The sequence below is a fragment of the Vidua chalybeata genome, chromosome Z (assembly GCF_026979565.1).
Source record: "Vidua chalybeata isolate OUT-0048 chromosome Z, bVidCha1 merged haplotype, whole genome shotgun sequence".
Taxonomy (NCBI): Eukaryota; Metazoa; Chordata; class Aves; order Passeriformes; family Viduidae; genus Vidua; species Vidua chalybeata.
Genome location: NC_071570.1, coordinates 15,596,959 through 15,741,137, shown reverse-complemented (window position 1 = coordinate 15,741,137; position 144,179 = coordinate 15,596,959). Strand labels below are relative to the sequence as shown.

General features: G+C 35.9%; 1 protein-coding gene across 2 annotated transcripts; it reads left to right on the top strand.

Annotated features, from left to right (window-relative positions):
- Positions 1-27,110: 27,110 nt before the first annotated feature.
- VPS13A (vacuolar protein sorting 13 homolog A) lies at positions 27,111-131,889 on the top strand. 2 transcript variants are annotated; one of them, XM_053932471.1, is made up of 72 exons: positions 27,111-27,227; positions 34,414-34,457; positions 34,941-34,983; positions 35,884-35,979; positions 36,274-36,375; positions 37,054-37,163; positions 37,368-37,427; positions 38,479-38,538; positions 38,750-38,830; positions 39,261-39,318; positions 41,275-41,402; positions 41,618-41,724; positions 42,411-42,582; positions 42,975-43,037; positions 46,742-46,877; positions 47,391-47,485; positions 48,243-48,385; positions 49,696-49,897; positions 49,980-50,094; positions 52,822-52,958; positions 56,089-56,221; positions 57,043-57,160; positions 60,785-60,923; positions 65,008-65,092; positions 66,771-66,943; positions 68,456-68,612; positions 68,959-69,038; positions 69,295-69,354; positions 69,434-69,590; positions 70,016-70,132; positions 70,214-70,317; positions 70,759-70,926; positions 71,569-71,876; positions 72,585-72,732; positions 73,641-73,791; positions 78,615-78,739; positions 79,482-79,651; positions 80,244-80,464; positions 81,628-81,860; positions 84,823-84,915; positions 85,380-85,736; positions 86,479-86,580; positions 87,898-88,056; positions 88,175-88,436; positions 89,329-89,489; positions 90,573-90,676; positions 91,937-92,234; positions 93,354-93,749; positions 94,560-94,664; positions 94,757-94,903; positions 98,974-99,102; positions 99,787-99,920; positions 101,378-101,507; positions 101,871-102,106; positions 104,094-104,247; positions 105,127-105,273; positions 105,832-105,913; positions 107,175-107,244; positions 107,842-107,947; positions 108,320-108,433; positions 109,693-109,838; positions 109,955-110,036; positions 110,679-110,792; positions 111,176-111,251; positions 111,353-111,516; positions 111,890-111,935; positions 112,203-112,326; positions 113,266-113,380; positions 124,971-125,056; positions 125,689-125,812; positions 127,200-127,274; positions 129,082-131,889. In XM_053932471.1, the coding sequence occupies exons 1-72, from the start codon at positions 27,128-27,130 to the stop codon at positions 129,130-129,132; spliced, it is 9,588 nt and encodes a 3,195-aa protein (XP_053788446.1). In that variant the 5' UTR covers positions 27,111-27,127; the 3' UTR covers positions 129,133-131,889. The 2 variants fall into 2 exon arrangements, with proteins under 2 accessions (XP_053788446.1, XP_053788447.1); XM_053932472.1 differs by lacking the exons at positions 105,832-105,913; positions 108,320-108,433; positions 109,693-109,838; ... (9 more) ...; positions 127,200-127,274; positions 129,082-131,889 and having other exon boundaries at positions 107,842-107,931.
- The last annotated feature ends 12,290 nt before the right edge of the window (positions 131,890-144,179 follow it).

The window sequence follows — 144,179 nt, the reverse complement described above, 5'->3', positions numbered from 1 at the left end:
GGACCATGGGACCATCTGTGCCAGTCTATTCCAGTGATTCCAAGACTTTTGGAACAGAAGGTTAAAATAATTCCCTACAACAGTCAGAATAAATTAAACTCTGGGCAAGGAAATGTCACATCTCTGCTGTTGTTACTATTGATGTTCCCACTGACTTCACCAGGAGCTGAATGAGTCTCTTGTTTTGGTGAAAAACTGTAGACCTGCCAGTTCTACACGCAGAGCTGCTGGTACGTTCTGCATTTCTGGAACACAGTCACAATTGCCTAGGGTTAGCCACTCAGAACAAGGAGTAGATCTTTTCTCAGTAGGTATAGGAAAACATTAGCATTAGCATTATATTAGTTCATTAGACTATCTAACATCACGTTAAGAAAACAATATAAATATGGTATATAGAGATATGGTTTATTTAATTGTAATTTATGTGATTTCATAAGAGAATTTGATCAAATAGTAGAATCAGAATTTCTGCAGGTACTGCAATACTACAATACCTGTGCTGCTAGTGGCTGGAGACCACTTAGAGCGGTCCAAAGTCTGCACTCTGTCACACATGGATGGCAGTCCAGGGAATGGTAGAGTGGATGGCTGACAATTTCCTGTCTGCTGAATTTTCCTCTGAGTAGAGCAGCAAAACTGGGAACTGCTAGTGCCTCCACAGACTGCCTCCTTTCCCTCCTAATGGGTGAAACTGTCACTTTTTTCTTGGCCTCAACAAGGTTGTTTGTTTCCCTCACATGCCCTGGCTGCTAGGAGATATTGTTAACAATATAATGCAGTCTGGAAATCTTTTGTCCTATGGGGAAGAGGTTTTGAGCTACAGTTTCTATGCACATAAAAAAAAAAAAAAAAAAAAAAAAAAAGCGAAGTCCTTAAAGATGGAAAGTGTTAGGACTGAGCACTTTGCTGTGTCCCTTCATCTGGCTGGCTTAGTTCCTGGCCGACAGAATTTTAGTCACCTAGGGAAGATCATAGTGCTATGTGCAGCAGGGGACAGATAATTAATAGCATATTCCATGAAGAAGAAACATTTCATTTGCCTTAAACAGGAATCAAGCCATGTCTCATGCAGCTTGAGTGAATGCTGTATCATGGAGCTGCTGGAAACCAGGATGCACACCCCCTCCAGCCACAGAATAAAGAAATGGAGTTTGACACTCAGTCAACACTGGCTATGTTAGGTATCTTACAGAAGGACTTTGATGTATCCCACTATAAAGTAAGTATTTTCTGTGGGGATTCCAGACAGCTAAATCAGGAGCTCTGGATTCTGCCACCTGACCCAGGCATACACATTTTTCTGTGAAGATAATCCTCTACCTATGTATATTTAAATAATACTGAAATACTTATACCTTGTCATACTTTGCTCCATGCTCTCTTTCTTTCAGCATACACAGAGACAAATAAAGAGATGCAGAGGTAAGTCATAATACCAGTAAATATTGAGCAGAAAACCAGTAGCCCTATTTGGATGAAGTCTAAAAAGCTAGGCTGCAGTTTTCCAGTAATATTTTTCATATTTTTCTCCCTTTGTGCTACTTATTCATGACATGAAAAATCACCTACATCCAAGTATGAATATACCAGTGGAGCACAGAGGAATTATCACTTCCAACAGTTCTGCCAATACAACATCACTCACGTCTCCAGCCGTAGCTGCTGGAACCTCCTTTTGGACTAATTTACCTTACTCTATCCAGTTACACAGCAGGTCAGCACTAGATCAGTAAGGGTAATCTAGACTTTTCAGAACACTGATTCATGATCTTTTAAAGCCATTTATTTGAAAACAAAATATGGTACATGCGCCCTTTGGTGCCACCCCTGCCCGGACTTGCGGGTTCACCACTTCTCTCCCGTGAGCCGCTGGCACCAGCACACGGGTCAGGGTCTGCTGGGTTCGGTCGCCCGCGTGAGAATCCAAGGTAAAGAGTGAAGGAATGTCCGGATCACCCAGGAGGAAGGCAGGAAGGCTTTATTGTCGCTGAGAGCTGCAGTGGGGAGGTAGCGATCCGCACTTCCCACGCCACATGGGGGAAACAGCGCTGGAACCCGGGAGGGAGCGGGATGATACAGGGGATGTGATAGGGAGGGAGATGTCCCCCCCCAATCCGTGTGGGTGACGCGATGATGACGTAAGACAGCGACCAATCAGGGAACCGCAGGGGCGGACACCGAGCCTCGGGCTGAGTGGGATTGTGGGGATGGGGCGGCAAACACGGGGGCTCTCGGGGCCGAATGGGGGAGTGGTTACAGGAGCAGTGGGGGGGGGGGAATTGCCCAACAGCAGGCAGCATGGGGCCAGAAACCACGGGGGGGAGCGGGGAATACACGGGGGAAGCACAAGACTCGGCTAGCTAACACAAATAAGAACCCCTAAAACCCAATCCCAGGATACAACAGGTACACAGTGCCATTAAAGTGAACACAGATCTTTACTTAGCTGGCAGCTCTTGCCTATCTTACACAGTTGTAAGTAGTTAAGATAAATGTTGTCAGGGGAGAATTTCATCCCAGGAAAATTCTTTCTTTCTGACTTGCAATCATCCTTAGGACTGTATATTTTCTGAACTGCCCATGCCTAACATTAGAGTTAGAGTTTTTTAAATATAATTTCTTACAAAGGAGAGATCAGACATCTTACAAACAGAATAAAGATGCATACACTAATGATGTTTGTTTATCTTTTGAAAATGCTTCTTAGCGTAATGTTCATCATATTTCCATAAAAGCAGAGTGGTGATGATTTGATTAGATAGTTAAATTACTTTGTCATTAAAATTATTTTATTAATAGAATGAATAATGGCAACTGGATACCTGCGATAGCCTTGATCTGAAGAGTCTGTTACCTATATACAGAGATCAGGACGGGAATAATATATGCAAAAAAAAAAAAAAAAAAGGTAAAATTAAAACTGATTAAAACCTGCCATAAACCAAATTTGCCAAAGGGAGTTTTATAAATGTAGGTAAGGGAGAGTATTCACAGGCAGGGGGATATACTTGTGACTAGGAATAATTGGGAAGTTGAAATCCGATTAATATCTGTGCTTGTGAGCACTGGCAGAGTGGAAAGAAATGGGAATACTGCAGGGGTAAGAGTAAGCAAAGAAAGGTTTGAGATTTGATTTGATGGGAAGACAAAGAGGGAAAGAAGGAAAGAAAGAGGGAAAGAGAGAAAGAAAGGAAGAAAGGAAGGAAGAAAAAGGAAAGGAAAGGAAAGGAAAGGAAAGGAAAGGAAAGGAAAGGAAAGGAAAGGAAAGGAAAGGAAAGGAAAGGAAAGGAAAGGAAAGGAAAGGAAAGGAAAGGAAAGGAAAGGAAAGGAAAGGAAAGGAAAGGAAAGGAAAGGAAAGGAAAGGAAAGGAAAGGAAAGGAAAGGAAAGGAAAGGAAAGGAAAGGAAAGGAAAGGAAAGGAAAGGAAAGGAAAGGAAAGGAAAGGAAAGGAAAGGAAAAAAGGAAAGGAAAGGAAAGGAAAGGAAAGGAAAGGAAAGGAAAGGAAAGGAAAGGAAAGGAAAGGAAAGGAAAGGAAAGGAAAGGAAAGGAAAGGAAAGGAAAGGAAAGGAAAGGAAAGGAAAGGAAAGGAAAGGAAAGGAAAGGAAAGGAAAGGAAAGGAAAGGAAAGGAAAGAGAGAAAGAGAGAGAGAAAGAGAGAAAGAGAGAAAGAGAGAAAGAGAAAAGAAAGAAAGAAAGAAAGAAAGAAAGAAAGAAAGAAAGAAAGAAAGAAAGAAAGAAAGAAAGAAAGAAAAGAAAGAAAGAAAGAAAGAAAGAAAGAAAGAAAGAAAGAAAGAAAGAAAGAAAGAAAGAAAGAAAGAAAGAAGAAAGAAAGAAGAAAGAAAGAAAGAAAGAAAGAAAGAAAGAAAAGAAAGAAAGAAAGAAAGAAAGAAAGAAAGAAAGAAAGAAAGAAAGAAAGAAAGAAAGAAAGAAAGAAAGAAAGAAAGAAAGAAAGAAAGAAAGGAAAGAAAGAAAGATGGATGCTGAAAATACTATGTGAGAGAATGACAAGAGTTAGGCAAGACCTGGAATGTAGTTTCAAAGTCAGCAATAAAACACAAAAATCATTGCTCAAACCGATGTTGCCCTCATGGGATTTACTGCTGGGACAGTCATAGCAGTACAATCAAGCCTTCAGCAGACTTAGATCAGTACCCATTTTAAGTAAGACAACATCATAAATGTGATAGAGGGTGCTTTTCAAAAGGTCAGACTAATGAAATCAGTAGTGGAGACTGTTGAAAGACATAATGTTCATGTACATCACAAGCTCTTAAACATATGACCCCAAATACCTATGGGAAGTCATAACTAAAATGTCATCTTTCAAATCATTCATTCATACGGACTATTTTGGCTTCACAGATTTATACATTTATGAGATACCCATGTTTCTAATTATAGTAGGGATCTGAAGTGGAACAAGACGGTTTTCAAATTATTATTCTTCGCTTTCAGGAGAAAAACACAGAGTAGAGAATGATTCAAAGGACTATGGAAGATTTTGGTCCCAAACACAGTTGAGACAAGTTGAACTGAACTCACAACATTTTGGTGTTGAATAATACATCACAAAACCAATAAAGCACAAATACTTGTGACTAAGAAAATTTTCCCAATGTAGGTAAATTTAGGTAAAGTAATTTTCAATTGCATAGATCAAGTCCCTATTCTCAAATACTGATATGAAAAGAACATTCCAGTTAAAGAGAATATACCATATCAATTCACTATTTTGATAACATTTTAAGAATTATTAGAAGTTACATGAAAAAGAAGTTGCAGATCCCAATTCCCCTTAGAGTCTGGCTCTTATAAAGATTCTAGAAGACTGTATTTTTATCTTCATGTTACTGTTGGCTTATGTTAATACATATGAGATGTAGGTGAAAAATTTTCATTCTTTGTTTCCAAATCATTCCATATGTTGATTTTGTAGGAATGGCAAAACAATTTGTTTTGAAACTCTGCAAGAGAAAACAAAGTTTTGTTTGAGCAATGGAAGTACTAAGGCTGGAACACTATAGATTTGCTTCCTACATTCTGTAGAGCCTATGACTCTTATATGTACTCAGTTTTTCTTTCAGTTATCACAAACCATCCAGTACTTTCAGTTTCATGTTTAATGAAAGCCAAAGAAATTTCATTCTTTTTAGACCTTTAATTCTCTGGAAAGGTGGAGGCTTGAAGGCACGAGGAATTATCAATGGAGTGTCTGCACAATTTTTTAAGGTGTTTTGTGAAGGAAATTAGAGAATAAAATTATAATATTAATGTAACCAGTACCACACAGCCAAAGACAGCATAGGAACTATTTTAGATTGAACTATTAGCTCATAAGTGGATGAGACTTTATTGATTCCATATATGGTTAAATACTGGAAATTGTGGGCCAATTATTACCTTCAGGACCTTAGAAACACAAACTAATTAAAAAATACTCCCCATTCATCAATCCATGGACACACATACAGAGAAAAAAACCCACAGACTTGAGAGATTAAACCTTGATTACAGCTGAAGTACAATTTGCACTGATGTTTATGAGTTCTTTGGCTAAATAAAATCAATTTAAATTAGACAGTCTAGTAGGTCTTATTTGGAGTAAATCTTAGAGACTAAGAGTAGATTATCTTTCTTTAAATTGATAATAAATAGTTATTATTGATAATAATAGTAGTTATTGAATTTGAAAAAGGATAAATGAATAAATGCATTTTTAAAAACTATTGAAAGATTGACACTAGTTCTTATAAAAACTGATAAATATGAATGGGAAAATGAATAAAATATAAGGTCATCAGCAGCTTACCCTATTTTATGAACTTTGATCATGTAATAGGGCTTGCATTTGTTTCTCAGATCTGAATGAAGATGGAATTCAAGATAAGATATTAATCACAATTAAACTGACTATAACAGGTCTATGCCAGCAAATTCTTAACGACAACAAAGAATGCTTAGCCATAATGAACTGCTTCATTCATTAATTTCCTCATTAAGGGGCCCTCCACTTAATAAGTTCAGTAAAAAGTTAATATAATATTGTATTTGTATTCTCTCTTTTATCAATTTCCACTTCAGTGGTATATTATTTGGAAAATTAAATAAATAATTTAAAACATATAATTGCTTGTATATATTCATATAGTAATTCCCTAAGCAATGCTGTGTTTATTAGTTGTCAGTGTGCATATTAATTTGTCATACCCACCAATCTCATGTTCATTTATTTACTACTATTCATTGAGAAACAGATTAAACAGGACATGCTGCCCCTTCTTCAAAAGTTTTAATGAGGCCAAGTAGGCCAAACAGTATATTCCAATTGAATCCTGTTGGTTGCAGGGACTTGAAAATTACTCATTACTGTTCTCCATGATTTAATATGTTTGTATGCATGATTATTTATGAATATATGTTAAGTGACAGACAAAATAATATTTTCTCATTTGGATATTAAAATGTATGAATTGTTCAGTATGTACAGGCTCATAGGAACTTGTTGAATACCATTAATTAACTGAAATGTGTGTCATATTGATAAAAACTGGTGATAGCCCTGTGCAGAATAAACAAAGAATGAACTAAAAAGACATCTTCCTTTTCCTTGTTCTTCTCCTCTTACCTCCTTCCTACCACCAAACCAGGCCCTTATAAATACCTATATGACCAGTACCCAGAGAATTCAGGAGCTAAGCTTCTGTTTTCCAGAAAAAGCAGTGAACACACTGCACATAAGCAAGTAAAAAAGCATATTGTTCTCACCTTTCCCAAAAACTATCAGAATCAAAGAATCATTAAGGCAGAGAAGGACTTCTTGAGATCATCTCTTGGAACCTACTGCTCAACTTGGTAGCAGTTGAGCTACCAAGCTCAACTTGGGTAAGTTGAGCTTACCCAAGCTGGGTTTTTAATATCTTCACAGAAGAAAACTCCACAGCCTCTCAGGGCAAACTCTGCTGGTGTTTGGCCATCCTCGCAATATAAAAATATTTTTATGCTCAGAAGAAATGTCATGGTTTTTTAATTTGTGCCTATAGTCTTTGCTTTTGCAGTGGGCAACAGTAAAAGGAGCCTATCTCCTTTTTCATTCTCTCCCATATGCCATTTACATATGTGTTTAAGAGCTCCCTGAGCCAGTCTCTCCAGGCTGGTCACTTCTAGCTTTATCAGTCTCTCCTCACATGAAAGATGCTCTAATCCCTTCATCACCTTCTACACCCTGATCAGGCTTACTCCAGTATGTTTGTATCTCTTCTTTACTGGGTACCCCAGCACTGCACCCAGAACTCCAGATGTACCTCCCCAGAGAGGAAGAATCACTTCACTCAATCTGCTGACAACAGCTGGCATATTGCAGCTCCAGGGGCTGTTTGATCATCTTCAACTCATTGTCCACTGTCCATCAGGTTGTTCTCTGCAATGATACTTTGCAGCTGAACAGCCCCCAGAATGTCCTGGTGCATCTCTCTCAAGAGGTAAATCTTTCTCTTACCCCCTTTTGCATATCAGGAGATTATTCCCAGCACAACTCTCCAGCATGCCAAAGCCCCTCTGATGTTTATGCTAATTGTTCCGGTTTTGCTTCCTCTGCAAACTTGCTGTAGGTGCACTCTGTCTCAATGTCCAGGCCATGGATGACATGTGAAACAGTACTGGCCCCAGTATTTTCCACTGTGTTAACCACTAGTGATCATAGTATTTTGGGCCTGGCCATTCACCCTTTGTTTACTAAGGTAGTCACCTCAGTGCAGAAATATTTCAGGTTTCACTGGATGTTGAAAGGGTAGCCAAGAAATGAGATAACTCTCTGCTTCTTTTAGCACTAGCAGCAGAAAAAAAACGAATAGCAAAAAAAAGGTGTTATTGCAATCCTTGCATTTGTCTTTTGCTTACAATTTCTGTGTCTAGGCCTAGGGAAGAAGAATTGAGGATTTAATTGCAAAACTGTGTAATTTAAATGATGTTCTCAAAAAATAAGATGTTGTGCAATAGATTTTCTCTGACAATATGAAATCCTAGGCTTAAATCCATATGCTCATGGAAATATGATTCTAGTATACAGTGGAATGTGAAGAAAATTATCTCCTGGACCCATTCAAGACCTTCAGGACCAGCTCTCTTGTTGATGAACCATTAATAGTAAAAGATCTAACTGCATTTTCTTTGTTTGGCCAAAAGTCCCACTGCTGGGAAGGATGCCTTTCTGGGAACTGAAGAGGAAGATGGTGTATACCTAGGAGCTGCCTGAAAGTGGAAAATACTATAAAGCAGTAGACATTAAGTAGTTTATGGAGTTAAAATAAAAATATATGGAACTGACATTTGAATCTGAAATGCCTTTATGCTTTTCAATGCTTTATTATATGGTTTATAACTATATAAATATGTAGAAATAATTATATGCTTAAAAAATTTTATTTCATTTTCCAAATAATGTATCATTGAAGTGGAAATTGATAAAAAAGAGAATAAAAAATACTATTAATTACATTGTACTTTGGAAGACAGAAGTGAAGGAGTTTCTACTCAGCACAGACTCTGATGAATGAACCTTAACACAGCCAGTTACTCTAATACTTTACAGAATTCAAGAATAGGGTTTCATGATAATTCTGTATGAAAGTGCTTATGTCCTGCATTAAGCAACTCTTCCTACACTTCTTTTTAATAGTAAGACATGAAATAAATAACAGTAACAATGTTTATAAAGCAAGGTTTTCTATGTAAGGAAGACTGTCTCAAAACACAACCTTTACAGAAATTAGTGGGTTTGTTTCCCTGAAGATATATTAACAGTCTGAACTGCTTGTCGATGAACATATTTGACTGGTATTCATATTCAAATTCTTAATTACTTTCACATACTCAAAAGAGTAACCTAGCAAACTGATTCTACCATCTTTAACAGACAACTACTCATATCTGCCCTAGATAAAGAGTAACATCGTCCTGCAGTTACAAATAAAAACACACAGATTATAAATATTTTGTGGTTTTTCTCTAAATTGCAGGTCACTGCAAAAAGATGTTGAGATAATAAATCTACCGAATAAACATATTCTCCTGGCACTCAGCAGGGGCTGGCTTGGGCTCATTTGTCTCCAGTTCATTATCTTGTCTGCATTATTCAGTAGTCTGGTTCATGGTCAATGGGCTTCAAACAACTTTTAACAGCTAAAGTCTTCTTCAGTTTTGACTCACTCTCTCACTTTATAAAACAAATTTGAAAGTTGCTCAAATTGCTATGGTGAATTAATGTTATTAATGCTGTAACTGAGTGTTACTTATTCACGTGGTATTGTGAATGTTCAACTTGGAATTAGCTAACATACGTGGCAAATTTCCAAAGTTTCCATTTAAGCACTGCTAGATTCAATTTCATATATGAATAGCAGTTGTTAATTCAAAAGACTTGTGCTGCATCCTTTATACATATGACTATTATTGTTTTAAAATTATAAAATATATACAATCTTATTTTATAAATACTTATTTTATATACAAAGATCAACAAAATGCATTGAAATAGAACTCTGAACAACTAAATATTTATTTGCATATATTTATAATTTATTGACATGTAGCAGTACTTAAAATCCCCAGAATGATGTATTCCTAAAACATGACTTGGACATATTTCAATCTTAGGGTGCCAAAGATATTTTTAATACTGTTTATTAGGTTTGCAAGGTTTTGATAGCAGGGTGACTAAAGGCATGAGTGAAGGCGCTAGAAAGTTCCTCCATTCTTCCATGTCTGACTGAGCTAGTGCCAGTTACAAGGGGGACTTGTCAAAAGCCAAGGCAGAGCCAATCGATGATGGAGCTAGTGCCTTTGAAATGACTTGTTTAAGAAGGAAGAAAAAAACCCTGCTGCACAAAAAGCAGCAGAGAGGAGTGAGAACACATGGGAGAACAGCCCTGAAGACAGCAAAGTCAGTGGAGAAGGAAGGGAAGGAGGAGCTGAGATTCCCCTGAAGCTTATGATGAAAACCAGGGTGAGGGAACTGTGCCCCTGCAGCCTGTGGAGGTTTGTGGTACAGCAGAGATCCCACCTGCAGCCCGTGGAGGACCCCATGATGGAGCAGGTGGCTATCCAAAGGAGGCTGTGACTACATGGGAAGCCTGCACTTGAGCAGGCTCCTGGCAGGATCTGTGGCCTCATGGAGACAGGAGCCCACACTGGAGCAGATTTTCTGGTAGGACTTGCATCCCTGAAAGGAGACCCATGCTAGAGCAGTGATTTCCTGAAAGACTGCACCACATGGAAGGGACACATGCTGGAGTAGTTTGTGAAGAACTTCAACCCCCAGGAAGGAGAAGGACCCATGTTGGAGTAGATTGTGGAGGACTGACAGCCATGGGAAGAACCCCATGCTGAAGCAGGGGAAGAGAGTGAGAAGGAAGTGAGAAGGAAGGAGCAGCAGAGATAGCATGTAACGAGCAAGCACAGAGGGTCAACAAGCCCCATTCCTTGTCACCTTGTGCCACTGGGAGGGTGAAGGTAGTGCAAATCAGGAATGAAGTTGAGCCTTTGAAGAAGGAAGGGTTGGCTGATGGAATATGTTTGAAGAGTTGGTTTTATTTCTCATTGCCCTGTTCTGCTGTGTTTGGTAATAAAATGATTTCCCCAAACTGAGTCTGTTTTGCCTGAGACAGTAATTTGTGAGTGATCCCTTCCTCTTATCTCATTCCATGTTCCTTTCATTGTATTCTTCTCCCTCTATGAGGCTGGGGAAGGCGAATGATAGAGCAGCTTCATGGGCATATGGTGGACAGTCATGTGGTCAACCCAGCATACACTGGTTTTCTCATTCTCATGAAGTTCCAAAAATTGCTCCTTGACAATTGTAGGCCCATATTTACAATTTCAGAATTAATTTGTGAAAGGGTTATGTCTGCTAACTGACTTTTGTCACAGAAGGAAGGTATGTGTTTGTCCTTACGTTCAGGCTAGAAGATATAGGTACGTGTTTTGAATTTAGGAAAAAAAAAACCCTCTTTTTTTGACTTAGGGAAAACAAATTTAAGCAAACATGAATACTAAATAAATTGAACTGCAAGGCATTTCTCAATATGAAATTCTAGGATTTTCAGAGATCTGGTTCTGGTTTTTTTCCTGAAAATGCACCAAAATATATTCTTGCATTTGAAACAGCTAGCATCCACACAGAAGAAACTTATATTTAAATGCTTCCAAAGCAAATACATAACATTGCATGCACTTAGCAGTAAAGTTGCATCAGGAAAAACAAAACCAACAACAAAAAACAAACCAGAAATTCTAGCTTCATTTTAATATGTTTATCTGTCACAGGTCTTAAGACAGGCATGAGTTGTGTCAGACAACAATCATGTCTTTTCACACTGTTAGGCAGGTCTATCTGTTGCCAGAACAAATTGCAGTTTGACTCTTGGTGATACCATTTGAAAGGTACACAAAATCAGTAGAGACTACATAAACTCCAGAAGCCAAATGGCTATGCATGCTACATAGAAGACTATGCACCAGTGCAAAATAAATAGTCTTCTTTTTTCTTTATCAGGTTAGATTATACAGTAACATCTCAGCTGAAATTTGGGAAAATTGAAAGGATAATAAATATCCTTAAATACTGATGTTAAATTTATTACATGCTTGTCACTGCATGCTAGTTTATGAGGCTTCACTACTGGGGAAGAATACATTCTGCAGTCTAATAGCTGTGCCAGCAAATGTATTTCAGCACCAATTGCTTCCAAGTTCATTAACTAGAGGTCATAACTGAATACAGAACAAAACAAAACTCTTTTGTGAGTAAAGTGATTGCAGGAACTGCCAAAAATGCATGTAAATACAGAATGGGGGTGAAACATTATTACAAAAAATCTAACAGAGGCAGCTTAGGGACCTAGCAAATGCCATTCATGAAATGCTATTTCATACTATTAATTTTTAATAATTAAATTAAACAACCAGCAAACACCTAACAATGCTGGGATAACAATGATGACAAGTCTGAGAAGTAAAAGTGGTGTGAAAAAGAAGGAATTTGCAAATAATCAGACTCTCATCCATTTTCATTATGAATTTCCTATCAGCCTAACTTCTTTGTCATTCAGTAGTCTCACCACAGCATGATCCTCCTACAAAATCAATAGGTGAAACTTCCAAATTTGTTTCCTCACTAAAAATACACGGAAATCATTGAAATAAAACAGTGAAAAGAATTTTGCTTTCAAAAGCAAGAGGATTAATAATATTGTTTTTAATTTGGTCTCACATCTATCTGAAGATCAGTTACTGCAATTTGTAAGCTGTGCACTGGTATAATACTCAGCTGCCTGGCAGGAGATACCAACACTGAAGCTGCAAATAAATTATTAGACTGCAAAAGAGGACTTCACTCATGCTTTTGAAACCTTGATTATTTAGGAAAGAATTCCAAAAAGATAAACGAAAAAAAGATACTTACTTGAAGAAGAAATAAAGAAAATGGAGGAAAATCTTAGGCAGCCAGTAGCTGTGTGAGGACATGAATTTTTGTACAGTAAATGTAAATGACTGATGGTTTGCAAGAAAGCTTTGTTGGGATGTGGGCAACTGAAATGTATATAAAATGAAAAATATGTGTTATTAAAGAGATGAAAAAATAACATCAGATTTAAAAACATATCTGGACTGCAGACTTGAGATTTCTTCTTGCAATTGAAAAAAGCACAAAAAGTGTGAATGTACATATAATAGTACTGTTTCTTAAAGTATACCTCTTCATTGAGATTAACTTTGTATCAAGAAAATATAGAAGAGTTTTAATACTGGCCAAAAGGGCCTTCTGGGTTTTTGGCACTTCTTTACGCTCTGTGAAGACAAAAATCTATTATAGTCTTTTCCAGCAGGGCAGCTAGAGATGATAGATTTGCTTCAATTTCACTGGGATACATTTAATGGAACATCTGCACCTTAAATAATTAAAAAAAATTATTTTCAAATGTCTCATATCCTCAGGTGGTAAAACCTGTTTTCTGTGTAGATGTCTTTGAATAACAGAAGCTGTGGTGCATTTGCTTATATCATTATTGCCCTACCGATTAAGTAATCCAAAAAGCAATTGTGATACTATAAAAGTGAATCACTCTCCAGAGGCTTTATATTTCACTGTGTACTAAGAAATTAATTTGAATGGGAATAGGAGAGACTGTGTAGGAGAGTGATAATGGTAATGATCGATAAGGTAAGCCAAAACCAGAAGAAGCAGAACAATGAAACATTGTTTACTAGACATTACTAGACATCAGAATTCATCGTTCATATAGTTAAAAAATCAGTTGAGATGTTCTCATGCTTCACTGATTTGAATTCATTATGTGGGTTAGGGGTTTTTTCTTATTAGAAAAAAATATGCCTTCAAAATCAAGGTCTAACTTGTTTTCATTTCTGCAATTTTCTAGTTGTTCAGAAGCAAATATAATAGCGCTAGTGTAGATGTGGTATTTGTTTAGTAATACATGTTCTTATTTTAAAGATTTGTAAAGAGGGACACCAGAAACCATATCAGCTGTAAAGACACAAATGTAATCACGCAAAGAGTTATCAACTTTATGAACTAAGAATCTTGACACTACTTGACATTCATTCTCAATTACCTCTCTCTTGTTCCACCAGTTGATTGAACAGCACTAGAAAATATCTCAAGTAAATGAATGGATTTTATGAACCTGCTGTGGCGCAAGAAGCATGCTTCAAAGAAATTCATCCTTTTCACCAGACCAGGTTGCTCAGAGCCCCACCCAGTCTGGCCTTGAACACTGCCAGGGATTGGACATTCACAGCTTTTCTACACAACCTGTTCCAGTGCCTTCCCACCCTTACAGTAAAGAATTTCTTCCAGTGTCTAATATAAACCTCCTTCAGCCCAAAGCCATTTCCTCTCATCCTACTATTACATGCCCTTGTACAGAATCCCTCTCCTGCTTTCTTGCAGACCCTCTTCAGGTACTGAAAGGCTGCTATAAACTCTCTCTGGAGTCCTCTTTGCCAGACTGAAGAACCTCAGTTCTCTCAGGTTGTGGTCATGGGAGAAGTGTTCCAGCCCTGTGATCAATTTAATGGTTCTCCCCTGGACTTGTTCCAGCAGATCCATGTCTTTCTCAAGAGATCCCAGGCTGGATACAGCACTGCAGGTGGGCAGACTCCTCTCCCACATCCTGCTGGCCACCCTGCCTTTGATGCAGCCCAGGATACAATTTGCTTTCTGGGCTGTGGGCACACAATGAACTTGTAGTCCACAAACACCCCCAAGTCTTTCTTCTCAGGGCTGCTCTCAATCCATTTCCCACTCAGACTGTACTTATGCTTGGGATTGCACCAACTCTGGTGCAAGACCTTGCACTTTGTTGAACTTCATGAGATTTGCATGGGCCCATCTGTGAAGCCTGTCACAGTCCCTCTGAATGGCATCCCTTCCCTCCAGTACGTCAACCATACCACACAGCTTGGTGCTGTTGACAAACTTGTTGAGGGTGCACTTCATCGCCCTATCCATGTTGCCAAGAACAGTGCTGGACAGAATATGTGTTATGAAAGAACATATTCTTAGACCTGCATATTTATTGGGATAATGGGTTTATTTTAGAATCATTGTTACAGCGTTTTTATATTAGGAAGTGAGAGAAGTTTCTCACAGTTTCACCAATCACACAGTGAACCAAAGAATCAAACCAACTGATTCAATTGATCAAACCAATTAACTAGCAGAAAAAAAAAGAGTAATTACTTCCTGTCTAAATCTGATAACTTGTCTCTAAACCAGAAAATCCTGAAGGACCAATTAAAAAGGTTGCAGTACTTCCTCTACTGTATTTAATTTTGGAAATAAGTCATACCTAATTTTCAGCATGACATGTCTTTTATAACAGATAGGTATAACAACCCTTATTCTTTTTCAGTCTTATAGTATTGATGGATGATGCTGTCATTTAAGACACTTGAATATTTACACTTTTCAAACCATTATTTTTTGAATATGTTTTTCTACCAGCTGGATGGCATTCAGATCCCTCAACAATTCTTACTAATATTCCCCTGACCAGTGTAACACAGAATCTTTTTTACAAACATCTATCCAACAAATATGATCTTTTTTCTTCTTATTCCTATAATTTTAGTATGGCCACTTAATTTACCTGGGAGTTCACAAGTTTTGTCCATTTTGTTTCCCCACTAATCTACTCACTCAGTAGAGGAGAAATAATAAAAGGTTTCACAGCTGTTCTATTTAGAAGTGAAATTAATTCCTGAACATGATGTTGCAACATGGAAAAACACTACTTTTTTCAGGTGAAGTGTTGCATTTTGCTTTCATTTCCTTCCCTCAGTATATGCCTGTTGGACTACCAGCAGATACAGAAAACCAAGTAAAATGTCATTATTTAATAGGAAAAGAATATCAGGCAACATCACTAAGTCACAAAATAAACATCAATATACCACTATTCACTCATGGCTCATATGTATCTTGAACAGGTAAAGTGGAAAAACAAAATAAAGACAATGGGCATAATAAAAGTTATGGGATGGTTTGTCTGAAAAGAAAATAAATAGATTAAGATTCTTCACACTTATGAAGGCCCAGATGAGACAAGATATGCAGCAGGCTTTTCAAACTGTAAGTGGCTTCCAGGTCACTTTTGATGATATTTAAACCTTACATCAAAATAGTTACACTGCAATTAATTAAATGTAAGCACTTTGAAGGAGCTTATATGACAGCACTACTATTTAATTATATGTGAGGTTAATAGTATTTTTCTCTTGGCTCCTCTCTAATCCATGGTAATTTATATTAAGTTGGGAACATTTTTCTCACCTGAACTTTACCAAGATCTGCTGAGCTATCTACTCAAAGCTAGCCTTAATGTTTGGCCCAGTAGATAATTTCCAGAAAGGATTAAAAATTATCCCACTGAGTTGCTCTGGCCAAGAGTGCTATTCTGATTAAATTGTACAGGGAGTTTGTGTTTCTTCCTACCTTTCCATAAGCTAACATCATATACAGTACTCAAATTAAAATCCAGAAAGAAAATATTAAACCTCTTGTACCTCTGTCTGCTGGTTCAATCCTATCTACCCTGCCAAACCAGAAACAGACTGATGCACTGAGAATTAGACCTCAGTTTTAAGTGTTCCCACCAAGATCTATGGAAGCACTACCCTCATTCTGAGCTATCCTGAAATCAACATAAAAGGTTATCTTCCATCACCATTAATACTTTCAACCTTTGATATGCCTATTCAGAAACCCCATCTATCTTGCAAACACATGCTGCAAAAAGCTCCAGAGATGGCAGTACAAAGAGAAAAAGTCACTATACATATGGGTTTGTATTTATGTGTTCAACAGATTATTGCATAATTTCTTTGGCATGTGCACACTGATAGCCCCTCACAGTATTAGTCTTTTCAAATGTATAAATCTGTTTGAAATGGATTAGCCCTCTTACATCCCTGTACAAGAATAATGGTACTGATATAAATGTAAATTAGCTCTTTTCTGTTACACATCACATTCAAAGCAAATGCTTGCATTACAAAGGATATTGATTTGCTCTGAAGATGTGAAGAGGTTCAGTGGCACAAAATTCTAATCAACACTTGCTGCCATCTTCTGGTTTCCTAAAAATCCACAAAAAATACTTCTCTTCAAACCCAAATAATTCTTTGGTACAAACTCAAAATTAAATGCACTAATCTACTTTCCAATTTCCTAAAAATGTTCATATCTCATAGGTCCAATTCTACAAAAAACATACATTAAGTTTTGACAACAGCAACAAAAAAGGAATTAGGTAAAAATACTGATAATGCATATTTTGCACAGATGCACAGATGTTGCATAGATGCTAAAATATATAAAAGCTTTCAGTGACAGATACACTTTACCATATAATGCCATTTATGATACACATGTATAGTCTTTCTAATACGTACTGATGTTTTAAATTTGTACAAAAACTAGATTTAGCAACAAAACCACCAAAACATTGTAAAACAAATTTTGGGTTTAAGCCCTTTGGACATGCAGAGCGCAGCATACTTTTGGACACTAAAGGTCAACCTTAATGCAGTACTAGGAGAAGTGGAAGGGGAAATCTGAAGAATTCTAAAGTAGATTCCAAGGCCCAAATCAACTAGAATTGAGCATGGGCATGAAATGGGAGACAAGGCCCTAAATTCTAAATTGACAAGGCCCTAAATTGAGGTTCAAAACATCAGAAGACATGGGAGTACAAAACAATAACACAAGGGCTTGCCAGCTAATTATAAATAAGCTTGACCTGCAAATGGACTAGGACCTTAACTTCTAGGAAAATAGATTAATTAATGTGCATATATACAACTGAGTTAGTGGTCTGGTAATCCAAAATGCGTGCATGCTAACATACCACAATTTATGAGCATATAATTTTCTTTAGCATGGTGACCACTTCAAGCCTACCCTGTTCAGTCTGAAAATAACATTTTCAATAAATCACCTTTATGGTGGGATAGGAGTGTCCTATTGGATGGTTACAGGCACGACAGAAGAAGCTGGGAGGTGGCATTCTATGTAATGACAATAATAGAATCTATGAAGCTTACAGTTGGCAATGGCACAGATGAGACACTAGGTAAGAATCAAGAGATTAACAAATAATGTGGATATCATTGTGGACATCTGCTACAGACTTCCCAGACAGGACGATAATTCTGACAAATTATTCTTTGAGAAACTAAAAGACACTTTGAAGTCATGTTTGACTTTGAATTGCCCTTGTCCTTATGATGGACCTCAACTTACCAGAAATCAACTGGGAGCATCACACAGATGGTACAATCCAGGACGGAAGATTTATAAGAAACCTACGTGACAGCTTTGTGAAAGAGGTTCTAAGCCAACTGACCCAGAATCACTGAATCACAGAATCGTAGAATATACTGGATTGGAAGGCACCCATCAGGATAATCAAGACCAACTCCTGGCCCTATGCATGACACCCCAAGAATCACACCATGTACCCCGAGAACATTTTACAAACGCTTCTCGACACAGAGAGGCTTGGTGCTGTGACCACTTCACTGGGGAGCCTGCTCCAGTGCTCAAGCTTCACCCTTTGGGTGAAGAACTTTTTCCTAATATCCAACCTAACCTCCCCACCCAATTCAGCTTCATGCCATTACCTTGAGTCCTGTCATTAGTCACAGAGGGAAGAGATCAATGTCTGTGCCTCCTCTTCCCCTCATGAGGAAGTTGCAGGCTACAATGAGGTCTTTCTGTCCTCAGTCTCCTCTTCTCCAAGCTGAACAGACCAAGTGACCTCAGCCACTCCTCATCCCGCAAGGTCCTTCACCATCTTCGCAGCCCATCTTTGGATCCTCTCTAACAGTTTAATGTCTTTTTTATATTGCAGTGCCCAAACCAGCCCCCAGCACTCGAGGTGAGGCTGCCCCAGCTCAGAGCAGAGCAGGACAATCCCCTCCCTTGCCAAGCTATGATGCTGTGCCTGATGCCCCCCAGGACAGGGTTGGCCCTGGCTGCCAGGGCACTGCTGACTCATGTTCAACTTTCTTTCAAACAGGACCCCCAGGTCCCTTACTGCAGGGCTCAGTCATTCCCCAGTCTGTCTGTACATCCATGGTTGCCCCATCCCAGGTGCGGAATCTGGCCCTTTCCCTTGTTGAACTTCATATGGCTGGTGATTGCCCAGCCCTCTAATTTGTCAAGGTCTCTCTGAAGGGCCACTGGAGTACAAGAGCCCATACAACCATTTTCTATGAAAAAGCTCAGACAGAGGAACTATAGGATTAAGATTTGCTATTTGAGCCATGCAATCCAAGTATCTTCATTTAGAACCATAGATTGAGTAACATTGCAGAAAGAGCAGGAAGCAAAGCATAGCAGTGATAGCTCCAGTCCCTCTTGTCTGAGCAGAGATGGCTAAGTTCACACCCCATTTCAGTAGGGGCAGTCATGGTTCACATTCAGATGTTACTCTGAAGAACAGTTTTGCAAGGGCTTGTCTTCAGGGACTCTCCAAAGACTACAATATCCATGATTTTTCAAAAGGGAACACAAGTGTGGCATTAGTCCCTATGACTATTAGAAAAAATGTTTAGTATCTACATTGTCTTACTTATCCTGTAGACAGCGATAAACATGTAAGAATGTCTTTGCAATAAGTTCTGTCTTCTCTTTTACATGTGGTACCTAAGAAAAAGCAACATGGGAAAATCACACAGTCTTTATCTAATTCCATATAGATGACACCCATTCATTGCTAGATGATTGCTGTGCTGCCAAGGGTGCTTTCCAAACACCAATTCCACTGCAACTATCCAAGGCCAACTCCAAATGCAACTACCTTGTGTTGTGAGAATTCACATTTTCCATGTGCACATCATTTAAAAAGGGACATAACATAATTAAAAGTTATTAATATTAACTGTATCTCTTTCTGGAATATAAACTATCATTAAATCCTTGAGCCCATCAGTCCAACACTATGTGTGTTGAAAACAACACAGAAATCTGTGTACAGCCACCAGATGGTGCTTCCTCCATAACTTAACTCTCCCATCCAAGTGTCCTTCACAAAACCAGAAAAATCAATCATTTGCTCTGACTCCTGCAATCTTGTGAGTAAAAAAACAAAGGTCAACTTCAAGATCCAGAGTCTCCATTCTGGTTAAGACTTCTCACTAGCATTTGAGCTTTGCCTCTCTCTCTTCCGCAAAACAGTTCCAGCAATGCACACTTCATGATAAAGAGTCGTCTTTCTGGTTTGGTGTGCTGGTTTTGGCTGAAATAATTTTCTTCACAGTAGCTAGTGTAGGGCTATGTTTTGGATTTATGCTGGAAGCATTGTTGCTAACTCAGGGATGTTTACTGCCAAGCAGGGCTTACAACGTGTCAAGATTTTTCTGCTCTTCACAGCACCCCACGAGTGTGTGGGCTGGGGACGCATAAGGAGCTGGGAGAGGACACAGCCAGAACAACTGAACCCAATTGACCAAAGGGATATCCCAGACCATATCCTGTTGGGAAGAAGGGGGGACTTTCAGTGTGGTATCATTTGTCTTTCCATGTCTCTGTTATGTGTGATGGAACCCTGCCTTCCTGGAGGTGGCTGAACACCTGCCTGTCAATGGGTAGTGACAAATGAATTCCTTGTTTTGCTTTGCTTGTGTGCATGGTTTGTGTTTTACCTATTAAATTGTCTTTACCTCAGCTCATGAGTTTTCTCACTTGCAATTCTCTCCTTCATCCTGCTGCAGGGGAGTGAGTGGGCAGCTGGGTGGTGCTTAGCTGCCAGCTGGGATTAAACCTTGATGTTTGGTCAACTGAAACAGGTGAAAAAATATTTACCCATATGCTGGCCTTTAGATCTGACACCACACACTTACCTTCTCTCTTGTCTCCCTTCCTATTTTCCCCTATCAAGACATGCATTTAGCAGACTCGAGAGTCTTACAGATCGAATCTAGGATGTAGACTACTCTTTGATTATTGCTATTACCAGCCTTGAGCAATACCAGTGTGCAGCTGCATTAGCACAATGGTATCACCTAACTGAGGTTCAGTAGCACAACAGAAGTGGGAATGCAGTATAGAAGTGCAGGCTTCATTGAAGACTAGTGATTAGTGTCTAATTAAAACACAAATAAGATGTTCAATAATTACATATCATATATGAACAGAGGCAAAGTTTTACCCATTGAGCAGGATATGCAGCATATTGTAGGTATTTATGCAGCATTTTATGGGTATTTGTCTGTGTAGCACAGCAGGAATGTACACTGGTGTTGTAGATGTCGGCGAACCCAATGGGAAGAATGATGATGTCTAACTCAATTTCAGAAGGCTGAATGATTTCTTTATTATAATTATGTTATAATACATTAATATGCTATATAAAAGAGGATACTAAATACTACATGCTACTTTCTCTAACTATCATATCTCACTCCCGACAACTCGTGACCCTGTTTGCCAGAGTCCAGACACAGGTGGATCCGATTGGCCATCAGGCCCAAACAATCCACCATGATCCAACCAAGCGCTCACTCTGGGTAAACAATTCTCCAAACACATTCCACAAGAGAAAAACAAGGAGCAGAAATAGAAATTGTTTTCTCTTTCATTTCTCTCTGTGCACCTCAATAAAAAATCCTGAGAGAGAGAGAAATGTGCTTGCCACACACTGGGGTTGAATATATGGAGCTGTGTTATAATAAAAAATAAGAAGATGAGGATGGCCAATAAGTTCTATGAATTGATTTCTCAAAACTAAGGAAATAACATATACCTGCCCTTTGTGTCAAAAAGAGGTCTATGTCACGCAAAATATCAGGTAGTGTGCCCTGAACAGTTCTGTCAATTGTACCTGTATCCTCTGAATAATTTTATTTATACATTCTCTTGCACAAATTTGTCATGTCAAATACAGATTACTTGTATTTTTAATGCACAGAATTGCCCTATTGGGGTCCTGGTGCCATTTCTACTGGAAGAGGTGGTAACACATCTGTTTACTTTGCTAATAAGGGGATCACTTGGAATGACACCTAACACTGCTCTTCCAAAAACAGACAATATAACAAATGCTACTGCAAAAATTTACTGTTTGGGAACTTCAGAGTATGTGTGATGGAAGTGCCAGGGAAGTGCCACTTTTAAGATGAGTTGCTAAAGCTGCTGCCTTCTTTTCTATGTTTCTTTTTTTCAATTGGAACTCTTTAGAGTTGTTCTTTCCCCATATTTTATCTATACTGGAAAAGTAAGCATCAGGATAGAGCTCTCAAAATCCTTTGAGAGATACAGTAGGAATAGGTTTGATATGGGTCTAACAATTCAAAGATGAAAGGTCTCCACATTTCAAGGTCTCAACATTGAAAAGTCTCAACATTTCAAGTGCTTTAATACTGAAGCAATCGTTGTACTATGTGTGTTCAAACTGAGCAGTTGTGTCTCATTCCCTTTTCACTGTCAACTCCAATTTTTTGTTCATATGATAATACTTGGGCTTCAGTGAAACTGCATACTTAAAAAGAGTAAAAGATGCTTTGATGGGCTTCAGTAATCAAAGACCTAGAAAAGTAGTGGAGCAAGAACTAATCTCTCAAATGGTATAAAACAAAGAAGAGATCCTTTTTCTGTGAATTTTTTGATAGAATAATGGTTTTATTTATAAATGTATAAAACTGTAAATCCTTTTAAACCAATTTGATGGAAAAAATTACTGCTATTACTAAAAAAGTATCAAAAGTTTTTGTCTGTCTGAAACCATAATCCATAAGTTTGGAACTGTATATCAGCATGGCTTTTTTTTTTTTTTGTATTAATTTTTTTGAATAAAAACCCCCAACTATATGTCTGTAGGACCTCTCCATATTGTCTCAGTCTTCACTCAGATTGTTTTCCCCCTTTTTTGCAGGCTCTTAATTTACAACAATTCTACATAATTCCCTCAAACAAAAACATCTCTCCTTCCATCACTTGTAAACCCTGGATATATGCCTACTCTGAGAAGGATAGGTAAACTACAAAATCCATGAATTCTGCTTGTGTGGGAAAATGACGGGATAAAAAGATAATGGTATGAAAAGCACAGGGGAAAATACAGTTGCTATTCCCTGGATGGAACGTGGCCAGCATACCTGACCTTCCACACACCACACAGTCTCAAGTGAACTAAAGGAAGGGTGGAGTGGGACACCATGACCAGGCTCTGTTGACACCCTTACAGAGGAGGGAGGAACTTGGTGGTACTTTCTAGCTGATTAGCTGCAAAGCAGCTGAAAACCAAGTGAGATAAAGAAACATGTCATGCTGTTGAATCGGCAACTGTGGTGAATTCACTCTCCTTGGACCAACACATGTCCCTGTCCCAAGGTTATGTCTGGTACTATACTGAGATATCTGCTGCTGAGGTACAGCCTGTTTTATCTACTGCCATGTTAGACTACAATTTTGAACAAAGCTTGAAAATCAGTCTTCTCAGTGACAGTGTTAAAAAGGCTACTGGACTTCTAAAGCTTCTATTTTACCAAACCACTGAATCCACTCCTTTGATGATGACAAGAAGAATATAATAACTCTCTAGTTTGTTCCTTGAACTGCAAGAACTGGCTTTAAAATTTAGCTGAAGTGTTTTATTTATAAGAAGCTTATTTAAATTATTTATTTATTATTTATTTATAATAATATATAAATATATAATTTATATATTATTAGAAATAAATAATAAATAAATATATATTTTATAAATTATATATAAACATATAATTTTTATTTATTTATTTATTTATAAATAAACTTATTTGTTTATAAGTTTTTATTGCATAGCTTGAGCAGATAAAAAAATCTGATTTTGTCTTTGGATTTCAAAGTCTTTAAGCAGTTCTCACTCAGTACGACTGACTTGCCAAGATTACTACACGTTTCAGCAGTAATTACATTGCTGTGTGTGTAATTGAAGGATTGTACGACTTACACATTTCACCTTGTCTTGAGGAAAAGTTTGTGTAAGCAGAGCAAACATTCCACCATGATTCAGCTGATTCTGAAGGAGATTCAAAACCAAGTGACTCTGAAAGATTTAGGAAATAAGGCACTGCTGAGGTGTGTGGTTTTGCTGCAGTTATATTCTAAAAAATCTCTAAGAAGTAGCTGAACAATTTTGAAAGCCCTGTGAGATTAGGCTTTTAGGTTTTCGGGGACAAAATAAGGAGGTTCACAGTTTCTCCTGCTCCATTCACTGCACTCCATGCTTCTTTGAATTAAAACTATTTTGAAAGCACTATCTGCAACATGGAAGAAATAAGGGTAAGAACATTCATATTTATGAACATGAAAATGCATAGAATCATGGCAGTATGCCTAAACATGTAACTTCATTACATACTGGAAATTAGAAGTTTTTGAGGAGAGTATAAACAAAGGAGAAACATCTTGTACAGTAGATTCTATTTGGGTGTGGGTTTTTTTTTTTTGTTTTGTTTTGTTTTTTTTTTTTTTTTTTTTTAATGAGCAAATCAACTTTCCTGAATTCTAATATGTGGCTGAGAAGGTTGCTTGTGATTGTCCTGAAGCAAGGATAACACTCACCTGAAGATGACCTGCCATCCTGGCAGACCTGTGAGGTTTTAAGTCACTTCAATAGAAGTCTTAGCAGCCTTCACACAGAGGGTAGCAGAAAGCTGACATGGAATCCCTCACTGTCTCAGAGAAGTCTGTGGCCTCCAGGCTCAGCTTGCAGAAATTCTATGAGCAGGGAACCCAGAAACTTGGTTGCTAATGTCTAGCCACATGTTAAACAGCTTTGTTACAGGTGTAAAGTGCCATCAAGCACTTCAGAAGCTTTGGTTACAAAAATGAGAAAAGCAGAGTGATTACTAATTGATTTCAATGGAGACTGCAGGAACATATAGGACAAGAGTTCAAGTGGAAAAACTGCTGTCCAGGTGCCTCTGATTGTCATGTTGGCTCTGATTGTGTTGTGTATGTAGACAGAGTTCCCAAATTTTGTGGAAATGCCAGGGAGAAACTTTGGTTCATGGAACTGGATGGATGACCCACAGATGGAACACTCTTTGATGCACTCTGTTCCTTACTTCTCAGATACTGCTCTAGCCTGGGCTTGAAATTACACTGCTCCTGCCAGTGCTAGTGAGCTGTGGGACATGAAAAGGAATGAAGAGGGAAAAAGATACAACCCCGTGCCTTGATGAGTCTGCAAATGTTATGGATTTCTAAGTAGGTAAGAGTCACTAGTAGGACACACATGCTTGTCCGTGGTCACCTACCCTAGGCCTAGCAGTTCATCAGCAGTAAGCAGTTTTTCTCAGGTGGAGAGCTTCAAGCCTTGCTGATTGCTGTATAAGATTCACCCACACTTTGTGAATTCAAAAAAATCCATCATACCATAAAATTTTCTTTGCAGTAACAAAACAAAAGTTGTATCACTGTGATCAAAAGAAATTGTACTTGACCTAGGACACTTCTGCTCCCCTGACTTCAGAAAGCCTTCTTCAGATTATTCGAACAAGACAAAGAAATTTTACCCACACCCTAGGGAGCTGTAGACTTACAAAGTAAAGTTACTTTGGAAAACTGACTGGTGGAAGATAGTCGTGAAGACGCATAGTGCCAAAGCGCAATTTTGGAATAGTAAATGGACAGAAATAGATTTAACATCTAGCTTTTCTACAACTAAATAGGAAGATATGTGATTTGAGTCACAAAATAAAGCCTTGTGTTCACACTTTTCTCTAGAGATAGCTTATAAGAAATATGTCTGACTTTGTTAAGAAATTTATACAAAGCCAGCTAGAGATTCTACAGAGATTCTCATGTATGTGTATTAGTGCATGGACACAGTTACATTTGGTGTGCACAAGCTGCTGATCACATTCAGGTTGATTGGTCCAATTAATCTCTTTCTAATGTAGTTGTGGGTTGTGTGTGTGGGGTTTTTTTTTTAATTTTTTTTATTACTGCTGTTTTTCAATAGAAAAAGATGCTAAACCCAAGAACTGGAAATGCTGAGATTGCAATTTTTCCAAACAATACAAAGTAACTTCAGAGGAACTTAAGCCTCAATAAGACTGTGCATCTTCTGTTATCACTCTTCAGTATCACTCTTCCCACTTTCTTGTGTTAATAAAAAACAGTATCATCCCTGATAAAAATATATTTCTTTATATCAAAATACTTCTTTCCAAATTATTTTATTCTGCATATTGGGTGGATGCAAGGCATTGCTGGTGTGGCAGGTTGTGGTAAGCAGACTTATAAATCCCATAGTGAAAGGAAAGGTCAGAAGTGGTAGGCAGTATTCTTTTATTTATGTAAAAAGGAACCAAAAGGTGTGTACTATCCGGCAGTTTTCTCATTTCTTTTCCCTCAATGGTTTAATTTTTTATAGTGAATACAGAGGTTCAGCAACACTGAGAGAACATGAGGTGTGTAGGAAGTCCAGTGGCTCACTTCAGTGACTCACTGAAGCCACCTGCTGTGAAGGGCCTTCGGTCCTAGCAGCGAATCTGTGGCATCAGGAGTGCAACTATCAGGGAGCCTTGTGAATGGCCAGACAGGGAAGTTTCCTTAAAAATCCTTGTGACTTCAGGGGTCCTCGGCACAGCCACTCAGGGCAAACATGGCCCAGTTATTTCCATGTGATTCAGCTGACACCCAAGCCAGAAAACACGCTGGGAGTCAAACCCTTTGGAGAGATAAATCAAATTCTGTTTGTTTTAGTCATTATGCCAGTAATAGCTCAGCCACTTTTGAACAGCTGAAGACATGCAGTAATTTCTATATTTGCCTAGCCTGGGGAAGAGAAAAATACTCAAAAAACTGTTATGGCTATGCCACATTTAAATCCCTTGGACAAACGAATGGGCTCAGTGGAGAGCAAAAAGATGACTAAAGGTTTGGAGTACCTCTCTTAGGTTGAGGAAGTCGGGCCTGCTCAGCCTCGAGAAGAGCTGACTGAGAGGAAAACTTAACAATGTCTGTGAGTATCTGAAAGAAGGGTGTCTAGAAGGCAGATCCAGACCCTGCTCAGTGGTGCCGAGCAATAGCACAAGAGTCAATGGGCAGAAAATGATGTCCAGGAAGCTCCACCTACACATGAGGAATAGCTTCTTTAACTGTGCAGTGACCGAGCACTGGAAGAGGTTCCCCAGAGATTGTTGAGTCTCCCTAACTGGCGATATTCAAGAACAACCTGCTCGCAATCCTGTGCCATTTGCTCTCCTTGCTTGAGCAAGGAGATTGGACCACATGATCCCCTGTGGTCCCTTACAACCTCACCCATTCTGCGATAACTCGTCCCTTTACAAGAGCGGGCAGCCGGCGCGCGTACGGAGCGACTCTGGACGGGAAAGGCCCGAGGCGGGCGTAGCTGCACAGCCCCCACCGGCTGCCGTAGCCTCGGACAAGGCACGCCCCTTCCTCGCCGCGCCCGCAGCCGGGAGAGGCGGGGGAGGGAGCAGCGCCGCCCCCTCGAGCCGCGGGGCGGGCCGGGCCGGGCCGGCGGGGAGCGGCCGGAGCTGGGGCGGCGGCGCTGCTGCTGCTGGGCGGCGGCGGTGCTGCTGGGCAGGATGGTGTTTGAGTCCCTGGTCGTGGACGTCCTGAACCGTTTCCTTGGCGACTACGTGGTGAACCTGGACAGCTCCCAGCTGAAGCTGGGCATCTGGGGAGGTACGGGCCTGGCGCGCCGCGGGGGAGCCGCCTGCCTGCCCTCATGCAGCCGTGTACCTTCCTGCCCGGCCGGGCTCGCCCTGCCGCCCGCACAAGGGAGGAAGCCGGGGCGGCGTCCCCGGGCGCTGCCAGGCCGGGCCGGGCCGCCGGCCCACCCGACAACTCTGGCGCCTTTCCACCTGCCCGGCCGCTTAAAAATAGCCCCGGGGGCGGTCAGGCTGGGGAGGTGGCGTCCTCGGAGCAGCCGGCTGCGGCAGCGGGGGGCGGCGGCGGAGCGGGAGGAGGTGCAGAACGGGGGCAAGAGAAACCGGACGAAGTGCTGGAGGCGCATGAACGGCCGCTTCTGTTTTGTTTTTCCGTATGGAGCCTCCCGTGCTGTCTCCTAAATGGGGACGGACCTTGGCTGGCCGCGGTGTCTCTGGTGCTCGCGGAAAGTTTGGGAATTGGTGGGCGGGCAGCTTGGAGGCGGGAGCCTGACCTGGTTCTGGGAATGCGAAACTGAACTGGTTTACGGGCGTTTTCCACGCCCGGAAATAAGCCGTGCATAAACGCCGAGGGTTTTGCCGGCGTTTTAGTTCTTGTGGGGGTGAGTGGCCTCTCCGCGAGCGGCAGTGACATCCCATTCGTTCTTGGCGCTTTCATCTGTAGGTCTGGAATACTTGTTATTTTTAGCCTTAAAGAACCAGGAATAGATACTGCCTTAGGTGTTTGCAAAGGCGGTGCCCAGCTGTATTAGGCGAGGTAAGCAGTGGTCTGTGGAATTAAATGATCATGCCAGTTCTGAAGGCAGTAAAGTGTTCTGTTTGAATGTGCGCTCCTGAGGTCCCCTTAGTAAGGTACCTACAAGAAAACAGCACCAAAGGTCTGTCAGACACAGACCATGAACGAATGCCTGTGCAGTGATCAGTGCTGGCTCAGTTTTGAATGTGCACCCCAGGTATCTGCAGCATCAGCAAAAGCAAACCGAGGTTCAGGGTTTTTTTACAGGTATATTCATACAGTAGGTGTGAAACATCCTCGACATATTTGCCTACCTGCAAATCCATTCCTAGGCACTCATAATACATTAACTAAATTTTGTAAGCTTCTCCTGGAGCTTTTTGCATCATGGACATATTTGTTTCCATGCTTGTTTTCTGAAATGGCGTCCTTATTTAGTTTCATCTCTGCAGCAATTTCCCTTCAGTTAGTCAAGGTGTTTATAGCATCTTTGTAAAGTTTAGTCTCTATAAGGAGTCTTAATACAGCAACAGCACATGCAACTGCTGGAGACAATGTATTAGTCCTTAATCTGTAGCAGTAAGGCTTAATATCGCATATCTCTTACTGATCAGGTGAGCCTTATTTGAAAGGTTTGACTAATTGCACCTTTCAGCAGAGCTGCGTCAAGCTAATTGCTTGATTTGTGTACTGAAGTTACCATAGTTTCTTCTTTCTCTTCAGCGAAGACAGACTAATGAAGAATATGGAACATTGTAAATGTTTTGGGGAATGTTTGTACATTGCAAAAGAGATAAAAGCTTCTTTTTACCAGCTCTCTAGGTTGCTGATGGTTAGTCATGGCAGCTTATGCCTCTGTGAAGCAACTGTTAACAGATTACACGCACATTGTCTCAATTTAAAAAAACTAAAAAAAAAAACAAACCAAACCGAACAACCCAACTCAAACAAAAACTAAAAAAACTCCTCAATTTTATTTTGAACAATTTTACTTTGAAGTTTTGATATTCAGCTGTCATATTTTTCCATGTCTGTGCAACTTAATTTTCTTTTTTATTATTGCATCTTCAAGAAGCTCTTATATTTTAGAGGCTGTAATATATTTTTATTTAAACTAAATTTCTTGCTTCTCTAGTGCCTATGTATTAGAATAAAATTATTTTTTCTCTACATAGCCTGTTGATTTGTTTATAGTGTATACTGATATATGGAGCTACCAATGTCTTGCTCTAAGAGGCTCAGAACAGCTGTGTTGTGTTGGTAAGGCATCACCTGTGGAGTTTTATTTTTTTCCTGGTCTATCACATTTTTTGACTTAAATTAAGTCAATATTTAATGGTCTGTGCATCTACAATATTTCTTTTATTTCAAATATCTCAAAGGACTTAGAAATTGCATTCTGCTATGTAAAAGGCAACAACTATTAGTAGTAGCAGCAGTAGAAAATGTAGAATATATTTATATGGAGTGCATAATAGATTAGCAAATCCTCACAGTATACCTAAAGTCTATAGATAATTTTTTAAGCTTGCTTGCTAATTACTAAAATTCTGTAACTAATGTATTTTTAAAGAAAAGTACTATTTTTGCCTTCATATTTTGTGTAAACTTAATAGCTTTTCATGCTTGCCTATATGCTCTGAAAGCATTTCCATTACAGCTGTGTGTTTTCTTACAGTGTTTGTCTTTGTGTGTCTTGATTGCTAATTTTTACATAATTCATGTACTATTTAAATAAAATTGCCCCAAATCCATCAAATTAAAAGAAAAAAAAAAAAAGGAAATTTGTTTGGGTTTTTTTCCCCCTGTAACAAATCACCACTGCTTTTTGGATGCTAGAGCATTGCACAAGTGCTATATATCTATCTATATATATATATTCTTAAATCTTAAAAGGCATGTATTTTTTTTCTGCCTCTGAATGATTAAAACCCAGAGTGGTTTATATTGAAAGGCTGTGGGGAGCAAATTATGGCCTTGTGTTTTTTTACAGCTAGCCTGTTTGAATTAAGGTTAGTAACCTGTTCATAGACTGAATCTATGTATAAAACCCAATTTTACATAGTTTCAGCCTCTGTAAATTCAGAGCTTTATTAATGACTTTTTAATGATCACGCCTAATATTAACCTTGGTTCTCATGAATGAGAGACTTCATCATGTACTATTAAAGCTATTCTATATTCAGTCTGTGTAGTAAAGTTGTTTGATGATGCTGCTCCAGAAAATACATGAACACATAAATAATTACATTAATGATTTTTTTTTCTTGTTAAAAAACCCCTCAGATTGAAGGGTAAAAATGTGGACTGTCTCAGTATTGAAAAAAAAATGATATCTGAAAACATTAATGGCTGAGAATGTTGCAAGAACTGAATGACCTGAAATATAAAAGGTAGTGCAGAAAGTTGAAGGTAGCTCAACCTACACAGGTATAAAAAGTAATTTGAAGGTGTAAAGCCAATAATGGAAAAGCCAAGGCTCAGAAAAAAGTGTAAAGGGAGAAAATCATATGCCTAAGGAACTCCTTTAATATGAAGCAAGGTAAAAGACTACTGTGTTAGGCAGCCATCAGAGAAAGCTATAGGATGGCTGATACTGGGAAGGACAGTGTTTTTTAACCTCTTTTTTTTTTTGGTGTTTGCTAAGAAAGATAGTTTCAATGAGCTGTGTTAACCAGTGTGCAAGTACTTGGCTTAGATAAACCACTTAGATAAGTATTTAAGTGAGTTAAATGTTTTTGAATGCTCTAGATCCGGTCAAGTTAAAATACTTGGAAAGATGCTTGCAGCAATGTGAGATGCATGCAGTTATCTTTGACAAGAAGTGAAATGCCAGTGAGGTTTCCAGTACTGAGAGACTAAACAATTGTTTTATTACAGTTCATTATGCTTTTTTTTCTTTTTTTTGCCTATGTCTAAATAATTTTTCAGTGTTTTGGTCTGACCCTTTGTACTGTGCTTTAAAAAGCTTAAATCTTGGTTGACTCGGCACACTTGCATAACATCTCTAGCATGTCTTACTAAACACAACTTATTATTGAGTAGCTGGTGTCTCTTTTTGGGGCAGCTGTGTTAGTAAGATCATATAGGCAGATAATTGGCAGGTTTGTGAGTGCACACTTTTTTTTTTTTTTGCCTACAACTATTATTATAGTGAAAGACAAATACTTTTGTTTACTTTGGCTTGTCTAGGTATAGCAGGTGCAACTTCCTCCCCTCCTCTTACATAATAGTAATTTGAATTCACTGGAGGGATACATAATGTCTGGTAGTTTTTACTGTCTTTCATGATCTATTTTACAATAGATACCAATAGATGAGGTATTTGGCAGACACTGATCCTCAAAGGCTTGCAGCTTGTCTCTAGAGGGCATGCTTAAACAGAAATAATTAACAGCACAAACACAAGTGGGAAATGACTAGCAAAAGCAGCTGTTTGTGTTAAGTGATCAGAGGTGTTCACAAGCTGACAATGCTGTTGGAAAAAAGCAGAAATTTTGTTAAAATATTTGAACAGGAGTGTTGGATACTGATTAGATACTAGCTAAGGTATTTGCATTTTCTGATCTTTTATCTCTCTCTTGTCTGCTTTCCTTCCCCTTTCCTTTTATTTGCGAGACAGCAGAGAGTGATTAATTAGATAAAATCGACAGGATTTTTATGTAAATAAATTTTATTCCCCCCTTTATCTTTTGTTTACAACCATAAAAAATTTTCTGTTAAACGTCTTTGGTGAAATAGTTTACTAGATCTCTTTCTACACGCTGAATCCTTGGTAGTAGGTGTTGGTTCATGTATTTAAATTAATTAAGTTGTTTTGAGCATCTAAAATTAAAACAATAAAGCTATTTTTCTAGAATTTTGACAGCTGTTTTATTTTGTTGAATTTTTTCACATTGTCCAGAGATCAGTAAATCTAAAAATTTGCTTTATAATGTAGCCTAAATAAATTCTAGACTTTACTATAGATAAGTGTTCTGGCTTTTATTATTGTTTTGGCTGGTAGCCTGCATGCTTAACCCTAGGTATTTATACAACTCTAACTACTTGTACATACCGTTTCTAAGGTTGCTTAGTTGGGTAATTTTTAATCATGCATTGGATGAATGTCTGACATCAAAAAAAGAAACTGGCTTTTTTTTTTTTTTGTGTTAAAATGGTCTCTGCAGAGTAAGCTTTATCAGGGAATAAATTTAGAATGGAATTGAACCAATGGTATATAAAAGTATCGCCTTGTTATTGCCTACAAAGACTATATAGTTCTGGTTCCTGGAGTAGTTACAGACTACTTTTGGAAATGCTCTCTTTTTGGTTTTTTGGTTGTTTGTTTTTTTTTTTTTTTTTTTTTTTTTTTTGTTTTTTTTTTTTTTTTTTTTTTTTTTTTTTGTTTTGTTTTGTTTTGTTTTGTTTTGTTTATTTTCTGTTGTTCCTGGGAATGTGTGTGTAGTGCATCAGCTGTCAGAAAACATTTTTCTGCATGTAGTATTTCTCTGGAGAGGCTGATGTTAGGACACATGAGATGTATAGACTTCTACTGGAATGTGATTATAAATTGCTGCAATGAGTAAATTAAAACATTCAAATCTTTAGAGTACTTTGTGAGTGCTATGAGATGGATGGATTAGTTTACCTAATCAACTTTTCCATATCAGTTCAACAACTTGAGCCAACTCTTATAGTGCATACACTTTTGAGATTTGGATTCAATTTCGCAAAATTGGTGCTACTTTGAACAGTTGTTGGTTGCCATTAGTATTATATAACTACAAGAATATTCTTGCAATTGGAGCTCCCATTTCCCCATACATTTTGCTATTTCTAACATGCATCCCAAAAGAAAAGCATTTTGGGTCAATTCAATCTTTGTTCGCAACCTCTAGTTGTATTCCCTTCCAGGCTTGTAATCTGCTTCTGGTTTCTGGAATCTCATTTATGCCCTTGCTCAGCTGTATCGGATGTCTATTCCATGTGCATGTGTTAATGCTCTACAGCTAGTTTGAAAGTAAACATCATAGAAGTGCCATTCTTCTTGCAGATTTTGCAGAAGACATTGCTTTGGACTGTGTGCATGTTTAGGTTATGAGTTTTTTGGTCCCAGTATTCCTTTTGTTATGGCAAGTGTTTGATGTGAAGTATATTGTAAAACTGATCTTGCAATTTAAATTTTCTTTGTTCACAGTATACTGAATTTCTCTCCTTAAAATTTAGGTTACTGAAATACTTCCTGTGAATTTTTGTAGGCCTATAAATAAAACTGGCAAGAATAAGATCTTTTGAGGGCCAGAATTCCACTCACATTTACTGTTGCTAGATTTCTACAAGGATAGGAGACAGATGGTTGAGGAAAAAGAAGCTAACTTTTGATTTCAAAATGGGTCCTTAGAAAATTGAGAAAGTGTTTTCCAGCATCTTTGAGTAATTTTAGGTTATTTTTCATGGACATGCAAGCTCCATGAGACAATCTCAGATATTATTTTGTGGAATGATTAATCATCTTTCATGGTCTTAATCATCTTTCATGGATATTTGACATGTAGGATGTGGATCTCTTCCACAGTAGAAGTTTTGGGAACCATAAGTCATGGACTGCTGGGGTGCCCCACTGTGAAGGGGAAGGGAACACCCAAAATTTGTAGGTACGCATGGTCAAGAAGAAACAACAAAAGTCGGCGTGTCTGTAAAAACTTAAAAGATTTTATTAATAAGTTATACACACAGTGTGGAAATTGGTGTAAATTAGTCCCTTATAGTATAAACACAATATATGGTGGTGTACTGTATATAACACAGTATATGGTGGTAAACACAATATAAACATAGTATATGGTGGTAGGTCTTGGGTAAGGGATGGGTGAAAGAGTAGAGAGAGAAACACAGAGATTAAAGTGTGGTACAGAGAAAGAACATCAGCAGTCCTGACTCCAGTGTCAATGCAGCTGATGGCGTGTCCAGGGTCCTGGGGCACATGTGTGTCCAGGTTTGTTTCTGGGTTATCTTTATACAGTTAAGATTTCTGTGCCATGGAGCTAATTTGCTTGTTTACTATGAAAATGAGTTATCATCTGGAGTTCGTTCTTCTAGACCTTTCTGGGAACGGGTCAGAGGCCTTTGTGGGTCTCTGGAGGTCCTGATCCCTCCTTACTGGATTGACCTTAGGTTGACAGTCCATTCCTGCTTATTGTCCTCATTCCTTTGCTTATGCTCTTTTTCAGGAGCCAGAACACTGACCTTTGTTCTGGCTTATGTCTGTATGGCCACCTTTTCCTGCCACATCCTGTTCTTTCTCATGGCATGTTCTTACTAAGTAATCTTGGTTGACTCCACTGCTCTCCTCCATTGGTGTTTGAGACATACATTAGGACCCTTATCTTGTAGGCTTCTGTAACCCACAGATTGAAACTTTGGGACTTGCAGTGTTTGCCACTTTGCTTATTCCAGTTTTTCTTGTTGGCTTCTTTTCTTTTAGGAGCTGTAGCACTGAAGAATCTGGAAATAAAAGAAAATGCACTGGTAAGCTAGTGAAAATAACAGTAATACTTGCAAAAATGATTCCTGAGCTATGTTTTATGTGTTTAATGGGTTTAATGTTCATTTTTTGGTTCTTATTTTAGGATATACTTTCTTTTAAGTGGAAGCTTACTGATTTGCTTTCTCTGCTCCTATATAGATTATCTGATTAATTTGAGATGAAATTTAAAGTGTATGCATTTTTCTTCCCCCTAAGAGAGCTCTCAGCAATTGCTAGAAGAATATGCTTAGGTCGGTGTGCTTTTAGCAATACTGAAAGACCTTTTTTTTTTCTATAGCTCATGAAGCTAGGATTTTGTTTTTGGGAATGTATTTAGCTTCACATAACTTATCCATTATACTGATTTTTTTTCTTATGAGGTTGACAGGTAAGCTTGTTAAGGTTATCATGATACCTTTTCCTGCATTGGAACATTTCACAAGTTGCTGAATTAAGCTTAAATTTTCTAAACATCTTTCTTTCAGAGTCAATTGGATGTGCCATTTAAAGTTAAAGCAGGACATATTAGTAAGTTACATTTTATCTTGTACATACACATGCAGGAGTTTCTAAAAGTACTACCTTTCCTTGCAAGTGACTTTAGTCATCCTAAGCAAGTAATTTCCATATGTTTGTTGATTTGTATACTTTGTACACTCTGAAGTTGTCTCTTCTGAAAAGAAACTTTTCGAGGGAGCTCCTTTCAATAAAGTATACCGGAGTCTTGTTTAATCACCTCAATATTAATGAGAAAATAGCTCAACACAGCAAATATGAGCAATTGGGCAGGACTGGATCTCATTCCTTGTCTTAACAAGACTCCACAACTGATTTTTACCTTTCACATGACTTTTCATCTCTTTCCTTCCTTGTTTTTGCTAAAATAAAAAGTTTTCTTGTTGCAAGTTGATTGTTTTGCAAAAGTGATTTCTTAAAGTAAACTAAGTCTAAAGCCATTATGCTTCCTTTAAATTGACCCTGGATTAATGTGTTTTCTGTGATTGATTTAGTATTTTATTAAAATTTGCACTTGGGAGGCACTGTAACCTTATGCTTCCTGTGTTCACAAAACCTAGTATTTATGATTGATAATGTGTAAGCTGCCCATATGCTTTTCTTGTTTTTGAGGGTGCTGCAGTGGATTTTCAAGGAGGGAGACATTGCTGTTAAGGAGGAGGAATGTAATTCAGGCAAATAAGGAAAGACTGTAGACTTGATTGTTCTGCTTGCGGCAGAGCAACTTCTCATGTTGTTTGTGTATTGTGTAAGAAAATACTACCCAACTGAGGCATCTTTTGCCTCAAGTGCACTGGAGTATTTTCTATCCAGTATAATAATTGTTGAGATTTTGTGTTTAATATGAATTATCTTTGCATTTCTTTTCCAGTCAACTATTTAATTGTATACGTTGACCTTTTGTGTTTGTAGGTCAACTTAACCTACAGATTCCATGGCAAAACCTTTATACTCAACCTGTTGAGGCAGTCCTTGATGGAGTTTATTTGCTTATTGTGCCCACAGCCAGTAAGTTAATTTATAGGAAGAAGTGACTATAGATTGATGGGATTTCAGAATTATCTGGAATGGGTTGATAATGTTTTCATGATCTTTATTCTTAGTAGATACTTTCAGCAATTACAGTTAAATAATGGAGTGGAAGTCTTTCAGTAATTTACGTTTCATCACCTAATTTTTTTGCTATGTAACTGTTACATGTGACTGTTATACAAATGTAAAAATCACAGCTTTTGAAACAGTATCTTTAAAAACAATATATAAGGCTTTTCGGTATTATGCATTTTTACATTATGTGTTTAGGCATAAAATATGATGCTGAAAAAGAAGCCAGGCAGCTCTTGGAAGCAAGACAAAGGGAATTGCAGAGAATAGAAGAAGCAAAGCAGAAGATAGCTGACCAAGGTAAGAGTGGGGAAAGCTAATGAAAGTGATGCTGCTTCTTTCTTTACTTTAATCCAGAAAGATGCAGACTTTGTCAATGTGTTCTAGATTCTTGTTTTTTCCTTGTTACCTAAAAACCTATTAGTTATGGTTTTTTAGGTATAATTGCCATCAGTATTGCAGAACCAGCATTCTGAAAATAAAAAGGTTTGAGTGTTGATGTGATCTGATATAAATTGTGCTTTTGAAATACTGCTTTTGTATTATATGTTGCCTGACATTTTCTTTCCTCTTTCATGAGAAGCAGTTTGTTTCCACTATCAAACCATTTTTACTAATACAGCTTTTTAAAGGTTTGTTTCAATCTGTTCTTCATTACATGCGAATTCTTATCTTTAAATTCATCTTCTGGTACTTCCAAGAAATATGATTTGCTCACCTAGAGTATTGGTGGGTGCTGGTCATAATTTTGAACTACCTGATTCTTCACTCTGCAGGTAATAAAGCTAGGAAACCTTCTAATCTGAGAATGTAAATGTTGCAGATCATACAGACCAAACATGTTGCTATACAACTGGAGTACAATGTAATATAAAATTCAAACACTTATCATGCTAAATTTATTGTGTTATTGATTTGTCTAATTTTAAAAAATACTGAAATGTAAACGAATTATTAAATTGTTTTCCTTTAACATAGATAAAGTAAAAGAAGAGAAACAAGACACTTTTGTAGAAAAGCTAGTAACTCAGGTCATCAAAAATCTTCAGCTGAAAATTTCTAACATCCATATTCGCTATGAAGATGATGTAAGTACTTCTGTTTATCTTAGCGTAAGGGTTTGTGCACTGTACCATGAAATCGGGAACCTGTCTGATTTCTTCTAGTTGCTTTTCATGTTGAGAGAATACTAGTAAAGTTGTGGAATTTTATTAGTTTGATTAAAGAGAAACAAACATATGCTTACAAAGTATGAAGTAATTATTTTTTTGTCTTTTCCTGTGTTCTGTTAGATCACAAATCGTGACAACCCCTTGTCATTTGGGATTTCACTTCAGAATCTAAGTATGCAGGTAATTTTATATCTCACCTTTTATCTGAAAAACTTGTTAATATATACCAACAGGTGAAGTTGTGCTTTTGTGTGTTGTGCTTTATGGTAACGATACTGTCTAATGGAAAATACACCTGTAATCATCAGCAGTGCACAGTGGTAACTACTTGGTTTATCAAATTCAGCATAAGTACTGTGGTGGGTGTGCCATTAAAGATAAAATGCTAGCATTAAAGTAGATCTTTAGGAGAAAATTCTTAATCTTTGCCTGCTGTTTTTTGTGGTTTCAAATACACTTTGCTGGATTTGGGCTGTTCATTCTGAATATTTTACTGAAACTGACTTGAGCTCCAAGAAAGGAAGTTACTGCCTGATAACAGGGAGTGGTGGGAAAGGAAAAAAAAAAAGGAAAAAGGAAAAAAAAGATAACATCTTTTTCTCAACTGGAGCTAATTTTTTTGGTCTGTGAGCTGCACTTTAATGTGCTAAGAGTAGTAATCACAAGATGGCATGCATTTTTTTTTCTGGAAGACTGTGTAGTAGGAGCAGTATGTAGATTGTGTTGGGTTGCTCTGATTCAATAGTTTTTGCTGTCTAACTGCTAGTCTTAAAGAAAATATGTCTTAAATAAATGTTACTTTCTTGAATGAAATGGTCATTTTGTGAATGCTTGTTCCTAGCACATTAAAGGGTCTTCTTCAGGCTCAAACTAAAACTAATTGCTTCCAGAATTATAAAATAATTCAGTCCCTTATTTATCTCTGTCCAAAAAGCCTGCCTAAAAATATTATTGGTGTAAAGGAAAACAGTATGCAATACTGAAAACAGAATCTTAAAGTATCTTTGATTCTTGTGTGCAGCGTATCAGTGTATGTACATGTACGTATTTTTGGGGGAATTAGCCTTTTCAATTTTTCGCTTAAAGTAATGGATTTAAAATCTTAAATCCATCTTAAATCCATGGTAAATCCATGGTATTTTGTTATGATGATGTTACTTTCTTTTTTTGTACTTAAAACATGTTGATGAACTATAGATATTGCAGTGTTTTTGTTTAATTCTCATTTCAGACCTCAGATAAGAATTGGAATCCATGTTTACATGATGAAACTGCCAAGTTGTTCCACAAGGTACAGTATAGATTGTATGCTAAAGAAAGAATTGCTAATAAAACAAGGTACATTAGAGTTTCTGAAAGTAAGATCAAGAAAACATGTAACTGTGTAGGCTGTATAGCAGAAGTAACATTCTGAATGTTTTTATTCATCCAGACTTTGTGAAATCCAAATTATTAATCTAAAATTTGTAGATACCAATACATATGTTCTGTTGTGTTTACAGCTTGTGCGACTGGATAACCTTTTTGCTTATTGGAATGTGAAATCAGAAATGTTCTACCGTGGTGGTTGGGATGAATCATTGGTAAGATAGTGTATCTAGTCTTCTAGTTGAAACTGGGAAGCAGAGAACATGCTTCACATTCAGGCCTGCTTCTTTTTATGTCAATGTCCTGGGGAATTGTTTTTAACTAAAAGTGTTTTTAGGAAAACACAGTATATGTTAAGGCTTTTATGTGATGGAAATATAATGCTCATCTGAGAAAGTTAAAAAAACCAGTCTTCTGTGAGTATCCGAATTTAGACAATTGATGGTCATCTTACCACTATTCAGTTTTATTTTATTAGCTAAATATAGACATATCATTCTGTTTAAAACATAGATGAGTATTTTGAATTTGCTTTGGGTCAGAGGGATTATCTGAGAACTGTTTAAAAATGCTAACATTTTGTACTTCAAAAACTTTATCTGGAAATAGAAATACAACTTCCTGTTCACTTCATTGTGTGTGTAGGTTAACTTAAAACAGGGAGTTGCCAGCCACAACATGATTCCAAGCGGTTATGATTTTGGTAAGTGTTATTTAATTGTAATACTCATTTTTAATGGTAGTTTTTACTGGGTCTCAGAGGTTGTCACTTTGGCTGTTACTCAAAAATCTTACTAAGGAGTGCAGTTTAAACCTGGAAGAGTAACTGTCTTTCTGACAGTGAATACTGTATTCTATAGTTATATAAAAAAAGCCTTGATAAAAGTGAGTCTTGAGTCATGTATCATTCTAATGGAATGTAGTACATAGATTCTCATTGTTAACATCCATCAATTAATTCCTTTATTTAAGAAGTTTAGCAGTAACATATACACTGTGTAAGTTTGGTGAATTCACATTAGTTTGAGTATGTTTTTGAGGTCACCTGCTTTATGCAGAGTATTTTTTTCCATCAGAGGTGAAAATAGTAATCACACAACTTTGAAACATTAATTTCCTTTTTTTTTTTTAGTGGGACTATTGCAAGTTATATTGCTTTGAGTATGACTTACTTAAGTCTGAAAATCACATTGTCATCACTCAAACATGGTGATAGTTTGCTTTCCATTATATGGAAAATACATGGTTTGTGTTTATCATGTGCATCTGTGGGACTGTTTAGAAACTGTTCACAAGTCTGAATGGCCTTGGAAGTGGCTTGTTCTCTAGCAGGAAAGTCTTCAGTTCACTATAGCCAGGGTTAAAAAAGGCACTGTCAGTTTTATGCTGCTACCTTCCCCAAAAAGTATCTCTATTTTGACTGACAGAGAGCTATCTAGTAATTTCTTCTGATTCCTTACCCATCTTTTTTAGTTGCTGGATTTGATTCTTTTTGCAAGAAAACAAATGTTAGACATTATAAGTTGTTTAAGTCTTTATGTAGTAAGTTCAAAATGGGTTTATGTAAAGCTTAGGATTCAAGATTCACACTCTTAAAATTCAGCAGTGCCATCAGAAATACTGACCGTGCTGGTTTACTGTGGTAAACGAAAATTTGGTCCTGTTTGGGGCAAGTCTTTAGAAGTCTAAAACTTTGATAGGAAGGTAATAAGCATGAAGTCTTATTTTATCACTTCATGTAAATAGAAACATGTATGAGAACATTCTTATGTATAAGAACCATTAAAAAATGGACTTTAGGAAGCTAAATACAGGGAGAAAATTAATTGAAATGCTACCATATAGAGGTGTAGCTAAAAGTTTAATGGTTTCTTCTTGCAAAAATGCATGTGTCCACTACTATGAACCTTTCAGAGAATTTGGAATATTTGATATGTAGGTAATATATCAGTATTTTTGCTGAGATGAAAGAAACCATATTTGAAAAAAATATGATTTTGATGAACTCAGATAATATAAAAATTCTTACTATTGGATCAATTGCTGAAACAGATGAAAATATTGAACTAAACTTGGCTTCAAAAGCCTGATATTGCCAAACTATGGAACAGATCAAATATTTCTGCTCTGAATGTTTTTTCTTGTAATATTGATTTTGTTCATGCTTACTTGGGCTTGGAATTAGAAACGGAATGTTTGGTTTTAACCATTGTTGTGAGTATAATTTATTGAAGAGTAAAGCATTTGTAATAGCAACAATAGCAAAAAAATCTTAAGGAATAAGAGTTCCTATAGTGAAATAAATGCTATATTTGAAACTGTCTCATACTATAAATGTATCATAGCCAAAAAATATTCCATTTGTTACAAATATAAACTATTTATTGAAACATCTGCATGTAATTCAGCATACAGGAAAGTTGTGGTGGTGTTCTGCAAAAATTTGTTTCGTAAATGTTGCCAGAGTGAAACTGAAAATTGAGTATAGATTATATTCTAAGTTCTGTTGGTGCAGTTCATGTTTTTCAAGTTGTTCATGTTTTTCAAGTCTAGCATTCTAAAACTAATAGGCTGGCATAATTTAACATAAATATATGTATAATTTATTACACTCTTATATAATTTAATTGCACTTTTTATATCGACTTGTATTTTTTAGTATTCCGCCCAATTTCAGCTAAAGCCAAGCTCCTTATGAATCCTCGATCTGATGTTGACTTTTCCTCACCGAAAATAGATCTAGATGTAAACTTACAGGATATAACTGTTGAATTCAATAAGCCACAGGTACCAGCTAATTTTCTGAAATTATATGTAATGTTGTAAAAAAGTTAGTTTGCAGAATAAAAAAGGTGGTCTGAAATTTTATAGTGTACATATAGAATCTATTAACTTAGTCTTGGTTTTTTTTTTTTTTGTAACTGTTTTTCTCTTCAAAGAGTAGCTTGATACGTGTTGTTCTCAGAAAGATAATAATGCTCAGTTTGAATTTGTTTGCCTAGTACTTCAGTGTTATGGAGCTTCTTGAGTCTATTGATATGATGACTCGAAATCTGCCATATAGGAAGTACAGACCTGATATTCCAGTGCACAACAACACCAGGACATGGTAGGCAACCTTAGACTTTGAAAATAATTTGTTAGTTATTAACTTGAAATAATTACCAGTGAATTGCTTCTTACTTAAGAAGGTTAGAACTCATTTCCTGCTGAAAGGAAGTCTTCTCTTTTGTTTTCAGTATTTTTTCTTGAGCTAGTATTGTAGGAAGGTGATGAGGACCTCGAACCAAAGCTGTGGACACAATATTTGAAAACCTGTGATTGCTCTCTTAAAGACCATTATCAGGAACTTAAGTCTGATAGTATTTTTGTATCATAAATTTGTTTAAGTGAAAGCCACTGTTATATGTTAGGTAGTTCCACAAGAACATTGCTATCATCTAAAAACGGGCAAACCTTTGCAACACATATGGTAAAGATTTGATTTCTTTTCAGAAGATTCCTTACAAATATATTTTTGTTATTCTCACATGTGCATGCATAGATTTGTGGGTACTTTTCAAACATAGTTACTTTTGAATTTTAGGAACCAGTAGTCTGTCAACTTTGTCTGGGGGAAAAATAAGTAATACTTACTTATTTTACCTAAGTAAAATACTTAGGTTTCTCAGCTGATCAGAAGTACGCTATTAGTCAGGGGATTTCACTCTTGGCAACTTGAATTTGTATTAAGTGAGAGTCTGCAAAGCCTTAATATGCCAAAAGAAAGATAAGCTATACATTTTTCTTTGCTAGGTGGAAATATGTTATTGATGGTGTTCTTGGAGTAAATGTTCAACCTAAGCTCCAAATGTGGTCATGGGAACATATTTCACATCATAGGAAGCAAGTGAAGAACTATAAAGAGTTGTATAAAACAAAGATAACATCAAAAAAACCTAGTGAAGAAATCTTAAAATTGTTGGAGGTTAGTAATTTTCTGTTGAAGGCTTAAATATTGTTCATCCTGATACTTGTTCAAACTTCAATGTTAAAATATTCCTGTATCACTTCTAAGTTAAAATAAAACTTTCAGTGGCCATACTTGCAACTTTGTCACTACCTTTCTTTGTTAGTAGTATTAACGAATACATGAGGTAAATCTTTAAATCAGAAACTGCAAGAAAAAACAACTTAAGGTGGTGTGCTGTTCTTTTGCAGCACGCCACCTTAAGCTGTTTTTTAAATTTAAATTTTCAGATTGAACGAATTAACTTGGATTGCATGAATTGAATTGCTTGCTGTTGTTTCCTGTAAAACCGAGCCATGGAATGTAACAATTGTTAAATTGTCAAAAATAATTTCTCATCTCTCTTCTAGGAATTTGAAAAGGCCTTGGATATTTTTAACATCACTTTAGCAAGGCAACAAGCAGAAGTTGAGGTAAAATTACATCATTTAAATGAGTCTGTGAATAACTGAAACATGAGGTTGTGGAGATTTTAGGCAGATGCCTTTTAGCTATGGTGATTGAACTGTGTATCATACAGTCTTTAAATTTTCCTTGTTAATGGCTTTTTGTTATAAGGCATAGTTAGTTTTTCAGCTTGTAATTAAACAAAAATTAATGACTCCATGTACTCTTTCTTCAAAATGACTGATCTGGGATAAATCCCTTTCTACTTCTGGTGGGAAAGATAATACTGTGGAAAATGTGGCCAAAGGATGACTGAAGTTAAATTGGAAATGCTTACACCCAAAGCTGTCTCTCCCCACAACAGTCTAGACTATTAGTTTATTCCTTTTTTTCATGATACTGTTTTACATTGAGTGATCGCCTGTAGTATGTTGGCTCTTTGAAAAGAGAATCAGTGTTTCTGATTGCAAATGTTACTCTTGAGTACAGCAAATGCAGAATACATTTAAATAGATTAGTGCAATTAGGCAGGATAATGTGACTTGAGTAGTTATGCTTAATTTGTTAGCCTTGGTTTTCCTAGGCTAATGTACTGCTTAGTTTTACATATAGTATCTGAGCATCTTTCTAGGACATTGAAGTGAAATATTTGTAGTTTTTCTGAAATCTGTGATCTTTCTCCATTAATAATTAAGGTGCCTAAAAGTAAGCAGAATAAGTTTACAATCTGAAAGAAGGCAGTAATTAATAATTAAACTTTATAAAGCTCGGTTACTACTTACGGCAGTGCTTCAAAAAAATTTAATTTTTTTTTTGTTTTTGTATGCGAATTATATTAAATATAGTATAAATGCAATTACTCCAGTCACAGATGTTGTCCTTCTAACCCAAAACTGTGAAGAGGAATCTATAAATGTGATTTTTCCTTCTATTTGTCTGTATGTACACCCCCATTTGAATGCTTGTGTTACCATTATCCAGACTCTAACAGAACCAGAAGAAATATTCATGACTGTTCCCCTTCAGTTTGTCCAAACTGGAGTGCTTTTCAAGGGGTGGGGGAAGGTTTGGTTTTGGTTTAGTTCTCATTTGATTTTGAAATAATCTTATATTGTAGTGGAAAGTTTCTCTTGGTTTTATCTTTTTCCTTCTACTTTTTGCAAGTTGATGGAAATCTTGAAATATTTCCTATCTAGTTTTGTTCTTCCTTCCCCCAGTGTGATTATGCTGCTTACAAAAGGTTATGTCATATTGCATTCCTGACTACCTTCAAATTATGAGTTTTAAGATACATTTCTGTAACACTTAGAAGTAGGTTGTAAGAAAATGAATTTTCAGTTGTTTGGGCTTTAAGTCTTGCATTTGAAAAATGTTGGAAGCACATCTTGAAAGATGTACTGGCTGATTATCTGAATATATTTCAAAGTATTCAAAATCAGGTCACAGTAATTCTAAGCTGTGTTCTGTCTCCATCTGTCAGGACGCATCTGTGTTGTTATCAGGTCATACCTTTGAAAAAGGATTCAAAGGACTTCGAAGAGACAAATTTACTACTACTTTAGTATCCTGACAGTTAGCCGTAGGTCTGCCAAGTATTTAAAGGATCACCCATTAGATGTGGGCTGAGTAAAGCCAGGCAAATGATCCTGCTGTTTGTGAAGCATTTCTGTTTCTTAAAAGCATACCTAAGAGTTGAATTTCAAGGGCTTACTTTTATTTAGACCTTGAAATCAAGCTCCTCAGAAATCATGTTTGTGATCACAGTGCTGATTTTCAGGCAACTTTGTAGCCAGAACTTTATATTCCAAACCTCAGACCATTTTTGCTGTTTTATCATGAGTGTTTGAAGTGCCAAATAGTAGCTTCAGTGAGCTAAGTATCAAGTTTCTGTATCAGCTTGAGAAACGTTATCCTTTCAACCTAGGGCAGACTTTTAGGATTTATTTCAGTAAGAGCACAGGACAGAGTCATGGAATCATATAGATTGGAAAAGATGTGGAAGATCACCAAGTTCAACTGTTAGCAGAAAATTGCTAAGTCTACCAGTAAACCATGCTCCAGAGCACCACTCTACGTGCCCTTTAAATACCTCCAGAGATAGTGACTCAACCACATCCCTGGGCAGCAGGTTGCTTTTCTTGGCAGCCCTTTCAGTGAGGACACTTTTCCTAACAGCCAATGTAAACCTTCCCTGGCACAACTTGAGGCTGTTTCTGCATGTTCAGTTGCTTGTTACTTAAGAGAAGAGACTGACCTACCTGGCTACACCCACCTTTCAGGTAGTTCTCTGTTTTAGTCAAAGTAGTTGACCTTGCTGATTAAGTCTGTGACTGCATTGATTACTAAACCACTGTAAATGGAGGAGAGGGAAAGTTCAAGAGGATTCTTTAGCAAATTTTTGTAGTTCCTATTCTGAACAGATTTTTTTCCTTCATCTTTGCAGAAGTGGCTTCTGTGTGCAGTCTTTCTTTCCCTGGGTTCTGGTGCCTGCTTCTGCCTCAGACACGTGAAAGAGTCATAGCTTTAAACATCACTTATTCTACATGGCAGTTGTCCTTCAGCACCAACCCCTCAGTATCCCAGAAATCTGTAATTTCACAGATTTAACCTCCTTATATCTAAGGCCTATCCATTTTTCCATTGGGTCATTCACTTTGTAACTTCTGCTTGATGACATGGTAACCTTTATAAAGAGGGCTATTGAAGACTTTGTTCAAACTTTTTGTAGCTTTGTGTTGTTAAGCTCACATTCTGCATCATCTCTCTGAGGTGAATCAATAGTATAAATCCAGAAGCCTTTATATTTCTGTCGTGAGTCCTGCCTTCCTTTGTCCAGTAGGTATGTAGATGTGACAAGTCCCTACAGAGTACTGATTTATAGTCAGCTGTTTTTTTCCTAATTGTGTTGCAGAGATACTTGGGTTTTGAATGCTGAGAAGGGATTCCTGTCTCACTTTCACTTTAGTATCTTTAAACTTAGGGCTTATCTGCAACTGATTGTGTATTTTTTGGATTGTATTAGTCACGAAGAAAGCTTGTGTGGATCACTATAGTTCTGAGAACAAATTTGGATCACTTGATGTTTGTTTGCCATCCCCATGACAAACTTTCAGTGGTCAGCTTTGTATGTAGCCTACACTTTCTGTGAGGACCCAGTATTGGAATCATCACAGGCATCAGACAAGGCATCCTCTATTTGTGGAAATAATGAGTGTGGGAGGAGGGAGGGCTTCCTTACTAGTCTAACAATATGTATCACATGCAGGAATAGTTAAGAGTAAATACTGTATTATGAGTGTAAATACTTTTTTAATTGCTTTGGGTATCCATCTTGAAATGAAAAATATAGGGCTAATAAAAAAATTTGACCTGTGATGGCCATTTAATTGCTTAATATGAATTTTAAATTATCCTTTAGAAAGCCATTGCATATAATGTATATGGTGAAAGCTGGAGAGAATTCTGCTATGTAAGAAATGTTTATTGACCTTTACATGCTCTGTTCTGTTGTAAAGGTGGTTGTTACTATGCAAAATAAAATTGGTCCATAATACACTGTGTACTTGAAAAAGTGACTAGAAGGGAAATTAAATAAAAACATTTTGCCTTTTCAATGCTTGTCTAATGATGTTCTGATTTGTTAGAGCTGCTCTTGGTCTATATTTTTCTTAGGAAAATGAATAAAAAAGCATGAAGAAAATTACTTACCTGAATATTTTTAAAATTTAAGGCAACTAAGGCTGGATTGAAAATCTACAGGCCAGGAGTAAAACAAGATGATGAAAATTCTGGTGGCTGGTTTAGCTGGATATGGAGCTGGTCGGGTCAAAAAAAGGATGAACAAAACCAAGAAGTAAAGGGTTCAAGTATGATAATTTACTGGTGTTCTTTTTGTTACTAGGAATCTATTAGAGTCCTAGGTACTAGCAGTGGAACTTGTTATCAAATGATTGCTGTATACATTTTCTCTTAGCCTTTTCTTTTGTTGATATAATTGTTAATTGTGTGTAATAGAGGTTGTACAATTGTACAACTCCTCCATAGTTCCTTCTGAACTGTGTTCAATGCAGTATAAGTTAACATAATGTAAACAATTTTACTTGCATTCATTTTAAAATTTGTGTATTTCATGTTTGATTTATGAGGCACCTAGTAAAGTTTATGGAACATAGAAACTAAATTTCAAAGGCTGCTTCTGTTGTTAGCAAGATAGGAAATAGAATAAGTAAGGAAAAAATTATAAGAACATTTTAAAGCATGCTTTAGATTCGCAAGACTACTGTATATTGTAGAGCTACCATGCACTGGAAAGTGTATAACAGTATTTGCATTTTTCAGATACCTACACTCAGTTTAACTAACCTCTTGATATGTGGCAGGTCTTGAAGAACTGATGACACAGGAAGAGAAGGCTAAACTTTATGCAGCAATTGGATATAGTGAAACAGCTGTGGATCCAACCCTTCCAAAATCAGTGAGTCATAGCTGACTATATGGTAACAAACAGTAGCTTTATCTACCAACAAAAATCTATAAAGATGATATGGAATCACTTTTAAATTACTTGAAGCTTTGTCTCTGTATTTGAATATTGTTCTGATACTGCATGCTGGTTTTCTGCGTCCTTAGATGCAGTTTCAGTATAGTGGCTACAAAGCTTACCTTTGGATATTCTGAAATAGTAAAGAATAAATTTTTGCTTGCTCTAACAAGAATAAGATCATAGATGTAGTGTACTGTAGTTTAAATATTGAAGTATATTCATATATTATCTTACAATATTCAAAAGGTTTTTAAGAAAATGCACTAGGGAATCTTAACAAAGATCAGGAAGTGCACTGTAATCTAAAATATAAGTGATTATATATTATATAAGGAAAGAGATGATTCAAGGATTGTACTAGGAAAGAGTAACATGTTGAACTGTTGAAATAGTTGAACTGTTTGGAAATAGTCTGATAAGTTCTCTTACTGTAAGATACTAAGGATGACATGATGAACTGCTTTCTACCTCTGCATCAGAGAGTCTTTTTCATAAAATGTGGTAAAGATATAAAAGCCTCATATTTAGCCTTGCCTCTTTGTAGATTTTTACACCAGCTATGATACAAGCTATGCATGAAAGCAATAGTTTCAAACTTAGTTGTAGCCTTCATCTCTTCCTAAACTGTATCAAGATGTATATTAATGTATTTTATATTCCTGTGTTGCTGTTGTTCTGGCATATCTAGTATGAAGCCATGAAGTTCTCTGTGAACTTATTAAGCATGTCGATATCAATAAGAGAAAACCAGCAAACTCCTAAGCTAATAGAATTTTCATTAGCTGACTTGAGTACAGTATTTACCCAACGACCAGGTGCACAAGCTATAAGGTGAGCTTTCTCTATCAAACTGGTTTTGCCTCTCATGAAATTATGATGATGACTGGTAGGCATTTTAAGACTGTGTTGTGGTATTTAAGTGTCATTTCTTGTGCAGTTTGGAGTGGAATTATTCTGCGGCTAAGGGATGAATCATGGATACTCTTCCCATGATTGAATTCTCTGCGTCTCCAGAGCTTTTTGTGCTAATACGGATATACTCCTTTTTTTGTTTTTCAGTTTGTCATTGTTATGTGCAAACAATCCAGTTATTGTTATTTGCTTTGAAAAGTGACTGTTAAGTTTCCTTTTGAAACTAAACCTGAGCAAGGTGATCTTGCAACCACTTGTTCGTGGGCATTTAACATGACTGGAAAGTTCTTGTGTTCCCAGTTCACCTTGAGATTTGGGGAAGAAAGATGCAACTGATGATTTTTCCTTTGTTTTGTGCTCTCACAGTACGTGGTGAAAAGCATCTACTGAAATATTCCAATTTTATTTCAAATGTAATGACTTTAAAATTCTGGGAGTAGGTAACCCTCCTGGTTTAAACCTTGTTCCCTCTACTTTGAGATATATAAGTATAATATATATATGATATTAAGATACTATTGATCTTGATTAGTTTCATGTATAATTTTTTCTAAGATTTTACATCAGTGTTTTTTGTTGATACTCTTGTTCATCTAAATGGCCCTGACAATGCTATAGTACTAAAAAAAGGGGGAAAAAACCACTACATTTTTTACAGTGAAATATTTTTCTTAGAGTGTTGGGAGATAAAAAAGTGTTCAACTCAGAGCTGTTACAGAGGTGGATAGCATCTTGGAAAAAAAATTCAAGATCTAAAAAGTACCTCTTGGAGTAATTAGACTGTTTATCTTTGTTTCTTTAATTTCTCTGCACCAGAACCCTTTTCTCTCTGCTGTATGTCTGTTTCCCACTATAAATACACCTTCTAATTCCTGAAGTCGTACTAAAGAATTCTCATTTGAATTCTACAACTTTGCAGAATCTTTTACCTGCCCTGACACCTGTCCTCATGAAAAATGTATGAAGGAAATAACTTGGATGCCCTTTTGTATTTAGATAGGGGCAACTAATAGACACAAAAGATAATGAAATGGAAAAGAGTTAACACATGGATGGATGTATTATATCCTTAGAATAAGCTATTTATACTTAAGGTGGGGTAGAAATGTGTTGTATTGGTTTGTGATTTGGTTTTTTTTTTCCCATCTAATTTTTTATACTCTTACCATGTAATTGTACTTAGCCAGATGGATATTGCATCTGAACAGTCTACTTACATTTTTTTACAGGTTTGAAACAAAAATTACCTCTCTTGAAGTTACAGGAGTGTCTCAAGAAAAGCGTACACCCCGTCTCCTGTCTTCTCGAACGGTCTATTCAGATGACAGTACCTCACTTTTAAGCATAATGTTTGAGACTAACCCTTTGGATGAGAAAGCAGACCAGAGGATTAGAATAGAATCACAACCACTGGAAATAGTATATGATGCAGTAAGTAAATATTTGAATAAACTATAAATCTTCAAAAGTCCAGCTTAATAGTAAATTTACCCTTTTTTTTTTTTTTTAACAGATAACAGTAAATAACTTAGTGGATTTCTTCAGACCTCCAAAAGATGTACATTTAGAGCAATTGACATCAGCAACTCTGATGAAACTTGAAGAATTCCGTGAAAAAACATCAACAGGCAAGTGCTGCATACTCTTCTGACGGCACACTCTTCTGACGGCACACTCAGACAAATTTTAGATCGTAGGAATGCTAAGAGTGTATCTTTCCCTATGGAGATGTGTGCATCCAAGTCATAGATTTCTAACACACCACCTAAACAAGTTGAATTTTTCAGTCTTATTGTAGTATGTTTATTCTAGGTATTGAATAGACATACTGCAATAAGCATTTATGTGTGTATCTCTTTAACTTAAACTATTTCTACTTTTTTTATACTTATGACTTATTTATAAAATATGCTCCAAAGCCACAGATAGTGTTTCAGTATTTTTACTCCATACAGAGTTAAAAAAGTTTGTTACATCTTCTGTTTTGTTCATCTGATATATAAAAGGCCTTAGTTATTTATTACTCCTCAAATACTGATTCTGAGATCTTAGTCCTCTAAGTTAACCTCTGAATCCTCTTCAGATTTCGTGTTTTTCAGGACATTATACTTTTGCATAGGTGTTTTTGGTTTTCTGACTTCCTTGATGAATATTGATTTTGATTTGCATTGACTCAGTTCAGGTTGTGTAAACTGTATTTATCTGCTTTACAGCTGCTCAGATTTACAGTCGTTACACTAGTTTTCATTTCATCCTGTTTATCTCTAGAGATCTTGTATTTTAAGACATGAATGCAAATGCTGAATACTGTGAAGACTAGCACTGAGATCTGTGGACTTTATTTGTTCCAGTAAGGATGTCTGAGGCTTTGTAAATCAGAGATGTGTCCAGCACAGTGTCCTGTCTCTGTGGATGGGAGTGGATGCGGAGGAGAGATTTCATATATAAATTATTTTTAAAAGGAAAAAAACCAAACAATGGATGTTTTCTTAAACCTCTTATAATTTCTTAACCTATTAATAATTAAATTGTAAATATAAAAAAATCTGAATACTCAAGTGATAAAGATTTAAAGAAAACTCAAGAAAAGGTTTATTTAATTGATTGCTTCTATCAGCCTAGTATTGAGAGGGAAATCAAACTTCAGTGGTATTTTTATTCATTAGTTCTTTTTTGAGTGAACTATTGAATTAAGGACTAATATCAGATTAACTAGAATTACATGGATCAGCTTGATTGTCTTTTCTTTCAGAAATGTCTTGAGCAATATTGAGTATATTGGTACAACAGTTGATTGCTGATTTCTGAGATAAAATTTAAAATTTGCTTAGATATAATATGCTTGGTTTTCTGCTCATTAGCACCAAATATAGTGGTGTTGATCATAATTAATATTTTGTGGAAATATGCAATCATGCTCTGTGTTTATTACAGTTTGAGCATATTGTTACTGTAGAGGTATATCCAACACTGTTTGGACCCTCACAAGAATGCTGTATTGTCCAGAGTAACCTAAAACCTTTTCCCAGTCACAAATGAAAAATTTGATGAGAATATCTAAAAATATTGCAGTGCATTGCTTGTGTAATCTTGTCTTGAGTCTTAGAGAATTGCCAGGGAAAAAAGATTTGATCTGCAGAATATTTCTATTGCAGGAGACTAATGCTAATCTCAGAGGTAGAATAAGAAAAATGGGAATATATAAATGTAATTAATATGTCTGGACCTGCAGTCCTCAAGAATGAGTTCTTAACAGTTTTCTACGAAGCAATAGAACGTAGCTGGAAAATACAGGGGAGCTGTGAACTGCAAAATTGAAGGAACCTGCTACACTGGAGTAGTTACGATTTTCAGCATTAAAATACATTAAAAACCCTTGGTTTACCAGAGCTCAATTTATGGATTCCACTACATTTTCTTCCCAAATAAAAGAAACAAGAAAATGTTTACTTGACCTTTCTACATCACTCAAATTCAACTAGGCAGTGCAAATTGATAAAATCCAGTTCTTTACTGACTAGCCTAGCTCTCCTGTGACAGTGCAACCTTTGATAATGTAACAGTTTTAATTGTTTTCTTACCAGTGGATGTGTTTACTGTCATATTGTCATCTTTGTAATTCATTATCTCTACTTGTGTGATCATCAGCTTGTTGTAAACTGTAAATATTTAATGAGTTGAGGCTGCATTATAAGACAGTTTCCAGAGCTAACTTGAAGCAATATCATTCACTCTTCAGCAGAGCAAAAAAGCAGAATTTGGTCTCAAATAGTATGAATGTCTGATTTTCCCAGCTAATTGCATGATTTTTAAATTTAATTTTTGTAAGATCATATGTTTGCATATCTTTGGTATCTCAAGATGGAGATGTTTGTCAGCAGAGTTAGTGTAAACTTGTGTATTTCAGCATCAAAAAACACTCACAATTTGACCAGTGGATTTGGATATTCCCAATAAGAAATTCTAGAGCAAATAAATTTCTGAATCTATGGAACACAATGGGTTAATTCATTATTTTTGAAGTTGCAGTTCACATTCCAGTTCTTCTCATTTAATCTCTGCTCAGTGGGAAACGTTTTTGAGTTTGCATATGTCACGTTGTTGTCTGTACTTGTCAATTAGCACCATTTGCTATCATCATTTCATCTACTTGATTCTTCTTTAAGGAGTGTCTATAATGAATGGTTCAGAAGAAATATGAAGAGCATATGTACCTTAGTTATCTGGCATACAGATAACTAAGAGTTTGTTTAAAATTAGACCTGATTTTCTTATTATTGCTTTCTTTTAGTCCTATAGGTTCTGTGTGAATTACTTTTGTTTGTTTGTATTTAATAATTGTACTATTTTTTCAGGTTTGTTGTATATTATTGAAACCCAGAAAGTTCTTGACCTCAAAATAAACCTCATGGCTTCATACATCATTGTTCCACAAAAAGGATTCTATGATCATACATCAAATTTACTACTTCTGGATCTTGGTAGTTTTAAAGTATGTATTTATGTAATGCAGTAATTAACCAAAAATTATAATTCAGCTTTTTACCTGATTTACAGTTTCTTAATTTGAGTTTTATGGTAGTGAGGAGTCTCACAGTACTTACTCTTACTCTTACAAGAGTAAGAGTACCTCTTGCAGTTTATTTATTAGATATTTATTTTAAAGTGCTTTCTAGTCAAGGCAAAAGTTACCGAACTCTTCTCGGTGGAATCGTTCAGTGCAAAAGAATTGCTAGGAAATACTCCTTCCCTAGTATGAAATTACTGTTGATACTTTGGACTGCTACATGGAAAATGTCTAGTAATTCTTTACATTGCCTTATAATATAAAATAGTGAACTTCTTTGTTACATGATTAAATGGTATTCTTATTTTTCATATTATTATTACTTACCCTTTAATCACTGAATTAACTTTAAAATAAGAAAAGTGAACATACTCGCAATATTTAAGATAATTTGGATGAGATGAGAGGTATGTTTGAGATGATAATTTATCTTTTTGACTTTTCCCTTGCATGAGGTATGTGAAATTATAATTTATCACTATAAAAAAGAAATAGACTTTGAAATAAATTAGAAGAGACTTTGTCCATAATATTAGCAGTCTTCTTACTCATTGATGAACTTGTGTTCTTCAGGATAAATGATCTTGTATGTGCACAGGCAATTTACTTTTTATTTACTTGTATTCTGGGTGAAATTGATTCTTCCCCTTACTATCTATTTAGATTACTGTCTGTGTTTTAGCAAAAATTTGTTTCAAATCCTAAAATCTTGCTAAATAGAGTTAGTTTTCTATGTCATTTCCACATAATTACTTTCTGAACCTATGATTGGAGTTCGAATTACAGAATGGTTTGGCTTGGAAGAGACCTTTAAAGGTCATTGAGTTTAACCTCCCTGCAATGAGCAGTGACATCTTAAACTAGATCAGGTTCCTCATCTGCCTGTCCATCCTGACCTTGAATGTTCCCAGGGGTGGGCATCTGCCTCCTCTCTGGGCAACTTGTGCCAGTGTCTTGCCACTCTCATTTTAAGAAAATTCCTTATATCTACTCTTAGTTTTAAAGTGTTACCCCTTGACTTGTCAGAACAAGTCCTGGTAGAGTCTGGTACCATCTTTCTTTTTGGCCCACTTTGAATACTGAAAGGCTACTGAAAAATCTCCCCAGAGCCTTCTCTTCTTCAGGCTGAGCTGCACCAACTTTCTCTGCCTTTTTCTTAGAGTAGAGGTGTTCTGTCCTTCTGATCACTTTTCTGGCTCTTCTGTGGACCTGGTCCCACAGGTTGCAGTACTTCAGGTGAGGTGCAGAGTAGAGAGCAGAATCCCCTCCCTTGCCCAGCTGGTCACACTGCTTTGGATGCAGCCCAGGATATGTTTGGCTTCCTGGGCTGTGAGTGCACATTGCCAGGTATCATCCAGCTTTTCATCCACCAGCACTCCCAGGCCCTACTCCATAGAGCAACTCTCAGTCCCATTGTCAGCAGCCTATATTGATCATAGAACTACTGAATCTCATAGATTGGAAAAGACCTTTAGGATCCTTAAGTCCAACCAATAACTCATTACTGCCAAGTCCACCACTAAATGATGTCCCTAAGTGCCTTATGTCCATATGGCTCTGATCAGGTGCATCAGTCATGGTGGTACCATGCTTTGGTAATGGGCTGCTCCAGTCCAAGTACAGGTCTGTGCGATAGGTCATGTTTAAAAAGAATGTGTTGGATTGCTTCAGAAAGTAGAATTAATGAATAAAGTTGCTCTGTAGATACTAAAAATTATATTATCTGGTTGTAAATACAAGTTATTTCAGTGACAAATAATTTCACCAGCTCTTCTGAGTATTGGTCATTTGTAGGCAGTTTGTAGGACTGGCACTTTGTAGTTTTTTGTGTGCCTGAGACAGCCTCCTGGATCTAATCGTAGATCAAATAGCCCACCTCCTTTTCCACCCATACAAGATTACTCTTGGAAGCATTACATAGAAGAACACATTTCAAAATCAGACTTCAGTGTGTGTGACATCTTTTTCCTGAAGTGGATGAGTAATTTTTGTATTGAATGTGACTCCTAGATTGGTTCCTCTGATTCAATAGAATATAGAAGTACCATAAGAGAAAATTTAGTTGCCTCTCAGGATATGATTAGTAATTCTGTGTTCACTTTGAGTGACATGCTTAAGTGAGAGGTGGGTAGTTTGTTTAATGAGCATGTTTATCACAAAACAAATAATCTTTTTCCCTCAGTTGCATACTGGAAAAGATCAAGCCCCAGGAGGAAAAATGGCATGTAAAATTAAAACTGTCTCTCAGTAGATAAATAGGGTTATTAATTTAGTCATTCTGAATTTGCATCTCCAAGTTATTTTTAACATAAGTTACAGTGGACTTAGGGTCCAGCAGTACTGAAAAATAACTGCTGTGTCTTTGATGCTAGTTTTTAAACCTCCTTTAGTTCTTTTGAATATTACCCAGGTTTGACAAAACCAAATATGAATCCAAAATTATTAGATATATAAGGATGAGGACAGACACATTTCAGCAGAGATGAACATCAGGGAGGGCACATACAAATGTAAAATACCAAAGAAGTATGGGAGCCCCAAAGCTGTATCAGAGGAATATTGACTGATACTAAAGGAAAGACATTGATGATGAACAGTCCAAATCATCTTTTCCTCTCTAATGTGTCACAACTGAATTCAACAGAGTTCAGAAATACCTTTCACATATCTGAGTTGTTTAATGCAGTAATACTTTATATATAAAAATTCTGAATGATTATTCTACTGATTACAAAGGGTTTGGGACTTTATACTTTGAAGTATAAGCCACTTATTAAAGAAAATTATTCTGTACATAGTGTATAATATATTTTAATTCGCTTTTTGTTTCTTTCTTGGAGGAAGAAATGGTGTTTAATACTCTGTTTTTTGTTTTGGTGCAGTCTAGGAATTTTAGGTATTTGCTGTGCTGTGATAGTTGCAGGACTCTGTGACCTATAGTGAGGACTGAATCATTTGTTGTGATAGGAAGAAGTGTTTGTAGAATTAATGCTTTGAATATTTCTGAAATTGATTTATCCTGCCTTTTTTTTTTTTTTTTTTGACATGTTTTAAGATGACAAGCAAAAGCCGTTCTGATTTATCACAAATCAAAGTAGGACAAACCTCTATTGAAGATATAATGTCCAGAGCTTATGACAGTTTTGATGTCCAGCTCAGCAGCATGCAGTTACTGTACAGCAAACATGGTAAGTATTCATGAAAGTAATCTTTCTTTATATGACTAAACACAATGTGGTGGTGCTTGTGCCTCATAATTTTAGCTGAAGCAGTGGAGAATCTTTTGGAATGTACTTCTTCAAAAGTAAGGGTTCTGATCATCAAATGTTCACTATGAACATGTGATGAATTTCCAAAATGTACCTTTAGGACTTCAGTTCCAATCTTAGCAAACTCATAATAAAATTCTTTTTGTTGAAGACATCTCATTTGATTTGTTGCATAATAAGTGTAAGACTGTAATTACTTTGTTTATGGTGTTTTTCTTCAGTGCCTTTGCTTTTCTCCAGATTTAAAGCAGAATCCACAAGTAGTTGTAGGTTTGATAATTTTTTTGAGGGTAAAGAAAACACGAGAATTGAACTACTTCAATAAGGTATCAAAGGAAACTTTAGTATTTTGGGAACTAGCAACATAGAGTCAATCATCAGAGAAGTCTTAATAATTTAATTCTTAATCCTTTGGATTTAATTCAATTTAATGATTTAACTCTTCAGGGGAGAACCCAGAGCCTAAACTCCCAGTACGATGCATGTTAAGAATTGTGTCCTTAGAAGTCTACCCCATGGATGCTGTAGCTGTGAAGATGAGAATAGGAGAAATGATTAATTAGTCTTGTATGTCTGAAGTTCAGATCCTGTATAAATACATCTGTTGATAGAACTGTAAAAGAGATCATGGCACCTGAATTTTTAGGAATATGTACTAATATCAGATACTTGAATTCTGTGATGTGTACTGAGAAGGAATATCTTTCAGCGTTTAAAGTAGGTTTTCTCTGCTCTTCTAGATGAGAACTGGCGAGAAGCTCGGAAGCTGAAAAACTCATCTCAGTGTATCTTGCAGCCCTTGGATGTAAAACTGGAATTTAGCAGGGCTATGGTTGTTACAGATGCAAGAATGCCCAGGTATGTGTTTTTCTCAGTTTTGAAATTTTATGGTAAATGACTTTTTTGAGGGGAAAAAGAGGAAAAAAATAAGGATATGGTCATACCTGTGCACTTTTGCATTGGCTGTATTTAAATATTGAAAGTAAAATACATTTATCTAGAAAAACAGAAAATAAATCAAAAAGTTTTCAGATACTGAAAAGGTGATAGAATAGTAGTATGCTTAGCATATTTAATGATTTTTATTAAAGATATTACTGCCTTTTCTAATTCAGTCTTCCTAATAGCTAAATTTCAGTTCTTGTTGAAATTACCAAGGAGCTAAAAATCTGAATTTCAAATCAGTTCTATAAATACAAAAAAGTATTTTGAAAAGTAATGTGCTGTCATACTCCCTCTCTTTTCACTTGGCTTATTGCTCTAGTTGGTTTACCTGCTAGGGAAACAATTCTTAATGCCTTGAGTTTGCACTTAGGGTTGTTTAGCAAAATCTTGTTAGTTATGGAAATTGTACCAATCAGACGAAAATTATTAGTACTGTTAATAACGATCGGTGATTGCATGATGTAATGCTGCCACCTTCTGGAAACCTGAGAGGCCGGATTCTGAATTTTGAGGCTTACAGAACATCTTAATGTTTTCCCTCCTTTCTTTTTCTCTGGTGAAGGTGGTCAAATAAGGGGAATGCAATTCACAGGAATCTTTTTGTGTTAGAAAGTGAGATTTAATTTCTATGGTAATATAACAGATTGACATAATTTTAATGTAGGTTTGTAATTCACATCTCTCAAAAATTACACTGATATAACCTGGATTAAGGAGTGTCTTCTCTTAATGAGTACACATGTTGCAGTATTGCAATACTACCTGTCTAACTGTCTTGGCTACCGGGTGTGCTTTGGCAGTTAATATGTCATACTGATTCTGTAAAATTTCTGCATAATTTTTCTCTATATCTCATTGGGCACAAATGATAAAGGTTAACTGTAGGTTTTGTGTCAGCAAGAATCCCCTAAACTGTAAATTTTAGTATAGTTGAATAGGGTCGAATAGGTAAATATTATGCTTACATCAATTTATATATATATATATATATATAAAGTATTTTTAGTGTACATGTATCTGATCCTTTATATTTCAGGTTTTATAAGTATACTGTCATGTAAACCCAATATTATATTTTTCCAGAGTTTTAAAATTAATATTTGGAACTGCCTGCATAGAACAGCATAGTTCTGTTGAGAAAAATGAGTGGAAATATGTTACTTTTACAGCAAAACCTACTATCAGAATTGTTGTTTAATGTAGTAGATGTTTACAAGTTAGTTTCTTAGTTTGGAAGGCCCCTGGTTTGCATTTAGTCATCTGAAAAGCAGATGATGTGGTGTCTCTGTATTTTGATTCTTTGATTGTATGTCTTTCAGTGACCATTGAATTCATTTGAATTCCTGGCAATTTTGTTGTTCAAAACAGTAACGAATTTACCAGGCTTTGTCCTGACTTTGTTTAGAAAGGCACATTTGTATATTGCTACTTTGGGGAGAATACTAATTTAGGTAATTTTGGTAATGACTACTGTATCAAAGGACTTTCACTGTTCATCTGTGTTTTCATCTACTCATACTTCCTAATCATTAAAATGGACTTTCATTCTGGTTGGATGTGAATATCTGCATTTCTTTAATTTCTGGTAGTTGGCTGCTCCTTATAGTTTCTGTTACTTGAAATTTGGAAGCACTGATATGATTCTGTAGTTTTACAGAATGTAAGGTTTTGTATTGTTTTATGTTTGTTTTATCCTGTTGTATGGTTCCTCCATTTTCTGGAAAAGAGGTATCTGAGAGTCTGTCATATGGTTTTTGAAGGTGTATGAAGAAAGTATTAGGATAGCAATGTTGAGAGCATCCTATATAATAGCATTCATTATAAACACAATAAAAATTCCAATGGGAAGGAATATACTGATTTGCAGCTTTGATGGTGGCATTCTTTCTTTCTAAACACAACCAGACTGAACTTGAAAGAAGTTTCTGCACAGATTTCCTCATCAATTGAAGCACTTCGCTTCCCCGTGCCTGTCTCCACAAATGGGGTGTAATTGATTCTTCATATGGAGATTTTCCAAACCTTAAAATCTCTTGTTTAAAGAGCACTGTAGAGAGCCCAGATTATTTGCAGTTGTCTGCTTTGTGTCTGAGTGCCTTCCTTCTGACTGTATGGGCTGTCTGTTGTGCAAACACTCATGAAAAATGTCTTAACAATGTACACAAATTTTTGTTGAGACGTTTAAGTGCAATGTACGTGAGAATTGCTATTATATATTTAATTGCTATTGCTCCTCCATCAACTGAGGAGCGCAGTAGAGAGAGGTCCTTCAAACCTGTTAGTTACACATCTACCTTAACCCTCTCCATAATAATAAAAGAAAAAAAGGGGGGAAAAAAAGAAGGAAGAGTCTAAATCTCTCTCTAATAGAACTGGAATTAAGAGTTAGAATAGTAGTTAAGAATTAATCCTGTAAGTTTAAGGATGTGAAGAAATTAATAAGCTGAAGAAAACTAATTACTATCACAATTTAACATGTACAATTGTATGCTTCCTTAAGTGTCAGAAGCTGTTTTTTCAGATACTCTTACAGTATCAGAGTAAGCTGAGATTGGTTGAAAATATGGAGCTTTTTATTCTCACATCTTCTTCAGTCTTACATTTTATGTCACTTTGAAGACTGACGTGTGAGTTAAGCGCATCAAAAGTGGAAGGAAATAGCTTGTCTTGTTCCTTAAAACCATGCATTAAGCATCTGGTGCTCCCTGTTACCTGTTGAACAGACCTCTTTATCTGTTCCAACTAGAAGTTCTAATAGAAACACAATATGTTATTTGAGCAAATTTTCTGCTTCTGTTACACTCACTTGTATGAAAAACAAAGTAGTGTTTTAAGTCTTTAAAAATTCAGTGTGTATGTTTGATGTGATTCTACTTCTTTTTTGGCCAAATCCTATTCAAATACACTTAAAATATGTTTTACTGTTTTCATTTTTAAAGATGGTTATTTTATTCTTTTATACCCTATATTGCTATATGCTTATTCCTTTGTTAAATATCTAGACTATTGCTATAATCTGCTTAACTATACATGAGTTCTAGGAAGTATTTTGTATTCTTTTTTAAATGTTTTGAGCCCTAAACATTCATATAATAAAAAACCCCTCCACCTTTTCTTCTGCAAAAGACTGTGTAAAAGCTCAGTTATGAGTTTTATGGTAAGTAATTAAATTCATGAACATGAAGGGGGCATTTTCTGATTGTAAGGAAACTGTGCCTAATATAACCAAACCGGAAGTGGTTATGAATACTATTTGTGGTCCTGATCCACAAGATTTTGTAGCAAATGGAATCTAAATTATGCTACTAAGTGGAGAGTTGCTGATCAAGTAACTTTTCTGTGTGCAACAGAAGAGTTGCATGTATATATACATATACATATATGTATATAAACACAATACATGCAGTGGTTACATGAAGAATTTTCTGACCCTGAAGACTTTCATGTTTTTCAGAAGAAAAATAATGGGAGCTTTGACTGAAATAATTTTGAGATTAATTAACTGTGGAACTTTTGATTTTGGTTCTTTAAAAACAGGTTCAAACTGTCAGGACAGTTGCCTTTACTTTCTATTCAAATATCAGACCAGAAGGTGACAAGTATCTTGGAGCTAATTGATAGCATTCCTAAGCCAGAAAGTGCACCTCCTACCAGTTCTCCTCCAAAAATGACTGAGGTAAGATTTTTAAAAGAGATTTCATTAAAAATTATCAGAAAAATACCTTCTTGATATTAGCATTCCATTTTTGAAAGATGCACAAAAAAATGATGAACAAGCATTGACTTAGTGCCTCTTGAAAAAGTTAGCTCTTTCTCTAAAGCTGTAGAAAATTTTCTTTCTGTTTAGTTAGTTTATTGTGAACTTTAGCCAATAATTACGAAATAATTGTCCAATGTTTGGATCAAAATAGAACCCCTCAGTTTTACTACTATGGGAATTAATTTGTAGTTCATAATAATCTTGACTAACAAGCATACTCACTTTTGTTGAGGATTACTTCAATTGTACCTTCAAATTTACAAATGTATCATAATGCTGCAGAGTTTGGGTTCAGCTGTTTTGTGTAGTGAAGAAAACATTAAAATGCTGAAATTTTTGAAGTTCAAGTATTATGTGATGTTAGATGAGAGTTACAAAAGCCAAACAAAAAATACTCACTATCTGTTTTATAAAGAGTGCCTGCTTGGCAAAAATAGCAGGTTTTTTTCAGCCGACTTCAGTGCTTTTCCCATTTCAAGTCCTTTACACAATGTAGCTCAGGGGTGGAAGTTTTTCCTTGTGCTTATATCAATTAGGAGTTTGGAGAGTGGTTCTTGCTCTTCCACCACCCCCTTTCCTTGGTGAAAATGGTTTGGGTCACTGTTTTATACCTTCTTCAGAACAGAAGTTTGCCCCCTTCTTATTATTCCTGAAAAATATATTTCACCTTTTGAGCTGTTCTTAACAAAATTAGGATAATTAACTCACAGTTACTAATTTTTGACATGACTAGTCTTTGTGATCTGGCTATATTGTATATGTGTGTAAAGCAGTCATATTATTAGAATGTATATGAACTCTTTTAAAAAAGTCAAAGACAAAGTTTGGCTCTCCATTTTTCTGTTTGTAAATACTTCTAACAATCTGTTATTTAGTAACTCATGAACTTGGTTCTACAGGAATAATGGTCATCTTTGTATTGGTTTTTTTTTTTATTATTTGATAATTATCTTTCCGTCTTTGTACAAATTATTCTGCACTGTTCTGCAAAGCTGTTACTGCAGTTTGGTATTTTCTGTGGGTTATATTAGCATAATATTTAGTAACAGTAAATGCAACAATTAGATATGCATACCTATTGGAAGTGTATATATACAGTGAAGGCTGTTTTTCTTCATGTGGTTCTTGCCATCTCTTTAGTGGTGCCATTAAAATTTTAGCTAATTCTGACTTCTTTCACTCTTTGTGTGCTAACAGTATACCCAGCCAAAGCCACCTTAGTCTCTGTTGTTTTGTGCAACTAATCACAGACTAACTTTTTTTCAGGGTAGGTATTGGGACTTTGCTTTTACATAAATAGAATTTGCATGTATAAGATGCACATTGTCCTGTGCTTTATAACAATGACTATACTTGAATTTAATTACAGAATTCAACTGTTACATCTGAGATATTTTAAGTGACCTTGAAGTAGTTAGTATTACCTGTACATTAGTTGTGATATACAGTAGATGAGGTGAGGAAAGACTGTGGACCAAGTATAAATATATTTGCATTATATGTGAATCCATAGCAAAACTTAGGCTTTAACCTGTCTGCTCAAGCTTCCTTTTACTTCAAAATATAACAGACTTCAATTGCTGGTTAATTCAGTTAATTTGAGTGGATTTTGTACTTTGATGGTGGCAGGTGTACTACCATGCTTTCATCTTTACAGCTGTATTTCTTCTGAACTTTGTTAACATCCCATCATTTCTGAACTGAAAAGAATGTGAAATTCTTTTCAGACTGCTGTTTTCTTCTTTACATTCTGAGTTAGTGGTGGAAGTGTTCTTGAGCTGTGAAAATGGAAGACATTTTGGAACATTCTACATTTTTGTGCTCAGCATTTTAGTCTAAGAAGACATTTCAGTGTATAAGACTATTTTTCATTATTTGGTACTATGAAGTCAAATTCCAGTTTTTTCTCCTTGTTTACTTAGAATGTGGAAGTCTTACAGATGAGACATTTTCACATATTTCTTAAAAACTTTGTCTATTTATTACTTGTAGACATGAATATATTCAGTAAAGTCAGATTACGTAGGCTGGAGACAAGAGAGATGTGGGAATGTTGAGAGTGAGATTAAAAATGTAGCCTTGAAACAGTATTCAAGATGAGTGTCTCTTGTTGCCATAATGTATAGATTTGATACTGTGACATTGTAAATAATTGTCTGAGCCTGACCTTTGAAACGTGCAGTTTAAACGGGAGAGGCGAAGGTGTGGTGCAGGGAAAGAATTGCTGTCAGTCCAGGGTCAAAGGCACTCAAGAAGAAAGGGCACACAGTGCATGGTTCTCTTACTTTGCTACTTTGCGCAAGGCACATGTGTAATTCATGTGCATATGGAACTTGCAGGTGAGAATTCTTTATGAACTCAGATTGCTGAGATTGCTTTCTGAGACTTGATGATAAATAAATCATTTGGATAGTAAGAGCGTTTAATTCTATCATATATGAAACCACGTGGAGAGGATTCCTGTTCTAGAGTGCACTCTAGTGGCATGTCACATTTTCAGTTACTATTCTGAATTGTGCATAACTGCATTTCACAGTTGAAGACTCCAAATCATAGATTATCCTGGCCTGGAAAGGACCCATAAGGATCATGGAAGTCCAGCTCCGGGCCCTGCACAGGACCATCCCTAGGACTCAACACCATATACCTGAGAGCATTATCTAAACACTTGTTGAACTCTCTCAGGCTGGTGCATTCACCACTTACCTGGGGAGCCTGTTCCAGTGCTCAACCACTTTATTGGGAAGGGCTCTTTTCCTAGTATAAACCTCCCTGACACCCCTTCATGCTGTTCCCTTGAGTCCTGTCACTGGTTACCAGAGAGAAGGGATCAGTGTCTGCCCCTTTGCTTCCTATTCTGAGAAAGATGAGAACTACTGTGAGGCCTTCTCTCAGTACCTTACTAGTTTTTTTTTTTTTTTTTTTTCTCTAATGTCTGAAGCAGTGCAATTCAATGAGGCAAAGTGCTAGATTCCACACTTGGGTCACAACAGCCCCAAGCAGTGCTAAAGGCTGGGGACAGAGTTGCTGGAAAGCTGCCCAGCAGATAAGGAACTGGGGTGCTGGTTAACAGGCAGCTGAACATGAGCCAGTGTGTGCCCAGTTGGCCAAGAAGGCCACTGGCATCCTGGCCTCTATCAGCAATAGTGTGGCCAGCAGGACCAAGGCAGTGATTGTCCCCCTGTCCTTGGCACTGATGGGGCCTCACCTTGAATCCTGTGCTCAGTTTTGGGCTCTCATTGTGAGAAAGACTGAGGTGTTGGTCTTTTCTCCCAAGTAAAGAGTAACAGAATAAGAGTAAATGGCCTCAGATTGCTCCAGAGGAGGTTTAGATAGGATATTAGGAAAATTTTTTCACCAAAACGATTGTCAAACATTGGAGCAGGCTGCCCAGTGGATGACTCACCATCCCTGCAGCTATTTAAAAGGCTTGTAGATGTGGCATTTAAGCTTACCACTAAACCATGTCTCTTGCCATGCTAGTTTTACAGTTGGACTTGGTGATCTGAAGGGTCTTTTCTAACCTAAATATTTCTGTGATTCGATGAAACAGAAAGCAGTCCTGTCTGCTCTAATGTTTTGTGTATCTCTTTTTTCTTTTTTCCCCACCCAGCACTTAAGTTATTTTCGTAAAGAACTGTTGATCTTTATTGTTCTCTGAAGTTGCTGTATTGTAGTCCTTTGAGGGACTAGGTTTTGTCTTTTATGACTTTTCTTATAATGTGCCATTTCTAACTATCTTTTGGTCTGTGAAGTTGAATGTTTGAACCTCTTCACTGTGTTTTGTAGTGTGTTCCCTCTAGATAGATGCAAGTGCAAAAGCTGCTGCTTCTAGCTATTTTACGCCTCATTTCTCCCCATGCTTATAATGTGTTTAATTTTATTGAATGTCACTTAAGCTAAGTTTCCCTAAGTTGTAAAACTTGGATGCAGCATATATGCATGCAATAGCATGACCAATAAATACAAGAAAAAAATTTTATGATGTCTCCTGTTTCAGGCTACAGTGTCCCCTGTGCTTTCAGGACCACATTTATCTCAAGGCGTGTATCCTGTTTTGGATCTTCATTCATTTGCTGAGTCAGGTAGTATATAATCTGTTTTAAAGTCTTGCTTAAGGAGCGGGTCAAATCAAGAAGTTTTTGAGTTCTTTGAATTAATTTATTATTCTTGCTGTAAGCAAGGATATGGGGCTTTGTTTCAAGTTTTTGAGGGCTGAGTAGTGTTACATTCTATTTAGCTTATAAATAGCTTGATACTGTACAAACTACTTGAGTATTTTGTCATAGCAATAAAATTCTGTATGCTTGTTTTTGTTGTTTCCTTCCTGAGGGTATAGTAGTAAATTTTGTTTGGTACGGTGGGTTTATTTTTGTCTGCATATGTTACTGCAGATCTGTATTCAGGGCATTTGAAGTAATATGAAATTTTTAGCTTTAGCATGTACTTAGTTCTCTGATGATGGTTTTAATTATTTTCTTATGGTGAAGGATTTCTCTCCTATTTAGGTGGATTTGTTTAAATTACAGATAGGGAAATTATGACCATTAGAAACTGCTGTGTTTTTATAAACAAACATTTTGACTTGTACTGGATAAAGCAGAAGATTGACCGTGGGAGAACCAGTTGTCTTCAATACCACCTTGCTGTTCAAAGTAGCTTAGCTAGATAACATTTCATCTAGTAGTCACATTAGAAAAATAATCAAATATATCAGTGTTATTTCAGTGTCAGTCATGTTTGTGATGCCAGAACACTCAACTGGAGAAACAGACTACTACTCCTTTCTCAAGTTAATGATTTGTGTGGTTAGCAAACTCTAGCAAAATTATCAGCAAAGTTATGTCTATTTCATAGCTTTAAATTTGGCGTGTATGCAGTATGTGTAAAAATATGTATTTATGCATCTACATCTGTTTTTATATAAGCTCCTTTAAGTGTCCAACGGTAGAGTGGAAATGTCTTTCAGTTCTTAAATGCTAGGCTGAAGTGAGAATGCATGCTAGCAACAAGTAATTTGAGAAAGTAATAGCTAGACTTAGATTTGAATCAAGTCTGATTTTTAATCTATACTATACAGTCCTTTTAAGTGATTTATGTTAGTTCTCTATCTTCACCTTCCAAAATCTCAGGGCTGCTTTTAAGCTTTACAAAATACTTCATGTAATTTGTTAAGTTTTTTTAGAAGGATATTTCTTCCACAATTACCTTATACTTCAGTGTTTATGATTTTGAGGTGAAGAAGACCTTCACAAGACAATCTATAGTGCAATCTATTTATCTTGGTTATATTTCTGCACTAATGTAAAGTAGATTAAAAGCTTGATAATTCTTAGGAGTCTCTCTGAAATGGGAAATCTACAGCAGTGAGAAATCCCAAGTACTGTGGCTGATAATGAGGCCAAGGCTCCTGTACTGTCAACAGCAGTCTGATCAGCAGATGAGTTAAGCTTTTAGGTCACACTGAAGGCAAGTCAAAGCATCGATTGTGCTGTAAAGCCAGGAGAGAATGCTGATGAAAGAATTAGCTAATGAGATCTGAAGTTTATGATGACATGGAGGCAGCTGTAGGTGGGTGTAAAGTTGTGGAGGCAGGCATTGAGATTGTTATGGAAACAGATTTGATTGTTAGTTGTCAGTTAGATACTTGTACATTTAAGCTTTTTGCATTTAAGCTTTTAGATGTAAAAACTCTAGGTCATAATACTGTAAATATTGGCTGTGTAAACTGCATATGTAATGTTGTTGTGAATTAATCCTTAGAATCAGAAGAAGAATTTTATGATGCTCTAAGCAGTCCTGTGGAAGATATGCCATTTTTTGAAGTCTCATCTGATTCCCTCAAGCAGGCTGTCAGTACCAGGCGAAAAAACCTACACAAACAAGAATCTCTGAAAAATATGACAGATTTCCAGCTAAAGTTTGAAGTAGCTGAGGTAAAATTAATTTTTAAAATTTCCCTGAAGCACAGCAGGACTGTGATTTTTTTTCCATATTTGCTGTATTTATAATTCTACATGTGGAGAGATACTAATTCCCCATTTTTCCCTGAAACTATTATGCAGAGTTTTTTCCAAGTCATAATTGTGCTTCTGTATCCTTGTCATCACTGAAGCACTTTGATTTATCCACTTGACTTCCCAACTCACTTTTTCACTGAATTTTCTTTACCTATGTCTCAGAAATCACATTACATCTTTGTTTAGCTAAATAGGTGCTTGTGGCACCTTTTTTCCAGATAATGCTGTGGTCAATGGGAAAACTTTATTTATGTTTTATGTTGTAACAAGCGCCTTATTTTTCTGTTCTAGTTTTTCCCAGATTCTGTCGTCCACACATGTAAATCTGTGGCACCTTCATTATGAAGAGTTTTGTATGTTCTTGCTGGTGGGGGGGGGGGAAGAGTACTTTGTCCAAATGCAAGAACACTTGCTAACTGTATCAATTCTATTAAAAGAGGTGACCTCTTAACACTACCATTAATTTTGTCATTAGACCGTCATGGACATGACACTGGTATTCCTGCAGCTCAGTGTATTTTACTTTACATTTATTTTAAAAATAAGTCATACTAATTCAGTTAACTTTACAAATTTTGTTTTATGCTAGGGCTTACAGAATGTCTTCAAAACACCACAGCTAACTTTTAGCATACTATATATTACACCTTTCCTACAAATAAAACTGAAATGTACTGTTTATGTGATGATAAGACCTTATTTAGAACTACTAGTCTAAAATGAGGATGCTATGTTTTACATTATTTTCTAATGACAACTAACTTACGATCTTTAAGAAAAAAATAATTTGGGAATCTATTAGAAATCACCTCTGTTTTCCTCATAGTTTCAAATTGCTTACTGGGTTTTGTTTTGATTTTCCTTATTTGTAGACAGCATTACATGGAAAGGAAGAATACATATATTTGTTTAGTTGTCAAAGTCAGATACAACAGCTCAGCTACGTATTTATTTAACAACAGTATTGTCATGCATTGATGAAAATGTAGTAAATCCTCTTGCCAGATGTTCAGCTTGGGAATCTAACTCTTAGCAGGAGAATTCAGAGAAATTCCAGTGAAAGTAGTAAACACTTTGTGCTGACTGAGAATCTAGTTTTGACTGTATTGAACATTACTGAGTGCTGTGCAGAATTTTTTGGAAAAATAATTTCATTTGTGCAACTGTTACTTTGGTATTACATACATGCATGTTTGAAGTCTTTGTTTTAATAACAGCAACCGGTACTGCTTGTTGAATTGTTTATTTTTCTTCAAGGCATTTGCTGTATAGAGTTAAATGATCAATACGCAAATAGACGTTAACCAATAAAATTGAAGTAAATATATTATGTCGTGTATAAAAACTAAGCAGTTTTTATACTTCTTATCTATACTTCTTATATCCCTTACTAGTTTTGGATGTGTATTTTGGTTCTTTTTTTTTTAGGTCTTAATTAAATTATGCCGTCTTACTGGTGATACTGAGATGCCTGTGCTCCAGCTTGATATTTTGGGCTTAGGTACTGAACTTAAAATGAGAACATTTGACATGACTGGGAGTGCTTTCCTTCGTGAAGTTGGTCTTCTGTGCCCAGAGTATATTGGTAAGTATTTATAATTTGGTCAAGGAATTCTTCACAAATAACACTGTGAATTTGTCTTCAAAAACTCTGTAGGACTTTTGTAAAATAAGGAAGATTTGCTTCCTAACTTAAATGCAGGACTGAGGGCAAGTAAATCAGGAGCTCATCCGCTTTTTAGTGCTTTGGTAAATATGCTAGTTATTATTGTAGCCTTTTAACTATTATACGTCTGCAAAAGAGGTTTTTTTATTAAGCAGCAATGACAGCTAGTAGCCTTACTGGCAGTTTATAGATGAAGAAAGTCTTGATTTTTTTTTTCTTTTAAAATAAGTAATTTTCTGTATTCTCTTTTTTCTTATTTTTTTAGATGATAATGACAAGCCAGTTTACATAATTACTACACTGGATAATGTAGAAGATGATCTTCTCACTCTGGAGTATACAAAGGTTAGGAAGCAGTAGACTTTGCTTTTGAATTGTAAGCCTGTCATAAGCATCACGTTAATAATGCACCAGATGTTGAAGCTTTTTTCCTTACTTACTGATGTTTTTAATGTCTTGAGTGTCATGTGGAAAGTCTCTCTGCTCCTACAAAGGAATAACTTTTAAGTCTTAAGTTGTAGTGGATTTGAAAATAAGGTTTTTTTAATGAAATTTACAAACTTCTGATTTGTTTGCTTTATGTACACTTCTGGTGAAATAGACTGATATTAAGGGACCAGAACTGAAGACTGTCTGTCAGAATGTTCTACAGAAAATAAAGGTATGAAAAGTTCTTTTTAATATAATTTCCTCAATTTGGAAGGAGAGGCATACTGGATAAACAGAAATTTTTCTTTTAGGTGAACTTTTCTTCTCTAGATGTTCATTTGCATACTGAAGCTCTGCTGAATGCTATGAACTATCTGAATAATCTCCTGCCTAAACAAGGAACTAAAGTTGTGGAAGAACCAGTCCATGAAAAACCAGAGGAGAAGAAGGATGTTCTTAAAAAATTAAGTAAGTTTCTTTATTTTTTCCTCCTTTCATTCCTCTCTCTTCACTTAAGTAAGAAATAAAACAAATGTACTTTCTATTTTTGCAAGCCTGTCAATGATGTTTGATATGAGAAATTTTGCTTCAAATTATATATATTTATATGGTTGTATCCTTAGCGATGTGCAGTTTTCTGACATATAGGTCAAGGCATACCTTTGCTATGTATTGGAAGCGCTAAGTCAATGTAAATAGAAAAGCCATAAATTGTTGTCAGGTTTTTATAGTTTTTTTCCTGGTATGAATTAAAGCATTTGATGGCCTTATGGTTATTACCTTATACTTGAGGAGCATTAACCTCTTGCTTGCTGTGCAGTTCAACGGGATACCAAAACAGTACATGTCCTCATTGAAGAATGGTAACTTTTGTTATTTTTTATTTCCCATAGCATCAAAAAAATCGAAGTGTGAAGATGTTATTGACCTCATTATCTGTGCGGATTTATCATGTTTGCGTATTTTTATCAGAGAGAAAAACCGTAGAATAGCTGAAATTCACATTGAAGGTAGGAACAAACCTTTAATCACAAAGACACAAAACTTTGTAACCATAATAGTGTATAGATTTTGTATATCTTGTTTTTGAGGTCTGGATAGCCAAGTGATCATGAAGAAAGCAGCAACTGATGTGACTGCAAAATTGAAGAATATCAGTATTGTGGATTCTGATGAGAAAGCATTATATAAAAAGGTAGGCATATGCATGTATTGTTGATTTTCTTTTTGAATGGATGCTAAATTAAACTTACTTTTTAGACTCTCTACTGTGACTTTTTTCAGTCATGTTTTATGTATTTGTTGGGAGTAGTATTCTTGATATGACAGATTGATTTTGCTCCCACAACCAGTAATTATTAGACCAACATTAATTTGTGCAACTGTGATATTTAGCTGCTCATTGTGCCTCTTACTGTGTTGACTTTTGTGAAGAGAGTTATTCAAGCTGAAATGTCAGCTGAATATTTTCAGCTATTTCAATGGATTTTTAAAATGTGATTTTTTTTCATATATTGTTGAGATACCTGAAATAAAAATATCTTAGTGGTGTGAGGCACTACATTTTGTTTTGAAGTTAAGTTTCTCCAGTATGTAAGTTTTTACAGTTAAAATACTATTTTTTTTTCTTCTTAAGGCTCTTTACATCACAGAAAAAGAAGTCTTCAACTTCAGAATGGTATCATATGTAAATGCTACAGATGGCATTGCATATACAAATATGGATGTTGTTGACAATCGTATTTACCTAACTGTTGGGTGTATTCAAGTAGTTTTTGTCAACAAGTTTGTTTCGTCTGTTTTGGTAAGTTAAATTTTCTGGATGCTGTTTCTTATCATCCAGGTGAAGTTGTCAGAGCAAGAAAGGGATAAATGTTCCATATGGGGTGGTGTCAATTTGTGTAAGAGCTCTTATTATATAAGAGCTTTACTGGGCTTGATGGTTGGGCTTGATGGTTTATTTTTCTTCTACATATGTTTGTTACTGTGGAGCAGATGAGTAAGCAAGAAGATTTACTATTGTTAATAATAATGTTTTTCTTAGATAGCTTGTCACAGCTGTTAAATATACATACCATTCATTATTTATAGCACTGAAATATAAGTAAGAAACAATGAAAATTAATGCCCTTTCCATAAATACTGCTAAGTAAATCAATCTTCTGCTGCTCATATTATTAAATAAAATGTAATTCCTACAAGTCATGTTACACGGTCATTGCTCTTACCATCTAATTTTCCAAATATTTGGTATAGAAATTTATTTTTATATATGCATGATTTATCATATTTGAGAGAAGAGTATCCTCTTAAAGAATTTGGACAAAATGTATAGCAAAAATAACATTTTAGGATGGTTCGCTATTTAAATAACTATGATTCATAGTGTTTTTGAAGTACTGTAATTCTTAATAACTAATTCCTGAGTTATGTATTCCTTTCCTAGGCTTTTATAAATAACTTTCAAACTGCCAAGGAAGCTCTCACTGAGGCAACTGTTCGAACAGCAGAGAAAGCAGCTACAGGTGTAAAAGAGTTAGCAGAGCGTAGTTCCCGTTTGGCGCTGGATATCAATATCAAGGCACCTGTTGTGATAATTCCACAGTCAGCAATGTCTGCAAATGTCCTAGTGGCTGATCTTGGTCTAATCACCGTGAAGAACCAATTCTTTATTGCTAAAACAAAAACACGGTGTAGTCTTCCACCTGTTATTGACTCTATGACAGTGAAATTGAGTGAACTGAAGTTATACAGGTAATGTAATGTCAATTTTTTTAGAATTCATTTAATCCTTTTGGGATTCTTCAGTTAGAGAGCTTCAAGGAGTAGTTAAATAATTAGTTAATGGTTTGTGACTGACAGACTGTTATCTTGGAATATAACAGCAAACTAATATTTTTTAAAGCAATGAAAATTTACGGTTTAGGTAAAAGAGCAATCTGCACATCTTTAAATAGAAGTAAATATTCAGGATAAATTGTGTAGTACTGTAGAGTTATGCATTATTCATTACTTTGGGATAGGCTACACCTATTTGTATTAGACTGTTTTGATGAGATTTTCAAGCTATGCGTAGCAGTAAAGGTCCTCAGTTAAATAGCTATTAAGAATTTTTGAAAATGGTCCTTGGTGCAGGGGGTTCATGGAGGGAGAGGGAATGCAAGGGGCTTTTCAAACACAGTTGAAGAGTACTGAAGAAAGAAGGAATTGTTCTCCACTGGAGAGCAGGTAAGAGGTCCTGACTTGTAAGGGTTTGTGTGTTGCATGCCTGGTATGTGCCTGATACCACCTCCCTACAAAGGAAGGAGGTCTACTTGGTGGAGTAAGGCTTCAACTAGAGCTATTTGGAGTAGTATAAAGGCAGTTTTATAGCATTATTTAAAAGGATGAGGAAAAGACAAAAATGTGGCTTTTAGAATGCGAAATATGTGAAATCTGGGAGTGTTTTGCTTCTTTTCACAGATCTTACTATGAGCAAGATGCTTTGCAAACTGAAGTACAGTTGCTACAGCCAGTCAATCTGGAAGTAGCTGTTGAACGAAATTTAGCTGCTGCGTGGTATAATGAAGTTCCCGATATTGAAATATCCGGCCGACTTAAGCCTATGAATGTAAGCACTTGTTTCTGAAAGCAACTGTTAAAATATTTGTGGAAAACAGATACATTTTTCTCTATAAAAGTCCAAGCTCAGTAGTTAAAGTACTGTACGATTTCAAGACATTAAGGTAGAACAGCTTTTGTTGTTTCACAGGGGAAAAGGAAATGAATAGATTTCAGGTCTGATTTAAGGTGTGTATTTCATTTGCGATACTCCAGCTAGACTTTGTACTGTGAATTACTGTTACTAGTTAAAAATGCTTATTCTGTTCTTGCCTTTTATCTGTCAGTGTCTTCCAATGAAGGATTGGAAAAGTTGGGGTTTATTGGTTTGTTCAATTGCAGTGCTGAATTTGTCCCTCTGAATAGTTATTAGCCTAAATAGTTATTAGTGAGCTGCTGTGTCCCATAGACATTCACAGATCTATGGGGCCAGATGGGATTAATCCTAGCATGATTTAAATCTAACATTAAAAAGAGAAGTAAATTGAAATTTAAACAGCACATAATTTAAATTTAACATTAAAAATAGAAAGGTTGTGAAGTGTGTGAGGAAAACCAATTTGCCAGATTTTCATAATTCATAAGTATTACTGTAAAGTGCCTTGTGACTAAATGCAGATAAAAATTTTGGTCAACTATTAGTCAAACTGTATGTGTATGTGTTCTGACATTCCAGTTTCTAAACTGTAACTTGGTAGGGAAAGTTTGTAGATGAAAACAAAATAACGTGTGACTGATTTCTGATTTCTAGAAATTACTGTAAGGAGTTGTGTGAATTTGAGAAAAATGTTCAGGGTCCTAAACAGAAACTCAGATGAGATTAATTTGATTTATCTGTTTGCTTGTAAGCTCAGATTTTAGTTACCAAACGTTATGCGAACAGAGTTGTTCTGATTTCCATTCCAATCTTTTTTAAAGCTTATTCTCAGTCAGGAAGATATTACCACAATACTGAGGACACTAAATGAAAATGCAGGTGAAAACTCTGGTGCCTCAACAGCTTTGCCAGAATCGAAAGCATCAACTAGTCATTCTAGTGAAATGCAAGGTACTTCTCAGCACACTGCAGGTAATATTTTCTAAAATTACATCATCTGGCATTTTTAGGTATTATTGTCAATATATGGCTTCTGTTGGAATTGCATCTAAAAATGGATGCCAGATTAATCTATGTATACCAATATTGTAGAATCACAGACTAATTAAGGTTGCAAAAGACCTTCAAGATCATCAAATGCAACCTTTGACTAAACACCACCATGTCAACTAAACCGTAGCACTAAGTGCCATGTCCAGATCTTCATCTTCCAGGGATGGTGATTCTACCACCTTCCTTTGCAGAAATTCTTCTTGATGTCCAGCCTGAACCTCTCCTGTCTCACCTTGAGGCTGTGTCATCTTACCCTGTCACTCGCTACCTGTCTGTGAAGAGAAACCAGCTGCCCATCTTGCTACAACCTCGTTTCAAGTAGTTGTGGGGAGCAGTAGGGTCTCTCTCTCTGAGCTTCCTTTTCTAGCCTGAACACCCCCATCTCCTTCAGCCACTCCTCATATAACTTGTGTTCCAGACCATTCGGCAGGTCCATTTTCCTTCTCTGGACATGTTTCAGGACCTCAATGTCTTTATTTGGTGAGGAGCCCAGAACTGGAAACAGGATTTGAAGTGAGGCCTCTCTTTCAGTACTGGCTGAGTACAGCCAGACAATCACTGTCCTGGTCCTGCTCACCACTGCTGATACAGGCTAGGATGACATTGGCCACCTGGTCACAGCTGGCTCATGTTCAGACACTACTGACTAGCATTCTCAGGTCCTTTTTCTCTGAGCAGCTTTTCGGCCACTCTGTCTTCAGCCTGTAGCACTGCCTGGGGTTGTTGTGATCCAAGAGCAGGATTTGGCACTTCATACTGTTGTACCTCATGTCATTGGCCTCAGCCCGTTATCCAGCTTGTCCAGACCCCTCTGCAGAGCCTTCCAACCCTCCAACATATCAGCACTCCTGCCCGACTTAGTGTCATCTGTGAACTGACTGAGGGGCACTTGATATCCTTATCCAAATCTTTAATCTTAAGTTGCTAAACAGAACTGGTCCCAGTATTGAGCTCTGGAGAACACTGGTGACTGTCTGCCAAGTGGATATAATTCCGCTAATTACCACTCTCTAGGTCCAGCCATCCAGCCAGTTTTTAACCCAGCAAAGAATTTACCTGTCCAAGCTCTGGCCTGTCAGCTTCTCCATGACTATGCTGTGGGAGAAAGTATTGAAGACTTCACTAATGTACAGGTAGCTGACATCCACAGCTTTAACTAGACATCTCTTTAACTAGATGAGTCATCTAGTCGAAAAAGGAGATCAGGTTGGTCAAGCAGAACCTGCCTTTCCTAAAGCCATTCTGAAACCATTCTGGCTGGACCTGATCCCTTAGTTGTCCAGTTTGTGCCATGTGATTGTACTCCAGATGATCTGCTCCATAACTTTCCCCAGCACCAAGGCCAGACCGACAGGTTTGTACATGGGCATCACATTGGCCAATCTCCACTCATCTGGGACCTCTCCAGTTAACCAGGATTGATGATAAATGATGGAGGGTGCCTTGGTGAGCCCCTCTGCCAGCTCCGTCATCACCCTAGGTTGAATCCTGTGTGGACCTATAGACTTGTGAACATCTAAGTGGCACAGCAGTCACTAATTACTTCCTCATGGATTGCAGCAGTTTTCTTCTACTCTCTGACCCTGTCTACCAGCACAGGTGGCCAGTTGCCCAGAGAATAACCATTTTCACTCTTAAAGACTGAGGTAAAGAAGGCATGAAGTACCTCAACATTTTCCTCATCCTTGATGGCAGGGTACTCCTCCACATCCAATAAAGGGTGGAGATTATTCCTTTGCCTGCTCTTTGTTGTTAATGTATTTATAAAAACACTTCTTATTTTCCTTCACAGCAGTGGTAGATTGAGATCTAGCTGAGTTTTAACCTTGCTAATTTTCTCTCTGTGTGACTTAACAGCATCCCTTGTACTTTTCTTCCAGTTATCTGCTCCTGCTTCCAAAAGTCATAAACTCTCATTTTTCCCCCTGAGTTCCTCCCTGTTCAGCCAAGCCAGCACATATGGACAGTCTGGTCCTATACCTATAAGATTTCATTCTTAAAGTACATCTAGACTTCATGGACGCCTTTGGTTTTAAGGGCTTATTGCCAAGGGACTGTCTGAACCAGTGTCCTGAAAGTCTGCCTTCCAGAAGTCCAAGATTTTGTTGACACCCCTGTGTATTGAAAACTCTTGTGTCATGGTTGCTGTGCTCAAGATGGCTCCAACCACGGCGTCTCACCAGCCTGTCTCTGTTTCTAAGCAGCAGATCCAGCAGGGCAGCTCCCCTGGTAGGCTCACTTCCCAGCTTTGTTGGGAAGTTATCTTCACACACTCCAGCAATTTCTTAGACTGCCTCCTCTCTGGTGTTGAATTTCCAGCAGACATCTGGCAGGTTAAAATCACCCAGAAGAACAAGGGCTGACGATCATGAAACATCACCATCACATCATAGAATAGTTCATCCACCTCCTCATCCTGGTTGGGTGGTCTATAACAGACTCCCACCAGGATATCTGCCTTTTCAGCCTTCCCCCTGATTGTCACCCATAGGCACTCAACCTTCTCATCACTATCCTAGAGCTCTGTACAATCAAAACGCTTCCTAATGTACAGAGCCACCCCACCACCTCTCCTTCCTTGCCTGTCCCTGCTGAAGAGCTTGTAACCATCCAGTGCAGTGCACTGGTCATCCCACCACATTTCTGTCATTGCTTTCCTGCTGTACAGTGGCCTCCAGCTCCTCCTGTTTGTTACCCATATTGTGTGCTTTGGTGTAGTTGCACTTCAGTTGGGCTACTGATTTTACTCCTAACACTGGAATCCTACCCCCAGGCTCATCTTAAGTGAGCCTGGTCTTCTTCCATCCCCCTGCAAACCTAGTTTAAAGCCCTCTTAACTCATGCCAACTCATGGGCAAGAATTGTTTTACCCCTTTGAGACAGATGAACCTCATCTGTCCCAAACAGTCCTGGTATTACATCAATTGCCTTATGGTCAAAACAAGAAAATTCCATTGATGTCACCAACCTTCAAGCATTGTGCTCATCAGGTGGGTTGTCCTGTTCATTTCAGCATTCTTCCCTGTTACTGATGGGATCAAGGAAAACACCACTTTATGCTCCTGTGCCTTCAACCAGTCATCCTGAAGTCCTTTCAAATTGCTGTAGGACTTTTTTTCCTCAACCTCATGATTTCCAATCTGTACAAACAGAAGTGGGTAATAATCAGGGGGCTAAATCAGTCTAGAGGATCTTACAGAATCACAGAGTGGGTCATGTTGGAAGAGACCACAACAGATCATCTGGTCCAACCCCCTTGCTCAAGCAGGGTCATCCCAGAGCACATGGAATTGGATTTTGTCCCGACAGTTCTTAAATATCTCCAGTGAGGGAGACTCTACAACCTCTTTGGGCAGTCTGTGCCAGTGTGTGGCCATCTGCACAGTAAAGAGGTTCTATTTGGAACTTCCTGTCCCTAACTTTCTGCCCTGTCCACCTCACTGTCCACTGATCAAAGCAACAATTGTGAGTTTGCCTGTCAGGATGTTGTGAGAGGCATCATTGAAAGCCTTGTTGGAGTCAAGGTAGACAATAACCACTGCTCTTACCTCATCCATCCAGGTAGTTATTTCATTATAGAAGACATCATGTTGGTCAAATGTGATTCCCCTTAGGTGAATCCATGCTGACTACTCCTGACCACATTTTTGTCTTCCTTGGCGATAGAAGAAATGGCCTCCAGAATAAGGCACTCCATCACCTTTGCAGGGATTGAAGTGACGCTGTCTGGCTGGTAGTTCCTTGGGTTCTCCTTCATTGTCCTATTTGAAGACTGGAATGACATTTGGTTCCTTCCAGTCCTCACACATCACTCCTAATCACCACAGCCTTTCAAAGATGAATGTGTACAGTCAGCTCTCTCAGCATTCATAAATGTATCCTATACCATCTGGGCCCATGGTGTTGTGGATGTCAAGGTTGTTCTCTAATCCAGTCCTCCCTGACCAAGGGAAAAGCTTTCTTCCAACATTCCTTTACTCAGGCCTCTGGGTCAGAGATTCCTGAGGGCTGGTCTTGTCAGTGAAGACCGATGTGAAGAAGACATTCAGTAATTCCTTCACTTCCTCTGTTACCAGTGTCCCCCCTCCATCTAGCAATGGTCCCACGTTATCCTTAGTTTTACTTTCCTTATTGGAGAAGCCCTTCTTCTTGTCCTTGACACCCTTGGCCAGATCTAATTCATGATGGGTCTTGGGCTTCATTGTCTCAACTTAGCCTGACAACCTCTCTATATGCATTACACTACATCTCCTATGTATTTCCTGCTTATATGTGAGTAGTGCAGAAGTTCTTTATTCATCGATACCCCTTTGCCTGATTTCTTGCTCACTGGCCTCCATTGGGCTGCCAGTTCTTGTGCATTATTACATATGAAAACCAGCAACAATGTGGCAGATGAACAAATGAGGAGGAAAGTGAATTTGTATTCTTTGTAACACTCTTGCACACAGTACTGTGTATATTAACAAGAAGTTGCATATTTGAGTTTTAAAGATGGTAAAAATCCTATGTAGAATATGTAAGGGAGGTGTTTTATATTCTCAAATGTATGATTTTGCCAAAAGTAGTTACATAAAGCATGATAAACATATGCTAAGTGTGGGTGGATTTACATATGGAGAAAAAGGGGAGTTGCTGTCTTTATGGTCGTAAGTGATGGTATTTTTTTTTTTATTTTATTTTCTCCTTATTTGCAGTCAGGTAATTTTCTTAATATTAACCATTTTTCTGATTCCTGAAAGGTGTAACTGTTGTGACATCAGCTGTGGTGGAATTGCATTCACCTATGAAAATAAAAACAACACTAAAACTGGACTTCAGATTTGACTCTCTCACTTTAGTGTTGTATAGTCCAAATTCAAAACAGGTAAGTATAATTTTGGTTACAAAGAGTAATCAACAGCTTTAAAGTTGCCTAGAGTCCTGGAAATTCTGAACAAGAATAGCTTAATTTATGACAGAGAAAGTGTGTTCTAGCAGTAATAACAAATGTGATGGAAATGAGAGAACAGCTATTTTATCTAAATTGCTTGGCAGATATTCCAGGAAATAGAATAACCAGTGGTAGGACATAATACGTGGCATCTTCTGTCACCTGACTAAAAATCTGATGAAAATTTATATTAATTTAAAATATAGTTTGGGAGAAAAATATGCAGAGGAATGGAACATATTCATTAGTTACATATAGGGATGGGTACATGGACACACACAAAATAGTGGAGAAAGATTCTTAAATTTGTCAGTAGGAATGCATTTATATTCATCTTGGTTTACTTACAAAACTTGTTACCAGACTTCCAACTAAAAGTTTGTAATTTATTATACACTTAGTTCTCTCACTTATGTTAACTTGCTTTAGAAAGATGGTAGAAGGGCAAAGCTTTGCTTTTTGAAAGTTTTGTCTTGTGTGTTGTTGTTGTGGCTGTCTTTTGAATTATTAGTGGGTTTATTTAATTTGTTATTATTGAAAATACCATCAGTTAGAGTAAAACTGTGTATCACACCTATATATATATATACACACACCCCTATATGTATATCACACCTATACCTATATATTATTTTTGCTACCTATAATGAAATCTACAAATGTTTCATTTAAACAGGTTAACAGTTTGGATCAGAGAGATGACCTTTTGAAGCTTGCAGAGTTTAAATTAGTTCTCATGTCAGCTGCTCTGAAAATGTTATCAGATGGTTCAATGAATGCTTCAGTCAAATTGGCAAACTGTACATTAGATGATAAAAGACAGTCAATCCAGAAGGCTACACCAAGGTCTGTAATTTTACATAATTTACTATTTATTAGAGTTAGACACAGAGTTCATAATCTTTGTTTTATTAGTATTCTGTTAAAACTGCAATTGATTTAGTGTAGGGGTTCTTAAAGTACTTATTACTGTGCATTTATATATCTCACATGCCTTCTGTTCCACATATCTTTGCAAGAGACCAGTGCTAGATACAAAAAATGAAATAAACTGAACTTTAAATATAATATGTGCATAGAAAACAATTTTACTTTCCACTTTAATGAAATTCTAAGTAAGACTGAAATAATGTCTCATGAATTGTAATAAACTTCAGTAAAATGTAGTACTTTTGAAATGTAAGCAAATAATTACAATGGTTTGTCTTGTTAAATTATTAACATATTTAGTTACCAGTGTATGGGATTCCAGTTAGTTTTAAATTTATAAAAAATTTGTGCTAATCTTGGTATCAGTCATGTTTTAAAATTATTTGTATTGCTTTATAAATTCAGTCTTGTTAATGTATTGCATCTGGAATGAAAATCTTGAGAGTTTTTCAGTATTTGTGGCTGGCTTTTTATTGTTTCATTAAATGCCTCTGTAATTGTCTTTCAGAATGGTGGAAATGAAACATGGATTTGAAAAGAAAGTTATGGTGGATGTAAACTACAAACAGGGGAGAGATGGCACTGTTCTTGATGTTATTGTTCAAGAGATATACCTTTGTGCAAGCATGGAGTTTCTACTTACTGTAGCAGATATATTTCTAAAGGCTAATGCAGAAAGTGCTGCTGCACAGAGAAATCTCAAACAGTCATTACCTGTAAAAGACCAAGGTATATACCAGTATACACTGGAAATAGTTTAAAATCTGCATTTGAATATCAGCTTAATTTTGGTATTGTAATACTGTGTAAAAAATACAATACTCCTTTTATGCTCTTTCCTATGTTTATATATATAGAATAGCTTTTAACCATTGATGTTGCTTTCTTTGCATCATGGAAATAGATTCATGACCTTTAGTCTTTGTTTCCAAATGAAGTCTTGTCTTACTATAGAAAGAAGATACCTAAAAATGTATCTTTAAAATAAAATGAGGTTAATAATGGGGCGTATTATATTGTGCTTACACGTGGAATTGGCCTGCCTGAAATCGCTGCCTGGAACATTTCAGTTGTCCACTGATGTGCATTTCTTCCTACATCAGAAACCAGACTTTTAGCTTGAGTACCTGACAACAAAAATTGGTCAATTATGCATCAGAGCAGGAAATATTCTTTTTATGCTTCCAGGCCTCAGGTAGTTCTCATCAGGTGTGCCAAAGCAAGTCCCTGTTTTTATGGTGTTGTTTTCCTGTGCCCTAAATATTATAGTTGTGTCCCTGTCCGCCTGGCCTGTTGTGATTATTTGCTGATGATCAAAGTCTGAACAGATAAGGAGGTCTTATGTGAAAGTATGTTTTTATTGCAAGTGTTTACATTAGGCATCAGTAAGGCATTATTGTCCTGTGGAAAAATGAGGGTTTTTCTGCTACTCCAGAGAGCAGAAAATGTGCCCAGCATTTTGTAAGACTCTTATCAGACTTGGCAGATGTACGTATGGAGTGAAGCTGATGTATTTGTTAGTGTCAGAGATAGTAACAGTGGTGATACTCCTCATTTTCACTCAACAATGTTTATCCTTTTCATTTTGACAGAGAAGATTTGTGGATAGAGTCTTCTGTTGTACCCAAGAGTAATTAGATATTAAATGGTTTTGTGCCTGTAATGAAGAGCCTAGAAATGTCAGTTGCAGGGATCTACAGATTTGCTAACACTAGTCATGCTAGATCTTACCCCTAAATAGTCAGTGCCTCCCTGTAAGTTACAAGAATTAAATAATTATTGTAATTAATGTTATTAATTATAATAATTATATTAATAATTAAATCACAACAAGAAAATAATTAAGATTTAATCTTTGAACAATTAAACTAATATAATTTATATTTCTGAAGCATCTGTGCAGCCTGTATCTACGATGGAAATGAACATAGTTGTTAAAAATCCAGAGATTGTGTTTGTGGCTGACTTAACAAGAAGTGATGCTCCTGCATTGGTAGTTACAACACAGTGTGAGGTGTTCATTAAAAATAGCCCTGAAAGGTACAACATGACAGCTGCTGTTAAGGAAATACAGATGAAAGCATGTCCATTTCTTCCAGAAGAAAGGAAAGGGAACATTACTACGGTGAGTTTGCAACCATTCAGTGTATTTAAAAGGTGCTGTGTAACTAAACTGAATCTCATTTCTGAAATGTTCATCATTAAAATGTCTACTACAATATAGTAGTGTAGATTTACAGTATAAGTAAAATTTCCTGGCTAACATTTTGTTGATTTTATTCTTTTGTCTGATATGCCTAAAGCATCATCTTGATCTATGGCATTGGGGTTTGCTTTGTATAACAAGCTACAATGCAGAGCCCCAAGGAGTATAATCTTAGTTATCTTTCATATATCCCATGTAAGTGTAATAAATAGAATTTTGTAAGTGTATGCTATATCAAATGCAGTATAATAAATTTGGAGTGCTATCAGTCTAAAACTTTGTATTAAATAGCTATGTAAGAGAATAAGTGTCACAAAAAAAAAAGGAAGTGCTTGTTGAGAAATCATTTACTTACTGTATGCTGTTCATAAATTCCTTTATGTTTAGGTCTATATATCTGTTATAGTAAAGCTGCCTATTAATATTTGGCAACAGAATCAGACTTGTTAGTTACTGACCAGGTAAAAATCACACTGATTCCTGGAGCTTCTTACAGCTTTTCTGCCTCTACAGCAGACTGTTCCTCAGTTAACTCTGTGATGATATTGTTGCATCAGAGAAAAAGTTCAAAGTGACTGTATATACAACAGTTACCCATGTCCTCAGACCACAGATGAATTTTGAAGAGCAAAACTTTTCAGCTCTCTGTTAATGCCTGCTTACTTGTGGAATGATGTAGGAAAGCTGTAAGCAGAAAGGACTGGGGCTTCGCTTTCATCTCAGTTTCAGGTAGAATCATAGCACCTCAGTTTACTCCTTGGGTTTACTCAGTCTTTAATTCCACTAAAATGTTTATCTAGTCATTTAGAAAGTGATGCACTAGCATTGATAGCTACAATGCAAGGTTGTTTGACTTCTGGTTTTGTGGCTGGCATATGTGGCATAACTGTTACTTTCTTTGTAGAAAGCTGTTGGACACCAAGTTTTCCTTGTACAGGAGTATCTTCTGAAGGAATCTCTTATCTCAGACTGTAGAAACAGGAAAAAGACCTGAATCTGACAGGATGCTTGTGCTATAGATAGGGAAAAAAACTTCAGAGGACACTAGTTTCAGTGCTTAAAAGAGTACCTTGAAAGATTCAGAAAGTTCTTGAGAAGAGTAAAAAAAAACCACCAAAAAAACTCACATAATACCTGCAGGTAGGAGCATAACTGCTCCTTTTAAAAACGTGTGTAAGCAAACCTCTGAACCCAGGTTTTTCTGTAAACTAATTTTAGTCTGGGAAAGTGTGCTAGTTTGAAAGCAAACCAATCAGAAATCCCAAGTCAGATATACAATTTAATAGGAAAATTAAAATAAATGCAATAATACAGAAACAGTGAGTTCGAAAACAGCCTGACACTGTGTTCATCAGGGTGTTGGTAACAGTCTGATTAAATGGTGGCTGCAATCCTATTGAAGTGTCAGATGTGCTTCTGTTGAAGCAGTGATCCCGTAGTAGGGTTTGATCTTCCACTGAAAGTCCAGTGGTGGCTATGGAGCTCCTGTCTTCTGGGAATCCAGTGGCCATTTGGGTGTTCAAACTTCAGATTATATCCAGGTAGGAATACTTGGCTCCTCCCCCTGGGCAGAGCATCTTGCAATAGAATGATGTGATTTTATCAGTCATGCGGTGAGGCTTGATGGCCCATTAGCAGAAGATATCTGCCCCCCTTCCCCATACTCTGGAGGGAGTTATCAGGGATGAGTCATGGAGGAGATAAGGAACACTGCCCCACCTGGTTTTAACAGCTTATGAAGATAGTAATAGAGTACATACTTTCGGGTACATCTTACATTGTAACCTAAGACAGAAAGTAATTGGGTTGGATGAATTCATCCATTTGATGACAAAATCATCAAAACTGAAAGAGACCTTCAAGATCATTTAGTCAAACTGTCAACCCAGCGCTACCATAGTCACCTCTAAACCATATCCCTAAGTGTTACGTCCTGATGTCAAGTAGGGAAACTAACCTCCAGATTTAAAATAGCATGAATGATGAGGGGTTCTTTGTGTATTTCTCATATGTGTGTTGGTCTAAAGAGAAATCTGTTATTTTTAGTTCCCGAATGTAATACAGAGTAAGAAAAAAAGGTAATTAGAGCAATAGGGTAAAAAATAATATTATGGACAAAAACTTCTGTTAGATCAGACTTATTCGGGAAAAGTGAGGTCAGACTTATTCAGGGTATATCTATGGCTCCAGCATCTGATTCAGATATGGATAGGGATGTCAGAAAAGATTGCTGCATCAATATGGTTTGAAATTGTAGTTTTTGAAAGACTGATCATCTCAGATGGGGTTTGAGAGCATATTTTCCTGTCTGTACTGTGTTAGTATAGTCTAATTACATGTGAATCCTCTGTTAATAGCATTGCACTGGTTTTGTTTATAGCATACCTCTGATTTGGTAAATTTTGGCAAGTGAAAACATTCAGGGACTAATTGCAAAACAAAGTTGAAACTGAGTGATTGTGATTTATACGGTTATGTTGTTATTCAGGAAAACTGTAGCTGTGTCAGTTGCTCTGTTGCAACTGAAAAACTGGCTCTCCCCAAAAGTCAGAGGCATGATGGTGCAGTGCATTGAAGGTATTGGCAGACTCTACCATAAGAATGGAATTACTGAAGTGTAATGCGTTTTACTGTAGTTGACGTTTCAGTCTTTAATGATTGAGAATGGCTGAGGTGATGCTTCTGGATACTTGTTTTTTCTTTCAACATGTTACTAGTATTCAGATTTCTCTTAATTTTGAAGAAACAAATATTGTTAAGTTTTATTTCAGTAAAAAGAAAGAGAACCTTTTATTAACATAAAAAACTTCCTTTTTTATGTGTATGGTTTCTGAAAATATTTTTCTCTATATATGACATGTGTTTTTACTTTATTATATAGGTATTGCAGCCTTGTGACTTCTTCTTTGAAATGAAACAGTCAGGTACTAATCCACAGACAGCTGATCTAACCATTAAATCTCTAACAATAGAAGTAAGTAGACTTGTACTGTGTTTGTGGTTTTCTACTTCCCACTTAGCAGGCTATGAAGTTGCTTCAGGAATGACTGAAGTGGTGAATTGTTCCTGTTCTTCATTAGGTCACGTACCTTTTGAGCATGTCAAAATGAATAAAATTGAAAATAAACAACTCTGTCACTATGCTTCAGTTTTGAATCTGTGTTTTATAAAATGCCTGGTGTGCAGAGATAAGTTTTGAAGTGTTCAGATAAATCATTGAATGATGTAGTTTAGAAAGCTTCAGTCTGGAAATAAGGCAGGGATAGCAAATCTGGAAAGACTGACCTATTGCTTGTGGAAGGGAAGTATGTTCCAATGAGAGTCCTGTAGAAAATGGAAATGTTTTGTTATTGTAACATACTCATTATATTTTTGTCTGAAACTTGCTGTTTCTGTACTAGATTCTCATTTCCAGTTATTCCAATTTCTTATTTGTAGGTTTCACCAATAATCATAAACACAGTAATTACTATTACATCAGCCCTTTATCAAACTACAGAAACAACAAAAGAAGAGATTAATCAAATTCCTCCTGACTTGTGGAATAAGAAAGATATAAAAAATCTGAAAATGTGGTTTCTTGAAGAGACTAATGCAAATGAAGATAAAAATCCAAACACTGAACTGGTTCCCACAGGAGAGTCATTGAAAATTAATATAGAATCTGTTTTTATAACACTTGAAGCTGGGGTTGGGCACAGAACAGTGCCAATGCTTTTAGCCAAGTCCTCATTTGTTGGAGAAGTCAAGAACTGGAGTACTCTGATCAACCTACATTCTCGTCTTGAGCTAGAGGTGAGAAATATTACATTAAGAAACAGAAGTTTTCCTAGGATGCTAAACCTTATTGTCTAAATCTTACATACATATTATTTAAACAATAAAAGAAAAATAACCCATATATCTGATGACTAAACTCCTGCAAATATGTGTTGTGGGAACATGATGGGAATGAGGGCTTAAGATAGCCAAATTAAAATGAAAATCTACTGCACTAGATGTAATGTTAATTAATGGCACAGTAATTGGTGTTATGCAGCCTCACATTTACACTCTTTGCAAGTTCCTAAAGACGTATTGCATTAGTGTTAAATGTTGGAATGGCAGCTGGCTAAAAGTCCCCAATAATCTTCAGTTATTATTACAGTAGAATGTATAATGTATTGTTTCTATAAAATGCAGTTTTGTTCATAAAACATCCAAACTGACTCATATTTGGAAATTAGTGGCAAAATTCAGTGATTGTTGTAGGCAGAGTCTTTATTTGTAGTGCTTTTGAATGGTAGTGCAGCTACAATTTAAGCCAAAATTGTATTTTAAATGGCACAATTTTTACCACTTATTTGGAATCAGAACTTTGCAGTAGAGACTTAGCTGACTGATTTATTTCTCTAATGCATTTGTTTCATCTTCTGGTAGCAGCTGAAAGTGCAATCTGATTATGAATCTTTTAGATTACCAAAATAATTAATATACCTGTAAATCAGAACTTTTAATTTAAGTTTTATGTAAATTCCTGATTTCTGGATTTTGATAGGTACATTATTTTAATGAGATGTTTGGCGTGTGGGAACCTTTGCTTGAACCACTTGAAGTTGAGAAGACTGACTTATTCAAGCCATGGACTCTTGAAATCAAGGTATAGTTTACAAAGCTGAGCTCAAATATCGCATTATGATACCTTAAGAAAAACAAATGCTTTCCACCTTTCATTTTTAAGACTAATCCAACAATTTTGTTCCTTCTTGTTGGTTACTGAAGAGTTTTTTTCCAAAGAGTAAATTAAACCACTTCTTATACAAGGATAGATCCAGACACACAGATCTTTTAAATATTGTCTTTCAAGTGGCAAAATATTACTATAGTTGCATAAGGTAATCATAACAGCTTTATATCAGTTTGTCCTATTAGGCCATATGCTAATGATGCATTCAGTGACTTTGGAAAGACAAGCCACTGCTCTTGTTCCACAGTAGTATGTGTAGCAAAATTGTATTGGAAAAACTAATAGCTGTTGAGTAGCACAAAGAGTACTGTGGGAGTAGTGCTCTTACCATTTAATTTTCATCTTTCATGGAAATAGTCTAGATTCAGGTCTCAAACTACGTAAGGCATCATCAAAGGATGGGAGGTACCTTTTATTTTTCCTCCTTCCATCTTAACTGCTTCATTTCATTGTTTCCTGACTTTCTTCAAAACTGTTCAAGTATTTTTAACTCGAGGGATTGCTCAGAACTGAAGACCCACCCTTTTCCTAGGACTATCATTATCAAAAACTTTCTACAGTGATAGCCTCAGAAGGATAAAGACTATGGACTGAGATACTGCAGTTAAGAAAATGCTATTAGAAATACCCCCAACAATTTTCCAGAAAGGTACAAGACATAATACAGGAGAGAGGTAGAAGATAGTGAGTCAAACCTCATGTCTTCTGACCCCAGTATGAAATAAAATATTTGGAAATACGTAATTTCCAGAAGTGTTGAAGGCTAGAGAAATGTATTCCATCAGGGTTTTTAATTTTTTTTTTCTTTCAACGAAATGAAAACAAAAAAGGTATTTGATTTGGAAACATAAAGACTAAATTTGGAGACTGTTTTAACACTAGGAAGTCAATTATGTGTAACATTTTACACAGTGTGACTCAAGAGATTAAGATGAATGTTATCACACAGTACTTACTGGATATGTTAGTAGTTAGTATGTATTTTCTTTACTTTGAAATAATCATAAATTTAGTTACTGTTACTGGAATTTCATTGACTTCCTGAATATATAATTTGTCTCTTATTCTCTCCCCTTTGGTTTTTATTTGAGAATAAAAATTTAAACAACAAAAAAAGAAAACTGTGGCAGGACATAGAAGTGGGAAAGGGAGACACAGAGAATCTTGAGGTGAAATGTTCTTCTACAGAATGAGTGGTCAGATAAGAATTCTTTAAACGTCCCCTTTCAGATGAAGAAGGCTAAAAAAGCGCTGTTTGAATCAGATGATGAAGAAGAAGAGAACTACAAAATTCCAGAATATAAAACAGTAATAAATGTTTCCTCAAAAGACCAGCTCAACATTACACTGTCCAAGTTAGGACTGCAAATGTTGAGCAACTTGGGCACGGTAAGAAAGATTTCTTAACTAATTGGTGTTAGAGTTGCTAGATGAATACTTGCAGAGATCATCTTGGTGAAGTCTTACTCAGAATGTTTATGTTTTGTATTGATTCTTTGCTTTCTAGGCATTTGCTGAAGCAGCAAGTCAAACTTCAGACATCTTCAAAAAAGACCGAGCACCATTTGTAATAATAAATTCTTTAGGCGTTCCCATCACAGTCTTGCCTAGTGATTCCTTTAGTGTCCTTAATGCTGAATTCGGAGCAAAAATATTTCATTTAGAAGACAAAGAGAGTTTAAATATGGATTTTGTCAGAAGTAGAAATGAGAGTGACCAGTTCACAGCAATGACAACACTGAGTAGCAAGAGATTTTACATTCAGATCTGTAAGTTCCGAAGTTCATACATCTTCTGTTTTTGTAAATATTTATCATCCTCAATACAACATCTTGTACAGGTCAATAAATGTTGGAGGACAACATAGCATGAAAGGAGCATCTGTTTGAATTCTAGATGCATGGCAGTATTTGAAATCCTGCTTTAGCCTTTACAGCTTAAAGTTACATATACCATACTTCTTAATTTTTGCAGCACAGGTTTTCTACTGTGATAAATTATTTATGTAATAATATTTATTGGGTCAGATATTTGTTTGCATTTGTATGTTAGGATTCAGCTGCTCAAAATAGTTTTTGTTTTAAAATTGAGTTCTGTATATATGTGTGTTTACAGATGTTACTCTTAAGAGGGGTGTTTTTTAAAAAAGATTGTTTTAAATAATTTTAAGCAACCATAGCTAAACCTAAAATTTAAATTTAGCTATTTTTAATGATGTGTTTGTTTAAAATTTAAATTGATTTATTGTAGCAAATGACAGTTTTTCAAACTTGACCATACGATGAATTGTTTTTACAATATGATACCATATATACCTTGTTAATATAATACCATATATACCTTGTTAATAAGCTGTTACATCTTGTAAACATTTCCTGTGAGACACTAATTTTATTTGCAGTAGCAAAACCCACTTAAATATTTGAGTGATGGACTCATTTACTCTTTTCCTTGTGGCAAGAAAAGAATCTTTACTGTCTCCTTAGTAACACTGCAAGAGCAGCGTATTAAGTGTGCTGATTGTACTTTTTCACTCAGTGGGTGGTTTTTTTATTATTAGATTGAATGACACAGAAAATTCTATTGAATGCACATTTTTGTCTTTCAACTCTTTCTTTATGCTCCTTTTGAGTGTTTTATGTCTCATCTTGTGAATTCTAGGTCCTCATAATCATTCTGCTGTGGAAAAGATTCCGTTGACTAAAGTGGGTCGATGTATTTACAAAGTGAGACACAAGGAATCAGGTGTTGAAAGGTCCATCGTCAGTCAAATTGATACTGTTGAAGGAAGCAAGATGATAACTATACGTTCCCCTATTCAGGTCACTATATATCCATACATTAAAAAATTAAATGAATGAAAATGATCCTGTAGTCTTTAAATAAACTTTGAAAAAACATACTTTAAAACTTACCTGAATGGTCCATATAACTTTGCTTTGTGTTATATTTTTCAAGAAAAAAAAGCATTTTCAAAGTGACAGATGGGTTGAATGCAGGTAGACGTCAATCAGGATAATTCATTAGTAATGTTAACTAATACTGGTTGTAATTTTGGTCTTGAACTGTTTGCTTTGTATGAAGTGATGAAACTTCTTTTAATCTTACCTTTGTTCCGCAAGTTATCCTTCAGTCAGGTTATTTCATTTTCTTCATCCTGTACCATTGATATGTTATTTTCAAATTTAATAGTGTCAGTTGAAAAGTGAGACCTTTGAGTATATATGGCTTTTGATTGCCATTTTTTTTAATAGACATTATATGGTTTATAGCTACAGCGATGAATTAGATATTACAGTTCTATGGAGATAGTGTTCTTGTTACATTTCAGTTGCTCTTTTTCACTCAAAGTGGTTTATGACTTGATTAATAACAAAATTTACTATTTTATTATTTTCTAAATTCTTTCTTTCTAGGAGCTAATTAATGCCATTAAATTAATAATGAAATAAATAAAAAAGAACGTTTGCAAGAAAGATAACTACATGCCCTGGAATGGACATTAATGATTTAACCTGAAACTTCTGACTTTCCTTACATTTCCACTATATGGATTTTTGAACCTTGTATCTATTATATATTTAGGAAACCACTGTTTGGAAAGTTATCATATAGTTGAGATTTACTTGTCTTTGGTTCTTCAAAGTCTTGTGTTTCTCATTGAAAAGTGTTTTGCAATTAAAATATTTATTTCATAAATAAAAGACAGCATTAAACTGCACAACCAGATAATTTAAAAAGATTTGCTGTTTTTTGCTAAGATTCAGTTCTTCTGAAATACTGACCTTGAATGGTATATGGGTAAGATAAAAAATAAGACTTCTCATTCTTGCTTTACTAAGCTCAAAATACTTTGTCTTTACAGTTTTTCTTAATGTGTGTTGCTGGATTTTTATTTTACATAGATCAGGAATCACTTTTCAATCCCGTTAAATGTTTTTGAAGAAGGAAGATGTTTAGGGACTGCTTCACCAGCAAATGAATTCAACATCCCCTTTTCCTCTTACAGGTATTTTATTGTCTTTTTCTTTTATTGTAGAATGTGTTTATACATTTTTTTTTATTGTATCCATACAATTATGCTAAAAAAATTGTTTCCCCTTGCTACCTAATACTGTCATTGCTACGTAGGATCTTCTCAGGGCATGTAGTCTTAGTTAAATAAAATGTTATTTCATTGTTGAATTGGAAGTATTTTGAAATCCATTTTTATGAGCAAGTTAAATTTGCTAAAATTTAAATCTGAGCTCAGGTACTTTTGGGACACGGTGATTGTAATTCACATGGTACACTTCCTAGTGGGTGATGTTTGGTGAATCAGTGAAGCTTTTTTGTTTCTTTCTGAAAAGGCTTCTTTTGATTTTTTGATTCTGAAGTAAAAGATTAAAAGCTATATACTTAATCTCTATCAAAGATGTTAAAAAAGACTCATCAACCTTAGAGAAACTTGGCATATAGCATAGCTATACTATCATCACAGTCAAAGCTAATAAGAAAACTGCAATGAGTTTGAATGTAAATTTTAGCTGAACTGTAACCAAATTGTAGGTTGGTAGGTTTGCTTTGATGGATTTTTTATGGTTGCAGAGACTTTTCCCTTCTGTTTTCTCCCAAGCACTCTCCTCATTTTTTTACAGTGAAAGCTTTGTATCTCCTTCATTACTTGAGTAGCACTGTACTGTAGATTCATTAATTCATTGGTATTTCTGACCATCTGTATAACATTTACTGGTGTTCTGATTCACTGCATAGATGAGTTCCACTAGGCAGTCAGGAAATGTGTTAAAACAAAATCATCTTCATTCAGGAGCAACTGTATTAAATTAAAGCTATTACCTTATAAAAGCCATTGGTGTAAATATTCCATGAACTAACTTGGTGCTTTGTGTGACTGAAGAGAAGGGCACTTTCTGCACATCTGTTTTAGGAGTAAGTTGTTGATCCAGACCTTTAGCTTGGAAAAGGAGCAGAGCATTACTTGTAAGGAAATCTAATAGTCTCTTCATAAATATCCCCAGTAAACCTTCCTTTGTAATGGAAGCATGTGGAGGTATGGAACAAAAAACCCCAGCTGTTAAAACAGTATGAAATTTTGGGATCTAGTACATCATTTGATTCCTCCTTTAATCAAGATGAAGGCAGGCAATGAACTACTGCTAAAAGTCTTCCTAAATACAAATAATATTAGAATGTCCCTGTTGCATAGTACTTTTTTCTAATTGAAACATTCAGTTGCATGTTAAGTGTCTAAAAATGTTTTCATTTACAGATCCATACTGAGTTTGCAACCACTAGCCAATGAAAATGGAGTGGGTGGAGAATATGATATGTGTGAAGGAATTACTTTTGATGAAATTATGAAAAATGTTGACAGTTTATTACAAAGGAAATGCCAATCTGTGAGGTCAACTAACCACTCACTTATCATCAATATTGTTCCTGTAAAAGATGCACTCACAACTTCATTAGGTGCAGAAGATGAATGGGATTTTCCATATGTTGTTCATTTATGGCCTTCTGTTCTTCTCCGCAATCTTCTTCCTTACCAAATAACTTATTCTGTAGAGGTAATTGTATAATGCTTGAATTTTAGTGATGTTTTCCACTTATAATATGAAAGCTGGTTGAAATGGAGATTAGAACAAAGGGGTTCTGATGGAGTATTTGTGAAGCAATTTCACAGATCTTATAAGGGCAAGTCTTACATGAAGTCTGTATGTCCAGAATTGAAATATCACACAATGTGAAATGTGTTATTAACCCATACTTTAGATATATATGCAAAAAAAACTTAACACTGTACAAGTTGGGCCCTACAAGAGTCGCTCAGTTGCTCAAGTGTAACTTCAGCATAATTAAATAGTGCAGCTTTTTCTGTAAAGACTGCCTCAAGGTAGATCACCCTATGTTAGCATTTTATATGCAGTCACTGACTTTCAACAGTAGCATGCTTTTAACAAATTCTCACAGGCCTGCCTTTTTGCCAGGTTTTGGCTTGAATTGCAAGCTAGCCTACTAGCAGAATTCAAATTCTTTCCAGATGAAATTAAACAATTAGGTGTACTTTGACTGTTAATAAGCATTCTTTCCAGTGCCAGAGAGACAGTCTTGAGTAAAATACCTAAAACATACAGTGTAGACATTGATTCCTTAGCACTTCTGGTATAATTGTGTCCAACTCCTTATTGATGTCACTTAGGATAATAGAAATACAACTGGGAGACAGATTTTTTTTTCAGATGGTCTTAATATTAATATTTGAACTCAAATAGTAGAATCTAATAGTAAAACTTCATCACAATTAACAATTACTAGGACTGGAGACTGTGGCTTATACCAAATGTTTGGAAGTAACAGTCTCTGTATATCTTTTACAAATTTAAATTTACTGAAGAGAATACTGTGTTGAGGAATGTCATGTAAGAATACTTGTGTTTGAATTTAGTGACAGATGGACTTTTTGATGTTGAATATTGATGACCATGCATTAAGGTTCTCTTTGCAAAATATTGTTTTAAGGTAGATGTTTAGGAAAGTAGCATATTTAAATAGCACAAAGGGTATTTTAAAATTGTACCTAAATAGCTTGTATTTTAATTCTTAGAGCTAAAAGATAAAAGTTGATATGAATTTTGTGTGTGATTCATGTAGATGTATCCTGTTTGGTGTCTGCTTGTCTTTTTAAGGGAAATGGGAACAAATATGACACTCTACAAGAAGGATGTTCTGCCCAGATTCATAATGCAGTCTTGGACCAAACAAAACTAGATTTGCAGTTGCTTAACTATCTTGATCAAGACTGGAGAAGCGAGTACCATATAAAAAGCAATCTGCCTGATATCAGCTTCACAACATTTCACTGTGTCACAGAGCTGGATAAGACTGAGCTGGATATTGCTGTTCACGTGACCTACACAACTGGGCAGATGATAATAGAAATTCACAGTCCCTACTGGATGGTGAATAAAACCGGTCGAATGTTACAATACAAAGCGGATGGTATTCACCGCAAGCATCCTCCAGATTACAAAAAGCCCCTCCTTTTTTCTTTCCAGCCTAAAAACTTCCTTCAAAATAACAAGGTACTGTGTTTTGTAAACCTGACAACTCTGTACTCCCTTATGTTGTTGTATGAAAGCATTTTTGCACTTTAAAATGTATTTACTCTATCCTGCGCTCTGTAAAGGGCATGAAACCTATAATATCTCTATCTAAAAACGGTGTTCTAAATAAGCGTGTAGTCAAATATGCTTGAGATAGGAAATTTACATTATCAGAGGTGTTGTTAAGGAAGAGATCCTCACTTTGAAAGAAGTTCACTGAGAAGTTGTTTTCTAAATAAAACAAATTCCTTTTACATTTAAACTGCATCAATAAAGGTTCTTATACCAAATAAGACATAGAAATTGTGTAGGAGATGTAAAGCTGCGGTACTGGAATAATGAGTGCTACTTGAAAAATTAATACTTGTAATGGTGGTTGGTAGATTGGTTCTCAGTATATAGAATGCTAAAGTTAAGTTCACCATTTGAGTTTCCTGAGTTTTTTAATGATGAACGTTACTGAGGGATGAATGATATGAAAGAGATTACAAGAGTGGATTGATTTTCCTTTGAAATTTTAATTATGATGTTTTTTAAAGAATCCTTATCTGATTGCTTCCTCTGGAATGTCTTATACTTACAATGCTTATTCCACATGGGTTATAACTAAGCATAGTAGAAAATACATTTATTAGATGATACTGGCAGTTGTTATATCTTGATTTCTTTTAATAGAAACACTAGAAACACAAGTATTTCCATTTATCATTATGCATACTTTATATATATAATTTTAAATGTTGTCAGTGACTTGTAAAGTGAAAATTAATTCAGGGTGCTTCTTCACAGGTGCAGCTTCGGGTAACTGACAGTGAACTGTCTGATCAGTTTTCACTGGACACTGTTGGAAGTCATGGTTCTGTGAAATGCAAGAGTCATAAAAAGGAATATCAAGTGAGTTAAATTTATCTTTCAAATTAATTATTTTCAGGAGATACAAATGGAGTTTAAAAAGTGTCCTTAAAATAATGTCTTTCTGTTCACAGGTTGGTGTCACCATAAACAATAGCAGTTTCAATATTACTAGAATTGTAACCTTCACTCCATTTTTTATGATTTCAAATAGAAGTAAATATACTCTGGAAGTAGCTGAAGAGGGCAAGGAAAAGTGGATTCCCATTGTTTTGCAACAGGTAAACTTATAATGGAACCTATTCCAAGTTGTGTCACTAAGGGAAAAAAACTGGTTTGAACACTCTCTGACGGAAAACCTGAGCCATATATAGTGTTCCATGACAATGCCTGACTATACCATGCTTTTTCAATAAACGATCTGTGTCCTTTACCATTTCTCAATGTTGCATTAGGACATACTGTAAAGCTGGTTTACATTGTAATTGGAATTTTTTATTCTGTCACTTTGTATCATAAATAGTATGAGAAAAAGACCTCTACTATATTATATTATTACTGTATTAGGTCTCTGCAGTGGCACTAAAGCTTCTGTTCAGTTTAGCAGTGGTTTGTAGTAGAATATTTTGGTTGACCTGGTATGTATGAAGCCACTTTGGTAGGGGGAGAAATTCCCTCATGTGATTCAATTCAGAATAGTTCTTCTGGACCTAGTTGCACTTCTGCTACTAAGTGCTCAATGCATGCTTCCTAGAAAGGGGAGGGATCCCTGGCCCTCAGGCCAAGTGGTGTGAAAATGGGTTTAGGGCTTTTGGCTGTGCTCCAGAGACTGTTGCAGACTGGGCGTGCATCTTGGTGGTTTGCACTGCAGTATCACACAATTACGTTTTTTATGTGAGTTGGATCTTGGAGCCATCATGCCTTCCTGCAGGACATGTAGGAAAAGCAGTGCTTATTTGGGGTAGTGTTGGAGGTTTCTTAAAGCTGTAAGTGATCTGTAGTGCCTTCTGGGGAGAGTGAAATCCTTCCCCTTCCGACAAGCATGATCCAAAAAAGTTTAGCCTAAAAAATAGTGTGGTTGCAGGCCCAGTTGATTTCCTTTAGAATCCTAGAATCCTTTAGAATCCTAGGATTGTTAGACTTGGAAAAGATTTCTTAAGATAAAGTATCAAGTCTACCCACAAAGCTGGCACTACTGTAAGTAAATCACCACAAAAATAAATCCCCAAATGCTGCATCCACAATTTTTTTGAACACTTCCAGTAATCATTATTCCACCACTTGCCTGGGCAGTCTATTCTAATGCCAGACTTCCCCTTTAGTGAAGAAATTTTTCCTCACAGCCACTTTAAATGTCCTCTGGTGCCATCTGAGGCTGTTTCCTTTGGTCCTGATGCTTGGAGACCAGCTCCCACTTTGCCACATCTTCCTTTCAGGCAAGTTGTAGAGAGTGATAAGGTGGCCTCTGAGCCTCCTTTTCTCCAGACTGAACAACCCCAGCTCCCTCACCTACTCCTCCTAGGACTGGTACTCCAGACCTTCAGCAGCTCCGTTGCCTTTCTTTGGACACGCTCTAACACCTCAATATCAGCATTGTAAATACTCCAAGTGGTTACTAAAAATGCTTGCAAACCAAATTGCAAAAGTTAAAAGAATGTGTTCAATCTGATTCCTAACCAGGTCTTTCTATTACTTTTTTGGTACCTGCAGTACATACTCCTTAGCTGTGTATATTATCTTTAATGATACAGTCATTAAAGATATGCCATTTAAATAGCAGTTTATTTCAGTTACTGAAATTGATATGTTGTTGCATTGTGATTTTTGTTAAGTGTGCATAAAGGTTTAGATCTTTAGATGTTGAAGTCACTTCAGTTTCCCATTATGCTTATCATTTTCAAAATAAGTTTCTTTGCTTTTACTCAACAGTGGACTTTTGACATATGCCTGCCTCTTTGTTCTATTCCTAATATTCTTATGCTCCTCTAAACCAAGCTTTTTTGTTTGGCCTTACATAGTTTTTGAGTTCTTTACGTGTATGATTGCTCCTCTAGTTTATTGATAAAGGTCTGAAATGACTACATCATTATAGTAGTGTATGTGTGTGGGCAACTTCATATCTAATTTCTTACTCTTAGGAAATATGTTCAGATGGTATTACTTCTTGTTTTGTGGTTTATATTTGATATCTTGGCTATTAGAATAAGCTAAAATATTTACAAAAAGTTCTGCAATTTCTGTAAAAACTACTCAAAGGTAGATTTGATAGTTGAAATACATTCTGCAATATCATCCCTAGATTTCCCATATTGGCTGTTTTATTTGTATGCCTACAGGATTTTCTAGTTTGTCCCACAAATGTCAGTGTTTCTTAGGTGTTTCATAATTAATCTTAGCCTTATTTCAGTAATAATGTATCCAAGGAAGACTTGTAGATCTTAGGATCACTCCTAAAAACTTTTGAAAGGTTAGATATGGCAGTTTACTAAATAGAGTACAGGTCAACAGATGCATCTGTATCTCTTCTAAAGCCTGTTTTCACATTGTGTCGATATTTTTCCCTTTGAGAGTCAGTCTCTAAAAATCCATATTGTGACAACTCGGTCTGCCAGGGTTGTTCTTTTGTAATTCAGTTGCCTAATCCAATATCCAATCTTTCATCTCTTCTATATGTTGGTAGTATCAAGCCTCTATTGGTCTCTCTTAGGTTTGTCTCTGTTTTTAATCCAGAACAATTTCCAGGAGCAAGTTTACATGTGATCCTGTTGCTGAGATGGGCAGTTCTGCTATTCTGCTAGTCTAGATTTTTTTTAACTAATGCCTGTAATTTTTTGAGTATTTCTCACATAACTCTTACATTGGGTTGATCTTAAAAAAATTAAGCAGCTTGCTGAAATGTTAATGCATATTTTGGCTTGCTCCTTTGTCCCACTATTCTATTTTTTTCATTTTAAGTTAAGTGGAGACCTTCCTGCTGATTTTTTTTTTTAAATTCACTCTTCTTTCTTACTGACAGATAACTTGTCTCTTTAGGAAAGAAAGCAATTCTTATGTAGAACCAATCTTCTCTGAGACATCTTCCCTGTCCCATCTTTCCCTGTGGAAAATAGTAAATATATCAGAAACCTTAATCACTATTTCTAGAAAAATCCATTGTTCTTCAAAGATTGCAATAGAGTTTATTGGACAGTGATCAGTGTGCAGTGGTTTGCTAAGGACAGTCCTTTGAATTACGTGTAGTGCAAGGCAGTTGATCAACGAATATGCTTAGAGAAAGAAGACATTGCTGAAGACTGTTTATAAGACCATTTCTAAATATAAATTAAAGATCCCACTGTGGAAGCAAAATTGTTGTATAAATATAACATTTGGTGAAGCACTTAGCGAGTGTGTGGTAAAAGGCTTGAAAATGACATCATTATGTCACACAATCTCTGGCTAAAGTCTACTACTAAAAATTTTCAGTTCCCTGTAGTTGGTTCTGTAATGTCTTGTTTAGCCAATCTTTTTTACTTATTTGGTTTGGATTTTAAACTTCCATTTGCTATTGACTGATTCTCCTTGAATTTCCTTTGGGCTCAGTGAATTCCACATTGAGACTTACATGCTACATTTTATTATAATTTACAACACAATTTAAATTTCCTTTTTCTGTGGGATACATGTTGATGGAAATTATACCTTCAATCTTACTGTTTAACTATATTTTTTTCCTTTGTCTTCCTGCTTCCTGTGGTGTGAGAAACAATGGGAAAGGGAACTTAGTGGCATGGTAAGTTGGTGAACTAGTCTTTCACCACTGAAGAATTGATTCTAGGATTCTGATGCAAATAGATATGGACATCTCATTTCTTAAACTGTGTTAGAGAAAAATGGTTCTAAAATTTTGAATGCTGCATGTCAACAGTTTGAAATACAGGAAAGATGGTCTGTCTAAAAAGACTTGGCTGTTGATAGCTGAGAGTTACTATTAGTCTTAGCTTGTTCTTGTGGCAGGACTCAGAGACTTTTCACTAGTTACAATTAAAACTTTTTATGAAACACTTTGAAAAGGACTGCTAGTAGCTGATGTCCTGTGTAGTCAAGTTATTCTGGGGTGGCATTTATGCTAATATCCCATTTAGATCCTTAACACCTCACTTTATTCACTGTCATCAGAATTGTTTCTTGACTTCCTTTCAATTTACTGTATTCAGGTAAGTGATAAGTTTCAGGGTTTTTTAGTAGGGTTTCTGATCCCAATTGGTACACTTTTGGATAGACTTTATTCGATAGATTTTGGGCTAATGTGAATGGCATTTAAAGCCTGATTTGTAGTCTTACTTTGAAATTTCTGATTTTTCTTTTATAGTGCATTCCCTTTTGGCCTGAAAATGATGCCAACAAACTGCTTGTTAGAGTTGAAAATTCTGATCTCCCTCCAAAGAAGATAAATTTTGATCATCAAGAAAACTGTCTTTTACTGCATTTGGACAATAAGGTAACATATTGCCTTCCATTTTTACATGTTAGGTAAAACAACATAAATCACTTTTTCATTTTCATTCTCAAAACTTTGTTTTCCCATGCTATCAGCTATTGCAGAACCTTAGCTGAAGCAAAGACTATGTTTATGCAAATATATTCTCATGCTCTCTCTTTTGTGTGTGTACAAACAGATGTAAATGTGTATTCTGTTTTAAGTGTTTTTCTGGGGAGTAGTTCTACAGGAGATAAAATACAGAGTGTTTTGCAAGTATTCTTTGTGAGAAGTATTAATATTAGTTCTAAAGGAACACTGAGTAACTTTGACTTCATTAAATTTTCTTGTATGTTGCAGATAGTCTCATCTATCAGTAGTTTTTAAGTAGGTGAGTGTTTTTTGTAGTATAATGTTCTTGAGGGCATGAATGTGTATGCTTGTAATAAGGAAGGTTACTCTACTACCAGTCTTAACTTTTTATGGTACAGAACTCCTGCATAGTTTTAATTATGAATTGTAATACCTGCTACCTAGTATTGAGATCAAGGAAGTATTTTGAAGGTATGGTAAAACAGCTAGTTTTACTACATGATAGTTTTATCTTATGATGAGAGGAAAAGGTCTTCAAAATATTTAAATTACATTTGCTTTGCTGGAAACTCATTTTGCTGTTACTGACTTTATAATTTTTACAACTGATAGCTTGGAGGAATTGCAGTGGATGTCAATCTGACTGAACATTCTACAGTGATTACCTTTTCTAATTACCATGATGGTGCAGCTCCATTTCTGTTGATAAACCATACCAAAGAGGAAATTATTGAGTATGGACAAAGGTATGTGTGAAGAGGTTTATTGTGGATGTTTTCATGGAGACATATGAACTTTAGTTTTGTATATTGTAAGCATGCATTCTCTAAAGAAGCCTGTTTTGAGGAAATGGCTGTCAAATTTTGTCAGAGTACCCAAAAATCTCTTGCTTGGTAAATTGAAGACAATTAATTTTTAGCAGTGTTATATAGTGCTAGGTAGTTTTATAAGTGAGCTGCTTTGTGGTGTCTTTTTATATTAATTTTGTGGCCTTGTGACATCTACATTCCTGGTGGGGGACAAAGGATGTGCATTTCTGGAACTGTGCAGGTGCTGACTGTGCTAAACAAGTAACAAAGAAAATTTAGCTGAAGGAATGGGTTCAAGTTATGTGAAATAGAGGATGAGAGGTAGTTACATTAATTTTGCCAAGCCAGGACAAAACTAAGATAATTTTAACAAATATTAATTTTCTGCAATGAGTGAGTATTTACTTCTGCACCTGCACACAGTTACACTGTTCTCTACCTGTAATGTTTTTGTAATGCTTTGTCACTGTATGCAGATACTATGCAATGCTGACAAATGTATACCTGCAGCATTCTTGAATTATTTCTCTTTAAAAACCAAACAGCCTACTCTTTTCTCCCTTCAGACAGTCAGAGCAGTGTTGTTTAAAGATTTTTACTTCGAAAGTGGAAGAGTTGTTAGTCAAATCCTGTTTTGCTTCCTGTTTGTCTGAAAAATAATTGTTTGGTTTGGTTTTTCTCTGTAAAGATTAGTAATTTTTATCTTTTTTAGATGAATTGTGGGCATCCCTACTGTCAATTTAATTAGAGCAAAGTACAATACTTTGAGTGGAAGGGCCTGTCATTTAGTCCAACTGCCTCACCACTTCAGGTCTGATCAAAAGTTAAAGCATGTTATTAAGGGTATTGTCCAAGTCAAGGGCTTGGGCCATCTTCTGCCTCTCAAGAAAGCCTGTTCCAGTGTTTTTAAAGAAAATCTTCCTAACATTCAATCTAAACCTCCCCTGGCACAGCATAGATGCAAGGGAATGGTTCAAATCACTGGATCCCAGCAAGCAGAGATCAGCATCTCTCCACTTCCTCTCCTGGGGTACCCTCTTTCAGAGAGTTGTAGAAGACAATTCTGCAAGTTTTTGACTATATCTGAGGGGGAATGGAGTTTAAAGCACATTTGTCTGAAAATGTTGATCACAAAGGGGGAAGAAAATGAGTATATAAAATCTACTGTATATACTTTATTTTTAAAGTATATGTATGTATATTAAAGTACACATCCTCATTCTTATTGCTGTTCTGAGAATGTTTTTGTGCATGTTTTTTTATGCATAATGTTATTTTTGTTCTGTTCTTATTACTTGAAAATATTGTTAGTGTTCTTGTTGAAATGCTAGAATGCAAAGGTCATTGACACAAAATATCCATTAACATTTGAATTTAAAATTACTTTGTTCTAGCTCCCTGAGTGAATTGGAAGACTGCCTTCAGCCAAATAAGGCAGTATTGTATACTTGGGCAGACCCAACAGGATCTAGGAAACTAAAATGGAGATGTGGAAATAGAACCGAGGAAATTGCCGCAAAAGAGGTATATTTTTAAATCAAAATCTTCTTTTAATAGTGTCTAATTTTATATGTCCATTCATCAGTGTATGCATGAAACTTCGTATTCAAGGAGCATGATCAGCAGTCTCATATATGAGTTCCAAACACAGAACACTAACAACACTTTGTCAGCACTTGTTCAAGTAAGCAGTCTTCAGTTGAAAAGTGTCAGTGTGTGTGTGGTGAGAGGCTGTCATAAAACTTTGTAATTACTTTTTTTCCTGTACTATAAATATCTTCCATTATTGTGTTGCTAAGACTCTGGCTTTTTTTTTTTTTTTTTTTTTTTTTTTTTGTGAAGTAGAATGATTAATAGAGTTGTAAAAACTTTTCCTCTCGTTTGTAGGACAAAATGGAAGTACTCAGTGTGGATTCTAGAAAAGTGGTCTATTTAATGTCGTTTTATGAAGGTTTGCAGCGTATTGTCCTGATCACTGAAGATGAGAATGTATTTAAATTGACATATGAAAGTGTAAAAGCAGAACTAGCAGAACAAGAAATTATTCTGTCTTTGCAAGATGTTGGAATTTCATTGGTTAATAATTATACAAAACAAGAGGTTTCCTACATTGGAATTACAAGGTAACTTACTTTGTGTGCAACAGTCTAAAATGTTTAACTTCAGGTATTTTCACTCTATGAATTTCATTTTGGCTTGTGCTGAAAGAGCGAATAGAGGTCTGGGTTAATAATGTTCAAGTCTAATCACTGTATTTTCCTGCTGCCAAGAGAAATGCTTTCACTGTGTTTTGTACTAATGCATATGCTAACTGTATTTAGATGTATGTAGTTTTGGAACATGTATTTGTAATTCTGTGTGGCAGACTTCCCAATACACTGGACAGAAAATATTTCCTGTCCACGTAGTTTGAGAAGTTATAATAGAGTTTTAGGGAGCAAGGTCTGCAAATAGTTTGTGTCAGTGGGTTTTGTTATCTTCACTGCAGAAATAGCTGAATTCTGTGTTGGAAATTTTGATGCAAAAGCTTGTAGGTCCCTTCAGTTTTGGTTGATTAATTATGGTGATCCAGGGCTCTACTGCTTGTGTTTCCTACTATAATCATACATTTCAGAGGGAAGCAGAAAGGAAATTATGTAATGCTTTGGAAATGTGTGCTATCATATATTTGAACAGGGGCTTTTTTGAATCATCAAGGGACACTTGAATATAATTGCCATAATCCATGCACTTCTTTTTATTCAGTTATGAGGTTGACAGAGTGAGAGTTATTTTTTCTTGATTAATTCTTTGCACATTACTGAAAAACAAACAAGTGTGAGCTTCTCATACATATAGGCTTCACATAATCATATCCATCATTTACTAAGAAAATTCCAGTCCTTGCCCTCACCTGAAAAGCTATGCTCTGATATTTAGGCAGTGGAAACACTCCATTAAAAGTGGCAGCTGATTGCCGAGATTAACAATAGTGTTGAGATTTCACTAAATTGGTTTTTCTTTGAAAGCAGTCATCCATAGTCATTAGTCTAGCAGTGCTTATAGTTAGTTTTCTTGTCAAACCCTGATGAGATGTCAGATTTCTTGAAAATGGATGGCAGTACTGTTGAAATTGGCTTCATTTTTTTAGGAGCAAGAAAAAAACCCCCAAAATGCAAAAACAAGACCAAAAAAGGTGGAAAGAAAAAAAAAGGGGGAAACTGTTAGCAATCAAGATAGTACTCTTTTTTGTAGTTGTTTTGAACTTCAGCTCACCTTTTTTTTTTTCTGTCATTGATGTGTCTCAACACAGACACAGATATAGCTAAAAGAGCTTAGGTGGCTGTCTCTGGAAAGCTACATATTTGTAGACTAGAGAGTAATTTGTAGAAAGAAGTACCTTCTACATGCCTGATAGTGTTGGTTTGTGCCCTATTTTTATGCTTTAAGTTTGACTATATGGTGAAATCAGGCACAGAACTTTTCACAGAAGCAGTGGAAAAAATGTCTAATGCCCTTTAAGGTTGTTTAATTATTTGCAGTAATAAAACTGAGAGACAGAAGAAAGGATAACATTTCAAAAAAACCAAAGAAGAAACAAACCCAAAATTCCCACCATGAAATCATTAGAGGAAACATGTAAACCAAAACCACCTCTTGATTTTGGATGGAAAGACTAAATAAACACGCTTATCAAAAATAAGACGCAGTGCAGGAGGCATTTTATCTTGACTTGAACTTTTCAATTTGTAGTCAATTTAAAATGCCAAAATAAATGCAGGACTATAAGCAGAAAACTACATTGAGATTGTAGGACAATGGATGGCAGTACTGCTTCTTTGATAGAGCTTCCTTAGTATCACTACATAACCATCTTCATCAAAGTGGGAAGTTAAACAGACTTGTTAACTTCTTTTTTTCCATCATAATGGAGAAACTGGCTTCTGCTTAGTTCCAAGAAGGCAGTGCATGATTTGAGTTGCTTCTGTTTGCTATAGTGGTGCTTTATGTTGTGGTTTCTCCTTCCCTAGTTACAACATATTAGAAGTCACACTAAAGTAGGTGTGTTCTTGAAAACTTGTTTTGAAAAAGCTAATCCTTCTCTTTTGGTTCTTTGTTTTGTTTTTGAAGCTCTGATGTGGTGTGGGAGACAAAACCCAAGAAGAAGTCAAGATGGAGACCAATGAGTGTTAAGCAAATTGATAAATTAGAACAAGAATTCAGAGATTACAGTGAGCTAAGTCCTTCAGAAAATAAGATTATTGAGCTGGAATCTAATGTTTTGGTAATACTGATAGTTCTCTAATTCTATTGCTTATATGTATGCACAAGAAAAACATCAATTTTGCTGTCTTTGATAAAACTTATGGTAGAATTTGAGATGATTGATTTACCTACTCCATTTGCAAACACTTCTTTATCCCTGTATTAAAAAAATGCAGGAAAAATTCCACAAACTTGATATATTGCTACAGGCTTTTTGTTGTTAGTGCCTGTCTTTGAAATTGTGGTGTATCATTTTTGGAGTTGTAACATTGAAGAGTAACATTGTAGTACAAAATATGCATAAAACTACAGTGAGGAAGGTTTGCATTTGGTTCATATGTCATACCAGAAAATATATTAGTTTGGGGTTGATTTGTTTGTTTGTTTTAGCCTGAAATTCTGTATTTTTAAAGTGGCTTGTTGTGGAATGATTTAGCTGTCATTCAACCACATAAAATTGAAAAAGAAATTTCAGAAATTATTCTGCAATGTAAAAGCACATTATGCTACAAATGCTTGGTCCTTATGTATGGATGAATTCTAGGCATTCATTAGAAATGTGCTGTGGGAAAATAAACACTAGATAGATAAATGATCCAATGTTTATGTCAGTCATGGTCCATTACACTGTTCAGCTTTTCTTCTAGATAGCTATGTGGTAAATGATAGTAACGCCCAAATAATTTATTATTTTGTAGTTTTATTTCTATTTTTAATTTATGGCAAAATTTGTTTGCTTTAAATAGAGGAAAATTATGACATCTAACTTAAAAGGTACAGAACTTTTACTGCTGAGCTTTACAATATTAGTGAACAGTGTACATTTTTAAGTATATTATATGAAGCAGGATTTTAAAACACTCGGTGTACTAATTTTTTTTTACTAATAATACACTAGGTATGTTTAACTCCAAATGGAATGAACATGACAATTCAACAGCCAAATGAGATTCCTATCAGAAGAAATTATCTGCCAGCTTTAAAAGTGGAATACAGTTCCTCTGCACATCAGAAATCTTTCAGAATTCAAATTTACAGGATACAAGTGAGTCATGTCAAAAAGTAGTTGTTATTTATTCTGAAAGAACAACTTTTATGGAAACTTGGGTTCATTTCTAGAATTGTTCGGATTTCTTATGTTTTCAATTTAATTGTAATCATTGGCTTTTGCATTAGTGCTTCTCAATCTTTGAAAATACTACTTAAGTGCTTCTTGGAAAAAAAGGAAGACAAATATGACTCTTCAGAAAAGAATATTTGGCATTCATCTTACTTGCTTTTTCTTGGAGCATTTCTGTATAACAAGCAAAAAGATGAAATTTCTTGTCGTGTTATGCTCAATATTTTAAGAACAAATCCTTTGCAAAACTTTTTTGGACCATTTATTACTACTAATTTAAAGAAGCTTTTCTAAATTATTAGAATTTGAATATTAGATTTTGAAAATAGATATATTTTAAGTACAGTAGTGGCTTTTTTCTGCTTTTGGATTGGTGGAAGGCTGCAGGTAAAGATCATATCTCTAGAGTTTGTCCTGGTTTTAAAATATTTCACTATTGAAAAGCTAATGTGCTGCACCTTGTCCTGTCCTTACCCCTACTAGATACAAAACCAGATTCCTGGAGCCATATTTCCCTTTGTGTTTTATCCTATTAAACCTCCAAAGTCCATCACCTTGGATTCAGGTTTGTTCTAGTTTAACATAATCCTTCCATTTAAAACAAAAGATAACTTGCTTGTACTGAAGTTAATAATTTTATCAGATTTATCACTTTTATCAGGTGAAGTCTGCATGAGCTTTCTGACTACAGCTAATACAAATAATAATGGTAGAAGTAAAGAAGCAGTTACCTCTACAAAGATATACAGAACACTGTTTCAACAGTTAACAATTAACAGAAAAAAAGAAAATGTCTTTTATTTGTCATTATCATACCTTTTAAGAGCATCTTTTTGGCACATTACTTAATTGATTGTGGAGAACATATTACGTGAAAGCTACATAATAAACTTAAAAGGAGCTTTTCAGTTCAGACCACCAGTAAAATTTAATGCTGACTAATATATGAGAAGACTTGTCTGTTCATAAGATAAGTTTTCTTAATTTTGATGGTAGTGAATCTGTTGCACTGTTCCTGTGCTACTTACATTTGGAGTTTAGGGGCAGTGAGGATTAACTTGTCTTTAGTCTTCCACTATTTTCCTACTGCCCTAGTATCATGCAGTGCATTACCTAGTAACCTATCTGAAGGAATCTTTACTAAGAAAAGAAAGGTGCCTAAGCTCAAAGTTGTTATGTGAGGCTTATAAACTCTTCAGATATCAGATTATATTTTGTATGTTTTTTGGGTAGCTTTATGCATTACTTGGAGCATAGAGCATAGAGTTCAGTGTTGCTATACTAAGTGATGAACTGGAGTCTTTCATTAATTCTTTCACACTGAAGTCACTTGAAAAACCTAAGTAATATCAAAAGGGATTCTGGATTGAGACAAAGAATACTGCTTGCAGTTTTGATCAGAAACTAGTAGGATGTCAGTTGTTCATTCTGAATATGATTGGTTTTAAGCTACAGTGCATGAATCTGCAGAATTCATTTTTGTTTGTTTAGTTTACATTTTTGTATCAGCCATTGGAAAATCTTACTCCATGAATAAAGTAATTACATAAATGTAATGTTATATCAATATTAATTTGTTTTTAAATGAAAATGGTGCATTTTCAGTTAAATACCATTTTCATGTTTCATTTCATCCTTGGCTTCCTATTACTTTCTCTTCCTGCTCTTTGTCCTGTCTTGTTTGCCAGTCATATCCATTATGTAATCCTGTTGTACAGGATTGAGAAAACCCTGAATGTATATGACATTTACATAAGAAAACTAAGGAAGTTATGTATATCATAAAGCAATCTGTGCTGATCTCTTTTTATTTGACAACTTCATAGCACCAAAACCATTTACTGATGTCAGTATTGTCATGAGAACTGCAGGACACTCACAAATATCTCATATTAAGTAAGTATTTTGACATGTTCCATCTCTATTGCTATTGGATATGTTTAATCAAGCTTTAAAATTAAAATTATTACAGAGGCAAACATTATGAAAAGTAATTTTGACACAAACTCAGTCTTGGAAACTCAGAGCATTTTAAGAGAGATGAAAGCTCAGTGTCCTTTATTATCCACATAACTGAAGAGTAAAGCAAGGATTTTTAGATGACTTTTTAATGCATATTTTTAGCCATCTTTATTTAGAAAAAAAAAATCTGTGTGTAGTGGTGCTATATACAGTGTTAAATGCTGCTATATGTTTCAAATTGTTTCGGTTATTTGGAAATGTGTTTATCTTACACCTAAGTGGGAAGCCTTCTTTTCACCAGCAATGATGAATCCCTCAAAAAACCACAAAACAAATTAAAAAATAAAACCAACAACAAAATAGAAACAAACAAAAAACAATCCCCCAAAACTTCAAAACAAAAACCCACACCAAAAAAACCCACCAAAACCAGTACCAGAAGTGTAAGTGGTCTAAATAACCTGTACTAAGCTTTAAGTGTTACATGTTTTTGTAGAATACCTTAATAATTATTTTTTGTTTAATGTGTAGATATTTCAAGGTCCTGATTCAAGAGATGGATCTCAGATTAGATCTTGGCTTCCTGTATGCAGTTGGTGAATTCTTTACACAGACTGATGTGCCAAGTGACCAAGAGGTAGAAACCTTTTGTTGTTTGAAGATAAATAGGTTTTAAATTTGTAACTATTGAACTTGTATTTAAAAAAAAAATGAAAAATTATTTTTTGTGTCCATATTATTGGTTAATTTCTGTGTATCTGGGAATAATATGAAGCTATGAGGTTTTCATTTACTGTTACCTGAGTCAGATGGTAGACCCCTTCCTTTATGCTCATCCTGTATGCTATGCAAAGAAGGCTTTAAATGTTATGGTACAGGGACAATGACAGGAGTTTGTACATGAGAGAGTATAAGTAGTATTAGTCAATGTATTGTATCAGTGACAAATGACGAGTAGTTTTATATACTCCAAATTTTGAAGAAATATCTTTTTCAAATGCATTTACAGCTACAACTTTTTGAAAAGGATGTTGAATCTCTTCAAGAAGAACTAATGAGTGTGTCATCAATGGATACGTCACAAATCAGCTTGTATGAATACTTCCATATCTCTCCAATTAAGGTATTCCTTTTTCACATTATGGACTGAGTTTGCTCTCTGAAATATTTTTGTCTTATGCAGGATAGTAGGCACTGGAAATAACAATTGAAACAGCTGATTAAAAAAAAAAAAGGCCAAGAAAGTATTTTTATTGTAAGCACTAACTTACTGTTGCATTCCTATGGCTTACTTTATGAGTAATTTTTTTTTGTTTTATTATTTATTACTTCTTTGCAAAAAGACAGGGTAATATGGATTGGAGAATGGCGTAATTTCTAAAAAAACACACACAGCCAGGGTAGGAGATTAGTGTGCAGCTGACATTATTACAACTGTGATAGGACTTTATAGGCTCTATAACAGTTGGTAAGAGAGTCTCCCATCTATCCATGGGAGGTAGATCAAAGAATTATTTGAGTTGCACCTCTTCACAGTGTCTTGTGAAATGTTAGAAATTCTATTTGACAAGAAAAAATGCAGGGAGGAAATAGGATGGAATAAATGGGCTTGAGTTTTTAGTAAAAGATTAGTGGTTATGGATTGAGTGACAATGAGTCTGCAAGGTAAGCGGTGTATCACTGAAATGAGCTACAGTAAGCTCTGTTATAACATAATTAATGTTGTGTGATATTGTCTTCAGAGCATCAGAAACAGGCGTAACTTCCTTTAATCTGATTTTGAAAACTGCTGGATAGATTTCTACCATTTGTGCCATGAATGCCATGTGAGCAATTTTCCTGAATTTTGTTCTTTTCTGATTTCTTTGAAACAACTGCTTTGGTTATTTCAGGTGCACAGGTAGGATTTTTCCTGTATGCATATTCCAGTAATTATTTGGCACCTGCAAAACCTGTGTTAATAATTATTTGTTTTTACACTTTTATGTTATGCTCTTGCTTGGACACGATGCTGTGTTGTCATGTTCTGTCTGGTTTGATTTTGTGTACAACTTAGACAAACTAAGTGTTTTAAAAATGAGTTAATAATCTAAATTATAGCTGAAAGAATCCGGAGACCATCTCTGAAAATAGAAGTAAGCAGTTTCAAGTTCTTGTTTTCTTAGAGGTAGTTTAAATTCTTCACTTCAGCTTTAAATGTCAGTGGGATTTTTTTGGCCTACATTATGTATTTGTATATTCTGTTACAAAGTCTGAGTGGTTTCAGTCAGACTAGAAATGTCTTAACTCAATTTTTAAATAATCTAAAATATTATAAAGATAGAAATATTGTACATCTAACAACTAACCATGTTATTTCTCAATCTCGTTTATATCCTTCAGTTACACTTGAGCTTTTCACTCAGTACGGGTGGAGAAGATAGTAACAAAGAAGAAAGAAAAAATGAATTGATACCATTTCAGTCCTTGAATCTCCTACTGAAGAGTATAGGGGCCACCCTTACTGATGTACAAGATATTGTCTTTAAGTAGGTTAAAAATACAAATGTAAAAATCACTCACAAAGATTATACCAATATTACATATGAGTTTTATTTTGTTATGCATAGTAAGGATTTACTTTTTCTCTCGTCTCTTTTTTTAGGTTGGCATTCTTTGAGCTCAGGTATCATTTCTGTACTACACAGCAGCTCCAATCAGCAGTTGTAAGGCACTATTCAAAACAGGTGAGAATAAGAAAATGTCAGTATTCCAATAAATTTTATTTTGAAACTGCTGCTGTGCACTTTCATTGTGTTAAACAAAATAAAATTTACTTTCATCCTTGCATTTATATACAAAGGTTAAATAAATGCATACAAACCAATTACTCATTAATAGGATTTTATTTCCTTGCCAAGTGGCATGGATAACAAAACAGCTTGCTGGAATAGATAGGGGAAGCAAACACAATGGAGCTCTGATAGAACATGATTGGCATTAAAATACTAATGCATTTTCTTGGACATTAGTACTATTTGAATCATTGTTCCTTCTTGGCTTTTGTATATTTTTAGAAGTCCTGTCATCCAGTGGAGAGAATCCAGCAAAAATACTTTTGCATAAAAGCGTTAGTCCTCTCCATCCATCATTAATAAGGGGCTACTGAAATGCTTTTAAGTACTGTTGTTTCTTGGCTGACATAATATGGTTTACTTACTCATTTTCTCATCTTTTTAGTACAACTACTTCTACTTCTCTGGACAATTTTGAGGTTTTTATATTCAACTCATGTTTCTTTCCCTGTTTTCATCTGAGATACTACACTGTTTGCCTTTGTTTTAGTATAATTTAGGAAATATTTTCACTAATACCTATTTTCATTTTAGGCTATTAAGCAGATGTATATTCTTATTCTTGGCCTTGATGTGTTGGGTAATCCATTTGGATTCATAAGAGGCTTGTCTGAAGGAGTAGAAGCTTTTTTCTATGAACCATACCAGGTAAAATTCTCTGCTGCTCTTTTACAAGTAGATGGATGGACATTGTATTGAAAATATATATTAATACCTTTTTGGTTTTAAATTTTGATTTACAATTTAAAATTTCAAGTGAGATTAGAAAGGACAGATATGTCTACTTAACTACCAAAAGGCCATTTCTTACAGTTCATACCTTAAAATAAGCAGACTTCAGGGAATCAATTAGTATTCTAAAATTGTCTTTCTGTCACAGGAGCTTTTGTGGGTGCTTTCACACTTTATCACTCAGTGTCATCCTGTTTTCCTGTTTGTTACATATAAATTCCAATGAAACTGTAAGATTTGAAAATACATAACACATACTATTCAAAGCTCATTATGAGTGTATCCTTTTTTTCTCATAGGGAGCCATCCAGGGTCCTGAGGAATTTATAGAAGGAATGGCACTAGGACTTAAAGCACTGGTAGGGGGAGCTGTTGGTAAGTTTTAGTGCTGTAATAGTAGTTGGCCTAATAGTAAACAATAGAGGTGAGTATTTGTAAATTGAATTAGAATTTTAATTTGGTTTATATTCCATTAGGTGGATTAGCAGGAGCTGCCTCAAGAATCACGGGTGCTATGGCAAAAGGAGTAGCTGCAATAACTATGGATGAAGATTACCAGCAAAAAAGGAGAGAAGCCATGAATAAACAACCCACTGGTCTGAGAGAGGGTATCACTCGTGGTGGAAAAGGACTAGTTTCTGTAAGGAGGAAAACAAAAATTAATTTTATGCAGGCAGGAGTACCAGGTGCTTGTTGTATTCACCAGAGAGTTAGTTGTTGGTTTCCAATTTTTTTAGTTAGTTTTTTGTTAGTTTCTTAAATTTAATTTTGGTTTTGCTGGTGTATCGCTACAATTAAGTGATAGTTTTATAGAAAAATGCAAGAGGGGAGAAAAGAAGGTAGAAGACTGTGAAGCAGGTGCCTCTAATTCTGTTGGCTTGTAGTGAATTCTAGAATACTCCCAACACATGTACTTTGAGGCTATTCACCAATGAAGTAGAAAGAAAAATGTTAAAAATGAAAAATATTATATGGAAGCAAATTTGTAATGTCTGTTTTGTTTATCCTGGTAGGGTTTTGTCAGTGGCATAACAGGAATAGTTACGAAACCAATAAGAGGTAAGTTTGGTCTTGATGCATTAACTGTTCACACAATGGTAAATTCTTGATATTTGATAAGCTGTTGTAAATCAGAGTTTTAAAACTCTATGTCAAGATTTTATATTCCTGCTGACTTACTGTTTAAACATATTTTACATGAACTTTGTGTGGAGCCTATGTAGTTGTATAGCAAATAAGATTTGTAATTAAATGGTAATAAAACTTGTTAAGATTTTAAGAGAAACTCTGTGGTTTATAATGATTTACTCATTTTAATGCTTTTAGGAGCTCAGGAAGAAGGAGCAGCTGGTTTTTTCAAAGGTGTTGGAAAAGGCTTAGTTGGAGCAGTAGCTAGGCCCACTGGTGGAATCATAGATATGGCAAGCAGCACATTTCAGGGTATTAAAAAGTAAGTAAAATAAGTGTACAGAATATCATATGGCATAGAGACCATAATAATACTAGTAGTACCTTGTGTCTTTGTATCACTTCTATGTTACTTACATAATAAATAAGTGCCTCTTTAACAAAATACACACTTGATATAATTTAAAAAACACAGACACAAATCTCAGGTATTTCTAGCATTACTGAAAAAAATTAGTTTAAATATCTCAGTAATCAGACTTCCTTCAGCTGATGATTTTTAGCTTTTACCTCAAATAAGCAGAAAAAAAAGGACTTCTCAGATACATTCAAAGTTACTTTATATATTATTACTACTTTTTGAAATGAGTTCCAAGACCACTAGATTATGCCAGTCTCAGAACTATGTTAAGACTACATTTAAATATTGTGATAGTCTCACTTTAATAAATTCATTGATGAAGACTATTCCATACTTTTTTTTGCAATGAAGGAGGAGACTGTTTTGAAGGGGCACTTAGTAACTTTAAATACCATTGTTCAGTGGCTCTGTTCTTAGTAAGTTGGATCACTTCTGTTACCATAAGAATGCCAGTCTCTTGTTTTCCTGTTCAAGTTTTTTAGCAGAGAAATAGAAGAAAAATATAAGAATGAAATATGGTACAGTTCTATTCTATGTGGTACAGTTGTCTTTACTTTTGAAGTTTTGAAGTGCAGTAGTTAGACACTAATTAAGTATTTGCAGGTATGTGCTGCTCTGTGCCATCTAATTTGATAATTGTTATTCTTGGAAATAGATGTCTGAGTCTATTGCTGTTTTATGTAATGTCTGTTACTATGCAAAAGTGTATATTTAGACTGTTGTTATATAGTTGTTATACAACTTATATTTAATTTGTATACAAAATAATTTAGTTCCTTAGCTAAATATTATAGTTGAGTAGAGATACTGATATGTGTCTTAAATTTTCTGCTTTGTCAGGGTTGCAGATTCATCAGAAGATGTGATAAGCCTGCGACCACCTCGCTTCTTTGGTGAAGATGGAGTTATTAGACCTTACAGATTAAGAGATGGAACTGGAAGTCAAATGTTACAGGTGAAGAAAATGAAATATAAATTTTTGACATAAATTTAAACTCATCTTACATAGAAATAAATACTTCAGAATTTCCCACTTCCTAAATGTCCATTCACTTCTTACCTAGTAACTCAGTAGTCAAGAATTTAATTTAATTTCTTAGGCTTGTAACCACACTGGGGATTTGGCTGCTGTGGTGCAATTTTTGAGGAAGACACTAAAGTAGATCAGTATATCTATAAAAGTTTATTGACAGAGCATTCTGAAGAAAGAGAAAGGTTTATATGTGCAAATAAAAAGTTTTATGCCTTTAATTTTTTTTTGTAAAAATTGTTGATAAATACATGTTGTTTTTTCAGTAATTTTATAATACATAGCTTAAACAGTGACTTTTAAGTCTCAAATTTATGTAAAACAGCATTTTAAAGACACTTAGAACTAGTTGTATTTGTGTCATACTGAAGCCTTTGAAAGAACATAAACAGTTCTGAAATGGAATACTGTTCACAGGAAGTATATGCTGAACAGCCCTTACTTTTTAATGATTCCATTTAAACAAATGGAATTGTTTAAACTGCCATTTAAACAAATTTGACTCAAAAAATTCCCCTCAGAAACGGAAATAATTTCAGCTATGGTGCACACAGCATACCGGGTTTCTGTTTTTTTCCTTTTGTTAGAAATAAAACTTCTTTCTAGAAATGTTCAACCATAACAAATAAAGTAGTAATGAGTGATTGCATAAATTTAAACAGAATTAAAAAAAATACACATGGAAGAATTCACAGTGTGCTACAATAATGTTGTACGAGAATAACCTTTCTGGAGAAGTAAATAAGAATGTAATAGCATTTGGAGAGCATTTTATGACTAATTTTGATTATTGCTACAGCTATTTATTCCATATTGAGTTCCACTCTCGTTTCTGTTTCTCCTGCATTTTATTAGTTTGTCATTCATTTTCTGTTAGAACAAGATTGATCTGTTGGGGACACCTTAGCTATGTTCATTGTTCCATTCACTGGTCATGTAGTTCAGCCATCTGTGAAAGTGCTTTGATAATGAATACTATACCTGTGCCTTTCTTCTAAATGAGATGGCTTTAACCTGTGCTCTCCAATTTATAATTGGTGTTATAAAGCCTTAACTACGCTCTGCTTTCTAGTAGTTAGAAGCTACTACTGATGGATAGCATACATTTGTTTCTAATCTTTATCCTCTTTTTGTTATGAAAATAAATTTTAAACATACCCTTGTGTGTTTTAAAGTATATTGCTAAAACAAATGCTGGCAAACAGTCAACTCTAATGAGCTGACTTCACATTGCATTTGCTTCTTAAATTTGTACGTTTTTATATTTCGGGTTTTTTTCTGAGAAACCTTTACAAAAATCTGCCAGGTAACATGTAATTTTAATTTTTCTGTATTGTATGGTTGAGTACAGTACTTTCCATTATCCAGCTTAAAATACACTAAGGTGTGGCCTTGTGTAATGCCTTTGATATTTTGTGCTGGGAGCCACATTTGAATGTAGCTAAAACTGAAGGATTGTTAGCTTCATTTTAGTTTTTGCTATTGATGATTCTAAGGCATAATTACTCTTGAAGAAAGGTTTTCAGAGCTCCAAGCAGAGTAGACAGCTCTTCCTATAGACAGTCAAATAAGAAAATAGAGATTTGCATTTTTTTTCCCAGTCATTAAGTTCTGCTATAGGATATTCGGTGTCTTAATTTAACGCTTACATATACTAATATTTTTGGTTCTTAGTGTTTGTGGTTCTAGAGCTGTTACTTTGTTTTGCATGAGACTCAGTGTGTTGCACGTCTACTATTTGAAGGAGTTTGAGTAGAATAATATTTTCTTATGGATAAAAAGATTTCTCTCCCCTTTTGCAATGCTTCTTTGCATAAAGGTCTGGTGACTGGTCACACTGTGGTCACTGTATTGTAGCTTTTCAACAGATTGCAGGATTAGGCTGGAATAAAACTTCTTTTGGTGATTTCGAGATTGTAAATGCTGATCGAAGGAAATAGGATATAGGTTATTTTGTGTGCTCATACACATGTCACATCAGAATTTCAGTTTTCTGTGGTTTTATTTTGCTTTAATTAACAAATTTGCCAGGCAAACTAGTACTTTTAAACTAATACTTCTGCTTTCTTCTTCCCTTACCATGCTTTCAGAAAAGGCAGGCCTACAAAGAGTGGACTGTGGCTCACAGTAGTAGTGATGATGATGATGACAGTTAGGATAATGTGTATTGTAACAGATATACATGGCATTGTCACATTCTTTTGACCTTTAAGTTTTAAATGTTGCTGCTATAATTCCTGCTGAGAAATCGGGGTTTTGTGATACTAAAGTCTTACTTTTTAAACTGTGAAAAAAATGTGGGGATAATAAAATATATGATGATGAGTGCTAGGCAAATAAGCAAATAATACAGTAAAGATAGTCTTACAGATAAAACCAGACATTAGGTATAACAGTATTGAGTAATATGAAGACATAAGTAACACCATGATTTGGAGTTTATTTCCAGATGTATTTAATGTTTTTTGCATTTATATAAATGTTTAACAGGGTTTATTTACTATTGCTTTAAATGTGCTTAGTGAAACTTTACTGATTTGTACGGTCCTTATTGGTGTTAAAATGCTGTTTGACTGTTTTATTCAATTACTATTTCAAAAGTATTTTGTCTGCTTTTCTTCTTAACAATAAACATGTCTAAAGTATATCTAAAATGGATTCATCTGTTCTGTTCCAACATTGTTTCTCATGTTTCCTGGAACTACACAGTGTAAGAACAGTAAATGGCTTATAAAGGTATTTCATAGATAAAATACATACATTTTTCAAGAAACATTATCATAAGCTTTTAGTTTTTCATTTATCATTTGTTTTACCATAATTTTTAATATTTATTTTGTGTAACTTTTGGTATCTTTAAACATGTAAAATAACAGTTTATTTTGGTTTTTATTTTGACTATAAATTATTTGTTTTGCAATATTTTTATTTTCATAACAACAAAAAAAAAAGTAAAAAATCTGCCCCAGAACTAAACTCCATGTAAAAACCACAGACAGATGTAAAAAAATACCAGTGGTCCTTCAAGACATTCTGTAATAAAACATACATAATGTGCAAAAGTGTTTAGTTTTTTATTTAGCTAGATATTGGGGGGTGAGGGGAAAGTGTGAACACTGATCGACTACAATTCGGTATTATAAATTCTACCAAATACCTTTACAAGTTTCTGGTTTCTTAAAAAAATATTTATTCTATATTCACTGAAATGCTTGCACAGTTTTCTTGTTATTTTTTTGTGATTTGTTACTAAATTCAGATTTTTGTGTTGCACTTTAAAGATATCTTGTAATAGATAATTCTGTACCAGTAAGTATTATAATGAGAATTAATTTTTCTGACACCATCTGAGCAGTTGGCATTGCTCTAAAACAATAAGAGCTTCTGAAATGTTTGCATATTCAGTGAGGTAATGTTATGTGTTTCATTGTCTGTTGGCTTCCAATTATGAAAATTCTGGGGGAAGAACCAGTGAAATTGTTAAGATTGGTTATTCTGGCACTGTGCATTCAAAAACTGCTGTATAGGGTGATCTCTTGGGCAGTTATCCTTTGCCCTTAATGTCACCGAGAAAAAGGGGGACAAACTAAGTTGCGAGATGGTTTTACCTAAAATTGCTGATGCTTATGATTGCTGCAGTTCATGTGTTCCTGTTTTGTTTTGTAATGCTGTCACCTCAAAAGGATGCCTTGCAGAAACAGATGAAAGGCTCTCTTGCAGTGTGTTACTGCCTGAAACATTGTGGGAAGGATTTTGAATGTTTCAGGTACAAATGGATCTCCCATGTTTCTTTGAAGAACATAGGAAATAATTTTGCTCTTCAGTTCTGAAGAAAGACACATGATGTCAAAAAGTTGAGGAAATTGTTAAGTGTAGCATAATGGAAAAGTTACTGTGACATTTAATTAACTTTACTAGGTTTTGAAAATTTAGAATCATGTTACTTAACATTATCTTTTTCCTTTGCGCTGCTTTACTGCAGTTTGGTTTTTTATCCTATAAAATTGTTTTTCTTTTGTAATGACTGATCTGAATAGAAAATGCTTGTGAATTTTGTGAAAAAAAAAAAAAAAAACAACCCATATTTCTTCCTCATTCTAAAACAGCTTTAGAAATGTCATGATTTTTGACAAAAAAATTGACCTAGGTTTTAAATTTTTTTAACTTAAAGTGCTACAGGTTTATGCAGAACATGGAGGTAAAATTAGTACATGAATGGTAGTATTTCTGGGTCAGATATTACTAATTCAAGTTGCAGTGCATATAAATGAAAATAATTTGTTCTTTACTTCCTAGATTAAAAAGTTGTAGAATGCTAACTAAAAAAAAAAGCCCAACAAAACTAACATCTCCAGTTGGAGTTAGGGAGTTGGCAAATATGATTATATGCCCTAGAAAATTTTGTCTCTTTGGCGGAGCATAGTTCTATTTTTCTATATTTGAAGGTTTTGTATTAATAGCAAATATAGTCATTTTGGACAATTATTTTACTTGTTTCTCTCTTGAGTCTAGGCTTCTCTGAACATACATAGAAAAAGAAATAAATTGGATCTGTGGATATGGGGATTTGGGATAACAAAAAATTTTACCATCTGGGATATTAGTAGTTAGTTTCTCTTTAGGTCATGGGGCAAAAAGCTATGAAAACTAATAGCAGAGACTGATGTTCTTTCAGGATAGAAAAGTCCCTAGAACTAAAACAAAAATGCTGAAACATTGAATTTCTTTAGAGATTTAAAGTAACCTAGCAAAAAAGAGAGACCACATTTTCAAAATTTTTTTTCTTCAATTTAAAGTATTTTAACAGTTGAACTTTTGGCTTCATAATTCCGCCATCCCATGCCTTTTTAACTGCTGAACTGAATTTGAAGTCCATTACTGTTCCTGAAAACTCCAGGTCTAAGTGCCCTCCTTTTGTCTCAGATTGCTAAATTTTGTGCTCTTGACAAATTGACAATGCAGCTTTTCCCAAGAGTTGAGTTTTACTCTTACAGTGACTTGTATAACTTCCTCCTTGCTGAGGTGATTAACAGGCTGTGCTCTTTACCTTTGATGTCATCCAGAACATCCTTTTTGTTCAGGCCTCTCTGGGGGTCTGGTTTTCTCAAGATGCTCTGTAGACATAGCTCAGTGATAGGGGATACTTCAGACAGTTTCAGGGATCATTTAGTAGACTATTTATGCATGAATTGTTGTTAGTAATTTCCAGAAGCAACAGACGTGTGAGATCTTGGCCCTGCCAGGGAATAATGCTGAAACACTGGTTTTGTGCTTTTGAAGCTAAGTCATTAGCAGTTGCACCATGCAGTCAGTGGTCCTCTGTGTCAATGTCTACCCAACCTCAAAACATAAGCAAATTATTTTTGTTATTATTTTTAATTTTCTTTTATAACTTGTGAGTTTGTGAGGATGCTTATACTGTGTTGTATAAGGTTGCTGCACAATTACGTTGCTTCAGAGAAAACAGTCCTTCAAAGCTGTGCTTCAATACCATATCCTCCTGTATTGGAGGTGTTCAGCTTTTGGTTTAGTGACTCTTTTTGGTCATGAGCTTCGTATCAGGTAGGGTGTTGAAGTGATTTGAGCAGGCCCTTGTTCCTTAGTATTCACACTTTGGTGTGCCAGAAAGTACATCTGAGGACTTGGAAAAGTTTGTCATGCTAATCCTTGCTGTCTTTCCCTTGCTGCTCTTGAGCTTGGTTTCAAATCAAAACATCCATAAACATCCATATCCTGAAGTACCCTAAAACTAAGGTTTCACTTTGCAAAATTACATTATTTATGACGTTTAAAATAACTTCATTTTTATTTGACATTATCCAGACTTACCAGGTATTCATGCATGCCATCTCATTTGCTGGTCCCTTTACTGAGTCACAGATGTCATGATCTGTCCTACTTGGAAAACCTTGTCTGTCTAGGTTAAAGGAAAAAGCAGGATCCTTACCACTTAAATATACAACATTTGGATACCATTACATAGCCATTGCCCAATCCCAAATAGAAGACAGTTATGGGAAGCTGTCTGAAACCAGCTGATGCCAATTGTTCCAGAGGAATATGGAAGCTTGCATTACTCAGTTTTCCTTTTAACTTGATTGTGACTGAAGCGTAAAGGCAATATTCTTTCATTTCCCTGCTGATGCTGTAATCATGCTTCAGATGGTATGAATCCAAGAGTTTTGGTTGTATTGGCAGGAAACAGAACACCTAGATGTGGTCATCATGATGAAAGTGAAGATCAGTATGGTTTCTCCATTTCAGCTGCTCAAACAAATTCTCCTGTGTATTCAGATAAAAAATTTATTAAGATAATTCTCCCAGTCAGCATAAGCAATTTATATTTCTGCTGTGAAGAAGGAGTTTTGCATTCTGAAAGAAAGCTGCTGTTCTAATTTTTATTGTCTTCCTGTGGCCTTAGATTTAAATGAGAACCATGACCACAAATTCCCACTGATTTTAATAAAACCAGGTTGATTTCAGAGTTACTTTTCAGCATGGCTAAATGGAATCTGAATACAGATGCTAACACATCATGGGCATTGCACATTAGGATAACTGAAATGAGGAAGTAGGTAATAAAGGATTATCAGTCATTATTATTCATAAATGATGAAAGAATTTTGCATGGTGAAAAGTGAATGTTTTGCATGTTACTTTTTCTTTAACAGTTTTTCCCCTTATTTCACACTCATTCAAGCTACATCTAAGAAGTTGCCTAGGAATTGCTTAGAACCATTAAATGTTTCTGTGGGGAAGATTGGATAGGTAATTATACAAGGTTAGCCTCCTAAAATTAGCAATTCTACAGCTTTTGAAAAAATTACCTTGTAATTTGAGCTGAAAAATGCATTCAGGGTTAGAGTTTGTAGCAACGACAGTGGATTGCCTTCAGAATTCACACATTTGGACAGTGACCGGTTCACAGGGAAATATGCTGGTAGTCCAGATGAAAATTAATTTGAGCATCAAGCGAGAACAGCAATTTATAACGACTTTTTAAGCAGTAACAGCCTTTTCAGTGTTTTTTTACATACTGTTTCATCTGACTGAGTTCAAGAAGGTTGTCAAACATTCTGACTTAAGTATCACATATACTACTAGAATTTTTTAGAACTATTACCAGAAGATTCATAGATTTTAATTTTTGCCTCCAGTACTTAATTTTGCTCTGTATCATTTCTAACTTTTTCAAAGGCCTTTCAGCTTGCTTCTCATTACATTAAGAGGGTGTGGTGTGATCTGTCCAAGTGCAGAGATACCACTTTTAAGACACTGAGCATATTTGCATATATATGCACAACTGATCACTTTTACTGTTAGATTATTGCAGTGACACCTAAGTAATTGTACTACAGGTAAGAATTTGCAAAGGAGGGGATCTCTTCTTGTGTTACTTCTGAAGCTGCTTTACAGCTTCTGGAGTGTCTTTTTTAAATAGATTTGCATATAGTTAATCAGGTGATTAAAATGTTTTTAATTTGAAATACAGACAGTGCATTTTAAAGATTTGTATGTGTTTTCTTCCAATGCTGAAACTAACATAGAACAAAAAATGACTGATTAATGTTACCTACCATAGTTTTGCATCACCAAACAGTGGTCCAAGTTGCTGTCTTTCTCCAAACAATAGCTACATACCATAAAAGTTTTAAGAACTATTTATGCATCCTTATTGAGTGATCAATTATATATTGTCTTATGTTTGAGTTGTGTAAGGCACTTTGGTAGCAGAGTGCAGTAGTGAGCTTGTTACAAGAATTGTCAGCAATCTCCCTCTATGATATATTTCCTAATGATTAGGTAAAAGTCTAATGCTAAAAGGGATAAAGTTTGGAAATAAAACATAGAAAAATCCAAAGGCATAAAATTTAAAAGTAGTTACTGCTTAGCATTAGCAAGTGCTTGTTCCCTTTATAAATAGCCTGTGCAGCATTTCCTTGTGTTTTATTTCCCAATTAACTCCTGTTATCTACAAAACTATAAACACAGATAGTTTATGATTTTTGACTCATAGCTAACAATGCGGGCTAGCTATGTCAGTGTATGCCACATGCCAACAATGTTTTTGTGCTCCACAAATCACATTTGGGAACTTTGAGAATGAAGCACTTGTTGTGGAATTTGGCATAGGTTTAAGTAGCTTTTGTTTAAGGTTGTTGCTTGTGCAATAATTAAGTACTGTACTTCCATAATAATTTTCACAATTCCCAATTTGTTATCTGTAAGCTGAGAAGGTTACAGCAGGGGGACATGACTAGTTGAAAATTACCTAGCAAGCTAATCAGAAGACAGAAAGAGGACCCCTTTCCTAAGTCCCACTTAAAGGGGATTAATATTTGGATTGAGAGCCTTACTTCTATGCTATGCAAAGCATAAAAAGGTTACTTTCTCCAGCATGGGAAATCCTCTCCATCCTAATAAGACTAAATTGCTAAATGCTTTTACCTATACTTACTTTGAATAGAACAGAGATACTGGTCATTCTGTGTGATATTTATATTTTTGGTCAGTTAGAGTAATTTGTGTCATTGTCAAAGTGTCTTGCAGTTAAGTGAAGTATATTTTATACCTATTCTGAACCACCCTTGCTCTTCCCACATGTTTCTTTAAGTTCTTATCAACCCTCTCTTCCATTTCCCTGTCATTCTTTCTAGGCTACTAAGAAAGGCCATCAGTGTTGTTGTAGTTTGACATGAAAGTAAATTTTTTTCTAAGAAGTTAGGTCAAACCAATCAGTAGTTAGGTTTAGATATTAGCACCTGGAGTGACCACTAAAAGTATAGACATGCATATACTGCGTGTCTATAGGTCTAGAACCGAGCCAGCTCCTGCAGACAGAAAGGTAAAGAGAAGCAGAAATACCTTTGTCCCCACCCCCCGGAGGGAAAGTAACACAGCGCCTGACGGCACCTGAAATTTACCAGCAGAAGAGATGCAGAAAGGGGGGAGATAATGCCCAGTGGGAGACTGGATGCTAGACAGAGATTTCAGCTGTCCAGGGAGGCTGAACTTTTAACCCTTTCTGGGAAATGAGGGCTTTGTAAAATATTACTCCTCCTTAATTTATAGTAGAAAAGAGACAGTCTGGGACCTGACATGTTAGAAAAATAAATTTTTAAATAGAAGGAGATGATAGAGTAGCTTTTAGCTAGACTTTTCTTGTTAGCCATAAATTAAACCAAAATCTCCTGCAATAGAGACTACATTTTAGAGAGACGCAGTAGTGACCCAAAAATACCTGCTTCAGCAACCACCAGCGAAAAAATAGCAAGAACAGAGAAAAGTTGAAAAGAGAATAGTGATGCCTTCTGTCTTCAAAAAGATGATCTCTGTTCTTAAACCCTTAGCCCTAGGGGAAAATGGGGGGGACTGTAGTCCCAAATAAGAAGCTGAACTGTTGTATCTTTGGGTCTGTGGCAAAGCATCCTTAAAGGAGCCCTATGAGCAGTCTGTCCATGCACGGTGGTGAGAGCACTGTAACATAGAAAGGAGAGTGTCACACTAGCAGATTTTCTCCAGGCAGTTGCCATGTGTGACAGGGAAACACAGGAGGTAGCAACTGTTTCCTGGGGGGTCTTCTCTCTCCCTTAATAGTTTTTCTTAATAGATGATCTGAAGGGTGGTAATTTGATCAGGAATCCCAAGTGATGTTTCATAGTAGGTGTTTTAGAAATTGAGAAGAAAAGGGGTGTTTTAAAAAGTCTTCATCCTAAATTTAGTTCATGTGTTTTCTGTAGTAGTAGTTTAATAAAGTTTTTTTCCCTTTGTTATTAAGCTTAAGCCTGCTCTGCTCTGTTCCTGATAACATCTCACAACATTTATTTAAGAAAATGTATTTTCATGAAAGCGCTGGCATTGCGCCAGTGTCAAACCATAACAAGTGTACAGACCTAGACTAGTAGCCTGACCTGTGGGTCAGGTAGCCTATCCATGCTGTCCATAGTCTGTCCATATAGCCTCCTTTGTCTTCTAACCATCCAGCATGTTATGTACCTGCATGCTATGTTCTTCTAACCATCCAGCATGTTATGTGCTGGAATGTAGTAGGGGCTACCTTTTAGCGAGTTGTTTTCAGTTATTTATTTATTTAGGTCCAAGCTTCTAATACAAGAAGCAGGGAGAGACACATTTCAGAGGCAGAACAATGCCTTGATACAGCTTGAACAAGATATTTCCAAAAATTAAAAAAAAAAAAAAAAAAAAAAAAAAAAGCTTATTTTCCAAGCCCTTAGTTTCTCATTTCTTAGGCCATTCTTCTTGCGGAATTCATCCTGCTCCTGATACTAGGTCTTGCAGAAATAAATGGAAGCAGTGACTTCTCTAAGTAGGTGTGTGACCAATAGCTGTGATTTTGTAGCCTGAAAGAGATAGGGGAAGAGAAACAATTGGAATCTTCTAAGAACTTTTTTGAAAGCTCTCTTTAGGGTTACCTGCTACTCAAACATTCATGCGTTTTAGTCATGAAAGAATCAGTATCTTTGGGGAAGAGATAATTTTTAAAAAGTCTGTGCAATTGTGGAATTATCCACACACTCAAATTTGAAGTTTTTTACACTAATTAAATGTCTTCATCATTTTCCTGTGTTGGGGAACACATATTAAATGGCTTTGCTTTCTTAACTGTTTTCAGAACTAATCTAGATATTTTTAAATTTTTGGCATACATATCTGAAGCTATATGTTTGTAGTTAAAACTTTATTGAATCATACTGGTATGTACTAATCTGCTGTTGCTTCCAAGTTGTAACAGCTGGGAAGCATGCGAGCAGTTGTGTTGCTATTCCCAGCCGAGATGCAGCAATATTAATTTGACCACTAATCACTCACTGCTCAGGAAGTCAGAAATCCAGTGGTTACTGAGTCATGTGAGAGGTCCAGGGCTTCTGTTTTTAAAAAGTCATTAATCCGATGTCATCAATATTTTAAATATATTGCTCATTAAAAGTATTCTGCTACAGTATTCACATTAATTGTAGGAAATGGTTTAGTTCATGAGTAAACAAAAGAATGTAGAGGAATGCTAAGTACTACTTCAAGCGCATTATTGTTAGTCCCACTGTCTACATGATAATGATGCTTATATACAGCTAGGTATAGATTTATTTTCAGAGTTAATTAGCCAGTGTTTTGGAGGCAATGCGATAAAGTAGGAAAGGAGTCTTTATTTTGTTTGCTGTCTCAGAAATGTATTAGTTAGTAGAAGTTCAGTGTATACCAAAAGTATGTAGAAAACTGAGTCCTGACATTTTTAGAGAAATTATATTATTCCTTGTCAGTTTTGGTTAGGATTGATTTTTATTTACATAGGTGTATTAACAGCAACCAATTAGTTATGAACATTAGCTATTACAGATGTTAGTTATATTCTGACTTAATGAAAGTAGCCTTTTATTTAAAAGCCTGTGCTTTGTGCTTTGTTACAGTTCGTATTTTTGGAGCATAAATAACTTCTAAGCACAAAATTAGTACATTACTAGCATATTCAAAGCTATAAAACTTTTATCTCTTTTAGAAAATTGAAAATGGAAGATTTGCAAAACTCAGATATATTGCACATGCTATGGTCAACAGTACAGATCTGTTAATGGTAACAAAAAGGTAAACAGTTTTGACTCTGAATAGTATATACTTAAAATAGTCATAAAAATGTGCATGCCTTGATGATTGCTGATCAGTAACTATACTGTCACCATATATGCAGACAAAATAATGACCATATATGTAGACAAAATAATGGGGAAGGCATGCCTCGTGTGCTGGTAATAATCTTCAACAGTGTCACTGTTTTTAGTAGGAGAGTGTTCAGTGTTATTTCTCTTGTATTTAAGAAGGAAAAGAAATACTGATTTTAACATTTCTTTAGCCAAGAAGGATTTGTTATAAACTGGGTTAGGCCAAAATTAACTGAACTGTGGGATTCACTTACGATGGTGTATTGAGGGAAAGAAAGGATAATACAGGAACAGTCAATGTCTAGTAGTGGAGTATGAGGCATCCTTCTCAAATACAGCTTGAAGTAGTGTTACAGTTTTGCTATGAAACACAGCATTTTAAATGTTAGAGGGAATTTCAAAATTCACTCTTTTGGAAACTGTGCTGTATAGTTAAGAGATCATGAAATGAAACCTATTTTACAATGACAAATGAACTCACTAGAGCAAGGGTAACATGATAACTTCTAAGTATTTTTACATTAAGTTTTAAAACTGCTTTTATTTTCTGGTGCCTAGTGGTGTGTTATTTGTGACAAAAGGGGCCTTTGGACAGCTGACATGTGAATGGCAATACACTTATGATGAATTTACCAAAGAACCGTTCATTGTCGATGGTCGAAGATTGCGCATTGAAGCCAAGGTACATTACTCTTACCATGTTTAGTTGTCTTTTTGTGTTACTATTTATGAAATTGAACTTTAAATTTCTGCTTACTCTCCTCTGAATTCTTGATCTCCTTTGTATTTGAGATGTACTCAGAGAAAGGAGTTGAAACTTGTCATGGGTGAACTCCTCAGATAATTAGTCACTGACTGTTTTAAGCAGGATAGAGACTTGGTCTTTGCAGATGAGATTGTTCCTTGATCTGTAGGAATTTTTTGTTGCCCCAGTTCATGGTGTATTCATAGTCTGGAAAATGCAGATACAACCAAAGGCTCAGAAGATTGCAGAATATTTTTATTATGCTCTCTGGGGCATATAATAAGGTTTTATTGTCTTCAAACTGACCATAATGACATACATATTCCTTCTCAATACAAATTGAAGAATTTTGGTCTTAGTTGTAATTTTTCCTTTAAAAATCCTTTAAATTCTTTTCCCTGGTAAGATGGCAAAGGACATAAGGAGAAAGATGACCACCAATGGCTATTTACAGAGGTGATTTCTTAACAAAAAATCTTAAATTCTTACTGATATGTTAACTGAACTGAGTTTCATTCAGTAAGTTTCTCTGCCAGTATTTTGTTTCTGTTTTTAATAAGTTGCACATGTGTAATTTCACATATTGGTTATCAGGACAGTCTTGATGGTGCACAACGTCATTCAGTTTTTCACTCAGATTATTTGTTTCTATTGCAGAGAGCATGAAAGGCAGAGCCATATTGGTTTGGAATCCTCCAAACTGGATTTCTGACTGCAAGTGAACTTTTACAGGATGAAATAATTCTTAGTGTTTCTGCCATTTCAGACAATGCTGAATAACATATCCATCTTTACCCCTACACAGCAGTCATTTCAGAATCCATTAACATGTCTGCAGTATCCTCTTTATTGAAATCTGTGGTTGAAAACTGTATTTTGCAAATAACTCCTTACGATTTTCTTTCTGAAGCTTATGTTTTCAGTACCTATGTCCACTACTTGCAAGTCAGTATTGGTGGAATGTCCACTCAAGTAATGACTTGAAGGAGAATTACAAATTACAACCTTGGGGAGTAATGGATTTTGCTACCACATGTACATTATCTGCCTTCCATTCCTACACATGTTTTATAGACCCTTATCCAGGGACTCCATGGTAAAAAGGGGAGTCTGTTACTGCTGGACTGTTCACCCTACTGTGCTTTCATGCAGAAAATGACCTCTCTCAGGGGATGTGCATGTGATGCAAACATACTCAGATGACTGTTCTTGGTACACGTGGCTGTTTGAACCATTATAGCTGCCTTGATAGTAAATAGCATCCTAATCTTAAATTCTGAAGTAACTAATTCAATTTTGAATTACTGCTTTGGTTTTTTTTTAGGAACGAGTTAAGTCTGTCTTCCATGCCAAAGAATTTGGAAAAATTATTAATTTTAGAAGTCCAGAGGATGCTAAGGTAAAATCAAAACACAATTAAAAATATAGTTACTGTTTAAAAGTATAACAGAAATACTCTTAACCTGAAACTATATATAGTTAAAATTCAGTATTTCCACCTATCCATTACAGACATGGAAATAGCAATAATCTACTCAGTACAGAATTTCAAAAATAGTCAAATTCAACACCAGACTTTTCCCTACATACATCTTCTGAATTACAGCAGTCTGACAAAAGATTGATTAAACAGTAATGCTAACAAAAATGAAACAATCTAGAATATTAATTAGAATTTTAATAGACCAAAATTACTTGTAAATTACTCCTAGTTTTGTTCCAGGTGGTGGGCAGGGGTTCAATGTTACTGCTCTGTTCTTTAAAATACAGGGTTTTTTGAAGAATGAAGAAAAATCCTTAGTAAAAATACCAGTAGTTTATGTGATATATGATATTGCTGCTATTGTTACACATTTTCTATATAACATATTCATTTTGACATCATTAGTTTTAACTGTGACAGTAGGAACAGTCCAGATCTGCTACCAGAAGGTAGATACCTGTCAAAGTTCTGCCATGTTTTTAACTAGTGTAGCTAGTAATTTTCACAAAAAAAAAAAAAAAAAAGAATGCATCTTGTGTATATTTCAGAGATATGTGGTTCCCTGGGATCATGGTTTGAGACAGCTTGCAAAAATTTCATTCTCTCATTAGTTTAAGTTGCTTTTACATCTTCTCATCAGTTTAGGCTGCTTTTGTCTTTGTGAGGTTAGTTTCTAGTTATAGGTACGTGATACCACTTAACTCTTACCTCAGGAAAGTAAGGGCCCTGTGCTGAATTTCACTTGCCTGTAATCTTTGGAGCTACTGAGGTTTTACATTTTTTTCTTTTTGGCTGTGTGGAACAAGGGTGGGCAGTGCTGAGGTCCATTAGTCTCTCTGGGAGAGGAATCCCATCTATGCCCCAGCTAAATCAGGAACTATTCCAAAAGTGAAATTAGTACATTATATTACATATACCACAAGTCTTAGGTAAGGGAAGGAAAGGTAAAAAAAATGAATACACCTTTTACAAAAATATTGGGGTGTTTATTTTCCTAGAGTTGCCCAGGAGCCTCACAAAACCAACATAAATGTTCATATGAGGAGATAGGACCTGATACAGTAGTAGGTTCTGATTTGTAATAATCTACTCCTCTTTCTTCAAAGCGGTATGCACACCTTTTATGGCAGACCCTTGATACAACTTCATTTCCTACTCTAGATTTCCATCTCACTGCCCTTTCCCCCAGACCTCCTTTTTTTTTTTTTTTTTTTCTTAATAGTCTTGGGAAACTAATTTCCCTTTTATGTGAACATTCCAATATGAAATTCCTTAAACAAAACAAGATACAGTTAAAGAAAGTTTTTTTTTTTTAATAACCTATCACACTGCTGCAACCTATTATTGTCTTCTGTCTGTTGTGATCCTCACTTCTCTGTTGTCATCTGTGATTTGTCTAGAGCTGTAGATGAAAGCAGAGCCAGGATGGGGGTTAGATGTTGTCTTCTGTTTTTTTCAAATCTTACTCCTTGAAGTGCAAACCAGGAAACAAGTTTAATGTGCATGGTATCAAATGTTGAATATTGGTGCTTAAATGGCTCCATTTTCATGTTAGAAAGCCAGGGGTTTATACTCTACAGAAGAATTTTTAACACTGTGTTAAAACTTGGTTAGGAAAAGAACAGGTAGAAAAGACAATGACAAAAACGAGTCCAGTTTTCAGCTGCTTTGTCCATTTTTGTACCACAGAAAGATTTTAATATTTGCTTTTTTCTTCACACAGTGGATCCTTTCTAAACTAGAAGAAGTACGAGAGAATCAGCCAAAATTGTAATGAATGGAGAAGCACCAAGATGAAGAACACTCAACAGCTACCTTTTAATTCCTCTTTCACAAGCAGAACTGTTTGAATGTCATCAACAAAAGCAAAAACAGGAAGGAGGGAAGATTTATCCAGTTATTTATTATGGTCACAACAGTCTATATCAGAAAAGTAGATGATGTTAGATTAAAAATTATGTAATCATAAAAAAAAATCTGCCAAGTTTTGTCTTGGTTTCCTTGATTTTTTAATGTAAGAATTTCAGATTTCATTTTTTATATAAGCAGTATTATACTGCTTATTATATACTATATATATATATAAGTGAGTTTGTCTTAACCTTTGATACTGAAATTGAACTCTGGAATAATTCTTATGATAGTATTTGGAGCAATTCTACCAGTTTTGATTTGATTGTGATACTTAGTAGTTACTTTATGTTTTGGTTTTAATATGACTTGGGGCTGTGTTGAAATACAAATTTCTCTGTCAAAGGAAATGTTAACATAATCACTAGTGTTACAACTCGAAATATAAGAAGGAATCAGAGAATTTCAATTTAAGTCACGAGTGGCTGCCTAGTTTGCAATATTAGGGGTTTTTCTAAATGAATGGACCAGGTCACAGTTAATTTATAGTACAGTGTTGCTTTTATTTTTTTTATATCCTCCTCAAGGAGATGTTGCAGCACCTCTATCAATTATTGCATAAAATGTAACAGTTTACAAAAATGTGTATTGGGGAGAATTAACTCTGCACTAAAAATATTAATAAAAGCCTATTATTAATTAGTAAGTTAGTAACAGTTTTGCAACTCAAGAAGGAGTTTATGGGGTTATAAGTGCACTGTTGCATAACAAATATAAATGCCTTGAATTACACAATATTGTGTGCTAAGAAAACACTAGTGGAGTCAAATATATATTAAATAATACATATAATATGTCACAGTTGCTTCTATTAACTTTTCTTACCCAAGGAAACTTCTTTGTTTCATACCCAGACAGCAGCATTTTATTAGCTTGAATGTCTGCAATTCTGTTTATTTCTTAGATGTAGTAGTCATAGTATTGTTGAATGGCTGTTTACTGCAGTTGATACAAAAACTACATGAAACTGTGTTACATGAAGGTTTCCATAAATCCCCATAGCAAAGTCTTCAAAATATCTTACACATATAGAAAGCACCTACTGCCAAAATATGATTTTCAAACAATAGTTTGGATGTTTATAGCTACAGGATAGGATTCTAACATTGTTGGTGATGCTTGCAGTATCCAGATTGTTCCATTATTGTAAATCTAAAACAACTAGCATGTAACCTATATTTGCAGATATTTAATTTACTGTAAGGAAATTAAATTGGTATTGAGTAACCATTTAGCAGGTTACAAAAATACAGGTAATCTTGTAATTTTCCCCATAAATTGTAAATGAATCAAAATATTATAAGGGGATTCAAAACTGTTACAATGATGGTGTTACTTCAATCATTCTGTACTCCAAGTACATACTAAGAGTATTACCTCAGGTTATATCATGCCAAACTTCCATACTTTGCCTTAGATAAGTAGTGGTTTTAGGTGCACTGAGTACCATTCTTTATCTGTCTCTTGTTTTTCATTTGTCATTTCTGTCTTAGGCATGATAGTTCATTTAACAGCCTCATAGTGTTCTTGATAAAGTGTGTGGTCTCCTCTGCATCCCCAGAATTTACAGACTACCTGCTGTAAATTTCACTTAAATGCATCATGTGTGTACTTAGTACATTCCCATTTGTGTGTAGCTTTTCCATTTACCTGATTCTAAATATTTTCTCTCCACAGAGCCTCTATTTTAATTATTTCTTACATTTATTTTGCCAACAAACTCTGATTCTCAAATCTCAGCTGGCTCTTAGGTAATATTTAAGCACATTAACTCTTAATGCTGAAGGATTTCTTTTAAATGTGCATATTTGTGGTTAAGCAGCTAATGTTTTGGAAAACATAACAATTCCCCCAGAATGGCATTTTTATTATAGACTATAAAATATTTTGATCTTCTAACTAAAAGCCTTAAGACAGGATCTGAAATGTCCACAAGTCAATGTGGGACTTTTCTTCCATGTCCCTTGGATTCCACTTGTAATGAAAATATGATTTTCTATAGGTCTCTTTCCTAGTCCTTTTGACTTTGTTTTTTTAATAAAGCTTTCTCCATACAGTCATGAAAGAATTTTGCCATTTCTTGGCAAATGCCAATTTTCTCCTTTAGCTATGTATTACCCCAGGGTGAAGAGAATTTAGACTTGTGCCATTGTGTAATTTTCTGGATTACTGCAGGTTGTATGAGATGTCTACTCTGCTGTGCCTCATTCCTTATTGCAATATGCATATTTTTTTCAACAAGAAGGCTGAATAGTTATGTTAATTTTTATTGAAAGTGTATATGCAACTAGAAAAGGGGATCTCAATAAACATTAAATGTAGGCATTTGGTTCTGCCCATTGTGGTGTTTGAAAGTGTATCTTAGCCTTTACTGAAATGCTGAAGAACCGCTCCTCTTCTATATGACTCTTATGTAAACTTAAAACATTTGAGAAATGTCATTTGGGATCTCAGTTTGCTAAGAGTTACAATTACCTCTAAGAAATTGCTGAAACATTCGTAAGTCTGATTGTTGCACTTCCTTTTTGTTCAGCTGCATGGCTTCATGGCATGGCTCTCTTGGTTTCTGCCCCATCCTGCCCCCCCTTCTTAATCTTGAATAAAGTTAAACTGAATTTTATTTGACTGAAATGTGATTATTACTTGTTTTCTTTATGTACTGCTTTAATTAACAGATAATACAATTCATTATTCAGAAATTCATAGGTCAAGTCAAATCCTGTCTCTGAGAACACATAGTCAAACTTCTTTTGCAGCCAGAAAAGAGAATTTCAGATTTTAGAATTTACCTTTGGTTTATTGTTTTAAGACAAGTTTTTAGTAACTGGATTAACATGTATAAGTTCCTTTTTAATTTTTTTTTGAGGTGTGGGGTTTTTTTGGCTGTTGATTTTTGTTGGTTTTTTTTCTTCTGTTGCTGTATTGAAAAAGACATAATGATGTTGCCAGACGATAGAATCATGGAATGATTTGGGTTGTAAGGGACATTACAGATGACCTAGTTCCAGTCCCCCTGCTGTGGGCAGGGACACTTTCAGGTTGCTTAGAGCCCCATCTAACCTGGCCTTGGAACAACTTCAGGAATGGGGCATGCACAACTTCCTGGGGCAACCTATTGCAGTGATTCACCATCCTCACAGGAAAGAATTTCTTCCTGATATTTTAATCTAAACCTTCAGACTTCTCTTAGTCTGAAGCTGTTCCCTCTTGTCCTATCACTCATGCTCTTGTCAAAAGTTCTTCCCAAGCTTTCTTGTAGGCCCCCTTTAGGTACAGGAGGCTGCTACATCATCTCCCCAGAATCTTCCATTTCCAGACTTAATCTCCTGAACTCTGTCTTCATAAAATAGCTGCTCCAGCCCTCACACCATCTTCCTGGCCTTCCTCTGGACCATCTCCATCAGGCCTGTGTCTTCTATTGAGAGCCACAGAGCTGGCACAGCACTCCAGATGCACTCTTATGAAACTGGAATAGAGGGGCAGAATCCCCTCCCCACCCCTGCTGGCCACAATGCTTTGAATGCAGCCCAGGATACATTTGGATTTCTGGGCTGCAAGTGCAGTTGGCTGTGTTGTCTTCTCATCCTCCAGCACCTCGAAGTCCTATTCAGGGGTGCTCTCAATGCATTCTCTACTGAGCCTGTACTTGTGCTTAGAATAACCCAATTCTTGTGAAATCCCCTTTTCAATTTTTTTTTCCTCATCATAAAGATTGTGTATGTATGCCATTAGCTATTTGTTATCTTTAGCATTTTACAAACGTACTCTTACCTGCAGACTTGGGAATTTTCTGTCCAGTATATGCAAGTACATCTATGCATCACCTAAGAGACTAAGCTTTATCTAATCTGTGCAATGATGATCTTGGTCACAATTTTTGTTTTTGTGACTGCAAGAATGTAAAGTTCACTGACCATGCACCCAAGATTTTGTAATTTGGATTTGATTGTCTTCATGGCAAATCTGGAACAAGAATTCTAAATATTCTTGATATACCTCAAGGGAAGAGTATATTTTTTTTAAGTCAACAAGAAGTAAAATAATGTCTTATGTAATTTTTTGTTTTAACTTGTCATGCATGGTACACAAAGGCTGAAACATATGGCTGCCAGAATAGGCATGATGAAAAAGGGAAAAAAATGGAATTCTCTTTTTGCTGGATGTATGTTTTTTTATCTTTATGCATGTTCACTCCTTGTTGCATCAAGCAGAGTGAGAACTATGTGCAGAGGTTTGTCTTGGTAAATGCCTTCATGTATGCTTTTAATTGTTGGTTGTAAGGTGTGACAATAAAACAAACTTGTGGTGATGGGTCCTGCAATGGTAACAGTCTCAACATCTGCAAAACTTGTACTCCAGCAAAGCCAGGCTTCCACATTCATAGTGCAAATGTCCTACTCACATACACAGCAAATCTTGACTCTCAGAGACAACCTCTAAGAGTTTAAACATATTTTTCTGGAAGTCCCAGGGGGCTCAAAACTGAATCAAGCATTCCAGGCATTTTGTATGCTTTCTTCTAATAAATCTGCTGCCCTAGAAAAGTATTTCATTGATGTCTTTTCATGTGACTGGAATTTTAAGGTAAAATCCGTTATCTATAGATCTTACGGCAAGAATTGCTTTTGAATTATTCTCTGAGCAACGATGGTTAATTTTGGACAGTGTGTTTGAGGACTTAGCATGACATCAGTACTTCTAAAGGAGGGTTCAGATTACATGTTGGGAACATGGATGATATTCACACAGATGGGTTGTTGTATTCTGTGCTTTCTGCCACCCCCCCTTGGCTGCCTCTCATTCAGCAAGTGGCTCTGTGTGCTGTACCTCATCCCAGGGTGTTCTTCACTGTTCCCTCAGCATAGAGAACTGCCATTCACTAGTGTGGACACAGTGTTATAGGTCAGTGTCCTTCACTTCCTTAAAAACATAAAAGCATTGTTAAGAAGGGGCTTCTCTTGCGTTTCCAACACGGAAGAAAAGCAGATTAGTCAAATATTATAGACTGTTTTCTTCTGGAAACACCACTTTTTCTGTACATCTGGAAAAAAAGAGATATGTGTTGTTTAATATGTGAAACTGCAAACATCTTTTATGAGCAGGGAAAGGTCAGGGTATACTTTTCCCAGGACTGAGCTGTGAGAGCTATCACCTGGCAGCATACACAAGAACACTACTCAAACTGAAAAGTCAGTAGAATTTTTTTTTTTCTATGTTGCACAGAAATTGTTCTTTTATGCTGATAGTAAAAGCTATTGCTATATTATTTTCCCTTAGAAAAATAGCATTTTGATGTATTTAAGTATAGGAGAAACTCAGCACATCTTTTGAGGTTAATTACTGCTATTACGAGGCTGTTCTACTAACATGCTGTACTCACCAGTGTTGCTGGGCAAGCTGATAAGTGCCAGTAGCCTCCAAGTTTTGCATGGTAAGAACAGCTTTCAAAATCGCCCTCACATCTTTATTAATTTCTCTGAGAATTGTTGACCCAACAAGGGTTAACTTGTAAAGGAGAACTGACTATGCTATTAGTGGTGTTGCCATCTTTAGTGGAGGGGTTTGTAGTTGGGCAAAAAGTGTAGGAGGTAGGAAGATTGTTGGAAATATTCTAAACAATGACCACTACTGCTCTCTAAGCCATGGAAAACTACCCATGCTTAATAGCAGGGGAAATGTAACATGCAAAAAGCAGGTTATGTTAGTGACTTGGAGGAATTTAAGGCCTAGTTCATTACAAGTACCTGTGGATAATCTTTCAGCTCCCATGGCAGTGAATGCTGGGAACATCTGTTAAGTGCCTTGCTGTTTGAAAAAAGTGGTACTGTAAAGCATTTGAACAAAAAGGTAGTGATATGAAAGAGTCACCAATAATTAATATTTTGTAATTACTATTAGAACATCCAAGGACTTGGTCTATCAAGACTACAGAGAGCTACTTCTGTAAAACATAATAGGATTACTCTAGTCTTTCAACTGCATTGTTAATAACAAGAATATAAAAATATCTAGCACCCTAAAAAAATCTAACTTGTTATTTTTAAAGGCAATACTGTTTCAAATTTTATAAGCTATGATTGTAAATGCTAAATTAAAAAAAATCTGAAGAAAATATCACTGGACAGCAAATGTAGCTTTGTACATTCTTCTAAATACACTTGATTATATAGCTGTCAAAGAATAACTCACTGGCAAAAATTAGATGGGAAATATGAACACAGTATTTTAAATGTACAACTTATAAAAGCCAAACTTCAAAATGAATTCTTGAAAACTCTTTTAATCCATATTTCTTCAGTAAATATAAATCCCCCTTCCATTTCTGTAAATGGTATTTTAAAAGATGCCCTTTTTTAAATCAACACAGGCTGTGTTATGAGCATGTTTTCTTTAAAACAGGTCAAACTCCCTCAGGTTTACTGGACTTGACAACAGCAAATACAAAATGAGTATATTCTGTCTGAGGCATAAGTGGGAAAGATTATCTTCTTGTCTGAATTCTGATCCTGATACAGCTCCAAAATTAAGTCTCTGACAGCTTTGACTTCCTCTTGAAATTATAGTTCAAAGCACAATTTGTGGTTTTGAACAGTTAAATGCTATGGGTTAATGAAGAAAAATATGGACAGTATCAAAACAGGCTAATTTTGTATTTAAATATCCAATTGCCATAAAGATATAGTCCCCTGTTAGGTTTTTTCATTCATCTGTTAGTGGAACAAAAGCTGTTTGCAACACTGCTTTCTGAAATGTGTGGAGTATGCTTTTTTCAAAGGTAATCCTTACAGGTCAACAAAATGTTTTCCAAAAGCCTACTGAAATTATCCAGCATGTATTAATAGTTTGCTACGCTGTGTTTTGTCAATGACCATGAGAGAAATGAAGTTTTCTAAAACACACAGAGTAAATAGGATTCTCTTTGGCCAAGAAGGGAACATGTATTTTCTCTATAACTAATAAAGTAATATAACATTTTAATTTTTGGTAGTAGGATTCAACATAGAATCATAGAATCATTTCGATTAGAAAAGACCTCCAAGATCATCAAATCCAACCTTTGATTGATCATCACTTTGTCAACTAGAGCATGTACATGGCCTAAGCCCAGTTGTTGCTGACATAAAACAATGAAACCCTTTAACTTTTGTTTGAATAATCTTTATTATTACCCCAAAATAAACACAGGGATTAAGATCTGAAGACAAATATAAATATCAGTCTAGTTGTAATGTTAACCAATACCAGTCTCTTCATCCGTGCTGTTTATATAGCACAGCAAAGCAAAAGGTTGCAAACATGAATGCTTCATACTTAAATATTTTTAATATAAAAAATGAGGCATTTAGTTTCTCGTCTGACTATGCAGTTATTCTTAACCTTACTCTTCCTATCTCCACAAGTCTTATGGTTTTAATGGCTGGGTTAAATTTTAGGATGACATTTCCTGTGCCTCGATAAAACGTGGTGTGTGAGCACGGCAAGATTACACTCTGCAATCTACCTTCCCACCACTAGGCGTCAACGTTAGATCATCCAAAACCCTAAGAAGGGTAGAAGTCCTAGGAGGATTAGAACAAAGGATAGGAGGTGCATTCCAAATCCTACATCATGGTTGTAGCACAAACCTTCCTTTATTTAAGCACCAATTTCTCTTTCCCTTTACCTTTTATGGAAAAGCAAGGACTTCGATGTATTCTTCCCTTGCTGCCCCGGCATCCCTCACGTTTGGACTTCAGAATAAAAAATACTTACAATGTAACCACTTGCTCAGAATAAGAAAATTCCTCCTCTTCAGTAATGTAGCAAATTATTGAGATTTCATCTGCAAATAACAGTTAAAGGAAGATTTAATAAAATTGAAAATAAAACTATTTACTAATTGTTACTGATTTCTTAGAAAATGAGGTTATAGTACACTGTTAAATGACATCCTTCTTCTTCAGTGTAGGATTATTTAAAGAAAATGAAGATAAACATATGACAAGAATAATAATGCTTGACACAGAGGAGCAGATTGTCTATGTGTAACAGTTCTGAGTTAAATTTTACCATAAATGCATAATCTTGCTGAAATTTAATGGTATTACTTCTCAGCCTTGGCAGAGATAGAAATGTAATTCTTCTGTTATCAGAATAAAGCTCTCCCTGCTCCCTCCCCTCACCAATTAAATTATTTGAAAACTGGGGGAGAAACTTAATCTTCATTCTTATTTATATGCAAAACATTTCATGTAATGGAACTGTCTGACCTGCCTGCTTGTTGTCAATATATTTTGCACAGCTGTTTTTTCATGATTTTGCCCAAGGGAAATTCAGTTATGTTCAGTTATGTGTCTGTGTTGATCTCAGAATTGGGAGGAAGGATGGTTCCAGTATGTTTAGAACACCTAAAATTAGTTTAATCTCTCCAGCTTAAAATTTGCTGTATACCACTGACAGGTACTACCTCTGCATAGAGACGGGTATAACCAATAAAATGAGACTGAAACCATCTCTTCTTTATGAACCAGCATGTGCCCAGGTGACCAAGGCCAATGGCATTCTGGCCTGTATCAAAAATAGTGTGGATGACAGGGCCAGGAAAGGGATTGTCCCCTGTACTTGGCACTGTGAAGGCCACACCTTGAATCCTGTGTTCGGTTTTGGGCCCCTCATTCACTACAGGAAGGACCCTGAGTGTGTCCAGAGAAGGGGAACAGAGCAGGAGAATGGTCTGGAGCACAAATCCTGTGAGGAGCAGCTTTCTTCCAGGGCTGTCTATCCTCCGAGAAAGGAGGCTCAGGGTATACCTTCCTTGTTGCACTCTATATCCCTTTGAATGGAAGCTGTAGTGAGGTGGGGGTCAGCCTCTACTTCCAATTAACAAGTGACAGGACAAGACAAAATTGCCTTAATTTGCATCAGGGGGGATAAATATTGGATATAAGGAAAAAATTCTTAACTGAAAGTGTTTTCAGAGCACAGGCTGCCCAGGGTAGTGGTTGAGTCACCATCCCTGCAGGTGTTTGAATGTTGTGCAGAAATGGCACCTTGAGACATAGTTTAGTGGTGGACTTGGTAGTGTTAGGTTAATGGTTGGATGCAATGATCTTAAGGGTTTTTTCAAAAGTAAAAATTCTATTATTAACTTCTTTAAGTCTTGCTTGTTGCTGTAATTAGGCATGGTAATTACTGCTTAGAGGAGTCTAAGAGATGCTATTTCCTCAGCCTTTTGTAGAATTCTTGAATTCATAGAATCATAAAAAATATTAGGGATTTTAAAAATGTGTTAGCTTCAACACCCCTACCATGGGCAGGAACACCTTCCACTAGACCTGTTTGCTCAGACGTCCTCCAGCCTTTCCTTGAAGACCAGGGATAGGAGTTGCACAAACTACTCAGTAATTTCTTTCTTTTATCTAGTCTAAACCTACTTTCTTTTAGTTTAAATCTGTTTCCTCCATCCTAGTCTGACTTCCTGAATCTTCCCAGAATTCCTTGATTGCCTCAGCTTGTCTTTCCAGCAATGTCACTTTATTCATTACCACTTCTTTCATCATCTAATCAATTAAATTATTACATAACTGTTAGAAAGGATTGCTATTGGCACACAATGATTTCCCTCTTTCTTATTATACTCTTCCCATCAATGAGATTAGGCATCACAAAGGAACCTAGAGAAATCAAGCAGTTTCAATCCTTGAATGCATTTAATTTTCAAGTAAATGACTGCTATTGAATAGTTGAACATCTTAAATTTCAGCAATGCCAAGTATGAGGTCCTGCACCTGGTTAGGGGCAATTCCCTACATCAGTGTAGAGTGGGGAACAAAACGCAGTGAGAGCAGCCCTGAGAAGACTTACTGGGGATACTGGTGGATGACAAACCAAATATGAGCCAGGAATGTGTGTTTGCAGCCCAGAAAGCCAACTACATCTGACTGACCAGGGTGGCAAACAGTTTGAGAGAGATCTCTTGAGATCCCATCCTGGTATACTCCATACAGCTCTGGAATCGCCAGTACAAGAAAGACCTGTTGGAGTGAATCCAGTGAACAGACTTTTTTTGGGGCTTGTACAGGAAGGACAAGGGGCAATGGTTTTATGCTGAAAGTGGATAGATTTAGTTTGGACATAAGGGGTAAATTTTTTATGTTGAGGCTGGAACAGGTTGCCCAGGGAATTTGTGGATACCCTTTTGCTGGAAGTGTTTAAGGTCATGTTGGATGAGGCTCTGACTAGCCTGATCTAGTGGAAAGTGCCCCCATAGCAGGACATTGGACTAGAGGATCTTTAAAGGTCTCTTCCAAACCAAACCAAACCATTCTATGATTGGAAGCATTGTCCTCTGTAACTGTTAAACTAGTATATATTGATGTTTGCCAATACCTTTAGGGGTCAGCAAAAGAATTGCTCTAAAATTCATTAATATTGTAATAAATTATTTAGGGAGTGGAATATAAAGTAGTTACTGTAAATTCAGCTGGCCTACACTTTTCCCAGTACACTGATAGATATATAAACTTTTTATGGCTGCACGTTACTTTTCCCGCCCTGATCGGCTCCCAAGAGCGCAGCTTGGCACCTCAGCTTCTCGTCAGGGTCGGTGCCGCCGCTATTTCTGGGCGCTTCTGCAGTTGCGCCCCAGGGTGGGCTGGCCGCGCATTGTCATCGGCGTGAGGGAAGGAAACGAAGAGGCAGGGAATTAGTCCAATGTGGATATTCTCAGCTCAGTCAGAGAGAAAGAGAAAGGTTTTCTAACCAGGCAAAAGCCTGGGAAACAGTTGGGAAAGAATGTAAATAATTCTCTAATCTATCTTGTTATTCACATTGTTTATAGATATGTTCTGCTACTGTGCATCATTCACTGCACACCAATGGTGTGACATGTTTTTACTCTAAGACCAATGAAATTAGTCTTCTCGATGTTCTCTATATATAGAGCGGTGCATTTGAAATAAAGGAGAGAGTTCATTTTCTGAGCCTTCTGATCTGGAGTTCTTTGTTCCTGTCCTGCTCAACAGTGTCAGTCCAAATCCGTCTGCGTGGCGGCTGGACGCTTTATTGGTCACGGGAGCTGCAATGGAGGAGCCGCGGCTGCTCCCAATGTTGCGTGGATGAATCTGGCCCCAAGGCTGGGGTGCCACGGAGGGATATAGGGGTGGCTGGGGTGCCACGGAGGGATACAGGGGAGGACGGGAGCTCTCCGCCCAATGAGCACAGACGTCGTGGCTGTGACATTGCCACAACAGCCAATGGGGACACAATGGGGGCAGACATGGGGGTTCAGGGCCAGTGGGACCGTGGGAATGAGGTGACAAGCACGGAACTGCCAGGGACTGGACGGGGGAGTGGTCACAGGAGTGGCAGGGGAGAAGACCCAATGGCTGGCAGCCTGGGGCTAACTTCTTGGGGGGGGGGGAAACACGGGGGATACACAAGGATACATGGAACCAGTAAGCTAACAAAGACCAGAACCCCAAATCTGAACCTAAAACCCAGGATGTAACACCTTTTAACTTAGATCTAATGTAAAAATGAAATAAGCTTTCTTCCCTCCCTCTAATTCAGGACACAAATGGTAGTGCTGCATACAGATCTGGTTTGGATCTTGGAGCAGTGAATTCCTGGGTCTGTGGAGGAACAGGCATAATTATATTGTTTCTCAAACATTCTGATTGTTGTAGCAGGACAATTGTGCTTAGAAGAGAGTGTCCTGCAGAGCTGGGGTGACGCTGTGCTGAGCCAACTTATTTTTCTGCCTTTCTGAGATGCCTGCTCAATCTATCCTCTCTGCCAACAACTTACCTCATAGAGGATGGTCGCAAAGGACTGACTGTGCATGTGTGAACAAAATGGTGTGAAATATCTAATTTACATAAGAGGTGTGCATCACACAGCCCCTCACTCACTCACTCCCCCACCAGCAGGACTGGGGAGAAAACTGGAAAGGTAAAAGTAGAAAACTTATGGGTTGAGATAAAGACAGATTAACAGGAAAGGCAAAAGCCATGCACACAAGAAAAGCAAACCAAGGAATTAATTCTCTGCTTCCTGTGGGCAGACAGGGGTTCAGCCATCCCCAGGAGAGCAGGGTCCCACATTACAGTGACCTTGGAAGATAAATGCCAAACAACTGCTCCTTCCTCCTTTTCCCCCCAAATTTATATACTGAGCACGATATTGTTTGGAACACGTCTTTAGTCAATTGGCCACCTGTCCTGGCTGTGTCTCCTCCGAGCCTCCCAAATGCCTTGTCAGTGTGGGGGTATGGAAAGCAGAAAAGACCTTGGCTCTGTGTAAAACCTGCTCAACAGTAACTAAAACATCTCTTATATCAGCACTGGTTAGAAAGGCTAGAGGCCTGGTGTCTTGACCATGCACTTTCTCCATATTTTCAACCTTACCAGGGGAAAGATGTGCAGAATATTTTTGATTATGAATTACTGTTCCTTCAATTTATTGAAGACACAGAACAGACATCCTTTTGCAGAGAAATTAAAGGGCACTGTCATGAAAAGGCATATTACAGCATTTTGACTGGGGTTGGCTCTGGCTTCATTCCATAACTTTGCACATCTAAGGGGGTTTCATGTAATTGTAGCTGCAAAACCAGCTTTGTAATCAGGGTCTTGTGAGAAGAATGATTTCATAAGCATCTACATCTGCAAACCTCAGTTACCTTATGTGACCTAGTACCAAACATCAGGATTAATCATCAATTTGAAAGAATATAACAAAAGGAGTTTGACACAGACAGCTAGTCTCATGCTATAATTCAAAGAAAAGAAAAGTCCCACAACGAAGTGAAAAATTACTTAAAGCACCAAGTGATTATAGTATAAAGCTGTGGGCATATCTTCCTCATTGTCAGTAAACAGGCATGTTACTAATAAAAAATGCTTGTGGTGTGAATTATAGTGGATAATATGATATAAAAGCAAGATACAGGAAATTTCATGTTCCTTAAAATGCAGTTCTCAGGATAAATGAGTATGCCTAACGCTAGGAGACAGCCTACAATCCAGCCAGGATCTGATGGAAGAGGGGATTAACATCAATCACACTCTAAAATGTCCTTAGAAGCAGCAGATAGTCCTTCAAACTGGACAGGAGGAGAGTCCTGTAGTGTTTTATACTGGGTAATAGATCATCATTTTAACCAAGAGGCAAGTGTCACAGTGCTTTTTTTGAGTGCTTATGCTTAGGTTTGTAGACAATTTACTACTGAAAGGAAACATTCATTGTAAGTAAGACCAGTGCAATGCCAGCTGTTTCAACCTGGCTACTGTAATGAAAAGAAATAAATTCTTTTTCTAGAAAGTTGTGTTGTTAGACTAGAAAATATCAGTGTAAAATAGAATTATAATTGGAAATTGATTGTTTGTTTTAGATCTAGTTTTAAATAAAACTTTGATATAAGCTAGATCTAAGTTACAGATTTTCTGTATTGCATTCATGGTCAAGACAAATAATTGCAACTGAATTGAAAATCTCTAAACCATTGGAAAATTAAGTAATTAATTTTATGTAATGAATTTATAGGATCTGTTCTCACAGCTCCACCAGTATATAAGAACCAATTCTGCTAACCAGGATTTTTTTTACATTGTTGTATCTCTCCCATTGAAGGGTTTTTGAGGATTATTGCAAGTAGGTGGACTTTGAATCTATAGCTATTACTGTAGCTATAACTCTAGCTCTTTAAGCTAGTCTGGTAAAATCCTTAAATGTCCCTTCCCCCCACCCCTTGTTAAATATTCTAAAGGGTAACAATGAGATATTCTAAAGGGTAACAATGAGACAAGGCTCGCAGGATTTTTGCTATTTTGCTGTAGAATCTCAAAACGAAGAAGTCTAGAAAAGAGTTATTAAATCTTGTCAGGACTTAGTAATAACATAAATTTACATTTTAACAAATATCTTTTGGCATTTCCAACTGTGTGTCATGAAAGGAGTTAAAACATCTTGAAAATTTACATCAAGATTGGAATTTTATAGAAGTGTCACCACTAAGAAGTTAGCCCAAGAGACATGATGGAAATATACAACACTGTAAACACACGAGTGGCAGCTGTTCTACAGAAAGAACAGAAAGGGTTCAAAGCAAATCTATAATCATTAGAGATCAAACCAAGGAACAAAGAGTGAAAATACAAAACAGCACAAGCACATGTTAATGTCACTTGGCAGAAATTTTTGTTGAAATACAACAGTAATGAAATACAATCCACCAATTAATTCCAGAATTCACTCTTAATTGAAATAGAATATAATATGTTCTCTGTAAACACATTATAAGCAGGAATAGCAAGACTTACATTTAACATGCTATAAAATTTTGATATTTGATATATCCATGCCAAAGTTGCCAAAGTTACCTTACTTCAGACTGATTTTTTTTTTTTTGTAGACCTCTACTATTCCATGACATGGTGCATGGTGCAGAAGACAAAATAAGGGTAAATACACAGAAGTCGGACAATATACTTGTCCCATTAAAATAAAAAACATATAAGAAACCAAACCAAACCAAAATCCCCAAAACCTATTGTCCTGATAATGCATCCTGATAATGTATAATAAAGATAGTGGCAAAATCATTTGACAAATAAACTCAAAATCTCTATCTAACTTTAACTGAATACTAAAAATCTATTAGTCTCTTTAAAATGTGTTACATTACTCTCTAACCCTGGAATGCAAACTAACTTTTTGTTACAGAATTTAATCCAGGTAATCCTCTACATAGCTTCTGATTTTCTCACAGTATGAGAAAATGCAACCAAGTTTAGTAAAGATATGAATTAATGTCTATAATTTTTTCAAAAGTTAAATCAGAAGAATAAAACAAAATATGTCTCTTTTGTTCAATACTTTCTTGTCACTTCCTTTTACTTCACCAATACACTTGCAATAATTTTATCACAA

Excerpts from the sequence above, each read along its gene's own strand:
- VPS13A (XM_053932471.1), top strand. The coding sequence starts at position 27,128 with ATGGTGTTTGAGTCCCTGGTCGTGGACGTCCTGAACCGTTTCCTTGGC. Across the intron at positions 80,465-81,627 it reads ATTACCTGTAAAAGACCAAG|CATCTGTGCAGCCTGTATCT; the intron begins GTATATACCAGT and ends ATATTTCTGAAG. Across the intron at positions 89,490-90,572 it reads CTATACGTTCCCCTATTCAG|ATCAGGAATCACTTTTCAAT; the intron begins GTCACTATATAT and ends TATTTTACATAG.